The sequence below is a fragment of the Canis lupus genome, chromosome 11, assembly GCF_011100685.1.
Source record: "Canis lupus familiaris isolate Mischka breed German Shepherd chromosome 11, alternate assembly UU_Cfam_GSD_1.0, whole genome shotgun sequence".
Taxonomy (NCBI): domain Eukaryota; kingdom Metazoa; phylum Chordata; class Mammalia; order Carnivora; family Canidae; genus Canis; species Canis lupus.
In genome coordinates this window covers 1277056-1387461 of record NC_049232.1, presented here as the reverse complement: position 1 = coordinate 1387461, position 110406 = coordinate 1277056, and the positions used below count along the sequence as shown (strand labels likewise).

The 110406-nt window shown below is 40.5% G+C and overlaps 2 protein-coding genes and 1 pseudogene across 2 annotated transcripts; 1 reads left to right on the top strand and 2 right to left on the bottom strand.

Moving 5' to 3' along the window:
* The first annotated feature begins 32362 nt into the window (after window positions 1-32362).
* LOC100685083 (nuclear envelope pore membrane protein POM 121-like) lies at window positions 32363-75732 on the top strand. The gene is made up of 2 exons (XM_038551646.1): window positions 32363-33987; window positions 75561-75732. Exons 1-2 carry the CDS (start codon window positions 32363-32365, stop codon window positions 75562-75564), a joined length of 1629 nt encoding a protein of 542 aa, XP_038407574.1. The 3' UTR covers window positions 75565-75732.
* Window positions 75733-98142: 22410 nt separating this feature from the next.
* LOC100687713 (BUB3-interacting and GLEBS motif-containing protein ZNF207) lies at window positions 98143-99785 on the bottom strand. Its single transcript, XM_038551702.1, is given in 4 exon segments — window positions 98143-98786; window positions 98789-99467; window positions 99469-99702; window positions 99705-99785. Coding segments are annotated over 4 exon segments (1386 nt in total). The 3' UTR covers window positions 98143-98394.
* Window positions 99786-99851: 66 nt separating this feature from the next.
* Window positions 99852-104722, bottom strand: LOC100684918 (annotated as a pseudogene).
* Between the last annotated feature and the right edge of the window lie 5684 nt (window positions 104723-110406).

Below are 110406 nucleotides of genomic sequence, written 5' to 3'. Positions count from 1 at the left end.
GAAAAAGAAAAAGAAAAAGAAAGGAAGGTCAGAAAGGCTGAGGGAACCTGCCGGCGGAAAGAAGGGAGCTGCACGTGTGGACAGGGCAGAGAAATCCAGGAGTTCACAGAGGGAATACTAATCTCCATAATGTTTGGCTTTAAAAATTGGAGAGGCTGAGGGCTGCCTGGGTAGCTCAGTCATTTGAGTATCTGACTCTTGATTTTATCTCAGGTCATGATCTCAGATTTGTGAATGAGCCATGCACTGGGCTCTGCACTGAACATGGAACCTGCTTAACATTCTCTGTCTCCTCTCTCTGTTGTCCTCTCCCCCAGCTTGTGCACTCTCTCTTTTTCTTTTTCTCTAAAAAAGATAAAAATAAAAAAAATAAATAAACTGAGAGTCTGAATTTCATGAGTTTGTAAAATCAGTGGGACCTAGGGCCTGAAGCTTTAAAAGTCAGCTGACTGAGCACTTAGTGAACAGGGAGGGTAAATGATAGCTGGGCCACCACCTTGAGAAGACAGCAGCCTGCACAGAAAGGCAATATAAAAATGGCAGTTTAATCAGGGAAATACAAATCAAAACCACAATGAGATACCACCTCACACCAGTGAGAATGGGGAAAATTAACAAGGCAGGAAACAACAAATGTTGGAGAGGATGTGGAGAATGGGGAACCCTCTTGCACTGTTGGTGGGAATGTGAACTGGTGCAGCCACTCTGGAAAACTGTGTGGAGGTTCCTCAAAGAGTTAAAAATAGACCTGCCCTATGACCCAGCAATTGCACTGTTGGGGATTTACCCCAAAGATACAGATGCAGGGAAATGCTGGGACACCTGCACCCCAATGTTTCTAGCAGCAATGTCCACAACAGCCAAACTGTGGAAGGAGCCTCGGTGTCCATCAAAAGATGAATGGATAAAGAAGATGTGGAATATTACTCAGCCATTAGAAACGACAAATACCCACCATTTGCTTCGACGTGGATGGAACTGGAGGGTATTATGCTGAGTGAAATAAGTCAATCGGAGAAGGACAAACATTATATGGTCTCATTCATTTGGGGAATATAAAAAATAGTGAAAGGGAATAAAGGGGAAAGGAGAAAAAAATGAGTGGGAAATATCAGAGAGGGAGACAGAACATGAGAGACTCCTAACTCTGGGAAAGGAACAAGGGGTGGTGGAAAGGGAGGTGGGCGGGGGGTGAGGATGACTGGGTGGCGGGCACTAAGGTGGGCACTTGAGGGGATGAGCACTGGGTGCTATTCTATATGTTGACAAATTGAACACCAATAAAAAATAAATTTATTTAAAAAAAGAAAGATGAATGGATAAAGAAGATGTGGTATATGTATACAGTGGAATATTACTCGGCCATTAGAAACGACAAATACCCACCATCTGCTTTGATGTGGATAGAACTCGAGGGTATTATGCTGAGTGAAATAATAAGTCAGTCGGAGAAGGACAATCATTATATGGTCTCATTCATTTGGGGAATATAAAAAATAGTGAAAGGGAATAAAGGGGAAAGGAGAAAAAAATGAGTGGGAAATATCAGAGAGGGAGACAGAACATGTGAGACTCCTAAATCTGGGAAACAAACAAGGGGTGGTGGAAAGGGAGGTGGGGGGGTGGGGGTGAGTGGGTGGCAGACACTGAGGGGGCACTTGATGGGATGAGCACTGGGTGTTATGCTATATATTGGCAAATTGAACACCAATAAAAAAATAAAAATAAAAATAAAAATGGCAGTTTACACAATGCCAGGGCAAATGGGAGACAGATTTTTTTTCCATTCAGATTTGTGGGCATGTTGGGGGATGTCCTCCAAAATGAGAGAGTTGATAGGTACTATTTTCCTCCCCTACTCCCTGACACAAACACAGAGCTGCCTGAAGGATATAGGGCTGCACAGACACTTGGCCCAAGGTTCAGGGAAAGTCTTATTAAACCTGTGTGTGCACCTTGCCCAGCCGCAGCACAGCACTCAGCCACCATGGCCTCAGCCACTGTTGTAAGTTGCACCCACTCACCCCACCATGCCCAGTCTTATGCCCCCCGGACATGAGATCATGACCTCAGCTGAAGGCAGACACCTAACCAAATGAGACACTCAGATGCCCCAAAAGTTACTACTTTCAAGAGCAGAGGACATATATGACTTTCCTAATACACAGAAACACAGGGAAGCAGATAAAATGAGGAGACCAAGAAATTTATTCCAAATGGAAGAACAAGACAAAACCAGAGCCAGAGATCTAAGCAAAACAGATGTAAGCAACATGAGTGGCACATAATTTAAAGCAATGATCATAAGGACACTCACTGGACTTGAGAAAAGAATGGAAGAACATCAGGGACGTCCTTAATACAGAGGTAAGGAATAGCATAGTAGAGGTAAAGCTTTCCATAAATGAAATGAGAAACATGCTTGATGGAATGAACAGCAGGATGGACCAAGCAGAGGAACAAATTAGTGACCTAGAAGACAGAGCAATGAAAAGCAATCCAAGCTGAAAAAGAGAGAGAGAAAAAAAACAGAATTACACAAAATGATAATAGACTTAGGGAACTCAGTGACTCCATCAAACAGAATAACATTTGTATTGTAGGAGTCTCAGAAGAAGAAGAGAAAAAAGAGGGCAGAACATTTATTTGAAGAAATAATAGCTGCAAACTTCCCTAATTTGGGGAAGGAAACAGATATCCAGATCCAGGAGGCACAGAGAACTCCTATCAAAATCAACAGAAGCAGACACACAGCAAGACATATTGTAATTAAATTTCCAAAATATAGTGATAAGGAAAAAATCTCTAAAAGCAGCAAGACAAAAGAAGAGTAACTTACAAGGGAAAACCCATAAGGCCTGAGATTTTTCAACAAAAAATTTGTAAGCCAAAATAGAGTGGAACAATATATATTTAATATGCTGAGCAGGAAAAATCTGCAGCCAAGACTACTCTATCCAGTAAGACTATCATTCAGGATAGAAGAGAGATGAGAGTTTCCCATACAAACACAAACTAATGGAATTTGTGACCATTAAGCCAGCTCTGGAAGAAATATTAAAGGAGACTCTTTGAGTGGAAAGGAGAAACCAAAAGTGACAGTATAAAATTGGAAACATTAAAGCAGTAAAAATGAATATTTCTGTAAAAAATATGTCAAGGGACTCACAAAAAATAATATAAAATGTGGTAACATATACCTAAAATATGAGGAGGAGAGGAGCAAAGAATGTGTTCAAACTTAAATGACCATCAACTTAATATAGACTGCTATCTGCAGAAGAGGTTATATACAAATATAACGGTAACCATATATCAAAAACCCATATATAAACGGTAATCATATAAAAAATTTGCAAAGAATAAAGAGAAAAATAAATAAAGATTCAAATATTTCATTAAATAAAAATCAGCAAACCATGAAAGAGAGCCAAGAAAGGATCAGAGAGAATTGTCAGAAACAACCACAAAACAAGTAATGGCAATAAATACATATCTATCATAAGTACTTTAAATGTAAATGGACTAAATGCTCCAATCAAAAGACACAGGGTGACAGAATGGACAAAAAAGAAGACCCATGTATATACTGCCTACCAGAGAGACTTAAAGACACCTACAGATTAAAAGTGAGGGGTTACAGAAACTTCTATGGTGCAAATGCATGTCAAAAGAAGGCCAGAGTAACAATGTATCAGACAAAATAGACTTTAAAACAAAGACTGTAACAAGAGACAAAGAAAGACACTATATACTCATAAAGGGGACAATCCAAGAAGAAGAAATAATAATTGTAAATTTTTATGCACCCAACACAGGAACACCCAAATACATAAAACAGTTAATAATGAACATAAAGGAACTAATCAATAATAATACAATAATGGTAGGGGACTTTAATACCCCACTTACATCAATGGACAGGTCAGCTAAACTGAACATCAACAAGGAAACAATGACTTTGAATGACACATTAGACCAGTTGGACTTAACAGATAAATTCAGAACATTTCATCCCAAAGCAGCAGAATACCATTCTTTTCCAGTGCATATGGGACATTCTCCAGAATAGATCACATACTGGGTCATAAATCAGACCTTAATAAGTACAAAAAGATTGAGATCATACCATGCATATTTTCCAACCACATTGCTATAAAACTTGAAGTCAACCACAAGAGAATATTTGTTAAGACCACAAATACATGGAGGTTAAATAACATGCTACTAAAGAATGAATGGGTTAACCAGAAAATTAAAGAAAAAAATTTAAAAATACATGGAAATAAATGAAAATGAAAACACAATGGTCCAAAACCTTTAGGATGCAGCCAAAGTAGTCATAAGAGGGAAGCATATAGCAATATAGGCCTATCTCAAGAAGCAAGAAAGATCTCAAATTAACAACCTAACATTACATCTAAATGAGCTAGAAAAGAGAACAAATGAAGCCTAAAGCCAGCAGAAGTTAGGAAATATTAAAGATTAGGGCAGAAATAAATGACACAGAAACTTAAAAAACCCAACAGTACGGATCAATGAAATCAGAAACTGATTCTTTGAAAAAAAAAATCAATATAGTTGATTGACCTCTAGCCAGACTTACTATGAAAAAAGAGAAAGGACCCAAATAAATGAAATCACCAATGAGAGAAAAATAACAACCAACACCACAGAAATGCAAACAATTCTAAGAGAAACTTATGAAAAACTATATGCCAATAAACTGGACAACATAGAAGAAATGAATAAATTCCTACAAACATACCAACTACCAAAACTGAAACATGAAGAAATAGAAAATTTGAACAGACTGCAAACCATCAATGAAATTAAATCAGTAATCAAAAAAATGGACCAACAAACAATAGTCTGATAAAGGGGTAGTATCCACAATATATAGAGAATTTATAAAACTCAACACCCAAAAAGCAAATAATCCAATTTAAAAATGGGCAGAAGACATGAACAGACATTTCCCCAAAGAAGACATCCAGATAGCCAACAGACATATGAAAAAAGATGTTCATCATCACTCACCATCAGGGAATACAAATCAAAACTACAATGAGATATTACCTCACAGTACAGAAATAAAAGGTGTTAGTGAGGATGTGAGAACAAGGAACCTCTTACATTGTTGATGGGATGCAAACTGGTGCAGCCACTCTGGAAAACAATATAGAGTTTCTTCAAAAAGTTAAAAATAGAGCTACCCTATGATCCAACATTCATACTACTGGGTATTTACCCAAGGAATACAAAAATAATTCAAAGGGATACATGCACCCTGATATAGCAGCAGTATCTATAATAGCCAAGTTATGGAAGCATCCCCAGTGTCCATTGATAGATGAATAGATAAAGAAGATATACGCACAACAGAATATTACTAGGTCATTAAAAAGGATGAAACGTGCCATTTGCAACAACATGGGTGGAGCTAGAGGATAGAATGCTAAGTGAAATAAGTCAGTCAGAGAAAGACAAATACCATATGATTTTACTGATATGTGGAATTTAAGAAATAAAACAGATGAGCAAGGGGAAACCAAGAGAGACAGAAATTAAGGAACAGACTCCTTATTATAGAGAACAAACTGATGGTCACCAGAGGGGAGAGCTGTGGGATGGATGGGGGAAACAAGTGATGGCGATTAAGAAGGCACTGATGATGAGCACAGGGTGATGTTTGGAAGTACTGAATCTACTATATTGTATACCTGAAACTAATAGAACACTGTATGCTAACTAACTAGAATTAAAATAAAAACTTTAAAAAATAATCAAGCTAAGAGTAGAGAAACCAGCCTGAAAATAGATAGCTTTTGATTTGCAAGTGTTAGGAAGAAATTTTGGGTTGAACTCCTGAAATGGCAAAGAATGGAAGACTCAGATCATAGAGTTAAAAAAATGACACCACAAAAGAGGGATGTCGCTATGAATTTTTTTTTTCCCCTGGGAAAGACGTGTGTCATAGGTAGACAGGAAGAAGTGTAGGGGCCTGAGTCTGATGAGACCTAATCCTACTTGGTGTCCTCAGTAATTAGGCATAGTCCCAGGAAGGTGGTCTTGAGATGAAGATTAAGGGATAATTCAGGGCATGGAGGCAGTGCTTTGTTTCCTTGGGGGTTGCCGGGGAATAACATGAGTACCACAGAGAAGTTCACATCCAGCTCAGTGCTGGAGGTCCCTAGCCTGTGGAAGATAGACAAGCAAGGGCTGAAGGAGCTGCCACCAAGCCTCCCAGAGTGGGCCTCATGCACTACATGCCAGGGAGGCTGAAGGGAGGTCCTGGAACTGGTTTCTACAATGCACTCCAGCAGGTGTGCTCTGGAGGAGCCAGAGTTACAACAAGGCCATGGCACCGGGCCAGCTGACCACATGCCAGTGATCACAGACAGCAGAGACCCTAACTCTGCCCAGAGCTGCTGAGGGTGGAGAGTGAACTCCGAGGAGTCTACAACTCCCAAACTTAGATTACCTTCAGGGAAGAGGGGAGGTGATGGAGAGTTGTAGGAGCCTTGACAGACCGAGCATTGACCCCAAAGAGCCTGAGTTATCTTGGGAGGATCTGAAATTCAGTCTAGAAATGACTAATCAAATGTGTGGGCAGTTTGTTTGTGCCATCTGTGGGAATGGAGGATGTTGCCTGATAGTAATTTCATTCAATTGTGGATGAAGAACCATGGATTTCTGTGTCTCTGAGGTACAATGTATCTATGTGAAAACCTCCACATTTGTGAGACAGAGAAAAGCCCAAGAAGGGATTTAAGTAAATTAATAGAGCTCCAGATTGTGGAATACCAGACAGCCTTTAAAAGGAGGTGATTGCTTTATTTTTTTAAGGTTTTATTTATTTATTCATGAGAGACACAGAAAAAGAGGCAGAGACATAGGCAGAGGGAGAAGCAGGCTCCTTGTGGGGAACTTGATGCGGAACTCGATCCCAGGACCTCGGGATCGTGCCCTGAGCCACAGGCAGACGCTCAACCACTGAGCTACCTGGGCATTCCAGAGGAGCACAAGTATCCCAGTACAGGTGGAAAGGGGAAAGGTGGACCCTCTTGAGTGCTTTATATGCACTCATGTGGAAGTTGTCCATGAGATATGATTAAGTGAAAAAAAAGGAGCAAATGACAGAGCAAACATGGTGTGATCTCTTTGAGTGAGAAAAAGAAAGGAAGGCAGGGAGACAGGTGGGAAGGATGAAGAGATCTGAGGATCTGCCTGTTGTGCCACCACCTGCCTGTGGCCAGGGCGCTGCTGATCTGGGCCTCAAGGTCCACCTGAATGCAGGAAGGAAGATGCCCAGGTGGAGCCCCTCCCCACCAGCAGCCCTGACCCCATCCTACAGGCCACCATGTTTGTTCATCCTCATGCCCTCCCACTGCACAGGGCATGGCCTTGACTTGATTTTCCCCTGAGACTGGTCCACATGGGGGCAGCACTGGTGCTCAACTAACTAATGGGCTATTGTGGGGAATAGGATTTGATTCCTTCTATCCATCTCTGGGGGGCCAAATTAGGAACACAATCTTTTCAAGTGGTTCCATTTTGTTTGAAATAATGTGCTTCTGAAGACACTGCATAATTGAAAATATACTTTTATCAAGGGTAATTTTTCCCTTAAACATGCATATGTGCATGTGCGTGTGTGTGTGTGTGTGTGTGTGTATCTTTTCTTGGTGCTTGTCTATTAATGGCTCTTATGTGATTCTACTTTAACAGTCTTTTCTTCATACACTCTCTGGGATTATAGCATGGCATACTGTGGTAGAAGTTTCCTTGGCTCATAACATTGTAGCACATGTGATTTCAAGCACTGATTCATGTTTGTGTTTCTCAGCTCTGGCACTAATGCTGCCACCCAATGAATGTGGTACATTACTGTGGCACTTCTTTGGAGCACAGCTGGCAGTGTGATAAAAATTTTAAAACAGCATAGTCATGGACAAAAAGCAAGAAAGAGAGAAAGAGAAAGAAAGAAGAAAGAAAGAAAGAAAGAAAGAAAGAGAAGAAGGAAGGAAGGAAGGAAAGAAAGAAAAAGAAAGAAAGAAAGAAAGAAAGAAAGAAAGAAAGAAAAAAGAAAGAAAAGAAAAGAAAAGAAAGAAAGAAAGAAAGAAAGAAAGAAAGAAAGAAAGAAAGAAAGAAAGAAAGAAAGAAAGAAAGAAAGAAAGAAAAGTCACACAGACCACTTGCAGGTGAAATATGGGGCATAGCAGCCTGGGTTGCAAGGTCCTAAGCAACAGCAGTGACAATTTGGTTACCGCCTAAATGGCTCCATCGTGTGGCTGTATTGTGTCGTGCAGCCATGCACCTAAGACTGGGTATCTTTAAAATCTCTGCTATTTGGAACGACTTGGATGGAGCTAGAGAGTGTAATGCTAAGTGAAATAGGTCAGTCAGAGAAAGACAAATATCATGATTTCACGCATATGTGGAATCTAAGAAACAAAACAAACAAGCAAAATGGGGGAAAAAAGAGAGAGGCAAACCAAGAAACAGACTCTTAATTATAGAGAACAAACATGGTTATCAGAGGGGGGTGGGGAATGGGAGATACAGGTGATGGGGATTAAGGAGAGCAATTGTGATGAACACTAGGTGATGTATGGAAACAGAATCTCTATATTGTACACTTGAAACTAATATAACACTGTGTGTTAACTAACTGGAATTTAAATAAAAACATTTAAAAAAGAAAGTCCAGAAACATAAAAAAAAAATCACTGCCCCAATAATTTTTTTAATTTAGAAGGGTTCACATTATTTTCAAAAACTGTGCACAAAGTGAGGCCTTATGAATGATTTTTAGCATGCTCTTTCAAATTCACATATTTTATACCTATAGAGAAAAGCACACTGGAGACATGAGCTGAAGTATTTTGAGGAAGATCTGCATAGACAATGTGAGTCAGGAGGGTCCATCTTTCCCCTTTCTGTCTGTACTGGGGTACTTGTGCTCAGAGAAGAAGACCCCTCTTTAGAGAAGGTGACCGATCCAGTTGTATTTACTGGGTATTGACAGGCCAGCCTCCATGCAAAGTACGCAATGCATTTATTTTCTTATTCATTCAATAGTTACATCTTGCACTCTTACCTGTGACAGGAACTCAGATACAGAGGTGAATGAGTGAGAGCTCCTTGCTCCTTTTTAATCAATTGGTCTCACCAGAACTTTATCAGGTAGGTGCTATATTCATCTTGACTTTTCTTCTTGGGAACTGACTTGCCCCATAGCATTACCCTGTTGCTGGTTTGGAGATGTCTCTGCCATCTATGGTCTCGAGCAAAGGCCATATCTTGGGGGATGCATTATGCAAACAGGAAGGGCCCCAGATGTGAGGAATGCTGCCTGGCACGCCAAGAGATCTCCGCACACCCCTACTGTCTGTGCCTTTTCTCCGTACTTGCTCACTCAACAGGAACTTATCAGTTGAGCTCTTGGAGACACATGTATGAACAGCCTACCAGAACTACTGAGTGGGAAACAAGTTGGAAGGGCTCTGAGAGGTGATCCAGCTTGTCCTCCAGCCCTGCACAGTACCCTCTGCAGGTGGCTTCTGGTTCAGCTTGCATGCTGCCAGTGACAGGAGCTGAGCCCTTGTGAAGCAGCTGGTGCAACAAGCCAAGCTTCCCTTTATATTTGAAGAACAACATAGAAGACCTACAAAGAAATGAATGTTCCATTCATGAAACTAAGTAAGACAGTTATCTTTACGAAAAATCCAAAATAACTTAAAATATATACATTGAGAAGCCTCCCAGATCTTCAGAACTATTAAGCTCTGTCACCTAGGACCTATTTTAAAGTTGTATATGACCTAGGTCTGTTTCTGGGCTTTTTGCTCTATTCTATTATCTATCTTTCTGCCAAACCATCCTAATTATTATGGCATAATCAGAAATAAATCCTGATGTCTGGTATAGCAAATCACACCTCTTTATTTTTTGGGAAAGTGTCTTGGTGATTCTGAATAAATCTTGTTGTTTGTTTTAAAATATAGGTTTTTTTTTTTTTTTTTTAAATTATATAGCTTTGGCTTGGTGGACAGAGGATGAGACGACACCATTGGAAAGATCCCAGGAGGAGGGAACATAATGCCACAGTAAGGGGGCGGGGTGCAGGGGGTCAGGCAGGAGGCTGAGGGAGAGGCAGCAATTGTGGGCGACAGCCTTTACAGTAGTTTCCACCAGTTTCCCTGGTGAGGCAGGGTCAGCAGATTTAGGATTGGCTAGTTTTGAGTAATTTCAGTGGGCTCTGGGGTATAGGGGCTGCCCCTTGGACATCTGATACCTGGTGCTGAGTTATTAGGGCAGGTGGTAGAGTGTGAAAGCCTATAAAGGAGGTGGTTGGGGGTGGCGGCTCTGGGTTATGTGGTTTGCATATGAAGGGTACATTTGCTTTCCTAGAAGTTGTTTACTATCTCTAGGAGTTAGCTAACCTGAGAGGGACAGTCCTTCCAGGATCAACAAAACTCTAGATGTCAAAGCATCAGCATTTAGAAAATAAAAGACATGATTCATACTATACCCCTTTAAAAATGTATTTTAAAATGTAGTTACAATGAAATTCTGATACACAGTTTTATAAATTTCCTCAAATGCACAGATGGGTGTATCAACTACCTAACCAAGATACACAATTCCATCACTCACCCAAATTCCTTCATGCTGTCCTGCAGCATTCACCCCTGGCAACCACTAATCTACTTTGCCTTTTTCAGAATATCAAACAAATGCAATCATGAAGTAACTAGGTAGCTTTTTGAAGTGGCTTCTTTTAATTAGCATAATGCTTTTAAGATTCATCTAAGTCATTGCATCAGTAATCTATTCCTTTTTGTTGAGATAGAATTCACATAATGAAATTCACAATTTTAGCCACTTTAAAGTATGCTATTCAGTGGGACTTAGTACTTTATAATGTGCAACCATCACCACCATCTAGTTGCATAACATTTTCATCTCCTCAAAAGGAGATGCTTTATTTATAAAGCAGCCATCCCGACTTCACCGCTTCTCATCCCCTGGCAGCTGTTAGTGTCTGTAATTTGCTTATTCTAGATATAGATAAGACCTTGCAATATATGGCCTTTTGTGTCTGGCTTCTCTCACTTTGCATAGTTTTAAGGTTCATCTATGTTGTAGTCTATATCAGCACTTAATTTTTTTTTGTGACTGAATAATATTTCATTGTATGGATAGACTGCATATTGCTTATACATTTATCCACTGATGGACATTTAGGGTGTGTCCACTTTTTGGGTACTATGGATAGCGCTACTATGAACTTGTGTGTACAGGTATGTGTTTTGAGTACCTGTTTTCAATTCTTTTGGGCATGTGCTTAGGAGCAGAATTGCTAGGTCCTGTGGTAATTCTAAGTTAATTTGTTAAGGAACCATCAAATGGTTTCCTATTGTAGCTGCACCATTTTGCATTCCTATCTGCAATGTATGAGGGTGACAGTTTTCCATGTGTTGGCCAACACTTGATATTTATTTTGTTGATTATGGTCATCCTAGTGGGTGTTAAGTGGTATCTCAATGTGGTTTTGATTTGCATTTCCCAAATAACTAATCACATTGAACATCTTTTCATGTCCTTATTGGTCATTTATATATCTTCTTTGGAAAAATGTCTATTTCAAGCACCTAGTCCATTTCTTAAATTGAGTAGTTTGTCTTTTTGACTCATAGGAGTTCTTTATATATCTTGGATACTAGAACCTTATCAGATGTATGATTTGCAAATATTTTCTCCCATTCTCTGTTAAGTTCTTCTTTTTTTTTTTTTTTTTTTTTCGGTCTCTTGATAGTGTACTTTAAAACACAAAAATTTTAAATTTTGATGAAGTCAAGTTCATTTTTAATTTGTCACATATGCTTAAGATGTTGTATCTAAGAAACCCTAGTTAAATCCAAAGTCCTCGGGGCACCTGGATGGCTCAGTGGCTGAGCATCTGTCTTTGGCTCAGGTCGTGATCCTGGGATTCTAGGATTGAGTCCTGCATCGAGCTCCCCTCAGGAGTCTGCTTCTCCCTCTGCCTGTGTCTCTGCCTCTTTCTCTGTGTCTCTCATGAATAAATAAAAAAATCTTTGAAAAAACAAAACAAAACAACAACAAAAAACAATGTCATAAAGATTTACTCCTATCTTTTATTCTATGAGCTTTATAGTTTTAACTCCTACATTTAGATCTTTGATCCATTTTGAGTTAATTTTTATTTATGGTGTCAGATAGGGATCTAATTTAATTCTTTTACATATTTGCTATCCAGTTGTCTCAGTACCATTGTTGAAGAGACTATTTTTTCCCCACTGAATTGTGTTGGCCACCCAGGTTGAAAATCAACTGCCTATAGATATATGAATTTATTTCTGACCTCTCAATTCTATTTCATTTATCTCTACATCTATCCTTACGCCAGCATCACAGTGTCTTGATCATTGTTGTTTTGTAGTAAGATTTGATATCAGGAAGTGTGTCTCCCAACTTTGTTTTTCAGACTATTTGGCTATTTAAGTTCTCTGGCAATTACATATGGACTTAGAATTGGTTTTTCCATTTCTTAAAACAACAACAAAAACAAACTGCCTCGGGATTTTGATAGTGATTCTATAGACTGTAGATTTCTTTGGGGAGTATTGAAATATTAGCAGTATTGTCTTCCAATTCATTAATAAAGGTCTTCCAATTCATGAACATGAGGTGGCTTTTTATTTACTTAGGTCTTTAAATTCTTCAGCATGTTTTTTAGTTTTCAGTGTATATTCTTACACTACTTGAATATTTTCCTACGTACTTTTTTTTGGATGCTGTTATAAATTGAATTGTTTTCTAAATTTCCTTTTTTGGATTTTTTTTGTTTCCTTTTTTGGATTGTTTATTGCAAGTATATGGAAACACAACTGATTTTTATGTATTACCTTGTACTTGCAATTTTGCTGAATTCATTTATTGGCTCCAATAGCATTTTTTTGTGTATTTTTATGGATTCTCTAGTAGTTTTAGTTTTTTTAAAAAGATTTTATTTATGTATTCATGAGAGACACAGAGAGAGGGCAGTAGAGACACAGGCAGAGGTTAGAAGTAGGCTCCATGCAGGAAGCCGGACGTGGGACTTGATCCCAGGACTCCAGAATCATGCCCTGGGCCAAAGGCAGGCACTAAACTGCTGAGCCACCCAGGGATCCCCTAGTTTTTGTAAGAGGGTCATATCACCTTCAAATAGAGATAATTTTAATTCTTTTTTTTCTAGCTTAAATGCTTTTACTTGTTTTTCTGGTCTAATAATTTCCAGTACTATGTTGAATAAGCAGTGGCAAAATGGGTCTGCTTATCATATTTTTGATCCTAGGGGGCAAAGCTTTTAGCTTTTCATCATTGAGTACTATGTTAGCTGTGGGCCTTTTGTGGATGCCTTTTATCATCATGGGGAAGTCCCTCTTCTATTCCTAGTTTATTGCATGTTTTTATCATGAAAATTTCTTAGATTTTGTCTAACGCTTTTCCTTCATCAATTGAGATGATTATAGTTTTTCTTCCATTCTATCAGTGTGGTACACATTGATTTTTGGTACCCTTGCTTTCCTTCCTAGGATAAAACCCACCTGGTCACGGTGCACAATCCTTGTAATATGCTTCTGGATATAGTTCAAAGATATTTTGTGGAGGATTTGTATCTATGTTTACAAGGGATACTGCTCTGTAGTTTTCCTGTAGTGTTTTTATCTGGTTTTGTTATCAGAATAATACTGACTTCATAGAATGAATTAGGAATGTTCCCTCTTCTTCTATTTTTGGGAAGAGTTTGAGAAGAATTTTGTTTTAAGTCCTCTATAAATGTTTGGTAGCATTCACTATTGAAAACATCTGATCTTGGACTTTTTTGTTAGGAAGTTTTGATCACTGATCCAAACTGTTTACTTGTTATAGGTCTGTTTAACTTTTTAATTTCTTCTTGAGTCAATATAAGTAGTATTTCATCTACATATTGAATTGTTGGCATACATTTTTTCATAGTATTATGTTATAATCCTTTTTATTTGTGTGAAGTTGTTTGTAATATCTCTACTTTTATTTCTTTTTTTTTTCTTTTTTTTTTCTCTACTTTTATTTCTGATTGTAGTCATTGGAGTCTTTTTTCTTGATTATGTAGCTAAAGGTTTGTCAATAGTGTTGATCTTTTTGATCTTTTAAAAACCAACTTTCTTTTTTTTCTTTTCTTTTTTTTAATAAATTTATTTATTTTTTTAAATTTTTATTTATTTATGATAGTCACACACACAGAGAGAGAGAGAGAGAGGCAGAGACATAGGTAGAAGGAGAAGCAGGCTCCATGCACCGGGAGCCCGACGTGGGATTCGATCCCGGGTCTCCAGGATCGCGCCCTGGGCCAAAGGCAGGCGCCAAACCGCTGCGCCACCCAGGGATCCCAATAAATTTATTTTTTATTGGTGTTCAACTTACCAACATACAGAATAACACCCAGTGCTCATCTCGTCAAGTGCCCCCCTCATGCCCGTCACCCATTCACCGCCACCCCCCACCCTCCTCCCCTTCCACCACCCCTAGTTCGATTCCCAGAGTTAGGAGTCTTTATGTTCTGTCTCCCTTTCTGATATTTTCCACACATTTCTTCTCCCTTCCCTTATATTCCCTTTCACTATTATTTATATTCCCTAAATGAATGAGAACATATAATGTTTGTCCTTCTCCGATTGACTTACTTCTCTCAACATAATACCTTCCAGTTCCATCCACGTTGAAGCAAATGGTGGGTATTTGTCGTTTCTAATGGCTGAGGAATATTCCACTGTATACATAAACCACATCTTCTTTATCCATTCATCTTTCGATGGACACCGAGGCTCCTTCCACAGCTTGGCTATTGTGGACATTGCTGCTATAAACATTGGGGTGTGGGTGTCCCAGCGTTTCATTGCATCTGTATCTTTGGGGTAAATCCCCATAAGTGCAATTGCTGGGTCGTAGGGCAGGTCTATTTTTAACTCTTTGAGGAACCTCCACACAGTTTTCCAGAGTGGCTGCACCAGTTCACATTCCCACCAACAGTGCATGAGGGTTCCCTTTTCTCTGCATCCTCTCCAACATTTGTGGTTTCCTGCCTTGTTAATTTTCCCCATTCTCACTGGTGTGAGGTGGTATCTCATTGTGGTTTTGATTTGTATTTCCCTGATGGCAAGTGATGCAGAGCATTTTCTCAAGTGCTTGTTGGCCATGTCTATGTCTTCCTCTGTGAGATTTCTCTTCATGTCTTTTGCCCATTTCATGATTGGATTGTTTGTTTCTTTGCTGTTGAGTTTAAGAAGTTCTTTATAGATCTTGGAAACTAGCCCTTTATCTGATACATCATTTGCAAATATCTTCTCCCATTCTGTAGGTTGTCTTTGAGTTTTGTTGACTGTGTCCTTTACTGTGCAGAAGCTTGTTATCTTGATGAAGTCCCAATAGTTCATTTTTGCTTTTGTTTCTTTTGCCTTCGTGGATGTATCTTGCAAGAAGTTACTGTGGCTGAGTTCAAAAAGGGTGTTGCCTGTGTTCTCCTCTAGGATTTTGATGGAATCTTGTCTCACATTTAGATCTTTCATCCATTTTGAGTTTATCTTTGTGTCTGGTACAAGAGAGTGGTCTTGCTTCATTCTTCTGCATGTGGATGTCCAATTTTCCCAGCACCATTTATTGAAGAGACTGTCTTTCTTCCAATGGATAGTCTTTCCTCCTTTATCGAATATTAGTTGACCATAAAGTTCAGGGTCCACTTCTGGGTTCTCTATTCTGTTCCATTGATCTATGTGTCTGTTTTTGTGCCAGTACCACACTGTCTTGATGACCACAGCTTTGTAGTACAACCTGAAATCTGGCATTGTGATGCCCCCAGCTATGGTTTTCTTTTTTAAAATTGCCCTGGTTATTCGGGGTCTTTTCTGATTCCACACAAATCTTAAGATAATTTGTTCTAACTCTCTGAAGAAAGTCCATGGTATTTTGATAGGGATTGCATTAAACGTGTAAATTGCCCTGGGTAACATTGACATTTTCACAATATTAATTCTGCCAATCCATGAGCATGGAATATTTTTCCATCTCTTTGTGTCTTCCTCAATTTCTTTCAGAAGTGTTCTATAGTTTTTAGGGTATAGATCCTTTACCTCCTTGGTTAGGTTTATTCCTAGGTATCTTATGCTTTTGGGTGCAATTGTAAATGGGATTGACTCCTTAGTTACTCTTTCTTCAGTCTCATTGTTAGTGTATAGAAATGCCATTGATTTCTGGGCATTGATTTTGTATCCTGCCACGCCGCCAAATTGCTGGATGAGTTCTAGCAATCTTGGGGTGGAGGCTTTTGGGTTTTCTATGTAGAGTATCATGTCATCGGCGAAGAGGGAGAGTTTGACTTCTTCTTTGCCAAATTGAATGCCTTTAATGTCTTTTTGTTGTCTGATTGCTGAGGCTAGGACTTCCAGTACTATGTTGAATAGCAGTGGTGAGAGTGGACATCCCTGTCTTGTTCCTGATCTTACGGGAAAGGCTCCCAGTGCTTCCTCATTGAGAATGATATTTGCTGTGGGCTTTTCGGAGATGGCTTTTAAGATGTCGAGGAAAGTTCCCTCTATCCCTACACTCTGAAGAGTTTTGATCAGGAATGGATCCTATATTTTGTCAAATGCTTTCTCTGCATCCAATGAGAGGATCATATGGTTCTTGGTGTTTCTCTTGCTGATATGATGAATCACATTGATTGTTTTACGAGTGTTGAACCAGCCTTGTGTCCCGGAGAGAAATCCTACTTGGTCATGGTGAATAATTTTCTTAATGTATTGTTGGATCCTATTGGCTAGTATCTTGTTGAGAATTTTTGCATCCATGTTCATCAGGGATATTGGTCTGTAATTCTCCTTTTTCGTGGGGTCTTTGTCTGCTTTTGTTTTTTTTTTTTTTTTTTTGCTTTTGGAATTAAGGTGATGCTGGCCTCATAGATCGAGTTTGGAAGTACTCCATCTCTTTCTATCTTTCCAAACAGCTTTAGGAGAATAGGTATGGTTTCTTCTTTAAACGTTTGATAGAATTCCCCTGGGAAGCCATCTGGCCCTGGACTTTTGTGTCTTGGGAGGATTTTGATGACCGCTTCAATTTCCTCCCTGGTCATTGGCCTGTTCAGGTTTTCTATTTCTTCCTGTTTCGGTTTTGGTAGTTTCTGGCTTTCCAGGAATACGTCCATTTCTCTAGATTGCCTAATTTACTGGCGTATAGCTGTTCATAATATGTTTTAAAATTGGGATCCCTGAGTGGCGCAGTGGTTTAGCGCCTGCCTTTGGCCCAGGGCGCGATCCTGGATATCCGGGATCGAATCCCACGTCGGGCTCCCGGTGCATGGAGCCTGCTTCTCCCTCTGCCTGTGTCTCTGCCTCTCTCTCATTCTCTCTCTCTCTCTCGCTCTCTGTGTGACTATCATAAATAAATAAAAATTAAAAAAAGATTTTAAAATCGTTTGTATTTCCTTGGTGTTGGTAGTGATCTCTCCTTTCTCATTCATGATTTTATTAATTTGAGTCTCCTCGCTCTTCTTTTTCATAAGGCTGGCTAATGGTTTATCTATTTTATTAATTCTTTCAAAGAACCAACTCCTGGTTCTGTTGATCTGTTCCACAGTTCTTCTGGTCTCGATTTCGTTGAGTTCTGCTCGAATCTTAATTAACTCTCTTCTTCTGCTGGGTGTAGGATCTATCTGCTGTTTTTTCTCTAGCCTCTTTATGTGTAAGGTTAGCTTTTGTATTTGAGTTCTTTCCAGTTTTTGAATGGATGCTTGTATTGCGATGTATTTCCCCCTTAGGACTGCTTTTGCTGCCTCCCAAAGATTTTGAACGGTTGTATCTTCATTCTCATTATTTTCCATGAATCTTTTTAATTCTTCCCTAATTTCCTGGTTGACCCTTTCATCTTTTAGCAGGATGGTCCTTAACCTCCACGTGTTTGAGGTCCTTCCAAACTTCTTGTTGTGATTTAGTTCTAATTTCAAGGCATTATGGTCTGAGAATATGCAGGGGACGATCCCAATCTTTTGGTATCGGTTCAGACCTGATTTGTGACCCAGTATGTGGTCTATTCTGGAGAAAGTTCCATGTGCACTTGAGAAGAATGTGTATTCAGTTGAGTTTGGATGTAAAGTTCTGTAGACATCTGTGAAATCCATCTGGTCCAGTGTATCATTTGAAGCTCTCGTTTCTTTGGAGATGTTGTGCTTAGAAGACCTATCGATTGTAGAAAGAGCTAGATTGAAGACACCAAGTATAAGTGTCTAAGTATTATCTAAGTATTTCTTCACTTTGGTCATTAATTGATTTAAATATTTGGGAGCTCCCACATTCGGGGCATATATATTGAGGATTGTTAAGTCCTCTTGTTGGATAGATCCTTGAAGTATGAGATAGTGTCCCTCTTCATCTCTCACTACAGTCTTCGGGGTAAATTTTAGTTTATCTGATATGAGGATGGCTACCCCTGCTTTCTTTTGAGGACCATTTTAATGGTAAATAGTTCTCCAACCTTTCTTTTTCAGGCTGTAGGTGTCCTTCTGTCTAAAATGAGTCTCTTGTAGATAGCAAATAGATGGGTCCTGCTTTTTTATCCAGTCTGAAACCCTGCGCCTTTTGATGGGGTCATTAAGCCCGTTCACGTTCAGAGTTACTATTGACAGATATGAGTTTAGTGTCATCATGATATCTATTCAGTCCTTGTTTTTGTGGATTGTTGCACTGAACTTCTTCTTAAAGGGGAATTTTAAGAGTCTCCCTTAAAATTTCTTGCAGAGCTGGTTTGGAGGTCACATATTCTTTCAGTTGCTGCCTGTCTTGGAAGCTCTTTATCTCTCCTTCCATTGTGAATGAGAGCCTTGCTGGATAAAGTATTCTTGGTTGCATGTTCTTCTCATTTAGGACCCTGAATATATCCTGCCTGCCCTTTCTGGCCTGCCAGGTCTCTGTGGAGAGGTCTGCTGTTACCCTAATACTCCTCCCCATAAAAGTTAGGGATTTCTTGTCTCTTGCTGCTTTAAGGATCTTCTCTTTATCTTTGGAATTTGCAAGCTTCACTATTAAATGTCGAGGTGTTGAACGGTTTTTATTGATTTTAGGGGGGGGATCTATTTCCTGGATCTGAATGCTTGTTTCCCTTCCCAGATTAGGAAAGTTTTCAGCTATGATTTGTTCAAATACATATTCTGGCCCTCTGTCCCTTTCGGCGCCCTCGGGAACCCCAATTAAACATAGGTTTTTCTTCCTTAGGCTGTCGTTTATTTCCCTTAATCTATCCTCATGGTCTTTTACTTGTTTGTCTCTTTTTCCCTCAGTTTCCCTCTTTGCCATCAACTTGTCTTCTATGTCACTCACTCGTTCTTCCAGCTTGTTAATACTCGTGGTTAGGACTTCTAGTTTGGATTGCATCTCATTCAATTGATTTCTAATTTCTGCCTGATTGGATCTAAATTCTGCAGTCATGAAGTCTCTTGAGACCTTTATGCCTTTTTTTTAGAGCCACCAGTAGCTGTATAATAGTGCTTCTGAATTGGCTTTCTGACATTGAATTGTAATCCAGATTTTGTAACTCTGTGGGAGAGAGGACTGTTTCTGATTCTTTCTTTTGAGGTGAGGTTTTCCTTCTAGTCATTTTGCTCAGTGCAGAGTGGCCAAAAACAAGTTGTATTGGGAAAAGGAGTAAAAGAGAGGAGAGAAAGAAGGAAAGAAAAGAGAAAAAGAAAAAAGAAGAAAGGAAGAAAAAAAGGAAAAAAGAAGAAAAAGAGAAAGAAAAAGAAAGAAAGGGAAAAAAGGGGGGTGGGAGAAGCAAACAAATCAAAAAGCAAAAAAAAAAAAAACAAAACGGGGGAGTATCTTCTGTTTCTGTATACTTTTTTTTTTTTTTAATTTATGATAGTCACACAGAGAGAGAGAGAGAGGCAGAGACACAGGCAGGGGGAGAAGCAGGCTCTATGCACGGGGAGCCCGATGTGGGATTTGATCCCAGGTCTCCAGGATCGCGCCCTGGGCCAAAGGCAGGCGTTAAATCGCTGCGCCACCCAGGAATCCCCTGTTTCTGTACACTTTAAGTCCCTTGACTTCCCCTGGAACTTGTCCTTCTAGTTGGTCTTCTGGTGGAGGGGCCTGCTGTGCTGATTTTCAGGTGTTAGCACTTGGGGGAGCCGCTCTGCCCCTGCCTGGTGCAGGGCTCAGTGGGGGTTGTTTACCCCATGAGGCCCCAGGAGGAACAACTCCAGTTGCGGGGCCAGCTCTGCAGCCCTGGAGTCAGCCCCGCAGTAGCTCCGGAGCTCTCGGTCTGCAGGGCCTGGAGGCTCCGGGGCGGGGCCACTGATCTGCTCAGCTCGCGGCAGGAGCGTCCTCGCTGTCCTGGGCCCTCCCGGCCTCTGCCTGTCCCGGGGGAGGCCGGATCCTGGGCTGTGTCCCGGCGCCCTGAGCTCCGGGGCCTGCGCCGTTGGATTCGCGCTCCCGTCCCGCAGCCCCCTCCGCGGAGCCGCCGCCCGAGCCCCCCGAGCTGCTCCCTCCCCGCAGCCCCCTCCGCGGAGCCTCTTCCTCTGCCCGAGCCCCCCGAGCTGCTCCCGCCCCGCAGCCCCCTCCGCGGAGCCGCCCCCGAGCCCCCCGAGCTGCTCCGGGTCCCGCCGTGCACGCTGCAGCCCTTAGGGAGCTCGGCGCACTCTCCCGGGGCGCAGGTGTCTGTTAGTGTCCCCGGGAGCCCGAGGGCATCCCCGCCCTCCTGGGTCCTGCTCCACCTCCCCGCGAGCCCCTTTCCTCCCGGGAAGGTTAGTGCAGCTCCTGCTTCTCCGGGACGGGGCTCTCCTGTCCTGGGGACACTCGCCCCGGCCTCAGCCCGGCTCCTCGCGGGCCCCTCCCCCTTGGAGGCCTTTTGTTTCTTTATTTCTTTTTCCCCGTCTTCCTACCTGATAGGAGCGCGAACTCTTCTCACTGTAGCATTCCAGCTGTTCTCTCTTTAAATCTCAGGCCGAATTCGTAGATTTTCAGGATGATTTGAAGGTTATCTAGGTAATTTGGTGGGGACAGGTGACTCGGGGACCCTACTCTTCCGCCGTCTTGCCCCTCCTCAAGAACCAACTTTCAGTTCTGTTGAGTTTCTCTATTGGTTTCCATTCTCTCTCTCTTTTTATGTCTTGCTCTGATCTTTCTTGTTTTCTCCCTTCTGTTAACTTTGGATTTAATTTGATTTTCTTTTTCTAGTTTTCTTAAGGTGCTAAGTTAGGTAATTGATTTGGGATTTTTCTTTTTATTAATGTAGGTGTTTATAGCTATACATTTCTCTCTGAACACTGGTCTCAATGCATTCCATAAGTTTTGGTATGTTGTATTATTTTCATTTGTTCAATTTCCACATATTTGTGAATTTTCTAGTTTTCCTTTTGTTATTGATTTCTAAATTCATGCCATTGTGGTTGGAGAAGTTATTTTTTATGATTTCAGTCTTCTTAAATATTTGAGATTTATTTTATGGCTACATATGCTGTAATCTGGAGGATGTTTTATGTGCACTTGAGAAGAATGTGTATTCTGCTGTTTTGTTTGAAGTGTCTGGTGTTTGTCTGCTAGGTTTCATTGGTCAAGTCCTGTATTTCTTTATTTATCTTCTGTCTGAATTTTCCATCCATTCTTGATGTTGGGGTAGTGAAATCTCTAACTATTTTTGTAGAATTACCTATTTCTCCCTTCAATTTCATCAATTTTGGTCTCATATATTTTGGGGCTCTTTTCGGTACATATGTTTGTAATTGTTATAGTCTTGGCAGATTTTCCTTTTCATCAATATTTAATGTCCTTTTTTATCACAACAATTTTGACAAAAGGTTTTTGTTTTGTTTGCTTATAGAATGCAGGTAATACAGTGTTTAGAGAGAAAATTATAGCTTGAAACACTTATTAGGAAGAGATCTCAATTCAATAATCTAAACTTCCAACTTGGGAAACTAGAAAAAGAAGAGGGAACTAAACTCATAGTAAGCAGAAATAATGAGAGAAAAGATTATAGTGGGAATAAGTTGGATAAGAAACAGAAAAAAGTAGAAAAAATTAATGAAACCAAAAGTCAGTTCTTGAAAGCATAAAAATTTAAGTTCTCAGAAAAATGCTAAAATCAGGAATGACAGAGACATATCACTACCAACCTTACAGGAATCAAAAGAATTTTATGGGAATATTATAGACTTTATGCTAACAAGTTAGATTCATAAGATGAAATGGAAAATTCCTAGAAAGGCACAAATTACCAAAACTGAATTCAGCAACAACATGGAGGGATGCAGAGGGTATTATACTGATTGAAATAAGCCAAAGAAAGACAAATGCCGGGATCCCTGGGTGGCACAGCGGTTTGGCGCCTGCCTTTGGCCCAGGGCGCGATCCTGGAGACCCGGGATCGAATCCCACGTCGGGCTCCCGGTGCATGGAGCCTGCTTCTCCCTCTGCCTGTGTCTCTGCCTCTCTCTCTCTCTCTCTCTCTCTCTCTCTGTGTTACTATCATAAATAAATAAAAATTAAAAAAAAAAAAAAAAAGAAAGACAAATGCCATATGAATTCACATATATGTGGAATCTAAAAAAAAAAAAAGAACAATCAAACAAAAATACTCTTAAATACAGAAGACAAATGGATTGTTGCCAGAAAAGAGGTGGGGGCGGGGCGGGGAATGGGTGAACTAAATAAAGGGAATTAAGAGTACACTTAAATAATGAGCACTGAGTAACTTATAGAAATGTTGGGTCATTATATTATATACCTGAAGCTATATAACACAGTATGTTAATTATACTTCAATAAAAGAAATTGGTAAGGAAAAACAAAGTGCAAAACCAAAAAGTTCAAAGCTTAATCCAGAAGAAATAGAAAATCTAAATCTACCTATAAGAAGTAAAGGTTTTTAGTAATTAAAAATCTTCCCAAAGTAGTGAATATGGTTACTAAAGAATAGAAATCAGAGGGCCTTGTGATGATGGTAGAGTACTGAATCTTGATTGTATTGACAGTTATGTGACTCTACACATGTGATGAAATTGCATAGTGGTACGCATACATGTGCAAGTGCACACACACATAAATAAGTGCATGTAAAATGGTGAAAACTGAATAGGTTCTGTGCATTGTACCAATGTCAATCTCTTGTCTTTAATATTATACTATACTTATTCAAGTATTACCATTTGGGGAAACTGGTACACAGGATCCCTCTGTATACTTTTTTGCAACTTCCTTTGAATGTATAATTATTTGAAAACAAAGAGTTTTTAAAAAGTTCCCATAATAAAAAGTCCCAGGCCAGATGAATATACTTGTGAATTATTTCAATAATTTAAATAAGAAATAATACCAATCTTTCACAAATGTGCCCAGAAAATAGAGAAGGGGACACTTCCCAAATAGTTCTATGAAGCCATGATTATTTTTATTCCAAATTTACATAGACATTACAAGAAAAGATAACTATAGACCAATATCCTTCATGAATGTAGATACAAGAAAACTTCAACAAAATATAAGCAAACAAAGTCTGACTAAATAAAGTTGATAATATGCCATGACTACGTAGGATTTATCACAGGAAGGCAAGATTGACTTAATATCTGAAACTCAGTGAATATAATCCATAATATTAATATAGGACAGATTTCGTAAGGTCTTCTCAATAGATGCATAAAAATGTTTCACAAAATCTACCATCCACTCATAATAAAACTCCTTATTAACTAGAAATAGAGGGGGATTTCCTCAACTATAAAGAGTATTTGCAAAATCCCTACAGCTGACATCATACTTAGTGGTCTTAGTGGTGGAAGGCTAAATACTTCCCCCTAAAGTCAGAAACAAAAGAAGAAAGTTTACCCTCACCACTTCTATTCAGCGGCACACAGGACATTCTATCCAGTGCAACTAGGGAGGGAAAAAGAGTATTCATATTGGAAAATAAGGAAAACTGTCTTTATTCAGAACAAGTTCTTATATATAGTAAATCCTAGAGGACACACACATATACTTTTCTACCCAAAAATAGGTGTTAAAGAAGACTGCAGGATAGATGAATATGGAGTAGTTAGTTACATTTCTGAAAACCAGCGATGAATAGTCTGCAAATGAAATTAAGAAAAACAATTCTGTTCACATTAGCAGCAGAAATAATAAATGACTTAGGAATAAATTTAACAAAAGACATGTAAGATTTTTACACTGAAGACTATAAAACTTTTGTGCCGAAAGTTAAAGACCCAAGTAAGTAGAAAGATATCCCATGGTCATGGTCATGGTTTGGAGACATAATAGTTTTAAGATGGCAATATTCCTAGGTTGATTACTGATTCATTCAATGTCTTACAAATCTCAGCTGGCCCTTTATTTCCTCCAGAAATTGGCAAGATCATCCTTAAATCCTTATGGTCGTACAAAGGACCAAGAATAGCCAAAATAATCTTAAAAAAACAAAGTTGGAGGACATATAATTTCCTATTTTATATTTTATTTATTTTATTTTATTTCATCATGATAAATGCACTCTTTATTCCCCATCCCTTATTTCCCCCATCCGCTCACCCACCTCCACTCTGGTAACCATCAGTTTGTTCTCTTTAGTTAAGACTGTTTCTTGGTTTGTCTTTCTCTTGTATTTCCTTTGCCCATTTACTTTGTTTCTTAAATTTCACATATGGGTGAGATCATATGGTATTTGTCTTTTTCTGATTGACTTCTTTGTTTTCCTAGCTCTATCCACGCTGAATGAAAAAGGATTTCATTCCTTTATATGGCTGAATAATATTCCATTGTGTATATATACCACACCTTTTTATCTAGTCATCTATGGACACTTGGGCTGCTTCCAAAGTTTGGCTCTTGTAAACAATGCTGCTATAACCATAGGGGTGCATGTATCCCTTTGAGTTAGTGTTTTTGTACTTTTTGAATAAATACCCAATAGATTGATTGCTGGATTATAAAAAAATAAATAATTTATTTATGTATTTATTATTATTTATTTTTCTTAGGTAGCTTTATTTTTAACTTTTTAAAGAATCTCCATACTAAAAAAAAAAAAAAAAAAAAAAAAAAAAGAATCTCCATACTATTTTCCACAATGGCTGTGCCAGTTCATATTCCCACTAACAGTGCAAGAAGATCCCTTTTTCTCCACATCCTTGACAACACTTGTTATTTCTTGTATTTTTTTACTTTAGCCATTCTGACAGGTGTGAGGTGATATCTCATTGTAGTTTTGATTTGTATTTCCCTGATAATGAGTGATGCTGAGCATCTTTTCATGTATCTGTTGGCTATCTGGATGTCTTCTTTGGAGAAATGTCTGTTCATGTCAAATGCCCTTTTTATTTGGATTATTTATTTTTTGAGTGTTGAGTTATATCAATTCTTTATATGTTTTAGATACTAACCCCTTATTGCAAAGATCTTCTCCTATTCAGTAGGTTGCCTTTTGGTTTATTGGTTGTTTACTTTGCTGTGCAGAATTTTTTATTTTGGTGTAGTCCTAATAGTTTATTTTGCTTTTATTTCCCTTGCCTTAGTAGACATATCTAGAAAAATGTCACTATGGCTGATGTCAGAAAGATTACTGCCTATGCTCTCTTCAAGGATTTTTATGGTTTCAGGTTTCACATTTAGGCCTTTAATCCACTTTGAGTTTATTTTTGTGTATGGTATAAGAAAGTGGTCCAGTTTCATTCAGTTGCATGTTGGTGTTCAGTTTTCCCAAAACCATTTGTTGAAGAGGCTTTTTCCCATTGGATATTCTTTCCTTCTTTGTCAAAGATTAATTGACCATATAATTGTGGGTTTATTTCTGGGTTTTCTGTTCTATTCCATTGATCTATGTGTCTAATTTTGTGCCAGTACCATACTGTTTTAATTACTACAGCTTTGTAATATAACTTGAAATCTGAAATTGTAATACCTCTAGTTTTGTTTTTCTTTTTCAAGATTGTCTGGCTATGTGGGGTCTTTTATTCTTCCCAATTTTAAACTTACAAAGCTATAGTAATCAAGATAGTTTGATAGTGGTATAAGAAAAGATACACAGGCCTGTGGAACAGAATTGAGAAATAAACCGTTACATTTATGATTAATTGATTTTGAACAAAGGTGCCAACACAATTCAGTGGAGTAAAGGATAATCTTTTCAATAAATGATGATAGTACACCAGGATACATGTAATATACAAAAATTAATTAAAAATGGATCATATATGTAAATGTAAGAGTTAAAACTAAAAAATTCCTAGATTAAAAAACAGAAACAAAAACACAAGAGGAAAACTTTGAAACCTCACTCTCCCTCCTGTGTGTTTCTCCATTACTTTCATGACTAATAGTCACACTTCTGACAGCTGATGTGTGTGGGTTTTCCCAACACCAAGCAATTCTGTGATCCCAACTGGGTTCCTATAATTTAATTCATTCTGACACTTCCTACCTGGAGATTGAGTCAAATCCCACAGGTTAAGCCCCCTCCCCCCACTTTAGATGCTAATTGCATGTAGTAGTTCCCCAGGTTACTCACAACTTCTGTCCAAGTTGGCTATAAATAAGAGGTTCTCCCTCCTTCCTCTTTGATTTGATTATTTGCTAGAACAACTCCAGAATTCAGTGAAACACTTATGTTTACTGGTTTATTAGATAATAAAGAATATGCTAAAGGATATGGATGAACTGCCAGATAAAGTGATACACTGTCAAAGTCTGGAAAGGTCCTGAGAGCAGAGGCTTCTGTCCTTATAGAGTTGGATCACATCACCCTCCTGGTACAGGGATATGTTTACTGAATTCAAAACTCTCTAAACCCTTACTACTGGCATTTATGGAGTTTTCCTTACATATGCATGATAAATTATTAACTCCATTTCCAGCTCCTCTCTTCTCTCTGGAGAAATATGAACTTTAAAAGTTCTCCTACTAAATTTTGAGATAGGTATGAAGAACATGTTATTGGAAACTGGAAGAATGCTGATCCTTGCTATTAAGTGACCAGGAACTTGGCCAAATTGTATTCCCATGTGTTGTGAAAAGTAGAATGTGTAAGGGATGAACTTAGATATTTAGTTGAGGCTATTTCTAAGAAAAACATTGAAGGCATGACTTGCATTCTCCTGAATGCTTATAGCAAAATGTGACAGGAGAGAAACAATTGAAAATGGAATTATCAAGCAAAAAGGAACTAATGTGAAGATTTGAAAAATTATCAGTTAATCCATATTGCAAAAAATGAGGTCTGCTCAAGAGAGCACCAAAGGTGTGTGGCTGGATAAGCTCCACTAAAGAGATCATGGTATGTGATAATGTGGATCCAATCAATCATCCTAGCAGAAGCACTGTAGCTTGGACTGAGGAGAGACAGAGGTGGGATGAACTGAAGAAACCCTGTCAGACCTCTGGGATTCCACAGGCAGGACATGGGATGACATAGCTGTCTGGATGTGAACACAGGTCATGCTTTAGTAACAAGGAAAAAATGCCCCCAGACACAGGTCAGAAGTCAACAGGGCTGCCACTGCCACCATGTGTTTAAAGGGCACATGTTCAGCCAGCAAGACTGTCTCCTTGTTCCAGAGGGCTTGGGGTGCAGCTCAGGGCTGAGGGAGCAAGGCCAGTACCTTGGATGGTCTGGAGGACAGAACATTTGAGCCAAAGAGGATTATTCTCTAGCTTTAAAATCTAATGGAATTTTCCAAAAAACATCTTAATATTAGCTGCATATATTAATGCTTATAAATGTGTTCTGTAGAAGTATTGCAGGCTGAAGAATCAAAGATGCTAATGCTGATGTTGAGACAATAAACTAAATGTCTGAATAACATACAAATCTAATAAAATTTGCTGTTAGGTTTTGGGCTTGCTTTCTTCTTTACAATTTCTTCTTTTTGGAATGAAAATATCTATCCTATGTCTGTCTCACCATTGTATTTTGTAAGCAGATAACTTGTTTGGTTTCACAGTTTTATCACTGTAGTGGAATTTGCCTCAGGAGGAACCATCCTTCTATTCTCACCCATACCTGATTTAGATGTTATTTAGATGGTATTTTGGACTTAAAGTTCATAGGTTAAGACTTGTGACTGTTGGGATAAGGCAAATGTATTTTGCACGTGTGGATGTGAATTCTGAAAATTCTGGAAAAACAAGGGAATGGAGTGCTATGGTTAAATTGTGTCCTTGCACAATTCACGTGTTGAAATCCTAACCCTCAGAATATGGTATTTGGAGTTAAAAGAGGTCATTGGGGTGAGTTCTAATCCAGGATGACTTGTTCTTTTTTTTTTGAAGATTTTATTGACTTATTTTATTTTAGAGAGACCATCAGTCAGGGGACGAAAGGGGTGGAAAAGAAGGGGAAAGAATCTCAGGCATGAAGCCGGATGTGGGCCTCCACCTTACTACCCTGAGACCACCACCTGAGCCCAAACCAAGAGTCAATGACTGAGGTGCACCCAATATGACACATTCTTATAAGAAGGGGAGGCTAGGATACACACATGCAAAGGAAAGACTATGTGAGGACACAGTGGGGAGAGAGCCATCTACAAACCAAGGAGAGTGGGCTCAAAAGAAATCCACTCTGCTGACACTTGGATCTCAGAGTTGTGAACAAATAAGTTTCCATTTAAACCAAAAAACAGTAATGAAGTATTAATGCATGCTACTACTTAGATGAACCTCAAAACCAATATGCTAAGTGAAAGAAACTAGACATAAAAGAGTATATATTATAAGAGTTCATTTATATGAAATGTTCAGAAAAAGTAAATTTATAGAGACAAAAAGAATAGTTGCCTGTGGGTAAGCATGGGGAGTGACTGCAAACAGGCACACATTTTCTTTTTGGGTTAATGGAAATGTTATAAAATTAGATTTTGGTGAAAATTACATACTTTGTAAAGTTACTAAAAATTCTTGAAGTGTAATCTTAATATAGGTGAACTTTATGGTGAATAAATGTCTCAATAAAGCTGTCTAAAAATTAGTAATTGAAAAGAATTATTCAACATATTTGTTGGATCACAGAAATATGATTATGTTTTACTTTAATGTGTCTATAATTGAGACTTATTTCTTCAGTAGAGTAGTGGGTTACCTTTAAATGCCTAGGATAATATTATCCATGTTGTTGTAGTATAATGAATTTTTCTCTTATTTCATTTTAAAAAGGGCTTTGAAGCACAATAGGCTGATTAAACATTGGGAGGATAAGTCAGTATTGTCAAAATTTTTTGCTTAAAAATGATAGTCCAGGATGCCTGGGTGGCTCAGCAGAGTGTCTGCCTTCAGCTCAGGGCCTGATCCCAGGATCCAGGATCAGGTCCCACTTCCGGCTCCCTGCATGGAGCCTGCTTTTCCCTCTGCCTATGTCTCTGCCTCTCTCTCTGTGTGTATCTCATGAATAAATAAATATTTAAAAAAATGATAGTCCAACTTCTGGATTTTAGAACCATTTGTATATCTTATTAATGTACAGCCCTTTAAAGATTTTATTTATTTTATTTCATGAGAGACACACAGAGAGAGGCAGAGACATAGGCGGAGGGAGAAGCAGGCACCCTCTGAGGCTCCAGATGCCGGAGTCAATCCCAGGATCCTGGGATTAGGGCCTGAGCCGAAGGCAGATACTCAACCACTGAGCCACTTAGGCATCCCAATGTATAGCCCTTTAGGTACTGGTTCTACAAAATCGTAATTTCTACTACTTGTTGAGAGCAGTAATAATTACTTTGAAAAACAAACTACCTGGCCTAACAAAATGACTTGTGTCATTCACTAAGTGATAATATTCCAAATGAAGGCAAAAAGATTAAAAACAACAACAAGGAAGTGAGGGTAATTATGAGAACATAAAAAAGCTGTTCAGTAGCCTAAATATTCTAATGTATTCATTATTGAACTAATCCTATCAACATCACTCAGAATGTTTGTGGGGAGCTAAATTCTGAGTTCCATCTTGAATTCCCAGGTCATCTCTCTTATTCCACAGACACAGACTTATTGAAAAAGAATGACACAACGGCCCATAGGATCTGTTAAGGTGCAGAAAACAAAGATTGAAGTGATGGTAAAGCATGACCTTGAAAACAGGAATCAAATTTTAGGTGCCAGATAATACTGCTCCTGGCTGCCTCAAAAGACTTCAAGTTGTTACCTCTAATTCTGATTTTTTAAAAATCTAATGGATTATTTTTTTAATGAGATATAAATGACATACCACATTATATTAGTTTCAGATGTATGACATAATGATTTGATATTTGGACATACTGAAAAATGATCACCACAGAAAGTTTAATATCTAGCTCCGTAAATAGTAACAGAATTTCTTCTTGTGAAAAGAACTTTTAAGACTTAGTTGCTTAGCAACTTTTTTTTTTATACTTTTATTTATTTATTCGAGAGAGAGAGAGGCAGAGACACAGGTAGAGAGAGAAGCAGACTCCATGCAGGGAGCCCGATGTGGGACTCAAACCCAGGTCTCCAGGATCAGGCCCTGGGCTGAAGGCCACCTGAGCCACCCGAGCTGCCCAGCAACTTTCACAGATGCAGTGCAGCATTATTAACTATAGTCACTATGCTGTACATCACATCTCCATGACTTATTTATTTTATAACTGGAAGTTTGTACCTTTTGACTCCCCTCGACCATTTTGCCCACCTCACACCTTCCACCTCTGGGAACCACCAATCTGTTCTCTGTATTTATGAGCTAAGTGTTTGAAATTTTATTTTATTTTTTTTAATTTTATTTTTGTATCTTTAAATTTTACATTCTGCATGTAAGAATGAGATATACAGTACCTGTCTTCTCTCGCTGACTTATTTCACTTAGCATCATGCTCTCACGGTCTATCCACATTGTCACAAATGACAGGATTTTATTCTTTTTTTTATGGCTGAAAAATATTCCATTGGGTGTAGATACCGATTTTCCTTATTCAGTCATCCATTGATGAAAATTTAGGTTGTTTCCATATCTTGGCTCTTGTAAATAATGCTGTTGAGAACATAAGGGTGTATATACCTTTTCATATTAGTGAAATATCTTGTTTTCTTCAGATAAATACCCAGAATGAATTGCTGGGTCATATGGCAATTCTATTTTTAATTTTTTAAGGTAAATTTTAAAATTTAATTTTCCATAGTGAATGCAGCAATTTACATTCCTAGGAACAGTGCACAAGTTTCCCTTTTCTCCACATTCTTGCCAACCCTTGCTACTTCTTGTCTTTTTGATTCCAGCCATTCTAACAGGTGTGAGGTGATATCTCATTGTAGATTTGATTTGGATTTCTCTGATGATTAGTGACTTTAAACATGTTTTTATATACCTGCTGGCCATCTGTAGATTTTTTTTTGGAAAAATGTCTATCAGTTCTCTGCCTATTTTTTACTTGGAGGTTGTCTTTTTTTTTGTTGTTGTTGTTGTTGTTTTTTGTTTGTTTTTTTGCTATTGAGTTGTATGAGTTCTTTATATATTTTGGATATTGACCTCTTATCAGATATATAATTTGCAAATATTTTCTCCCATTCAGTTTGTTGCCTTTTCATTTTGTTGATATTTCTTTTGCTGTGCAAGAGTTATTTTTTTATATAGTCCCACTTGTTTACTTTTGCTGTCAAATCCAAAAAATCATTGCTAAGACTGATGTCTTGGAGGAGCTTACCACCTATGCTTACTTCCAGGAGTTTTGGTTTAAGGTTTTAATCCATTTTGAGATAATTTTTGTGTTTGATATAGAAAAGTGGTCTAGCTTCCTTCTTTTGCATCTGGCTACCCAGTTTTCCCAACACCATTTATTGAAGAGTCTGTCCTTTCCTCATTGTATATTCTTGAGTCCTTTGCCATAAATTAATTGACCATATATATATGGGTTTATTTCTGAGCTCTCTCTTCTGCTTTTTGATTTGAATGTTTTTATGCCAATTACATACCATTTTGATTACTACAGCTTTGTAATAATATAACTTGAAATCAAGAAGCATGATGCCTTCTGCTTTGTCCTTTCTCAGGATTGCTTTGCAACTCTTTGGGGTCTGTAAGTTCTGATTTTATAAAATGTTTCTAGAATCCTTACTTCCTAGGAAAGGGGAGGGAGAGACAAGAAGGAATACCTGGAAAATAAGATTCTAGGGAAAGGAAAGAGGGTAGGTCAGCGACTGCGCTTTGATATCTCATGTCTAGCCAGTTCCCTCCTAATGTCCTCCCACCTCCTGAACATTTCAGGTGGTTGTACCACCCCTCAGGAACTGGGCAGCACGGGTTCTGAGAGGTTTGACCCCTGAGTATGGGGGGTGGCAGGAAGCACAGGTGGACCGGGGCTGACTCTGAATGTTTTGCTTGCCGTGGGCACTCCTGGGTGGGCTCTGGGAACCACGGTCTGCACGGTCCCGCTAACCAGGCTGGGGCTGGCTGCGTGAAGGGCGGCTGCGCCCGCAGAGCTTGTCTACCTCGTGCCAACACCTTCGATGCGAAGCAAGGGTCGGGCAGACCTGTGGGTGCGCTCCCCTTTCCCTCGTGCAGTGCTCGCGCGCCCGCTTCTTTGCTCTTACGTTGCAAGGACGCGTCACGGGCGGCGCACCCAACAGTCTGCGCTCTGCCTGGGGCCGCTTTGGCAGCCAACGGAAACCTCTCGGAGCCACTGACTCCATTTGAAGGACCCGACCTTGCAGAACTGCTCCTCATGGGCAGTTACCTGAGCCGGCCTCGCCCTCGGCCACCGTCCTCTGCTCTGCTGGGTGGGGACCGACCCGAGACAACTGCGAGCCCCGGGCCTGGGCCCGCGCACCCCGCCTGCCCTGTTCCCCCCGCTTGCCGGGTGCGCTCAGCGGCGCCGACCCTCGAAGTGGCTCGCGGGCTGTCCTATGAGGATCTTGTGGCCTCGCCGCGTCGCCGTCGGCCTCGCAGGCGGTTTGCCATAATCCACCCGCGGCAGTATCCGATCCAGCAGGCCCGGTGTTTATTTCTGGGGGCCTTTTCCGCTCTGCCCCAGACCGACCATCCGAAGCCAGTGCTGCCTGCTTGCACCTCTACGATGTTCTGCACCTCAGTGATCCTGAAGATGGCATCGGCTAAGGGCAAACCGACGCTCCGTTTGGCTCTGAAGCAGACAGTCATCTGTATGTGGTCTTCACTTCCTGGTCACCTCCCAAATCCGTGTGTAAGGGAGACCTTGGCGAGGGCCCTCAAAGAGAATGGTCAAGTGAGAGCCAAGGCGGAGGAGGACCTGACCTCCCTGGTAGAGGGCAGGGCAGGGCTGGCAAGGCCAGAGGAAGGGTACCCAGTCCCCGAGAGGCAGGACGATCTGAGAAGGAGGCCTGAGGGCAGCCGAAGTGTACAGTCAGCATTTAGGCGTCTGATGGTCAATGGAGTCCTCTCTTCCTTCGTGCCTACACCTGGGCCTCTGAAGAGAGACTTCTGTTCCACCAGCTTAGAAGACAGCCTGATGAAGAAATCCCACATCTGCTTCTTGAGCTCATGCAGCAAACGCAATGCCATCACCAGTTCCTACAGCTCCACTCGAGGTTTCCTACCCTTACAGAGGAGCCGTCGAGGTGCATCTGGGGTGCCGGGGCCAGCCCCATCCTCAGTCCAGCCCCAGCTGCCGACAAAGAAAGCCAGTGAGGAAAGCTGTCATTCTAGCTCGTCGGCCTCAGTGGAACCACAAAGAAAGATCAGGAATGAAAAGGTTGCAGATGCACCTTCTGGGCGAAAGCACACTCTAAAGAATCGCTCACTGGCATCTGCCCACTCCAGGCCGCAGAAGCGCAAGATTCCACTACTGCTGTCATCGAGGGGAAATGACCCAATGATCCTGCCTCCACCGCCCCAGCTAGGTTATCGAGTCACTGCTGAAGACCTTGACCTAGAGAGGAAAGCTGTGATCCAGTGGATCAACAAGGTCTTGGAAGGGTAAGCCTGAGGCCATCTCCAACTGCAGCAGGCTCAGCCTGCGGGTTTGTCCTCACTTCTCCCTCCCGCCCCCAGCACTGATGCACCGCGGAAGAGCTTCTGGCCGATGCAGAACCCATCAGGCCCGCAGATGGAGGAGCACCTCCACCCGCTGTGTTGTTGTTTTTTTTTTGTTTTTTTTGGTGTTCCCTAAACTTCTGCCTTGCTTGGCTTGGCTCTAAAAAATTGGTCCTCCTTCCCTGGCTCACCCAGGCATTTTGTACGGGCCTCGCTGGTTCCTTGGAGAAGCATTGTAGGAAACCACCAAAGTCCAGCTAAGGCCAGGGCACTGTGCCTTGTGAGACCAATACCCCCATCAAGTAGGTTAGCTCTCTCCACAGAGACAACGTTCTGTTCCCATTGTCTTTCTGCCAGATGTGTCCTTAGAAACTGGGTGGCTGGGATCCCTGAGTGGCTCAACGGTTTAGCGTCTGCCTTCAGCCTGGGGCTTGATCCTGGAGTCCCAGGATCAAATCCCACGACAGGCTCCCTGCATGGAGCCTGCTTCTCCCTCTGCCTGTGTCTCTGCCTCTCTTGCTCTCTCTCTGTGTCTCTCATGAATAAATAAATCTTTAAAAAAAGAAAGAAAGAAACTGGGTGGCTGGAGCTTGTTAGGCTGGCCCACCCAGTGGGCAGGGTCCCAGCAAAAGGGGAGGAGCAGGTGAGACATCCAGGGCTGCCATAATTGCCCCTGCCCACCTTCCTCATTTGCTTAATTGAACCTTTGTCCATCTTTCTCCTTTCTACATATGAACACTTGGTACCACATGAACATTCAGTAAAGGAACAAAGTTATATGTGCCACACACATATATAGTCATATACATTTATGTTATATATAGTCATATATGTGCATGTGTATATTGTATATTACATAATCTAATGTATATGTAATATACATGATATATACTGTATATATGTAATGGATATGTATAATATAGATGTATATATAACAATACATATGTATAATATATGTATATAATACATAATTAGAATGCATAATAATAGAATATATAATTGATATAAAATATATGTATATATTATTTATGTGTGTGATACATAGGTGATATGTATATAATACATATACATATATAACATATATGATATAACATACATATATAACATCAAATATATAACATATATTACATATAACAATATATACTGAATATATATGTGACTTTTTGTTAATTTGCCAAATATTCCATGTCTTTGTTCTTTGAACATAGTGGAGGAAAAATGGACTTGTATAAAGAGCTAGCCTTAACTGTGTCAAGTTATCTATGGCTCAGCTGATAGGAAAGGAGTACCACTTCATGCCTCTAAGATGCTGACTCCTGATTTTTGTATTGAGTGCATGGGAAAGCAACCCACACACTAGCCTTTTTCCACTTCTACTTCTCACCTACTCTCTGACATCGCTATGGGCTTGAACATGTCTAGTATATGTTAGGAAGGAAATGACCTGTGACAATTTAGTCTTTATTTAGTTCTTAAATTTGCTGCAATTTTAGACTTACAGAACAGTTTACAAAGAGTACAGAGAATCCCATCTAGCCTTCACTAAGCTTCTCCTAATGTTATCATCTTACCGAACCATTATCGAAACCAGGAAACTTGGGATGCCTGGGTGGCTCAGCAGCTGAGCATCTGCCTTTGGCTCAAGGTGTGATCCGGGGTCTGGAGATCTAGTCCTATATTGGGCTCCCTATGGGGAGCCCGCTTCTCCCTCTGCCTATGTCTCTGCCTTTCTGTGTCTCTCATGAGTAAATGGATAAAATCTAAAAAACAAAACAAACAAACAAAACAAAAACAAACAAACAAACAAAAACGAAACCAGGAAACTAACATTGATATGATGCCATTAGCTAAACTTCAGACTTTAATTGGATTTTCCCAGTTTGTCTAGTAAAGGTTGCTTTCTGTCTCAGTATCAATCCAGAATTCCAAATTGCATTTAGTTGTCATGTTTCCTTTGACTCTTCCAAACTGACCGTTTCTCGGTCTTAATGCCTTGTGTAACCTTGATATGTCTGAAGAGTACTGGTTAGATATTTTGTAGAATTTCCTGGATTTGTATCTCTTTGTTTTCATAGAAGAACATAGAGGTTATGGATTTTTAAGAAAAATCTCACAGAGGTGATGTACCCTTCTCATCTCAGAGGTATATATCTGTATGTCTTATTATGGGAAATGTTAACCTTGATCATCTGATTAAGGTGTTGTCTGCCAGGGTTCTCCACTTTGTATAGTTATTTTCCCCTGTGTAATAAATATGGGGCGGGGGAGGGAGTCATACTTTGATGCTACAAAAGAACCCTGTTTATCCTTGAACTTTGCATTATCTGTGAATCTTGCCCACAGCAATCATTATTGTGCTGTTGTAATGGTGATTTTCTTTCTACTTCCTTTGTTTCTTCTACATTTAATTAAAATGTTTCTCTAAGGGGGCACCTGGGTGGCTCAGTCAGTTAAGCGGCTGCCTTCAGCTCAGGTCATGATCTTGGGGTCTTGGGATCAAGCCTTGCTTTGGGCTCTCTGCTCAGCAGGGAGTCTGCTTTTCCCTCTGTCTCTGTGCTTGTGCTCTCTCTCAAAAAAATAAAATCTTAAAAAAAAATCTTCCCTAGGGAAGGGTTCTCTTGATTTATTTGTTTATTCAATCATGTAAATCTGTAGGGGCTCATCAGGATTTATTTTATTCTTTGTCCTATTATCTAATCACTATTAATTTTGTTGCTCAAATTGTTCCAAATGTCACCATTGTGAAATTATTTCAGGTAGTTTTTGAGTCCTTTTAACAAGGCTGCTCATGCCTGCATTCCCTTCTTCCCCCTTTCTGCAGGATTTCTTTACCTTCTAGCACCACAAGATGCTCCAGGATCATCTTGTATTTTATCTATCTCAGTTCTGGAGTCCATTACTGCTCCAAGGAGCTTTGCTTCCTTTAATTGGAGAATAAAATTAAAAAAAACCAGGTATGGGCACTCAGTTGTATTCAGGAAGTCTCGGCTTCTAAGTCCTCTCAGGAGACAGAGTTAGGAAATATATGTTTCTGACTATGCATACTTACCTATGTTTCTGTATTTCTCTCTGTGTGTGTGTATATGTGTGTGCATAAATGAATCCATACTGGCATTTCAGACTATAATTCAGAACCACAGGGTTCCCTCCAGAACTGTTCCCCTTTGCTTATGTGTAACTTCTTTCTCCAACTGTTTCTCCAGAGAAACCTGGTCTAATCTACCTATATTATATTTACTTATTTTTCCAATTTAATATTTTTCCAAATCCAAAATTTTTCCAATTTAATATATTTACATTTATTTATAATGTATTTACTTACTTGTCCAGTCCTAGAATACATGTACTTTAGTTTCAGAATTGCTAACCCTGTGAGGAACTTATCAAAGTGTTTGTGTACAATTATTTCTGTGTAGTCTTATAGTATCCACTGCTTTTAACTAAAACACTGCTTTTATTTATTTTTTTAAGGATTTTATTTATTTATTTATTTATTTATTTATTTATTTATTTATTTATGAGAGACGCAGAGAGAGAGGCAGAGACATAAACAGAGGGAGAAGCAGGCTCTCTGTAGTAAGCCCAATGTGGGACTGGATCCCAGACTGCAGGGATCACAACCAGAGCCAAAAGCAGACACTCAAGTACTGAGCCCTCCAGGCGTCCCTAAAACACGACTTTTAAAATCAGCTTCTTTCAGCTTTCTTTCAAGGAGTTTATAAGCTCCCATTTGTACCACACCTAGATTCATTTCTCACAATCTACATTCCATTTTGGGCTCCTCCCATAATTGAGTTGATTTTAATTTGCAAACTGTAAAACTCACTCTTTCTGGTGTACAGTTTGCTTATATTTGGTAAGTATTTTTTAATAGGTTTTTTTTTTTTTTTTTTAGAGAGAGAAGAGAGCATAAGTGAGAGGAAGATTGGAGGGGGAAGGAGAGGAAGAGGGAGAGAATCTCCAGCAGACTCCATACTAAGCACCAAGCCCAAATGACTCAGGGCTCAGTCTCTTAAGCCTAAGATCATGATCTTAGCTGAAATCAAGAGTCAGAGGCTCAACAGACTGAGCCACCTAGGGGCTGGCTTCTTATTGAGTATTTCTGTGTCTGTATTCATGAGAGATATTGGCCTGAAATTTTATTTTCTTGTGCTGTTTTTGTCAGAGCTAATACTGCCCACATAGAATGAGCTGGGAAGGGGTTCCCTCCTGTATACCTGAAGGAATTTGTAGGATTGGTATAATTTCTTTTTGAAATGCTTTGGAGGGTTTACCAGTGAAGCCATGTGGGCCTGCCTTCTTTTTATGAGAAGATTTAAAATGACTAATTCAGGAACCAAGATGGTGGCTCCCGTGGATCTGGAGTTGAAGAAGGCCTTCACAGAACTTCAAGCCAAAGTTATTGACACTCAACAGAAGGTGAAGCTTGCAGACATACAGATTGAACAGCTAAACGGAATGAAAAAGCACGCACATCTTACAGATACAGAGATTATGACTTTGGTAGATGAGACTAACATGTATGAAGGTGTACGAAGAATGTTTATTCTTCAGTCCAAGGAGGTAATTCAGTTAGCTGTTAGAGAAACAGAAAATAGCAGAAGAAAAAATTAAAGAACTAGAACAGAAAAAAATGAGAAACAGAACATAGCAGAAGAAAAAATTAAAGAACTAGAACAGAAAAAATCCTACCTGGAGTGGAGTGTGAAGGAAGCTGAGGACAACATCCAGGAGATGCTGATGGCATGAAGGGCACAGTAGGAAATCTCCAGCCAAAGCTTCCTGCCCCCTCCCATTCCTGGCAAGGGCAGGTGGGGGGCCCATGTGGAGAAACTTCTCTTCTGCCCTGGTGGACTTTTTATTTGGATGATCTCATAACCCTGTGTTTTCTACTTCACCATGATACCCTTTCAGACCCCAGTTCTGTATTTTTTATCCTGGCTCTGTCTGCCACCCCTGTCCAGAACACTCTTCTCCCTGGGGGTGAGTCAGAAACCCCCATGATGATGAGTCATCATCCCCCAGAGGGAGATGGGAGCCATACAGATAGGGGAGCTCTGCCCAAGCCTATGAACTAGTTATGCTCCTTAGACCAATAAAAGGCATGTGTTCCCTCCCGCCAAAAAAAATAAAATAAAAATGACTAATTCAATATCTTGTAGGTCTACTAAGGTTTTCTTTTTTCTTATTTTTTATTTATTTATGATAGTCACACAGAGAGAGAGAGAGAGAGAGAGGCAGAGACACAGGCAGAGGGAGAAGCAGGCTCCATGCACTGGGAGCCCGACGTGGGATTCGATCCTGGGTCTCCAGGATCGCCCCCTGGGCCAAAGGCAGGCACTAAACCGCTGTGCCACCCAGGGATCCCCTTTACTAAGGTTTTCTAATTCTTCTTGAATTAGTTTCAGAAACTGGTATCTTTCTGGGAATGTGCCCATTTCATCAGTTTTCTAATGTGCTGGAATAAAATTTGTTTGTATTTCCTTATCTTAATATCTGTAAGGCAGAAAATGATGCCCTCTCTTCCATTTCCAACTTTGTTAGTGCCTTTTCTACATTATATCCATCTGAACATCTCCCATTCTCATTCTTGCTTTCCTTTGTTCAATGTGGCTGAATGCTGGTCAATTGTGTTGATTTTTTAAGGAAATCAAATTTTGTGGTTTTTACTTCCTCTGTCACTTTTCCATTTTCTATATTTGTTAATTTAGGTTCTAATATTATTTAATTCTTTCTGTTTCCTTTGGGTTTAGTTTGCTCTTCTTTAAAAATTTTGCAAGATGGAAGATAGGGGGTTTGAGACCTTTTTTCTAATTTAGGTATTTTAAGCTACAAATTCCCCTTTTATTGGCATTAGAAAAATGTTGATGCTATGTTTGGATGACATTCAGTTCAATATATGTTCTAACTTCTGTTATAATTTTTTCTTTTACCCATAGTTTAGAAGTATGTTCTTTAATTTCCAAATATTTGGGGGGGGTTTGCACATTTCTTTCTAGTTTTGATTTATAATTTTATTCCACTGTGTCCTTAAACCTACATTTAATGATTTCAATTCTTTTAAGTTTATTGGGACATTTTCATAGCTAATCATATGCTCTATTTTGGAAAATGTTCCACAGGTCCTTAAAAAAAAGGTATATTCTGCTGTTTGGGGGCAGAGTGTTCAGTCAATGTCAAGTCAAGTTATTGAATAGTGTTGTTGAAGTCTCTTTATTCTTACTACTTTCCTGTCCAATTTTTCCATCAGCTATTGGGAATAGAGTCTTACAATACACAACTGTAGTTACGTTATTGTCTATTTTCATCATGAAATGTCCCTCTTACTCCCTTTTAAAAAAGATTTATTTATTTTAGAGAAAGCACATGTGTGTGAGTGTGAGGGGGAGAGAATCTTCAGACTCCCCACTGAGTGCAGAGCCTGTCACAGGGCTCCATCTCATGACCTAGGAGATCATAACCTGAGCCAAAATCAAGAGTTGGATGCTCAACTGACTGAGCCACCCAGGTGCCCCACCACTTCCTCCCTTGTAATATTCTTAGCCTTAAAGTCACCTTTACCAATTATTGCTACAGTTACTCCAGCTCTTTTATGGATACTGTTTGCAATTAATATCTTTTTCCATTCTTTTAATTTCAACTCATTTGTATATGTGAATCTAAGTTGTATCTCTTATAGTCAGCATATAATTGAGTCTACTTTTTAAAACCCAGGCTCTGCCCTTTTATTTGGACTTTTAAATCTATTCACAGTTATTTTAATTATTGCTATTGGTGGATTTACTTTTTCCATTTTGTTACTTATTTTCTATTTGTCTCGTGTGTGTTTTGTCTTCTGTTTTATTTTTGCTTTTTGCTTCTCTGTTCCTCCTTTACTACCTTTGTTTGTGTTAAATAGATTTTTTTAGTGTTTATTTTAATCTCTCTTCCCCCTTTATTTTTACTTTTTAAAAAAATTATTTTCATAGTGGTTGCTCTAAGAACTACAATTTACATCTTGAATTTTCAAATATCTCCTTCAGGACATGCAGATGACAAACACACAAAAAGATGTTTAACATCATTAGCTAGTAGGGAAATGCAAATTAAAACCACAACAACAACCTATCACTAAATAAGTAGTAATAATATCAAATGCCGGTGAGGATGTAGAAAACTAGGTTATTCATACATTGTGAGTCAAAATGCAAAATGATACAGCCACTCTGGTATTAGTGAGGGCACTTGTTGTGATGAGCACTGAGTGTATATGTAATCATTAAATTCTACACCTAGAATTTAAGTAAAAAATTGAAATATAAAAAATGATACAGCCACTCTGGAAAACAGTTTGGCAGTTCCTTTGAAAACCAAAAGTGGACTTGCCATTCAACTGTGCAATTGCACTTTGGGCATTTATCACATAGAAATGAAAACATTTCCATTAAGAAACTTATTCACCAGTTTATAGCAGCTTTATTCTTGATATCCTCAAACTGGAAACTACTCAAAGGTCCTTCAATGGCTGAATAATTAAACAACTATGTACATCCATACTATGAAATGCCGTTCAGCAAAAAAAAAAAAAAAAAAAAAACTATTGGTACATACAATTTAGATGGGCCTCAAGAGAACTATGATGAGTGAATAAAACCAATCCCCAAAGGTTACATAGCATATGATTCCATTGATGTAACATTCTTGAAATAACAAAAGTATAGAACTAGAGAACAGATTAGTGGTTGACAATGGTTAGGCATGGGATGGGTAGTGGATGTATGTGGCTATGAAGAGATGTCACAAGGGAGGCTTTTGGTAATTCTATATATTGATTGTGATGGTAACACAAATCTGCATGTAAAAGAATTGCATAGAAATACAGATACAAATAAATTCATGTAAAGTAGCGAAATCTAAATGAACTTTGTAGATTGTACCAATGTAATTTTCCTTGTTTTTATATTGTACTGTAGTTATACAAGATATTGTCATTGAGGGAAGCTGGCTGAAGAGTATAAGGGAATTCGCTGTACTTTCCCCCCAATTTTCTGCAAATATAAAATTATATCAAAATAAAATTTAAAAGAAATATACTTCAGATTAATTTGAATTAAGTGATTAATACTAATTTATTTCTAGTAAATAAGATAAAGTTTGCTCCAACATAAATATATTATTTCTCCTGTCTGAGATGCTATTGCATCTTTAGATGTTAAAAGTGCAGGTTATAATTATTATTTTGTAATCTTATGCCTTTTAAATTACAGGAAGAAAATAAAAAAATTGATCAATGTTTTATATTACCTATACATTTGTCTTTTCCAATGCTCTTTCTTTGTTCATAGGAATTCAAATTAGCATCCTCCTTAAAGACTTTTCTTAATGTTGCTTGTCAACAGCTTTTCCCCTTTTATCACTTTATCACTTTTATCACATTGACTATGTCAATCCACTGCATTCTGGCTCTAAAGTTTCTGATGGGAAATTAGCTGTTAATTTTGCTGTGATTCCTCTGTGGGTGATGTCATTTTCTCTTTCTGCTTTCAATATTTTCTTTTTCAACAGTTTGACTCTCATGTGTCTAGGTATGGATATCTTTGTATTTATTCTACTTGCAATTCATTGAGATCTGTGGATCTGTAAATAAATGTCCTATCAAATTTGAGAACTTTTTGGCCATCATTTTTTCTGCCCGTTTCTCTCTTATCCTTCCAGGACTTCCATTATATCTAAGTGTTGTTTTCCACAGGATTGCGGGGCTTTTTTCATTTTTATTCATTGTTTTTCTTTCTGTTCATGTGATGAGATAATTTCTATTAATAAATTTTCAAATTCACTGATTTATTCTTCTGCTACCTGAGATCTGAAATCTGCTGGGTTTTGTTTTGTTTTTTCATTTCAATTACATTTTTTAACTCCAGAATTTCCATTTCACTCTTTAAAATTTTTTTTCTCTTTGTTGAGATTATTGAATGAGTCCTTGTTCTACTTTCCGCTAATTCTTTAAATGTTTTTTCTCTTAGTGTTTTGAACATCTTTAAAATAGTTGCTTTGAAGTTTTGTCTGCTTTGTCTGATAAATGGGCCCCTTCAGAAACTTTCTATTGTTTGTTTCCCCCACTGAATATGCATCACAATTCCCTGTTGCTTTGCATTAGATGACAAAAGATAACATTTTTTGTTGTTGAAAAGTAAACGTTTTATTTATTTATTTATTTATTTATTTATTTATTTATTTATTTATTTATTTAGAAAGTAGATATTTTGGATAATATATGTAATGGTCTTGGATTCTGACTCTTCCCTACTCTGAGGCTTGTTTCTGTTGCTGCATTTGTTGAGGCTCTGATCATGGAGGGAGGTGAGAGAGGAGAGAAAAGAGTGCACAGGGGATCACACAAGGAAACACTGACTGGGAAAAGGATAGTGGCTGATTATTGTGAGTTTTTGCAATGAGCAGAGTTCAAAGACTGCTTTTAGAGGTCCATACCCTGGCTGGTGTTGAGTCTGGTGGGTGCTACAGTGCTCCTGTGGAAAAGGAGGATAGAGACCTGGGGAACCCCTGGGGCACACTGGGAGAGGCAGTTCCCCTTTTTGGTGTGCATCTGGGTGAGGTATCATTGCTTCTGAGGGGACAAAAGAACTGGCATTGCTCCCTCACCCTTTGGAATAGCGGTAGAGATACCTCCTCAGGGTTCCTAACACTGGCTTTTTGCTAATGCTTTACTTTAAACTCTAAGCTCCTTTGCATTGGTGCAATGGCCCTTCTGGACAAACCTGCATTGGCCCTAGGGTGGCAAGAGTCTCCCCCAGAGGAACATTGCAGGTGTGCACCACACTGAGTTCCTAAAATTTAGAGTTTTTAAACTTAGCTGGTCTGCCTGGGATAAATTGCAGACAACTTGGACACAGAGTGAGGGCAGGGTTCTGAGGGATGCCTGAGACATATGAGGGGAGATTGTTCACTCTCCTGTTAGGGCTTCCAGACATTAGCATGAGTAAATTCCCCTCTCCAGGGACAAAGGAGAGGGCTAGTGCTACTTCTTCTCCCCTGCCCATCAGCATGGACTGACTTCAGTGAGCAGCATAGCACCAACAGTGGAGGCCTGAGCTGCTTACACCAAGGCATATCCCCGTGCACTCAGCAGGTGCTTCTTTACTAGGGTAAGTATGCCTGAGAAGCAGAGCAGTGGGGCCCTTCCTCAGAAGACCAGCATAAACCCCCCTGTATGCACCAATATACTGAAGATATAGTGCTGTAAAGCTTTAGCTCTAGTGGAAATAGCATCAGATCTCTATTAACAAGCAGACCAGAGCACACCTGGTTAAGATACTACCCTCTGGACAAGGTCTCAAAACTCCCCACTGCAGGCAAAGAGAAACTCTGCAGAGGGCTGATCTGAGGGAAAGAGTAGCCAAAAACAGCAGCAGAGTGCACACAGCATACACCAGAAACACTTACTGAAGAACAAGACCCTGGATAGTATATGACCTCTTCTGAACAAAGCCATTATTTTCTGGAGCAGGAAACATAGCAGACTTTCCTAACACACAAAAGAGAACACAAACCTAGACAAAATGCCAAGATGAAGGAATTCATCCCAAAAGAAACAAGAAAAGGGCGAAGGTCAGGGTTCTAATCGAAACAGGTATAAGTAATATGCCTGATCCAGATTTTAAAACAGCAATCATAAGGATATTAGCTGAGCCTGAGAAAAGCATAGAAGACACAAAGGAGTCATTTACAACATAGATAAAAGACCTAAAAACTAGTCAGACCAAAATAAAAAACACTATATAGCTGAGATGCATTACACTGGATGTAATGACAAGGATGGAAGAAATAGAAAATGAATACATAATATAGAAAATGATGAAGCTTAAAAGAAGAGAAAAAGAAAAATATTGCATCATGGATATAGACTCAGAGAACTCAGCAACTCTATAAAGCATAATAACATTTGTATCATAGGAGTCCCAGAAAAGGAAGAGAGGGGGGGAAAGGGCAGAATATTTGTTTGAGCAAATTATATCTAAAAACTTCCCTAATCTTGGGAAGGAAACAGACATTAAGATCTGGGAGGCATAGAGAACTCCCATCAAAATTAATGAAAGCAGGCCCATATGAAGACATATCATAATAAAATTTGCAAAACATAGAGATAAGGAAAAAGTCCTAAAAGTAGCAAGACAAAAGAAATCTCTAACTTACCAGGGAAGAAACATAAGGTTAGCAACAGATCTTTTCACAGAAAATTGGCAGGCCAGATAAGAGTGGCATGGTATATTCAGCATGCTAAATGGGAAAAATAAGTAGCCAAGAATACTTTATCCAGCAAGTCTGTCATTCAAGATAGAAGGAAAGATAAAGAAGTTTCCAAACAAAAATTAAAGGAGTTCATGACCACTAAACTAGCCTTGCAAGAAATATGAAAGGGGAGCTTTTGACTGGGAGAGAAAGAGAGAAAGACCAAAAGTGATAAGGATCAGAAAGCAGCAGAGGCAATTTACAGGACCAGCAACTTTACAGGTAGCATAATGGCACTAAATTCATATCTATCTATAATCACTCTAAATGTAAGTGAACTAAACACTCTAATAAAATGTAAGGTATCATAATTGATAAAAAAATAAGACCCATCTATATGCTGCCCACAAGAGACCCATTTTAGACCTAAAGACACCTGCAGACTGAAAGTTAGGGGATGGAGAACCATCTATAATGCTAATAGATGTCAAAAGAAAGCCAGAGTAGCCACATTTAGATCAGACAAACTAGATTTTAAAGCAAAGACTGCAACAAGAGATGAAAAAGGGCACTATATCATAATAGAGGGCATAATCCAACAAGAATCCAACACAATCTAACAATTGTAAATATTCATGCCCCCAACTTAGTAGCACACAAATATATAAAACAATAATAAGCACAGAGGAACTCTTTGACAATAATACAATATTAGTAGGGGACTTTACCACCCCACTTACAATAATGGGCAGATCATCAAAGCAGAAAATCAACAAGGAAACAATGGCTTTAAATGACACAGTAGACCAGATGGACTTAACAGATATATTCAGAATATTTCATCCTAAAGCAGGAGAACACACATTTTTTTCCAGTGCACATGGCATATTCTCTAGAATAGATCACATACTGGGTCAGAAATCAGGTCTCAATAAGTACAAAAAGATTGAGATCATACCACACATCTTTTCCAACTACATTGCTCTGAAACAAAGTCAACCACAAGAGAGAATTTTGAAAGAGCACAAATACATGGATGGAGGTTAAAGGACACCATACTAAAACATGAATGCATTAACCAGGAAATGAAAGAAGAAATTTTACAAAATACGTGGATACAAATGAAAATGAAAACACGATGGTCCAAAATCTTTGAGATAGAGTCAAAGTGATCATAAGAAGGAAGTATATAACAATACAGATCTATCTCAAGAAGCAAGAAATATCTTAAATACACAACCTAAACTTACACTCAGAGGAATGAGAAAAAGAAAAATGAAGCCTAAATCCAGCAGAAGAAGGGAAATAATAAAGATTAGAATAGAAATGAATGATATAAAAACAAACATACACCCCCCCCTCCCCCTAGTACAACAGATCAGTGAAACTAGGAGCTGGTTCTTGGAAAGAATTAATGAAATTGAGAAACCCTTAGCCAGACTTATCAAAAAGAAAAGAGAAAAGATGTATATAAATAAAATGATGAGAGAGGAGATATCACAACCAACACCACAGAAAAACAAACATTTTTACAAGAGAATGTTATGAAAAAGTATATGCCAACAAACTGAGCAATTTGGAAGAAATGCATATGTTCATAGAAGCATATAAACTGCCAAAATCAAAGCAGGAGGAAACAGGAAATTTGAACAGACCAATAACAAGCAAAGAAATAAAAAATCTCCCACCAAACAGAAGTCCAGGGCCAGATGGTTTCCCAGGGGAATTTTCCTAGACATTTAAACAAGAGTTAATATCTTTTCTTCTCAAACTGTTCCAAACAATAGAAATTAAAGGGAAACTTCCAAATTTATTCTACAAGGCCAGCATTATCTTGATTCCAAAACCAGATAAAGACTCCACTAAAAAGGAGAACTATAGGCCAATATCCCTGATGAACATGGATGCCAAAATTCTCAACAAATAGAATTCTATTCTCAACAGATAGAATCCAACTATACATTAAAAGAATCATTCACCAAAATCAAGTGGGATTTATTCCTGGGCTGCAGGGGTAATTCAGTATTTGCAAATCAATAAATCAATGTGATACCCCATGTTAGTAAAAGAAAGGATAAGAACCCTATAATCTTCTCAATAGATGTAGAAAAAGCATTAGACAAAGTATAGCATCTATTCTTGATAAAAACCCTCAACAAAATAGGGATAGAGGGAACATAGCTCAACATCATAAAGGCCAATATATGAGAAACCCACAGCTAATATCATCCTCAATGGGGAAAAAATGAGAACTTTTCCTCTATGGTCAGGAACAAGACAGAGATGTCCACTCTCATCATTGGTATTTAACATAGCACTGGAAGTCCTAGTCTCAGAAATCAGACAAGAAAAAGAAATAAAAGTTATCCAAATTGTCAAGGAAGAAGTCAAACTTTCACTATTTGCAGATGACATGATACTCTCTGTAGAAAACCCAAAAGAATCCACCAAAAAATTGCTAGAACAAATTCAGTAGAATCACAGGATACAAAATAAACATACAGAAATCTGTTGCATTTCTATACGCCAATAATGGAGCAGCAGAAAGAGAAATCAGGGAATTGATCCCATTTTCAGCTGCACCAACACCATACGATAATCAGAATAAAACAAACCTAAGAGGTAAAAGATCTGTATTCTAAAAACTATAGAGCACTTATGAAAGACATTTGAGGAAGACACAAAAAAATGGAAAAACATTTCATGCTCATGGATTGGAAGAACAGATATCATTAAATTGTCTCTACTCTCCAAAGAAATCTACACATTTATTCCAATTCCCATCAAAATACCACCAGTATTTTTCACAGAGCTAGAACAAATAATTTTAAAATTGCACGGAACTACAAAAGATCCTGAATAGCCACAGCAATCTTGAAAAAGAAAAGCAAAGCTGGAAGTATCACAATTCCAGACTTCAAGGTATATTACAAAGCTGCAGTCTTCATGACAGTATGGTACTGGCACAAAAACAGACACATAGATTAATGGAACAGAATAGAAAACCCAGAAATGGACATACAACTATATGCTTCACTAATCTTCAATAAAGTAAGAAAGAATTTCCAATGGAAAAGAGACAGTCTCTCCCACAAATGGTGTTGGGAAAACTAGACAATAACACACAGAATAACTAAACTGGATGAACTTCTTACATCATACACAAAAATAAATTCAAAATGATCTAAAAACCTAAATGTGCGATAGGAAACCATCAATCTCCTAGATGAAAACACAGGCAGTAACCTCTTTGATTTAGTCATAGAAACTTCTTACTGGAGATATCTCCTGAGGCAAGGGAAACAAAAGCAAAAATGAACTATTGGATTTCATCAAGGTAAAAGGCTCCTACACAGCAAAGAAAACCATCAACAAAGCTACAGGGCATCTTTGAGAATGGGAGAAGATATTTGGAAATTATGTTATCTGATACAGGGTTGGTAACCAAAACCTATAAAGAACTCATCAAATTCAACACCCAAAAAACAAATAATCCAGTTAAGAAATGGGCAGAAGATATGAATAGACACTTTACGAAGAATACATGCAGGTGGCTGGCAGACACGTGAGAAGATGCTCAACATCACTCATCATCAAGGAAATACAAATCAAAACTACAATGAAATATCAACTCACTTCTGTCAGAATGGCTAAAATTTACAACACAGGAAACAACAAACATTGGCGAGGATGTGGAGAAAGGGGAACACTCCTGCACTGTTGTTGGGAATGCAAGCTGGTGCAGCCACTCAGGAAAACAGTATGGAGGTTCCTCAAAAAGTTAAAAATAGAACTACCCTACAACCCAGTATTTGCACTACTAGGTATTTACCCAAATGATACAAAAATATTATTCAAAGGGACGCATACACCCTGATGTTTATAGCAGCATTACCAACAACAGCCAAATTATAGAAGGAGCCCAAATGTTCTTGGATTGATGAATGGATAAAGAAGACATGGCATATATAATACAATGGAATATTATTCAGGTATAAAAAAGAATGAAATCTTGTCATTTGCAACAGTGTGGATGGAGGTAGATTGTATTACACTAAGTGAATTAAGTCAGTCAGAGAAAGACAAACACCATGTCATTTAACTCATGTGGAATTTAAGAAACAAAACAAATGAACATAGGAGAAAGAGAGAAAGGTAAACCATAAGACGGACTCTTAACCTATAGTGAACAGACTGAGGGTTTCCGGAGGGGAGGTGGATGGGGAGATTGGCTAAGTGTGTGATGGGTGTTAAAGAGGGCACTTGTTGTGATGAGCACTGGGTGTTATATGTAAGTGATGAATCGCTAACTTCTTCTCCCTACATTACCATACTGCTTTAATTGTTGTAGCTAAATGGTAAGACTTAGCATTGAGTGATTCCTGACATTTCATTATTCTTTTGAGAAATTGTTTTTTATATCCTAGGAGTTTTTCTTTTTCATAAAAATTTTAGAATTAGCTGTCTATATCTGTGAAAAATCTTGCTGAGTTTTGATAGGAATTGTATTAAACCTCTAAATGGACTTATGGCAGAGTAGGAGGACCCTAAAGTCAACTTACCCCACAGATAAAACTAGGTAAAACATTAGTTAAGATAATCCAGAACTGGACAACTTGACAACTGATAGAACAAACTCCACAACTAACTGTAAAGAAGAGGCCACACTGAAGAGAGTAGGAAGGGTGGAGACTCAGTGGAGACCTAAACACCGTCACTCTGGCTGCCAGAGGGAGGGAACCTTGGGGTGGTGAAAGATGAGAAATAGACTATAACACTGGGGAAGCTGTGTGGGGAAGACAAATCTCCATGGCATTTGGCTTTGAAAATCAGAGGGACCAAATTTTCAAGTTCTTAAAATCAAACAAGCGTGGAAATTTAAAAATCAGTAGGCTCGTCTGGAAGAGCCTAGAGGGTGATAAAAAAGCTGAGTCCCTGCCCTTAAAGAGAGAGCACAACAGCTTGAGGGGGGATACAGCATAGAAGCAGGGGTTTGAAAAATGCCTGGGGCATACAGAAGGGAGAGTAATTTATTAATCTCAGAGTTCACTGAGGGACTTCTCCAGGAAAAAAGAAGCTGGCAGGTACAATTTCTGTCCCTTGCACCCCAGCATAAACACATGGCCACTTTAGGGAATGGTTCTAGAAGGGGTGTGGCTCTAGAATGCACTTATCTAACTTGCTTACACCAAACCCCATTTCCCCTGCACAGCTGGGCCTGCCTAAGTCCTGGTGCTGCCAGCCTCCCACCCCCAGAAGACCATGTGAATCTTGCCAACACTGTCTCCCTACTGCTCCCTTTGTGGGGAGCAGCGGTGGTGGCTGGTCACCTCCTAGGGAGGACATGTGCACCTTGTTAAAACTGCACCCCTTGCCTTCTCATGCATTGTGGAGTGAATCTGGCCTGTCCCAGTCTCTGTAGTGGCTGCACATTCCCTGTAGAAGAGGACCAGCACCATCTTATTAAAAGTACATGCCCTACTCACTACTTTCAAGAACAAAATGGTACCTGACTTTCCTAACACATGGAAGCAGACAAAGAGAGTTAGGCAAAATGAGGAGACAGAGGAATAGGTCCTAAATGAAAATAATGGGACAAAATCACAGCAAGAGACCTAAGCAAAACAGAAAAGTAATAAGCTTGACAGGGAATTTAAAGTAATGATCTAAAGATACTGAACTTGAGAGTGGAGGACATCATGAGATCCTTAATAGAGATAAAAAACCAATCAGATACGAAGAACACAATAATTGAAGTTAAATACACACTCATTGTAATAAATAGCTGGCTAGAAGAAGTGGAAGAGTGAATCAGCAACCTGGAGGACAGAGTAATGTAAAATAATCAAGCTGAGCAAGTGAGAGGAAAATAATTATGCAAAGTGAGAATAGACTTAGGGAACTCAGTGACTCCATCAAGTGTAAAAAGATTCATATTATAGAGATCCTAGAAGAACAAGAGAGAGAAAAGAGGGCAGGAAATGTATTTGAAGAAATAGTAGCTGAAAACTTCCCAAATTTGGGAAAGGAAACAGAAATTCATATCTATGAGGCACAGATATATTCCAACAAAATCAACTCAAGGAAGTATGCACCAAGACACATGCAATTAAAATGGCAGAAAGCACTGATAAAGAAAGAGTTATAAAAGCAACAAGAGAAAAGAAGACAGTTACATATAAGGGAAACCCCATAAGGGGATTTGTCAGTGGAAACTTTACGGGCTTGAAGAGAACGGCATAATATATTCTAAGTGCTGACAGGAAAAATCTGAGGCTAAGAATACTGTATACAGCAAGGCTATCATTCAGAAGAGAAGGTGAGATACAGAATTTCATAGACAAACAAAAGTTAAGACTTCATGTCCACTAAACCAGCCCTACAAAAAATGTTAAAGTGGATTCGGTAAATGCAAAGGAAAGGCCATAGGAGTTAGAAAAATAAGAAACACAAAAGCAGTAAAAATAAGGATATCAGTCAAGGAACTCACAAAATAAAAGGAAGTAAAATATGACACCATATACCTAAAATATGGGGAAGAAAGGAGTAAAGAATGGAATCAAGCTTACAACTTAAGATAGACTGCTGTATGTAGAAGATGTTATATACATGCCTAGTGATAACCACAAATCAAAACCCAGGAGTAGATATGCAAAAACTGAAGAGAAGGAATTAGCATATATCACCAAAGATAGAAAACTTAGGGTGAGAGAAGACAGCAAGGGAAGAAAGGAAGAGAGAAAATCCACAAAAACAAGCACAAAACAAGTAACAAAATTTTAATAAATATATACCTGTCAATAATTGCTTTTAGTGTAAATGGACTAAATATTTCAATCAAAAGACATAGGGTGACAGAATGGATAAAAAACAAGACCTTTCTATATGCTGCCTACAAGAGACTCACTTAAGACTCTAATGACATATGCGGATTGAAATTGAAGGGATGGTGAAGCATTTATCATGCACATGGATATGAAAAGAAAGTCAGGGTAGCAATACTTATATCAGACAAAATTGACTTTATTTTTATTTTTTTTAATAATAAATTTATTTTTTATTGGTGTTCAATTTGCCAACATACAGAATAACACCCAGTGCTCATCCTGTCAAGTGCCCCCCTCAGTGCCCGTCACCAATTCACTCCCACCCCCCGCCCTACTCCCCTTCCACCACCCCTAGTTCGTTTCCCAGAGTTAGGAGTCTTCATGGAGAACAAAGAACCATAATGGAGAGTCAGAACTGTATCCTAGCGTACTTGGTAATCAGTCTACAGCAACAACAGTTACTGTCAGTGGGAAAAAATGGTTTATTTATTTATTTATTTTTTAATTTTTATTTATTTATGATAGTCACAGAGAGAGAGAGAGACAGAGACACAGGCAGAGGGAGAAGCAGGCTCCATGCACCGGGAGCCTGATGTGGGATTCGATCCCGGCTCTCCAGGATTGCGCCCTGGGCCAAAGGCAGGCGCCAAACCGCTGCACCACCCAGGGATCCCCCAAAAATGGTTTATTTAATAAACTGTGTGGGCCTAATCACTCACCATTCAGAGACACAATGTGAAACTGAACTCCCATATCACATATATGAACATCAGTTTCGGGTGGATGAGGAGAACTAACCTCATACCTCTGATTGCACATGCTGGGAATAACTTAGAGCCAGCAGGGATGGAGAGCTATACACCAGATGGTTTTTCCTGCAGGCTACTTGATAGAAGCATGAACTCTTCTCACTGTAGCGTTCCAGCTGTTCTCTCTTTAAATCTCAGGCCGAATTCGTAGATTTTCAGGAGGATTTGAAGGTTACCTAGGTAATTTGGTGGGGACAGGTGATTTGGGGACCCTACTCTTCAGCCATCTTGCCCCTCCTCCACAAAATTGACTTTAAAACAAAGACTATAACAAGAGACAGAGGGACACTATATAATCAATAAGGAGACAATCCAAAGAAAAGACATAACAATTGTTAATATTTGTGCACCCAACATGGCAGCACCCAAATATATAAAACAGATAATAACAAACATAAAGGACATAACTGATAGTAATACATTAATAGTAGTGGATTTTTTTTAACTTTTCCTCTTTTCAGACCTTTATTCCATATACAACACTGATATCTTTTTTTTCAATCCTTTTTTATTTTTATTTATTTATTTATTTATTTATTCATTTTAATAAATTAATTTTTTACTGGTGTTCAATTTACCAACATACAGAATAACACCCAGTGCTCATCCCGTCAAGTGCCCCCCTCAGGGCCCGTCACCCATTCACCTCCAACCCCCGCCCTCCTCCCCTTCCACCACCCCTAGTTCGTTTCCCAGAGTTAGCAGTCTTTATGTTCTGTCTCCCTTTCTGATATTTCCCACACATTTCTCCTCCCTTCCCTTATATTCCCTTTCACTATTATTTATATTCCCCAAGTGAATGAGAACATACACTGTTTGTCCTTCTCCGATTGACTTACTTCACTCAGCATAATACCTTCCAGTTCCATCCACGTCGAAGCAAATGGGGGGTATTTGTCGTTTCTAATGGCTGAGTAATATTCCATTGTATACAAAAACCACATCTTCTTTATCCATTCATCTTTCGATGGACACCGAGGCTCCTTCCACAGTTTGGCTATTGTGGACATTGCTGCTAGAAACATTGGGGTGTGGGTGTCCCGGCGATTCATTGCATCTGAATCTTTGGGGTAAATCCCCAACAGTGCAATTGCTGGGTCATAGGGCAGGTCTATTTTTAACTCTTTGAGGAACCTCCACACAGTTTTCCAGAGTGGCTGCACCAGTTCACATTCCCACCAACAGTGCAAGAGGGTTCCCTTTTCTCTGCATCCTCTCCAACATTTGTTGTTTCCTGCCTTGTTAATTTTCCGCATTCTCACTGGTGTGAGGTGGTATCTCATTGTGGTTTTGATTTGTATTTCCCTGATGGCAAGTGATGCAGAGCATTTCCTCATGTGCATGTTGGCCGTGTCTGTGTCTTCCTCTGTGAGATTTCTCTTCATGTCTTTTGCCCATTTCATGATTGGATTGTTTCTTTGGTGTTGAGTTTTAGAAGTTCTTTATAGATCTTGGAAACTAGCCCTTTATCTGATATGTCATTTGCAAATATCTTCTCCCATTCTGTAGGTTGTCTTTTAATTTTGTTGACTGTATCCTTTGCTGTGCAAAAGCTTCTTATCTTGATGAAGTCCCAATAGTTCATTTTTGCTTTTGTTTCTTTTGCCTTCGTGGATGTATCTTGCAAGAAGTTACAGTGGTTGAGTTCAAAAAGGGTGTTGCCTGTGTTCTCCTCTAGGATTTTGATGGACTCTTGTCTCACATTTAGATCTTTCATCCATTTTTAGTTTATCTTTGTGTATGGCGAAAGAGAGTGGTCTAGTTTCATTCTTCTGCATGTGGATGTCCAATTTTCCCAGCACCATTTATTGAAGAGACTGTCTTTCTTCCAATGGATAGTCTTTCCTCCTTTATTGAATATTAGTTGCCCATAAAGTTCAGGGTCCACTTCTGGGTTCTCTATTCTGTTCCACTGATCTATGTGTCTGCTTTTGTGCCAGTACCACACTGTCTTGATGACCACAGCTTTGTAGTACAACCTGAAATCTGGCATTGTGATGCCCCCAGCTATGGTTCTCTTTTTTAAAATTCTCCTGGCTATTCGGGGTCTTTTCTGATTCCACACAAATCTTAAAATAATTTGTTCTAACTCTCTGAAGAAAGTCCATGGTATTTTGATAGGGATTGCATTAAACGTGTAAATTGCCCTGGGTAACATTGACATTTTCACAATATTAATTCTGCCAGTCCATGAGCATGGAATATTTTTCCATCTCTTTGTGTCTTCCTCAATTTCTTTCAGAAGTGTTCTATAGTTTTTAGGATATAGATCCTTTACCTCTTTGGTGAGGTTTATTCCTAGGTATCTTCTGCTTTTGGGTGCAATTGTAAATGGGATTGACTCCCTAATTTCTCTTTCTTCAGTCTCATTGTTAGTGTATAGAAATGCCACTGATTTCCGGGCATTGATTTTGTATCCTGCCACACTACTGAATTGCTGTATGAGTTCTAGCAATCTTGGGGTGGAGACTTTTGGGTTTTCTATGTAGAGTATCATGTCATCGGCAAAGAGGGAGAGTTTGACTTCTTCTTTGCCAATTTGAATGCCTTTAATGTCTTTTTGTTGTCTGATTGCTGAGGCTAGGACTTCCAGTACTATGTTGAATAGCAGTGGTGAGAGTGGACATCCCTGTCTTGTTCCTGATCTTAGGGGAAAGGCTCCCAGGGCTTACCATTGAGAATGATATTTGCTGTGGGCTTTGCGAAGACGGCTTTTAAGATGTCGAGGAAAGTTCCCTCTATCCCTACACTCTGAAGAGTTTTGATCAGAAATGGATCCTATATTTTGTCAAATGCTTTCTCTGCATCTAATGAGAGGATCATATGGTTCTCGGTTTTTCTTGCTGATATGATGAATCACATTGATTGTTTTATGTGTGTTGAACCAGCCTTGTGTCCCGGAGAGAAATCCTACTTGGTCATGGTGAATAATTTTCTTAATGTATTGTTGGATCCTATTGGCTAGTATCTTGTTGAGAATTTTTGCATCCATGTTCATCAGGGATATTGGTCTGTAATTCTTTTTGGTGGGGTCTTTGTCTGCTTTTGGAATTAGGGTGATGCTGGCCTCATAGAACGAATTTGGAAGTACTCCATCTCTTTCTATCTTTCCAAACAGCTTTAGGAGAGTAGGTATGATTTCTTCTTCAAACGTTTGATAGAATTCCCCTGGGAAGCCATCTGGCCCTGGACTCTTGTGTCTTGGGAGGTTTTTGATGACTCCTTCAATTTCCTCCCTGGTTATTGGCCTGTTCAGGTTTTCTATTTCTTCCTGTTCCAGTTTTGGTAGTTTGTGGCTTTCCAGGAATGCGTCCATTTCTTCTAGATTGCCTAATTTATTGGCGTATAGCTGTTCATAATATGTTTTTAAAATCGTTTGTATTTCCTTGGTGTTGGTAGTGATCTCTCCTTTCTCATTCATGATTTTATTAATTTGAGTCTTCTCTCTCTTCTTTTTCATAAGGCTGGCTAATGGTTTATCTGTCTTATTAATTCTTTCAAAGAACCAACTCCTGGTTCTGTTGATCTGTTCCACAGTTCTTGTGGTCTCAATTTCGATTAGTTTTGCTCGAATCTTAATTAACTCTCTTCTTCTGCTGGGCCTGGGGTCCATCTGCTGTTTTTTCTCTAGCTCCTTTATGTTTAAGGTTAGCTTTTGTATTTGAGTTCTTTCCAGTTTTTGAATGGATGCTTGTATTGCGACGTATTTCCCCCTTAGGACTGCTTTTGCTGCATCCCAAAGATTTTGAACGGTTATATCTTCATTCTCATTAGTTTCCATGAATCTTTTTAATTCTTCCTTAATTTCCTGGTTGGCCTTTTCATCTTTTAGCAGGATGGTCCTTAACCTGCATGTGTTTGAGGTCCTTCCAAACTTCTTGTTGTGATTTAGTTCTAATTTCAAGGCATTATGGTCTGAGAATATGTAGGGGACGATCCCAATCTTTTGGTATCGGTTCAGACTCGATTTGTGACCCAGTATGTGGTCTATTCTGGAGAAAGTTCCATGTGCACTTGAGAAGAATGTGTATTCAGTTGAGTTTGGATGTAAAGTTCTGTAGATATCTATGAAATCCATCGGGTCCAGTGTATCATTTAATGGTCTCGTTTCTTTGGAGATGTTGTGCTTAGAAGACCTATCAAGGGTAGAAAGAGCTAGATTGAAGTCACCAAGTATAAGTGTATTATTATCTAAGTATTTCTTCACTTTGGTTATTAATTGGTTTAAATATTTGGGAGCTCCCACATTCGGGGCATATATATTGAGTATTGTTAAGTCCTCTTGTTGGAATGATCCTTTAAGTATGAGATAGTGTCCTTCTTCATCTCTCACTACAGTCTTCGGGGTAAATTTTAGTTTATCTGATATGAGGATGGCTAACCCTGCTTTCTTTTAAATTTTTTTTTTAATTTTTATTTATTTATGATAGGCACACAGTGAGAGAGAGAGAGAGGCAGAGACACAGGCAGAGGGAGAAGCAAGCTCCATGCACCGGGAGCCCGACGTGGGACTCGATCCCGGGTCTCCAGGATCGCGCCCTGGGCCAAAGGCAGGCGCCAAACCGCTGCGCCACCCAGGGATCCCCTAACCCTGCTTTCTTTTGAGGACCATTCGAATGGTAAATGGTTCTCCAACCTTTTAGTTTCAGGCTGTAGGTGTCCTTCTGTCTAAAATGAGTCTCTTGTAGACAGCAAATAGATGGGTCCTGGTTTTTTTTTTAATAGTTTTTTAAATTTTTATTTATTTATGATAGTCACACACACAGAGAGAGAGAGAGAGAGACATAGGCAGAGGGAGAAGCAGGCTCCATGCACCGGGAGCCCGACGTGGGATTCGATCCCGGGTCTCCAGGATCGTGCCCTGGGCCAAAGGCAGGCGCTAAACTGCTGCGCCACCCAGGGATCCCAGGGTCCTGGTTTTTTATCCAGTCTGAAACCCTGCGCCCTTTGATGGGGTCATTAAGCCCGTTCACGTTCAGAGTTACTATTGACAGATATGAGTTTAGTGTCATCATGATATCTATTCAGTCCTTGTTTTTGTGGACTGTTCCACTGAACTTCTTCTTAAAGGGGAATTTTAAGAGTCCCCCTTAAAATTTCTTGCAGAGCTGGTTTGGAGGTCACATATTCTTTCAGTTGCTGCCTGTCTTGGAAGCTCTTTATCTCTCCTTCCATTTTGAATGAGAGCCTTGCTGGATAAAGTATTCTTGGTTGCATGTTCTTTTCATTTAGGACTCTGAATATATCCTGCCAGCCCTTTCTGGCCTGCCAGGTCTCTGTGGAGAGGTCTGCTGTCACCCTAATACTCCTCCCCATAAAAGTCAGGGATTTCTTGTCTCTTGCTGCTTTAAGGATCTTCTCTTTATCTTTGGAAATTGCAAGCTTCACTATTAAATGTGTTGAACGGTTTTTATTGTTTTTAGGGGGGGATCTCTCTATTTCCTGGATCTGAATGCCTGTTTCCCTTCCCAGATTAGGAAAGTTTTCAGCTAGGATGTGTTCAAATACATATTCTGGCCCTCTGTCCCTTTCGGCGCCCTCGGGAACCCCAATTAAATGTAGGTTTTTCTTCCTCAGGCTGTCGTTTATTTCCCTTAATCTATCTTCATGGTCTTTTAATTGTTTGTCTCTTTTTTCCTCGGTTTCCCTCTTTGCTATCAACTTGTCTTCTATGTCACTCATTCGTTCTTCCACCTCGTTAACCCTCGTCGTTAGGGCTTCTAGTTGGGATTGCATCTCATTCAATTGATTTTTAATTTCTGCCTGATTGGATCTAAATTCTGCAGTCATGAAGTCTCTTGAGTGCTTTATGCTTTTTTCAGAGCCACCAGTAGCTGTATAATAGTGCTTCTGAATTGGCTTTCTGACATTGAATTGTAATCCAGATTTTGTAACTCTGTGGGAGAGAGGACTGTTTCTGATTCTTTCTTTTGAGGTGAGGTTTTCCTTCTAGTCATTTTGCTCAGTGCAGAGTGGCCAAAAACAAGTTCTATTTGGAAAAGGAGAAAAAGAGAGGAGAGAAATAAGGAAAGAAAAGAGAAAAAGAAAAAAGGAAGAAAAAAAAAGGAAAAAGAAGAAAAAAAAGAAAAAAGAAGAAAAAGAAAGAAAAAAGGGTGGGGAAAGCAAACAAATCAAAAAGAAAAAAAAAAAAAAAAACCACGGGGGAGTATCTTCTGATTCTGTATACTTTAAGTCCCTTGACTTCCCCTGGAACTTGTCCGTCTAGCTGGTCTTCTTGCGGAGGGTCCTGTTGTGCTGATTTTCAGGTGTTCGCACTTGGGGGAGCTGCTCTGCCCCTGCCTGGTGCAGGGCTCAGTGGGGGTTGTTTACCCTGTGAGGCCCCAGGAGGAACAACCCCAGTGGCGGGGCCAGCTCTGCAGCCCTGGAGTTAGCTCCTGCAGTAACTCCGGAGCTCTGGGTCTGCAGGGCCTGGAGGCTCCGGGGCGGGGCCACTGATCTGCTCATCTCCGGGCAGGAGCGTCCTCGCTGTCCTGGGCCCTCCCGGCCTCTGCCTTTCTCGGGGGGAGGCCAGATCCTGGGCTGTGTCCTGCCGCCCTGTGCCCCGGGGCCTGCGCTGCTGGATTCGCGCTCCCGCCCCGCAGCCCCCTCCGCGGAGCCGCCCCTGAGCCCCCCCGAGCTGCTCCCGCCCCGCAGCCCCCTCCGCGGAGCCGCCCCCGAGACCACCCCCGCAGCTGCTCCCGCTCTGCAGCCCCCTCCGCGGAGCCTCTTCCTCCGCCCGAGCCCCCCGAGCTGCTCCGGGTCCCGCCGTGCGCGCTGCAGCCCTTAGGGAGCTCGGCGCACTCTCCCGGGGCGCAGGTGTCTGTTAGTGTCCCCGGGAGCCCGAGGGCATCCCCGCCCTCCTGGGTCCTGCTCCAACCCCCTGTGAGGACTTTCCGCCCGGGAAGGTTGGTGCAGCTCCTGCTTCTCCGGGCCGGGGCTCTCCTGTCCTGGGGACACTCGCCCCGGCCTCAGCCCGGTTCCTCGCTGGGCCCCTCCCCCTTCGAGGCCTTTTGTTTCTTTATTTCTTTTTCCCCGTCTTCCTACCTGATAGAAGCGCGAACTCTTCTCACTGTAGCGTTCCAGCTGGTCTCTCTTTAAATCTCAGGCCGAATTCGTAGATTTTCAGGATGATTTGAAGGTTATCTAGGTAATTTGGTGGCGACAGGTGATTTGGGGACCCTGCTCTTCCGCCATCTTGCCCCTCCTCCTCCAATAGTAGTGGATTTTAACATCTCACTTACACTGGTGGACAGATCATCCATACAGAAAATCAACAACAACAGAATTGTAGCTTTGAATGACACACTAAAGCAGATGGATCTAATAGATATATTCAGAACAGTCCATCCTAAAACAGCAGAATACACATCTTTTCAAGTGCACATGGAGCATTCTCCAGAATAGATTACCTATGAGTAACAAAACAGGTCTTGACAATTTCAATAAGATCAAAGTTTTACCATGCATCTTTTCTGACCACAATGCAACAAAACTAGAAATCAACCACAAAAAAAATCTGGAAAGAGCAGAAACACAGGAGGTTAAATAATATCCTACTAAACAATAAATGGTTCAATTAAGAAATCAAAGAGGAAATAAAAATCAGATAGAGACATATGAAAATGGAAGCAATGATCCCAAACCATTGGGATGCAGTAAAAGCAGTTCTAAGAGGGAAGTTAATGGTAATACAGGTCTACCTCAAGACGCAAGAAAAATGTTAAATAAAAATCTAACCTTACACCTAAAAGAGCTAGAAAAAGAACAAATGGAGCCTAAAGCCAGTAGAAAGGGGAAATAATAAAGATTAGAGCAGAAATAAATGATATAGAAACTAAATAGAATAGATGGATGAAACCAAGAGCTTGTTCTCTGAAAAGATCAACAAAATTAATAAACTTCTACCCAGACTCACAAAAATAAAAATAAAAAAGGAAAATAAAGCACTCAAAAAATCAGAAATGAAAGAAGAGGAATAGCAACCAACACCATAAAAATACAAAGGAATATTTAAGAGAATATTATGAAAAATTATATGCCAACAAACTGGACAACCTAGAAGAAATGGATAAATTTCTAGAAACATAACTTGCCAGAGCTGAATCAGGAATAAATAGAAAATTTGTAATAGACTGATTATCAGCAAGGAGATTGAATTAGTAATCAAAAAACTTCCAACAAACAAAAGTCCAGGACCAGATGGTTTCACAGATGAATTCTACCAAACATTTAAAGAGTCCTATGCTTCTCAACTTTTTTCAGAAAATAGAAGAGGAAGGAAATTCGAAAATCAGATAAAGACACCATGCACAAAGATAACCACAGGCCAATATCCCTGATGAAAACAGATATAAAAATACTCAACAAAATATTAACAAACTGAATCCAAAAATACTTAAAAAAAATGACAACAACAAAAACAAAACCAACATTAACCATGATCAAGTGGGATTTATTCCTGGGATACAAGGGTGGTTCAATATTCACATATCAATCATTCTACCTCACATTAATAAGAGAAATGATAAAAACTATATGATCATTGCAATGGCTGCAGAAAAAGCATTTGAGGGGATCCCTGGGTGGCTCAGCGGTTTGGCGCCTGCCTATGGCCAGGGGCGATCCTGGAGTCCCGGGATCGAGTCCCGAGTCGGGCTCCTGGCATGGAGCCTGCTTCTCCCTCCTCCTGTGTCTCTGCCTCTCTCTCTCTCTCTATCATAATAAATAAATGTTTTTTAAAAAAAGCATTTGACAAAGTACATTGTTCATGATAAAAACCCTCAACAAAATGGGGTTAGAGGGAACACAACTCAACATAATAAAGGCTTTATATGAAAAATCCACAGGTAACATCATAGTCAAATGTGAAAAACTGAGAGCTTTTCCTCTGAGGTCAGGAACAAGACAAGGATGTCCACTCTCACCACTATTGTTCAACATAATACTGGAAATTCTAAGCACAGCAATCAGAGAAGAGAAAGGAATAAAAAGCATCCAAATTGGTCAGGAAGAAGCAAAATTTTCCTATTTGCAGATGACTTAATACTTTATATATAGAAAACCCTGAGGATTCCACCAAACAAACAAACAAACAAACCTACCAGAACTGATAAATCAATTCCGTAAGGATACAAAATTCAATGTACTTCTAGAAATCCACTGTATTTCTATACACCAGTAATGAAGCTGCAGAAAGAGATGTTAAGCAATCTGATTTAAAAAAAAATCAGATTTACTTGCACTAAAAGTAGTAAGATACTTGGGAATAAACTTAAACAAAGAGGTGAAAGACTTGTACCCTGAAAACTATAATACATTGATGAAAGAAATTGAAGATGAATAAAGAAATGGAAAGTGGTGATCGGGGGCAAGACGGCGGAAGAGCAGGGTCTCCAAATCACCTGTCTCCACCAAATTACCTAGAAAACCTTCAAATTATCCTGAAAATCTATTAATTCGGCCTGAGATTTAAAGAGAGACCAGCTAGAATGCTACAGTGAGAAGAGTTCGCGCTCCTATCAGGTAGGAAGACGGGGGAAAAGAAATAAAGAAACAAAAGGCTTCCAAGGGGGAGGGGCCCCGCGAGGAGCCGGGCTGAGGCCGGGGCGAGTGTCCCCAGGACAGGAGAGCCCCGTCCCGGAGGAGCAGGAGCTGCACCGACCTTCCCGGGGGAAAGGGGCTCGCGGGGAGGTGGAGCAGGACCCAGGAGGGCGGGGATGCCCTGGGCTCCCGGGGACAGTAACAGACACCTGCGCCCCGGGAGAGTGCGCCGAGCTCCCTAAGGGCTGCAGCGCGCACGGCGGGACCCGGAGCAGCTCGGAGGGGCTTGGGGGCGGCTCCGCGGAGGGGGCTGCGGGGCGGGAGCAGCTCGGGGGGGCTCGGGGGCGGCTCCGGAGGGGGCTGCGGGGCGGGAGAAGCTCGGGGGGCTCGGGGGCGGCTCCGCGGAGGGGCTGCGGGGCGGGAGCAGCTCGGAGGGGCTCGGGGGCGGCTCCGCGGAGGGGGCTGCGGGGCGCGAGCAGCTCGGGGGCGGCGGCCCGGGAACGCGAATCCACCAGCACAGGCCCCGAGCACAGGGCACCGGGACACAGCCCAGGATCCGGCCTCCCCCGGGACAGGCAGAGGCCGGGAGGGCCCAGGATCACTAGGACGCTCCTGCCCCGAGCTGAGCAGTTCAGCGGCCCCGCCCCGGAGCCTCCAGGCCCTGCAGACCCAGAGCTCCGGAGTTCCTGCCGGAGCTGAATCCAGGGGTCCAGAGCTGCCCCGCCACTGGGGTTGTTCCTCCTGGGGCCTCACGGGGCAAACAACCCCCACTGAGCCCTGCACCAGGCAGGGGCAGAGCAGCTCCCCCAACTGCTAACACCTGAAAATCAGCACAACAGGCCCCTCCCCCAGAAGACCCGCTAGACGGACAAGTTCCACGAGAAGCCAAGGGACTTAAAGTACACAGAATCAGAAGATACTCCCCCGTGGTTCTTTTTTGTTTTGTTTTGTTTTGTTTTGTTTTGCTTTTTGATTTGTTTCCTTCCCCCACCCCCTTTTTTTCTCCTTTCTTATTCTTTCTCTTTTTTCTTTTTTTTTTCGTTTTTTTTTTTCTTCCCTTTTTTTTCTCTTTCTCTTTTCTTTCCTTCTTTCTCTCCTCTCTTTTTCTCCTTTTCCCAATACAACTTGCTTTTGGCCACTCTGCACTGAGCAAAATGACTAGAAGGAAAACCTCACCTCAAAAGAAAGAATCAGAAACAGTCCTCTCTCCCACAGAGTTACAAAATCTGGATTACAATTCAATGTCAGAAAGCCAATTCAGAAGCACTATACTAAAAAAGTATAAAGGACTCAAGAGAATTCATGACTGCAGAATTTAGAGCTAATCAGGCAGAAATTAAAAATCAATTGAATGAGATGCAATCCAAACTAGAAGTCCTAACGACGAGGGTTAACGAGGTGGAAGAACGAGTGAGTGACATAGAAGACAAGATGATAGCAAAGAGGGAAACTAAGGAAAAAAGAGACAAACAATTAAAAGACCATGTAGATAGATTAAGGGATATAAACGACAGCCTGAGAAAGAAAAACCTACGTTTAATTGGGGTTCCCGAGGGCGCCGAAAGGGACAGAGGGCCAGAATATGTATTTGAACAAATTCTAGCTGAAAACTTTCCTAATTTGGGAAGGGAAACAGGCATTCAGATGCAGGAAATAGAGAGATCCCCCCCTAAAATCAATAAAAACCGTTCAACACCTCGACATTTAATAGTGAAGCTTGCAAATTCCAAAGATAAAGAGAAGATCCTTAAAGCAGCAAGAGACAAGAGACAAGAAATCCCTGACTTTTATGGGGAGGAGTATTAGGGTAACAGCAGACCTCTCCACAGAGACCTGGCAGGCCAGAAAGGGCTGGCAGGATATATTCAGGGTCCTAAATGAGAAGAACATGCAACCAAGAATACTTTATCCAGCAAGGCTCTCATTCAAAATGGAAGGAGAGATAAAGAGCTTCCAAGACAGGCAGCAACTGAAAGAATATGTGACCTCCAAATCAGCTCTGCAAGAAATTTTAAGGGGGACTCTTAAAATTCCCCTTTAAGAAGAAGTGCAGTGGAACAATCCACAAAAACAAGGACTGAATAGATATGATGACACTAAACTCATACCTTTCAATAGTAACTCTGAAATTGAACGGGCTTAATGACCCCATCAAAAGGCGCAGGGTTTCAGACTGGATAAAAAAGCAGGACCCATCCTTTTGCTGTCTACAAGAGACTCATTTTAGACAGAAGGACACCTGCAGCCTGAAAATAAAAAGTTGGAGAACCATTTATCATTCAAATTGTCCTCAAAAGAAAGCAGGGGTAGCCATCCTCATATCAGATAAACTAAAATTTACCCCGAAGACTGTAGTGAGAGATGAAGAGGGACACTATCTCATACTTAAAGGATCTATTCAACAAGAGGACTTAACAATCCTCAATATATATGCCCCGAATGTGGGAGCTGCCAAATATATAATCAATTATTAACCAAAGTGAAGAAATACTTAGATAATAAAACACTTATAATTGGTGACTTCAATCTAGCTCTTTCTATACTCGATAGGTCTTCTAAGCACAACATCTCCAAAGAAACGAGAGCTTTAAATGATACACTGGACCAGATGGATTTCACAGATATCTACAGAACTTTACATCCAAACTCAACTGAATACACATTCTTCTCAAGTGCACATGGAACTTTCTCCAGAATAGACCACATATTGGGTCACAAATCGGGTCTGAACCGATACCAAAAGATTGGGATCGTCCCCTGCATATTCTCAGACCATAATGCCTTGAAATTAGAACTAAATCACAACAAGAAGTTTGGAAGGACCTCAAACACGTGGAGGTGAAGGACCATCCTGATAAAAGATAAAAGGGTCAACCAGGAAATTAAGGAAGAATTAAAAAGATTCATGGAAACTAATGAGAATGAAGATATAACCGTTCAAAATCTTTGGGATGCAGCAAAAGCAGTCCTAGGGGGAAATACATCGCAATACAAGCATCCATTCAAAAACTGGAAAGAACTCAAATACAAAAGCTAACCTTACACATAAAGGAGCTAGAGAAAAAACAGCAAATAGATCCTACACCCAAGAGAAGAAGGGAGTTAATAAAGATTCGAGCAGAACTCAACAAAATCGAGACCAGAAGAACTGTGGAACAGATCAACAGAACCAGGAATTCGTTCTTTGAAAGAATTAATAAGATAGATAAACCATTAGCCAGCCTTATGAAAAAGAAGAGAGAGAAGACTCAAATTAATAAAATCATGAATGAGAAAGGAGAGATCACTACCAACACCAAGGAAATACAAACGATTTTAAAAACATATTATGAACAGCTATATGCCAATAAATTAGGCAATCTAGAAGAAATGGACGCATTCCTGGAAAGCCACAAACTACCAAAACTGGAACAGGAAGAAATAGAAAACCTGAACAGGCCAATAACCAGGGAGGAAATTGAAGGAGTCATCAAAAACCTCCCAAGACACAAGAATCCAGGGCCAGATGGCTTCCCAGGGGAATTTTATCAAACGTTTAAAGAAGAAACCATACCTATTCTCCTAAAGCTGTTTGGAAAGATAGAAAGAGATGGAGTACTTCCAAATTCGTTCTATGAGGCCAGCATCACCTTAATTCCAAAAGCAGACAAAGACCCCACCAAAAAGGAGAATTACAGACCAATATCCCTGATGAACATGGATGCAAAAATTCTCAACAAGATACTGGCCAATAGGATCCAACAATACATTAAGAAAATTATTCACCATGACCAAGTAGGATTTATCCCCGGGACACAAGGCTGGTTCAACACCCGTAAAACAATCAATATGATTCATCATATCAGCAAGAGAAAAACCAAGAACCATATGATCCTCTCATTGGATGCAGAGAAAGTATTTGACAAAATATAGGATCCATTTCTGATCAAAACTCTTCAGAGTGTAGGGATAGAGGGAACATTCCTCGACATCTTAAAAGCCATCTATGAAAAGCCCACAGCAAATATCATTCTCAATGGGGAAGCACTGGGAGCCTTTCCCCTAAGATCAGGAACAAGACAGGGATGTCCACTCTCACCACTGCTATTCAACATAGTACTGGAAGTCCTAGCCTCAGCAATCAGACAACAAAAAGACATTAAAGGCATTCAATTTGGCAAAGAAGAAGTCAAACTCTCCCTCTTCGCCGATGACATGATACTCTACATAGAAAACCCAAAAGCCTCCACCCCAAGATTGCTAGAACTCATCCAGCAATTCGGTAGCGTGGCAGGATACAAAATCAATGCCCAGAAATCAGTGGCATTTCTATACACTAACAATGAGACTGAAGAAAGAGAAATTAAGGAGTCAATCCCATTTACAATTGCACTCAAAAGCATAAGATACCTAGGAATAAACCTAACCAAAGATGTAAAGCATCTATACCCTCAAAACTATAGAACACTTCTGAAAGAAATTGAGGAAGACACAAAGAGATGGAAAAATATTCCATGCTCATGGATTGGCAGAATTAATATTGTGAAAATGTCAATGTTACCCAGGGCAATATACACGTTTAATGCAATCCCTATCAAAATACCATGGACTTTCTTCAGAGAGTTAGAACAAATTATTTTAAGATTTGTGTGGAATCAGAAAAGACCCCTAATAGCCAGGGGAATTTTAAAAAAGAAAACCATATCTGGGGGCATCACAATGCCAGATTTCAGGTTGTACTACAAAGCTGTGGTCATCAAGACAGTGTGGTACTGGCACAAAAACAGACACCTAGATCAGTGGAACAGAATAGAGAATCCAGAAGTGGACCCTGAACTTTATGGGCAACTAATATTCGATAAAGGAGGAAAGACTATCCATTGGAAGAAGGACAGTTTCTTCAATAAATGGTGCTGGGAAAATTGGACATCCACATGCAGAAGAATGAAACTAGACCACTCTCTTTCACCATACACAAAGATAAACTCAAAATGGATGAAAGATCTAAATGTGAGACAAGATTCCATCAAAATCCTAGAGAAGAACACAGGCAACACCCTTTTTGAACTCGGCCATAGTAACTTCTTGCAAGATACATCCACGAAGGCAAAAGAAACAAAAGCAAAAATGAACTATTGGGACTTCATCAAGGTAAGAAGCTTTTGCACAGCAAAGGATACAGTCAACAAAACTCAAAGACAACCTACAGAATGGGAGAAGATATTTGCAAATGACATATCAGATAAAGGGCTAGTTTCCAAGATCTATAAAGAACTTATTAAACTCAACACCAAAGAAACAAACAATCCAATCATGAAATGGGCAAAAGACATGAACAGAAATCTCACAGAGGAAGACATAGACATGGCCAACATGCACATGAGAAAATGCTCTGCATCACTTGCCATCAGGGAAATACAAATCCAAACCACAATGAGATACCACCTCACACCAGTGAGAATGGGGAAAATTAACAAGGCAGGAAACCACAAATGTTGGAGAGGATGCAGAGAAAAGGGAACCCTCTTACACTGTTGGTGGGAATGTGAACTGGTGCAGCCACTCTGGAAAACTGTGTGGAGGTTCCTCAAACAGTTAAAAATATACCTGCCGTACCACCCAGCAATTGCACTGTTGGGGATTTACCCCAAAGATAGAAATGCAATGAAACGCTGGGACACCTGCACCCCGATGTTTATAGCAGCAATGGCCACGATAGCCAAACTGTGGAAGGAGCCTCGGTATCCAACGATAGATGAATGGATAAAGAAGATGTGGTTTATGTATACATTTGAATATTACTCAGCTACTAGAAATGACAATTACCCACCATTTGCTTCGACGTGGATGGAACTGGAGGGTATTATGCTGAGTGAAGTAAGTCAGTCGGAGAAGGACAAACATTATATGTTCTCATTCATTTGGGGAATATGAATAATAGTGAAAGGGAATATAAGGGAATGGAGAAGAAATGTGTGGGAAATATCAGAAAGGGAGACAGAACGTAAAGACTGCTAACTCTGGGAAACGAACTAGGGGTGGTAGAAGGGGAGGAGGGCGGGGGGTGGGAGTGAATGGGTGACGGGCACTGGGGGTTATTCTATATGTTAGTAAATTGAACACCAATAAAAAATAAATTAAAAAAAATAAAAAAAAATAAAAATTAAAAAAAAAAAGACATGGAAAGTCACTCAATGTTCATGGATTGGCAGAACCAATATTGTTAAAATGTGTATATTCTCCAAAGCAACAGACACATTGAATGCAATCCCTATCAAAATACCAACAGCATTTTTTTTAAAGAGCTAGAACAAACAATCCTAAAATTTGTATGGAACTACAAAAGACCCTGAATACCAAAGCAATCTTGAAAAAGAAAAAAGAAACTGGAGGTATCACAATTCCAGACTTCAAGTTATATTACAAAGCTGTAGTCATCAAGACAGTATGGTACTGGAACAAAAATAGACACACAGGTCAATGGATCAAAACAGAAAGCCTAGAAATAAACTCATAATTATGTGGTCAATCTTCAGCAACTGAGGTAGGACTATTCATTGGGAAAAAGACATTCTCTTCAATAAAATGTTTTGGGAAAACTAGACAGCTACATGCAAAAGAATGAAACTGTATCACTTTCTGACACTATACACAAAAGTGAACTCAAAATGGATTAAAAATTTTAATGAGAGACCTGAACCATAAAAGTCCTTGATAGGAGGATCCCTGGGTGGCGCAGCGGTTTGGCGTCTGCCTTTGGCCCAGAGCGCGGTCCTGGAGACCGGGGATCGGGTCCCATGTCGGGCTCCCGGTGCATGGAGCCTGCTTCTCTCTCTGCCTGTTTCTCTGCCTCTCTCTCTCACTGTGTGCCTATCATAAATAAAAAAATTAAAAAAAAAAATTAAAAAAAAAGTCCTTGATAGGAACACAGGTAGTAGTTTCTCTGACATCAGTCATAATGACATCTTTCTAGATGACTCTCTTGAGGTAAGGGAAATAAAAGCAAAAATAAGCTATTAAGACTACATCAAAATAAAAAGATTCTGTATAGACAAGGCTATTGTGGACATTGCTGCTATAAACATTGGGGTGCCAAACTGCGGAAGGAGCCTCAGTGTTCATTGAAAGATGAGTGTATAAAGATGTGGTTTATATATACAATGGAATATTACTCAGCCATTAGAAATGACAAATACCCACCATTTGCTTCAACGTGGATGGAACTGGAGGGTATGATGCTGAGTGAAGTAAGTCAATTGGAGAAGAACAAACATTATATGGTCTCATTCATTTGGGGAACATAAATAATAGTGAAAGGGAATAAAGGGGAAAGGAGAAAAAATGAGTGGGAAATATCAGAAAGGGAGACAGAATATGAGAGACTCCTAACTCTGGGAAACGAACTAGGGGTGGTGGAAGGGGAGGTGGGCGGGGGGTAGGGGTGACTGGGTGGCGGGCACTGAGGTGGGCACTTGAGGGGATGAGCAATGGGTATTATTCTGTATGTTGGCAAATTGAACACCAATAAAAAATAAATTTATTATTAAAAATAAATAAACAAACAAACATCGGGGTGCAGGTGTCCCAGCGTTTCATTGCATCTGAATCTTTGGGGTAAATCCCAGCAGTGCAATTGCTGGGTCAGGGCAGGTCTATTTTTAACTCTTTGAGGAACCTCCACACAGTTTTCCAGAGTGGCTGCACCAGTTCACATTCCCACCAACAGTGTAAGAGGGTTCCCCTTTCTCCGCATCCTCTCCAACATTTGTGGTTTCCTGCCTTGTTAATTTTCCCCATTCTCACTGGTGTGAGGTGGTATCTCATTGGTGGTTTTGATTTGTATTTCCCTGATGGCCATTGATGCAGAGCATTTTCTCATGTGCTTGTTGGCCATGTCTATGTCTTCCTCTGTGAGATTTCTCTTCATGTCTTTTGCCCACTTCATGATTGGATTGTTTGTTTCTTTGCTGTTGAGTTTAAGAAGTTCTTTATAGATCTTGGAAACTAGCCCGTTATCTGATACATCATTTGCAAATATCTTCTCCCATTCTGTAGTTGTCTTTTAGTTTTGTTGACTGTTTCTTTTGCTGTGCAAAAACATAGATCAATGGAACAGAATAGAGAATCCAGAAGTGGACCCTCAACTTTATGGCCAACTAATATTCGACAAAGCAGAAAAAAAGACAGTCTCTTCAATAAATGATGGTGGGAAAATTGGACATCCACATGCAGAAGAATGAAACTAGACCACTCTCTTTCACCATACACAAAGATAAACTCAAAATGGATGAAAGATCAAAATGCAAGACATCAAAAATTTTGATTCCATCAAAATCCTAGAGGAGAACACAAGCAACACCCTTTTGAACTTGGCCACAGTAACTTCTTGCAAGATACATCAATGAAGGCAAGAGAAACAAAAGCAAAAATGAACTATTGGGACTTCATCAAGATATTTTATTTATTTTTTAAAGATTTTATCCATTTATTCATGAGGGACATGCACAGAGAGAGAGGCAGAGACACAGGCAGAGGGAGAAGCAGGCTCCATGCAGGGAGCCCAACGCGGGTCTCCATCCCAGGTCCCCAGAATCACACTCCCCTCCAAAAACAGGCGCTAAACCGCTGAGTCACTTGGGCTGCCCCTCTTTTTACATTTAATTATGATGTTAGTTGTAGATTTTTTTTTGTATGATATTCTTTACAGGATTGGGGATGATTGCTTATATTCCTATTGTAGTAAGATATTTTTTAAAATCAGGAATATGGCTGTTGAATTTTGTCCAATGCTTTTTTTGTGCCAACTGATATGATCATACAAGACTTTTCTTCTTTAGTCTGTGCTGATATGGTGGATTATATTGATTGGTGTTATAATACTGAATGAGTCTTGCATACTTGTAATATATTGTAACATATTAAATTTCACTTCTTCATGTATTGTTATTTGTATACACTATTGGATTTGATTTGCTAAAATTTTTTTGAAGACACCCATGTGAGATTTGATGTTTTATGTGCTGTATTTATCTGATTTTGGTATCACAACACTGGCTGCAAAAAAGTGAGTTGAGAAGTATTCCCTCCTATTAAATTTTTTGGACAATATTGTATAAAATTGGCATTAATTCTTCCTCAAATATTTGATAAAATACTCCAATGAAACTCTCTGGGGTCAGGGATTTCTTGGGGGATGTTTATACCTAGAGATTAATTTTCTTCAATGGTTTTAGGAATAGTCAGGTTATCTACTTCATTTTGGCTTAATTTTGGTAGTTTGTGGTTTTTGAGACTTGTTCCATTCCTTTAAGTTGTAAGTATCCTTTCATTATTCTTTTAATGACTGCAAGTTCCATTGTGATATTTTCTTTAATTGCTGATAATTGGTGATTAGTGTCATATCAATCTTGATAAAGGCTTGTTGATTTTATTTTTTTCAGAAAAGTAGGTTTTTGCTTATTTTTCTCTATTTTCCTGTTTCAATTTCATTGGCTGCTGCTTTTGTCTTTATTAATTCTTTCTCTCTGCATGCTTGGTATTTATTTTTGCTATTTTTCTAATTTCTGGAGGCAGGAACTTAGATTATTGAGTTTCTACTGAGTTCTGTTTCCTAATGTAAGCATTTATTGCTCTAAGTACCTCTCTGAACACTGCTTTAGCTGTATTTCACAAATTTTTTGTTACCTTGTGTTTTCATTTCAATTTTTATTTCCTGTGCGATTCCCTCTTTGACTCATGAGTTTAGAAGTATGTTGTCTAATTTCAAATATTTGGAGATTTTTTCATTGCCATTCTGTAATTGATTTCTCATTTTAGTCTAGTATGATCAAAGAACATACTCTATGATTTCTACCCTTAAAAGGGTAGGTTTGTTAAGGTTTATTTTATGACCCTGGATAAGGGTCATAATGTTCTATGGATGTCAGGAAAGAATGTCCATTTTACTGTCTGGGAGTGTTTTATAAATGCCAAATTCTTTTTGTTACTAGCATTACTGAATTTTTCTATTTTGCTGATTTTCTGTGTTAATTTTATCGATTAATAAATGAGGACAGAAGTCCCCAGCTATACTTGTGAATTTGTCTGTTTCTCCTTTCAGTTCTTTCAGATTTTTGCTTCATGTATTTTGAAGCTTTATTGTTTGGTAATACACATTTAGAATTGTTGTATCTTCTTGGCAGAAAGATCCTTTTGTTATTCTGTAATGTACCTTTTGTTCCTAATAAGTTTCTTTGCATTAAAATCTACTTTATCTGATATCTATATAGTCTTTTCTGATTATAAAAAAATAATGTTTGCATGCTTTGTCCTTTTACTTTCCAGCCTATGTATGTCATTATGTTTGAAGTGAGTTTTTGCAGGCAACATATGCTTAGGTCTGCCAAGCTCTTTCAGTTTGTATATTCAGACTACAGTCATTTAAAGTAATTATTGGTATACTAGGGCATGCTTCTGTCATTTTATTTGTTATCTGTTCCCTATATTTCTCATTCTTCTGTTTCCTTTTTCTTCAATCTTGTGAGTTACCTGAGCATTTAGAGTTAAATTTTATTTATTTATAATGTTTGCCAGCATATGTTACTTTTCCTGTAGTTGTCCTAGTAGTTGCTCTAGGTGTAATCTCACATGTACGTGACCACAGCCTACTGGTGTTGATGTCTTACCACTTCAAGTGAAATGTAGAAAATTTACTTACCTTTACCCTCCCTACTTTTAAAATATAAGTATTTCTACTATATACATTGAACACCACATCAGATGATGTTACAAATTTTGGTTCAGCTACAAGTGATTAAAGAAACCCATAGGGTGAAGGATTGTGTATTATATTCACTTCTATTTTTACCCATTCTACTGTTTTTTTTCTGAAGGTTTCAATCTCCCTCTGTTACTATTTTCTTTCAATTTGGAGATCTGCTTTTATTGAGTTTTTAAGGGTAGGTCTGTTAGCAACAAATTCTCTTTGTTTTCCTTTGTCTTAGAATATCACTATTATTTCCCATTCATTCCTGAAGGAAGGATATGGGATTCAAAACTGACAGTTCTATGCTTTCAGCACTTGAAAAATGTGCCATTTCTTTTTGGCCTCCATTGTTTTATTTATTTATTTATTTTAAAAATTTTTTTTCCTCCATTGTTTTAGATGAGAAATCTGTTGTCATTCAAATTGGTTCTTTCTTCCCATTTTGTTCTTTTCTTCTTACTTCTATTTCATTGCTTAAAATTTTGTTTTTTGTTTCAAGAGAGAATTTGTAATTGATTATTGAAGCATTTTTATATGGTGACTGCTTTAAAATCCTTGTCTGTCAAGCCATCATCTTACTTGTCTGGATATTGGTGTCAGCCAGTTGTCTTCTTTTCTTTTCTTTTTAAAAGATTTTATTTATTTATTCATGAGAGACCACAGAGAGAGAGGTAGAGACATAGGCAGAGGGAGAAGCAGGCTCACTGTGGGGGCCCTAATGCAGGATTCCATCCCAGGACGCTGGGATGACCTGAGCCAAAGGCAGATGCTCAACCACTGAGTCACCCAGGTGCCCCCAGTTGTCTTTTCTTATGCAAATTGTGGCTTCACTGGTTCTTTATATGAGGAATGATTTTCCTGTTATATCCTCAATGTTTCTGTTATGATGTTAAGACACTCTTTACCTCTTTACCCTATTTTAATCTTCTATTTAGCAGGTAGTTTTGCTGTTGAGGGTTAGTAAATTCTGATCTATTTTTGTGAGCTTGACTGTCTAGAGCCTTGCAATGCTATTCTGATCTTCTTTATTCTTCTGAAGTTGCTAGGACTCCTGCTTAATTCCTGCTAGTGCTGCCTATGGGGACAGAGTGTTTACTAATTCTAGTGTCCGTGGGCCACCTTCCGTTGAAGAGAGGGGTGGGTCAGAGGTCATTTCTCTTGGGTCTCCTTATGCCACTGGCAAAGGGCAGGGAGACCAAAGGCTTTGCTGCTGCTGCTGCTGCTGCCACTATGGGCATTTGGGGCTGCTTGCTGATGACTCCGTTGTGGAGCGAGGGTTGAATGTCCCAACTCAGTCTCTGTTGGCCTTCTCCTTTCTTGTCCTATGACCAGTGACAGCAGGTTTTTATTATTGTTGTTTTGTATACCCCCATTGGTGGTTCCAGGTTCCAGACCTCCTTGGCACCAAGTCCTGGATATATATGAGAGCATAAAAAACACACACACAGGGAACTCATCCCATGTAATTCCTCAAGTCATGAGGTTCCTGGTCAGTCCACTTTTATTTTTCTAGCCTTCAGAGTCTTCTTATTGCTGTCTGAATAATAATAATAATAATAATAATAATGATGATGATGATAATAATAAATATCATTTCTGCATTAGAAGGGAGAAGCAGGGAATAGTAAGTTTATACCATCTTGTTATGGTGATGGTGTCTCTAATTGCTTTTTTGAGGAAAGGCTTTGCTGACCAACTCACTCTGAAGTCCCATTCCCAAATCAGTTTAATTGTATATTTTCTGACAAAATCTCATTTATTCTATATTTGTATCCTCTTCTCAAGGGTACCTGAGAAGTCCTGATACCCATCAAATATTCCCATGAATTTTAATTGTTACATAGAATCTATTCTTTTAATGGGTTAAGAAACTAATTATATTGCATAATTATACAGTTTGGGACCATTTTTCCTGTATTCCTGGTCTGTTCTCTAGGTTCACCTTTGTTTTTGCTGAAATTATTCTTCAACAGTTCCTTTAGTGAGGGTGTAAGGGAGTAAGTTCTCTCAATTATTTTATATCTTCAGTGACATTTTTAGCACTTACTTTTGAAAGATCACATGGATAGTTATAAAGTTTTTAGGTTGATACATAAATCCCCTTGCCACCATGATATTAGGGCATGGCTGTCTGAAGACACTATAAGTTTTGAGTCTTTGGGCAGATACTTTCTCATGGATAAGATTTTGTGTTTTGGTGTCACAGTCTGTTATTCAAATGTGGGCTCCTGTATTGAATAAGTTACTAATCATGTTTGCTAATAGATAAAATGGGGATAATCATAAGTGAGAGTTACAGATGTTTATTTAAGTCCTCCATGATGTCAAGTCCTTTGCCATTATTACCCATTTTATTTCTCATGTAGTCACTATTATTTTTGTCTTTTACAGATGATGGAGCTAAGATCCAGAGCAAACTTGAGGACAGTGACATCATGACTCATGCATATGAGCTGACCCTCAAATCTGAGTGTCTAGGTTGTACTCTGTGCTTGTAGAGCAATATTACATTCCATGTAGGGTCATTTTGATACTTAAATACGATAATCCTTTGAAGTGCTAACTGTAGTATCTGACTTATCTTTGTGTTTGATACATTTTATCCTTTATGAGTTCTTCCCCCTCTGCTGGCCACATCTGTAGCCCCTACACCCCTTAGAAAATCCTCCCATTTCCCTTGGCTGTCATGGGAATGATCGTGTGTTGGCTGAGGTGCTGGCCAAGATGCTTCTCTACTTCTCATTCCTTGAGGTGCTAACAATGGTGCCAGCCTCCATGTAAGAGCCCAGAGGAAGCATCGCTTCTTCCTTCCAGATCTACTCTCTGTGTCATGTCATGGAAGCATCTGCATTTATGTCTAGAGCATCATAAAGCCTCTCTTCAGTAACACCATCAGCTCCTCTACAGGTGCTCAGATCAGTATGTGGGCCAGATTTAGGACAGATGTTGGTCTGCTGTCCTCCACACACCCTCCTCCTCTCTTGCCTCTGTCCCTCCCAAATTTCCCTTGTCTTCTGGTCCCACAGTTCCACTTCCAGCCACTCATCTTCTCTATTGCTAGCTTTATTGAATCTAATTTCCTGTTCTAGGATAGTAAGAACCACAGGGCAGACCTTCAACAGTTCAAGATAAAAGAGATCGAGGTGCCTGAGATTTGAATCAGAGATAAGTCCTGAAAGTGAAGAGGAAGGCTGAGGCAAGATATATCACCAACACCAGAATAGAGGGCTCTATGAAGCCAGTGTCAGAGGAGGGCTAGACTATTCTAGATTGGGATAGAGACAGATCTGCTGAGAGGAGAGCCTAGTGTTAGGTAGAGAAAAAAAATCCCCTAGTGAATTTCAAGGGTATTAAGGAGGAGGAGGTCCCATAGAATCATGTCTTGGACTAGAATCATTCACTGTGGAATGACAGATATGTAACAGGCACAATCAGACCCTTGCTGCTTAATGTTGGAACCTAGCATTTTTTTTTTTTTTTTTTACTTACTACAGCTGATGCTGAGCATCAGGGAATGGCAGCACCAGGGGTCTGGGAAAGTTGGCTGTGTCCAGAATTCTCCTGTTCCTTCTCCTAGCAGTGATCAAATAGATACACAATAGGCTGGCCCTCATTATAATGGATGATTCAGAGAACATGCCAAATTTCACATGGCTTTTGTGTAAGAGGACTGTCTAGAACAGCTTGAGAGATCCTGAGCTCCTGGAGTGGCAGCCTCCTGGATGATGCAAGTGCTGACCTGAGGCAGGGGTCCCTACTGCTGCCACTTCTGAATGATCTCCTGAAAACACACAACATTCTGGCTTCTGTAGGTGATATTCCCTCTGAGAGGCCTTAGATTTACTACCTGAGATGCTGCATTTTGTATGGTATTCTATTTTGTCTGTTGTAGCATGAGAGGCAGGGTCTTGTTCTTTCCTGAAGGATATCATTTATATCCCATATCTTATAAACCAAGGTGTCCACAGACAAGTGAGTGAATTTAGAAAGGTAGACAGGAACCAGGCAAAAGAGGGAAGTCTGGGGACTAGTGCGTATTTCCCTGTGAAGTCAATGGAGTCAAAAGAGGTAGGTGCACCTTCCTTTATAAAGCAGCTTTTTAAAAAATCCTGTATCCCCTTCTCCCCCTGCATTTATCCAATGTTAACAACATTCTGAAATGAATGTATACGTGTACACATAAATGGCACACAGAAAAAGTTGCTCACCATTTGTTTTACAAAAATGGGGCTATAATGTATCCATTCTGTGCCTCAACACATCTGAGAGATCTGCATGAACCAGTTAATGGAAATGTAGCACATTCCTTTTAAGACCCTACTCCTAAGAGTCAACTTAATCCTAAAGTACAAAACTAAGCTCTAACCTTATCTTAAATTTAAGGCCCTAACTCCAATCCTAGCATTAGGGTCCTCACCAGAACCCTAACCTCCATGCCTTAATCCTACCAATCCTAATCTAACTTGAAGTCCTAATCCATGGCAGAGATCAACTGCACTGTACCCCCTCACTATTGAGGAGCACCAGAAATTTTTTTGCAATTATGATATTTTTGTATGTGGTCTTAATTAGTGATTATTTTCCAAAATAGACTGAAAGGTGTTTCCTCCTGTGATGTGCAAGAGGGCCTGTTTTTCCTCATCACCAACCAGATTTATCACCTCCAATTTGTCTCCACTTGAAGTGTAGCCATTGATCAGGGGAGCTGGGTGGGAAAACAGGTCACCACTCATTCATTCCTAAACTGAAAAGGGCTGGTGGTGCCCAAGAACTCCCCCTGAAGTCCACATCTGCAGAGGAGAAGGAGACTCGGGAAGGGGTGGTTCCGACTCCCATACTAACGTTCTCAGAGGATCCCCATGGGCACCCCCCTGGAAATGAGTGAGGCCCTTAGAAGAACATCAGACTGGGGACAGGCACTGGGCTCATTCAAGGTTAAGGGAGAGTGATGGTCTCCTGGCCACCCAGGCCAGGGCTCCTCTCTCAGCTCTCACTGGCATATACCCCACGATCGCTGCAGTCTGACCTCTGGCATCCCAAATGAGTCAGACCTGACCAGGCCAGGGGGCACGGTGGACAGGGGCTGCTTCTCTGAGGGAGCTTCCCTGCACCTAAAACATTGGGACATATCTGTTTCATTGGGGGTGAGAAACCCAAGACGGGAGAATTTGGCAATTAAGGATGGGCCAGAAGAGGCAGAGGCTGGAATGAAACCAAAGGGACCATAGAAGGGGACTCAGAGGGGGTAAAGGGGATTACAAGAGAGGAATTAGAAAGATGCAAAAGGAAGCAAGGCAGCTAGCAGGGCACCCAGGTCCCCCACTCAACCTGGAGTCGCCTGGCTGCCAGAAGGAGCACCACCCTGGGCAGGAGTGGGCAAGGCACCATCAATTGGGCAAGCCGGTTCTGAGCTCATATATATATGTATGGTCCCCCTGGAGAGGGGGCGCTTCTTCTGGGTGCCACCTCTGCACTAACAGAACTGTAGTTGGGGAATTTCCCTGCTAGAGTGAAAGCCCAGTTCCCAGCCCCAGGTGCTCTCATAGAAGGTCCCAAGGTCCCAAAGATCCCAATAGGGTCATCCCAGGACAGCAATGCTCCTTTTATTAACACACAGAGCAAACTCGTTTATAAGCATAATGAGGGGTACCTGGGTGGCTCAGTCTGCCTTGGGCTCAGGTCATGATTCCGAGATCCTGGGATCAGCCCTGCATGGGGCTCACTGCTGAGCAGGCAGCCTGCTTCTCCCTCTCCTGGCCTCCATCTGCTTATGTGCACTCTCTTTCAAATAAATATAATCTTAAAAAAAAAAACCACACACACACACAGTGAAAATGGAGAAAAGTGGAGAATTTCTAGAGAAGAACATGGGAAGAGCAGGATAAAAGGAGAATGGGAGTGCAAACAGGGCAGGGGGAAAATGAAGGTAGGCTGCCTTGGGCATGCCCACTGGGAGCCATATGCAGTCACAGCTGGGGTGGGGTGAGGCTTGGTGGGCTCCTTGAAGTCATGCTCTGTGGGGAGAAAGGAAGTCAAGGACAGGAAGGAGTTGGGGTCTGGGGTAGAGGTGGCCATTTAGTGCTCACCGCATCCAGGAGTCAGCGTTAAGGGTTCTAGGAGGTTGGGCTCAGCTCTAAGGGCAGAAGAGAGCATGGGAAGCAGAGCAGTGGAAGTTCCAGGAGGTGGACCTGAGGGTATTCTTATCAGCACTCCTTGCTCAGAATGAAATCAGTCAACCCTGGAGGGTGATCCTGGAGAGGAGGGCACAAACTCCCAGGAACACTGCCGCACTCTGTCCCTGGTCTTCCATTGCAGCCTTACTCTCCTCTGGAACATCAAATACTTCTAATACTTCATTATTGGCCTGTCCTTGCCAAGGGACAGAGATTCCTTCTTGCTATCCACAGGGAAATTCCAAGGTGTTTCTAAGGTTTTGAAGTTGAACATTGTCTTATCCATCTTTAAGTCAAATCCCTAATCAGGAGACCCTGGTTCATGGCAGATTGAATACATTCTTTGATCCCCTCTCAAGTCTAGCAGGGTGTCCGGCTGACAAGACAGCTGTGGACCAGCAGGCAGGGCCTGGCTAGCTTGCCAAGGCCGGGAGCTCTGATGAGTCTGAGTGGAGAGAGGAGGGCAGTAACTGGCTGACAGGGATGGGAGACGTAGGGCATATCAGAGGTAGTGGCATCCAGGCCACTACCTGCTCCTCCAGGGGGAATGTGTGAGTTTCCTATTGCCACTGCAACAAAGTGCCACAAGCTTAGTGGCTTAACACACATTTATTATCTCACAGTTCCGGAAGTTACAAGTTTTACTGGGCTGAAGTCCGTGTGTTGGCAGGGCTGGTTCCTCCTGGAGGGTCTGAGGCCCTTTCCATCCTTTAGTGGCTGGCTGTATTCCTTGACTGTGGTCCTCTTCTCCATTTTCCACATCACTCCAGTCTGTGCTTCCACCATCACACTGCCTTAGTTGGGATGGATTCCTCCTGCCTCCCCTCTCACCAGGACGTGCAGCTGGCCCAGATAATCCAGGACAGTCTCCTCATCTCCAAAATCTTTACCTTGATCACTTCTCCAAAGCCCTTTTGCCATATAAGGTAATATATTCTCAGGTTCTGGGATTCAGGATGTGGACATATTTGTGGACCCATCATTTAGCCTACCACAGAAGGCTTGCTGAGCTTCCCCATCCCAGAAAACTGGAGATCCTGAGCACCTGCTGGCTGGAAGCTCTAAGGGGTGGGGTTCTCTATAACCAGAGGCCTGTGGGAGGCAGGCTTTGTAACCAAGGAGACCAGGAGGCAGAGAGTACAGGTAACAACTGCTGTTGACAGCCCCTGCCCAGCACTAAGCTCATGGACTCTCTTTATTCCCTGAGCAGAGGGCACTTAGCTGGGGCTCCAGTATCTGACCCTACCCATAGGCTGCATGTTCCTACCTCCAGCCAGAGGACAGGAATATAGCTCCTGCCCCTCCCCCCACTCCTTTCTCATCCCCATCTCTTCCACTTCCTTTCTTCTCCCTCCACTTGCCCTCCTAGACATTTCCATCTGGACCCTCATCTTCTCCCTTCCCTGAGGCCCTGATCCTGCTCTTGGTCCTGCATCTAAGGCTCCTACCTAGTTACCCCACCAGGAGTGAAACAAGGGAGATGCAAGTCCTAGGGGGAGGACTGAAGGTGCTCAGGCTCAAGGTGTCAGAATCTCAGGAGGAGCTATAGCCACCCTCCCCTCCAAGCCTGACATTGTGCTTTGCTTCCTTCTCTCCAAGCCCTGCATAGCCGCACCTGGGCCTTGGGACCCCGAATCTCCATCTGGGATCTGGTGTGGGCCCAACCAATAGCCCCTGCATGACTTACCAGCCAGAACTGTGGCATCGCTTTCTAAACCTTTACCCTTTTCTCCTGCAGTATCACCACTGTGTTTGCATTCAAGTCATTCTCCCACTGCCTTGAGGGAATGGGCTCTCCCACTGTGGACATATCCACAGTTCCTAGAGATCCCATTATATGCATGGGGAAACTGAGGCAGGGGTGGGGATCTCATGACCATTGGCAATGTTCTGTGGGGCTTGAATTTCTCTATAACCTGCAACCTATTGACAAGGACTTATGATAGAGTAATAGCATTCCTCAGGAATCTCCCAATGGTCTTAATGCCTTACTAGAAGGAAAAACCTTAACTTGGCAATAGCCAGGCCTCCAGTATCCTGACGGTCTTCTTTAGCATATGGAAGTCCTTTCGGATGGTCCTGTCCCTGGGCTTTAATAAATGCACCAAAGACATTTCCAGAATTATTTCTTAGCCATCAGCTCCAGACCTCACCAACACATTCCAAAACTACATCACCATGGCCAAATTGACACATAACACTAACGATCACAGGCAGGCCACTTCACTTTTTGGCAGTTGTCCTACTGGAGTCCCTGTTTTATCTTCCTTCGGATTTTTTTCTATGGGCATAGACAGGTGTAATTTGTTTTCTGAAAGAATATATCATATATACATAAACAGATGTTGTGGCGTATACAGAGATGCATTACCTATAAGGAAGGACTGCTGCTCACCTGTGAGGAGTTTGTTCAGTGCACAGCCTTGGCTATGGGCTTCAGCTGCAGAGAACTGCCTTCTGGCGTCAGGCCCTTCCCTGGCAGCCCCTTCCTGTGCCTGGGAGAGGTGTGGCTACAAAGATCCGGCCAGCTTGGGTTGAGCTAGTCAACTCTGATGGGTCATGCTCCTTCTGAAGTCCCTGTCCGCTGGTGGAGGTTTTGTTGAGCCTGCATTATGGTTTAACTCTTCGCTCTGCCCAAGCTCACATCTGGTGGCTTCTTTCATAGATGTTTATGCCTAATTGCTTCTCTCACCCATGCTGTCTCCATTGTCTGCTCTGAAGAACCCTGCCTGTGACACATTTAAACCCTATTTTCAGTGAATTTAGCAACGTTTGTAGTCATTTCAATGACAAAATAGTCACACTATCATTTTTATAATTGCATCACTGTAGTCCATTATGTGGATCTTATTAATGTGTTTAAACAATTGCATATTTTTCTTAATTTTGCTATGATAACCAATGTTTCTGTGTAATCCTTTAACTTAGTACCCCTTTTCCTATTTAAGGATTAATCCATAAAAGGAATAGCTAGAAAAAAGACAATTTTGATTCCTTGTTCCAAAAGGCTCCCAAGGAGAGCATCTCTTTTATTTTTTAAAAATTTTTATTTGAGTTTGATTTGCCAACATATAGCATTACACCCAGTGCTCATCCCATCAAGTGCCCTGTTCAGTGCTGGTCACCCAGTCACCCCATCCCCCAGCCCACCTCTCTTTCCACTACCCCTTGTTTGTTTCCCAGAGTTAGGAGTCTCTCAAGTTCTGTCAGCTTCTGATTTTTCCCACTCATTTTCTCTCCTTTCCTCTATAATCCCTTTCACTATTTTTTATATTCCCCAAATGAATGAGACCATATAATGTTTGTCCTTCTCCAATTGACTCATTTCACTCAGCATAATACCCTCCAGTTCCATCCACATTGAAGCAAATGGTGAGTATTCGTCGTTTCTGATGGCTGAGTAATATTCCATTGTATATATATACCACATCTTCCTTATCCAAGGAGAACATCTCATTTTTAATTTCCCATCTAGCTGTTTATGACGGCTTTAATCTATTTTGATAACTTTTCCCAGTCTGATAAGAGAAACAATGTTCCCTTGCCCTCGTTTGTTCATAAGGTATTCATTCATATGCCCAGCTGTCTGTGATTCGCCCATTAGGGAGTTTAAACCAGCTTGGGAAGTTTTCCCATCGTCGAAGCCACCAAGCCTTGACCACAACCTGGCGTTGTTTCCCCATCAATGTCCTGTGGTTGCATGCTCTCCAGGTGCCTTTCAGAGCCAGGAATGCAAAGTTTCAAGTCGGGTTTACTGAGAGTTCAGTAAACAGCTTCAAAAGCAGGAGGCGGGGACTACATTTCTCTCACCCACCAAGTCCTGTTTTCAAGCCTGGCCAGTTACAGCTCAGGCGGGGACCTTCAGCCGGCAGAGGGGGTGTGTGGGCGCCTCCTGCTCAGGGTCCCTGAGGCATCCAGGACAAGTCTCCTGGGAGAAACCCAGCACCCCACCTGCCAGATCTGGAGGCGCCCCCAGGGACCGTGTGTAGGAGGCAGATCCGGGGGGCAGAGGCAGTGGTGACCAGTAGCAGCAAAACAGAGATAAGTTCCTATCGGCAGCAAAAGGAAACATTTTATGCAAACCTCATGGTAACCCCAAAACAAAACTCTGGGCGTTAAAAACAAAACAACAAAACAAAACAACAACAACAACAACAACAACAACAAACAGCCTAGGAAGGAAATCGCTGTTGTGAAACAAGTTCTCAGAGAGGTTGGCCAAACAGAGCTCTAAGCAGAAACCCCCAGCGATTACATACTGAAAATCCAAATAGCAAACACGGGCCAAAACAAGCAGAAAGGGTCAGCATTCTCAGTTCTAGACAGAGAAACGATGTTTGGGTCGTCACAAACCTCCACTTTGTGGCAGGGTGCAGCCTCCGATTGGGGCACGGGTTCTCAACTCCTGGAAGCCGCGTGAGCTTCTCGTCCCGCACACCTACCTCCCCTCCCCAAGCCACAGCCGCCTCTGCAGTCTCTGCCCTTCACTTTTATCACAGGACATTTAGGCATCTAGGATACCCCAGTACTTTCAGCTGAACTGCTCTTGTGTGGGCTGGCTGCGGCTCACCCTGGGAGCGTCCTGCGCGGATTGGCGAGGCGGCAGGAGGGGACGAAATGGGAGGGAAATTAGCCCCACGGCCAGTACCCTTCTCGTCCTCGCCCCGGAGAAGGCGGACTTGGGATGCCCGGGAGGGTCGCCCTCCCCGTGCCCTGGAGAGGGGCCCGATTTCCACTCTCGGAACTGAGGGCAGGGAGGGGAGGCAGAAGGCTCCAGGTAGCCCAATCCTCAGGAGGAGAGCCGGCTCCCAGAAGCTGAGTTCAGGGTCTGGCACTAACTGTGGGTCAGAGAGCAGGCTCTGCGTCCTTGGTCTGCCTTGTCATGGCTGACCTTGGCGAGGCCTGTGTGCCTTTCCCAATCTCAGTTTCCGAGAGGAGAGTGAAAGCCCATGGGACCAAGCAGGAGGCCCAAGCTCCGCCCCGGCGGAATCCCGAGCGCAAGTCACCAAACCCACTCGAGCAGAGTAGAAGATGCTGCGCTGGACGCGTGCGCCAGGAGAGCCACGCAGGGGGCGGCGGCCGCCAGGCGCTCTGGAGTGTAGGCTTTGCGGCGACGGAGTCCGGAGAGAGCGGGCTTCGCTTGCGAGACTGCCCCTGGCCTTATTTTGAGAAAACAGCTGAAGAGCCACCAGCGGCTGTGGTCTAGGAGGCGTGGCCTCCTCCTCGTGGCTCAAAGGATTCTGGAAACTGTAGTCCTGATGCCCCGCAAAGCCAAGCACGGAAGGACGCGGGCGCGCCCACGGTCGTTCAGTGATGGGGCGTGAGTGAGGTGAGGGCGCAGAGGAGTCGGGAGAGGCCGCTGTTGGCGGTCTCCCGCGAGGCTTCGGGGTGGCGACCCGATGGTTTTTCATTGGAGGGGGATTTAACAGCTCGCAGTTCAAGGAATGAATTAGAGGGATGAGTTCAGGGTGGCCCGAGGCTCCGTGGTGAATCCTGGGGTTGCGGGGCGTGCCTGGGGCTTGGGCGGGGGGGCTTGGGCGGGGGCCCCAGGCCACAATTCCACGTTTTTCTTTTTTGGGGGCGGTGCAGGACTGTTCTGGCCACCGTATTGGTGGTACTGGTGACCTGGCCCTAGTTTTCTCTTCACATGGTGTGTGGGGCTCTGACCTGAATGATGTCAGGGTGTTTGCTAGCCTGGGGCTAGCAACCATTGTCCAATGGTGGGGGAAAGGGTGTTGCTTGGGCCATGGGTCCCCCGGGAGTTTGGAGAGTGGAACAAAGTTTGGCTTAGAAGAAACTGCTAAACATTCCCTGTGTGAATGGGTTGGGGTGGGAGTAGGTGGGGAATACATAGGATGTTTTGGGTGGTCAGGGCAACCTATCCTATAGGTTTGTTGTCTTATGCTTTGTTTCTGGTGGGGGATATTGGCTTGGCTCAAAGGACTTTGGGCTTGGCTGGAAACCTGGGTTACCAGTTGGTTTGCCTGGTTCCCCTTTAGACAGTCAGTGGGCGTTAACTGGCTACTCAGGGTTAGGACAGGTGAGGGCTGTGAATTCGGTGGTGGGTCGGTGGGGGAGGTAGGGTGGTGGCCACTGGTGACACCTGATTCACAAATATAGGCATCTCTGGTGGACCTCAGGCATTGGGACTTTTATTTTGAAGTTCATATTGTGACTTTTTTTTTTTTTTTTTTTTTTTTTTTTTTTAAGTAAGCTCCACACCCTTCTTGGGCTTGAACCACAACTCTGAGACAAAGAGTGGCATCCTCTACCCACAGTCAACCAGGTGCCTAAGAACTTTATATTATGGAAAAAATTCAAAGATTCACTTTAGTAGAGAAAATAATGCAAGGTACCCTCATGAATCTATCTCCCAGATCCCACACTTATCAACTCATGGCCAATCTTGCTGTGTCTAAACTCCCAACCTCACTTGAGGACTGGCTTACAGCCAGGCTGACTGGTTAAGTGCATGATCTTCTACAGCCAGAATTATTTTTTTAAGATTTTATTTATTTATTTATTCATGAGAGACACACAGAGAAAGCCAGAGACACAGGCAGAGGGAGAAGCAGGCTCCCTTTGGGGAGCCCCATGCGGGACTTGATCCCAGGACCCCAGGGTCATGCCCTGAGCTAAAGGCAGAAGCTCAATCACTGAGCCACCGGGCCTCCCTACAGCCAGAATTTAAAGCCAGGCTAATCCACTTTCTAGTCAAGCTATTTTGAGCAAAATACTTGGCCTTACTGTTCTTGGTTTCTTCATCTGTAAAGAGAGGATGATAAATAAAGCTGTTGAGAGGCCTAAATGGGGTAAGACTCATATAGTGACGGAACAGTCATTGGTATTTAGTCAGTACTCAAAGAGTATTAACTTTTATTTATTTTATTATTTTTTTTCTCTTCTGATCTTTATTAAAGAAATCTTTTTTTAAAATGTTACTTTCAAACTTACTATATCTCAACAAAAACGCCAAGTATTAACATGAAGACACTGGGGAAAAGTTGAGAGATGTATCAAGTATTAGGGAGCTCAAACTGAAGTCCTGTATCCCCCCATTTCCTAAGCATTCGTTTGATTTACATCCCATGATAGGGGATGCCTAACAGCAAGATATTTTATTAAAAGTATTGTTCTGAAAATTCAACATTAATCACAAAATTACGGATAACCACTATGTACATCATTAAAGTAACTGCTTCTCAATTTTGCCAAGAAATATCACACAGAAGTTAAAGGATTTCTATGCTAGAAAAACAAAAAGTCATTTATTAAAATGATTCAGATGACAGAAAACAAAATACTGAGAAAGGGTAAAAACAAAAGGGAGGGGGGAGAACCTTTACTAATATTTAAGTCATGAGACAGCAAAGCAGAAGTGTAACTAGGGGAAGCGTTTACTTACAAAACTGCCTTAGAGTGAATAGTCTTATAACTGAATCCCTCCTTCTACAAGAGTTTTTCATAAAAGTTACAGTAAGAGAAAACCAACTTTGTTTTAGAATAAAATACAAAGATTACTTAATATGAGATAAAATATTGCCTCTTTAAGAAGACATACCTGATTTATACAAATTTTTATATATATTTTTTTAATTTTTTTTTTAATTTTTATTTATTTATGATAGTCACAGAGAGAGAGAGAGAGAGGCAGAGACACAGGCAGAGGGAGAAGCAGGCTCCATGCACCGGGAGCCTGACGTGGGATTCGATCCCGGGTCTCCAGGATCGCGCCCTGGGCCAAAGGCAGGCGCTAAACCACTGCGCCACCCAGGGATCCCAATTTTTATATTTTAAATATTTTTTTTATCCCCTAACAAATACAAGTATCCATTTACTCAAAATCTTATCTCTGTAAGGTAGCTAGTTCAACATTTCCTTTCATTTACAAAGTTTTCCAGTGGAAGTGACAGACACCTGAAAGTTATGTAATTCTCAAAGTCATACTACTTCAGAGGTCAAGAAAATTAACAAATTATGCCACCCTTAGAAAATCCCTCCAACTCCCAGTATTCAAGTATGCATGTAAGCCTATTTCAATTATTTCAACCTATTTCAATTATTTCACCCTATTTCAATATTTTCAATTCTAATTATTAGAATTAAGACAAGCAGCCTCACTCTTGAATATTTCACTATATTGGGGGATGGTAGATGCAATAGAAAACATCTCCAATTAAGGAGACTTAGAAGCTGTAATTGCCACACAGGTTATAAATGTATTCTTTTGCTGTGACAAAATTTTTTTCAAATACTAAGATCTTTTTTCCATGATTCAGTTACAGAGAAAATCATATGTTCTGATTGTACAGGTGAAAATTTGGAATTCATTTAATGTACATTTCTTCATTATGCTTCCAAGAATTAAAACCACATAGAGGGATCCCTGGGTGGTGCAGCGGTTTAGCGCCTGCCTTTGGCCCCGGGGCGTGATCCTGGAGACCCGGGATCGAATCCCACCTTGGGCTCCCGGTGCATGGAGCCTGCTTCTCCCTCTGCCTATGTCTCTGCTTCTCTCTCTCTCTGTATGACTATCATAAATAAATAAAAAAATTAAAAAAAAACACATAGAAAACAATCCTGGGTTAGGTAAACACTGTACCTATATGTTGTTACTGTTCAAAAGCAAATGCAATCTGGATAGAACAGATGTGTCGCTTAAACACAGGGGGGAACAAAAGTAAACCAGGTTTATGTTTTGGCCTATCTTCCATTTCCTTCTTTACTTCCCACTACATACACACATAAACAAATTTCTCACCAGATAAAAGCAAATTTTAGTTGGAATCATATGTGGATACTTTTCATGTGTGCATATTGCCTAAAACATCATTCAGTAAGGCTGAAAATAAACCTCAAAATGATTGTTCCAAAACCACAGTTCAATGTATTAACTTTACATTTACGATTCAATTTCAGTTTGATTACCTGAAAATTAGTAGTCTATCCATATAGACAGGTCTATAATTCCCAAACCCTTTAAGTATCCTTTTATCTTATCAAATGTGTAGTGTATATGCATACATACCACACACCACCTTCCCACTCTTCACAAGGGCTCTACATTAACATTAGCTGTAATGTGGTGAAGTTTGAACATATTAAAAAATCACAAGCATTTCCACATGACCCTTCAACTTTAATGTTCAATGCATAATTTTGGGATTAAAAATGCAGATTTCAGTATCCCGTGGTATTTCCAATGATCAAACTTATCCATGAAGTTAAATTTAATAGTTTGAGGAGAAAACGTCTAGTAACTTTTTCCTAAAAGTGAAAGTGGAAAATTTGAACAAAACATTTCATGCCTCCAAATCAAGAATGTTAAATTTTGTCAAATTACTAAAGATCGATATAGCAGTACCAGCTTTACCGAGGCTGTTAACACAAAATAAATTACATAAAATTACATATATCAAATACTTTTTATTTATGTTTATTAACACCACAGTCAAACGTGAATATTAATATAGAGACTTCTCTGCCAAAAGAGTATAAAAATCCTAAGTTTAATTAAATTTAGGGCCCTTCACCAAACTTGCTGCAAGTTTGGGGACATAAATATCCAACAGCCATAAAGCTGTGAAAGCCCCTATAAGGAATAAAATAAATCCCGCTTGCCTCAGACTGAACAGGGCAACACTGAGACTCAGCCTCAGCCTGTCCTATGGCAGGGCTATAGGAAGAAGAAAATTTTAATTTTATAACACATTAACCAATTAATTTAAAAGACATGCATTTAAAAAAAAGTCCCAATGATCAAGCAAGCAAAGGGAAAAAAGAGCACCTCTTTTTTTTTAACAAAACAATTTTTTATTGGTGTTCAATTTACCGACATACAGAATAACACCCAGTGCTCATCCCGTCAAGTGTCCCCCTCAGTGCCCGTCTCCCACTCACCCCCACCCCCCGCCCTCCTCCCCTTCCACCAACCCCGAGTTCGTTTCCCAGAGTTAGGAGTCTTTATGTTCTGTCTCCCTTTCTGATATTTCCCACACATTTCTTCTCCCTTCCCTTATATTCCCTTTCACTATTATTTATATTCCCCAAATGAATGAGAACATATAATGTTTGTCCTTCTCCGACTGACTTACTTCACTCAGCATAATACCCTCCAGTTCCATCCACATTGAAGCAAATGGTGGGTATTTGTCGTTTCTAATGGCTGAGGAATATTCCATTGTATACATAAACCACATCTTCTTTATCCATTCATCTTTCGTTGGACACCGAGGCTCCTTCCACAGTTTGGCTATCGTGGCCATTGCTGCTATAAACATCGGGGTGCAGGTGTCCCGGCGTTTCATTGCATTTGTATCTTTGGGGTAAATCCCCAACAGTGCAATTGCTGGGTCGTAGGGCAGGTCTATTTTTAACTGTTTGAGGAACCTCCACACAGTTTTCCAGAGTGGCTGCACCAGTTCACATTCCCACCAACAGTGTAAGAGGGTTCCCTTTTCTCCGCATCCTCTCCAACATTTGTGGTTTCCTGCCTTGTTAATTTTCCCCATTCTCACTGGTGTGAGGTGGTATCTCATTGTGGTTTTGATTTGTATTTCCCTGATGGCAAGTGATGCAGAGCATTTTCTCATGTGCATGTTGGCCATGTCTATGTCTTCTTCTGTGAGATTTCTCTTCATGTCTTTTGCCCATTTCATGATTGGATTGTTTGTTTCTTTGCTGTTGAGTTTTAGAAGTTCTTTATAGATCTTGGAAACTAGCCCTTTATCTGATACATCATTTGCAAATATCTTCTCCCATTCTGTAGGTTGTCTTTTAGTTTTGTTGACTGTATCCTTTGCTGTGCAAAAGCTTCTTATCTTGATGAAGTCCCAATAGTTCATTTTTGCTTTTGTTTCTTTTGCCTTCGTGGATGTATCTTGCAAGAAGTTGCTGTGGCCAAGTGCAAAAAGGATGTTGCCTGTGTTCTCCTCTAGGATTTTGATGGAATCTTGTCTCACATTTAGATCTTTCATCCATTTTGAGTTTATCTTTGTGTCTGGTGCAAGAGAGTGGTCTAGTTTCATTCTTCAACATGTGGATGTCCAATTTTCCCAACACCATTTATTGAAGAGACTGTCTTCCAGTGGATAGTCTTTCCTCCTTTATCGAATATTAGTTGACCATAAAGTTCAGGGTCCACTTCTGGGTTCTCTATTCTGTTCCATTGATCTATGAGTCTGCTTTTGTGCCAGTACCACACTGTCTTGATGACCACAGCTTTGTAGTACAACCTGAAATCTGGCATTGTGATGCCCCCAGCTATGGTTTTCTTTTTTAAAATTCCCCTGGCTATTCGGGGTCTTTTCTGATTCCACACAAATCTTAAAATAATTTGTTCTAACTCTCTGAAGAAAGTCCATGGTATTTTGATAGGGATTGCATTAAACGTGTAAATTGCCCTGGGTAACATTGACATTTTCACAATACTAATTCTGCCAACCCATGAGCATGGACTATTTTTCCATCTCTTTGTGTCTTCCTCAGTTTCTTTCAGAAGTGTTCTATAGTTTTTAGGGTATAGATCCTTTACCTCTTTGGTGAGGTTTATTCCTAGGTATCTTCTGATTTTGGGTGCAATTGTAAATGGGATTGACTCCTTAATTTCTCTTTCTTCAGTCTCATTGTTAGTGTATAGAAATGCCATTGATTTCTGGGCATTGATTTTGTATCCTGCCACGCTACCAAATTGCTGTATGAGTTCTAGCAATCTTGGGGTGGAGGCTTTTGGCCTTTCTATGTAGAGTATCATATAATCGGCGAAGAGGGAGAGTTTGACTTCTTTGCCAATTTGAATGCCTTTAATGTCTTTTTGTTGTCTGATTGCTGAGGCTAGGACTTCCAGTACTGTGTTGAATAGCAGTGGTGAGAGTGGACATCCCTGTCATGTTCCTGATCTTAGGGGAAAGGCTCCCAGTGCTTCCCCATTGAGAATGATATTTGCTGTGGGCTTTTCATAGATGACTTTTAAGATGTCGAGGAAAGTTCCCTCTATCCCTACAGTCTGAAGAGTTTTGATCAGGAATGGATGCTGTATTTTGTCAAATGCTTTCTCTGCATCTAATGAGAGGATCGTATGGTTCTCGGTTTTTCTCTTGCTGATATGATGAATCACATTGATTGTTTTACGAGTGTTGAACCAGCCTTGTGTCCCGGGGATAAATCCTACTTATTCATGGTGAATAATTTTCTTAATGTATTGTTGGATCCTATTGGCTAGTATCTTGTTGAGAATTTTTGCATCCATGTTCATCAGGGATATTGGTCTGTAATTCTCCTTTTTGGTGGGGTCTTTGTCTGGTTTTGGAATTAAGGTGATGCTGGCCTCATAGAACGAATTTGGAAGTACTCCATCTCTTTCTATCTTTCCAAACAGCTTTTGTAGAAGAGGTATGGTTTCTTCTTTAAACCTTTGATAGAATTCCCCTGGGAAGCATCTGGCCTTGAACTTTTGTGTCTTGGGAGGATTTTGATGACTGCTTCAATTTCCGGTTATTGGCCTGTTCAGGTTTTCTATTTCTTCCTGTTCCAGTTTTGGTAGTTTGTGGCTTTCCAGGAATGCGTCCATTTCTTCTAGATTGCCTAATTTATTGGCGTATAGCTGTTCATAATATGTTTTTAAAATCGTTTGTATTTTCTTGGTGTTGGTAGTGATCTCTCCTTTCTCATTCATGATTTTATTAATTTGAGTCTCCTCTCTCTTCTTTTTAGTAAGGCTGGCTAATGGTTTATCTATCTTATTAATTTTTTCAAGGAACAAACTCCTGGTTCTGTTGATCTGTTCCACAGTTCTTCTGGTCTCGATTTCATTGAGTTCTGCTCGAATTTTAATTAACTCTTCTTCTGCTGGGCGTGGGGTCCATCTGCTGTTTTTTCTCTAGCTCCTTTATGTGTAAGGTTAGCTTTTGTATTTGAGTTCTTTCCAGTTTTTGAATGGATGCTTGTATTGCAATGTATTTCCCCCTTAGGACTACCTTTGCTGTATCCCATAGATTTTGAATGGTTGTATGTTTGTTCTCGTTAGTTTCCATGAATCTTTTTAATTCTTCCTTAATTTCCTGGTTGACCCTTTCATCTTTTAGTAGGATGGTCCTTAACCTCCACGTGTTTGAGGTCCTTCCAAACTTCTTGTGATTTAGTTCTAATTTCAAGGCATTATGGTCTGAGGATATGCAGGGGACGATCCCAATATTTTGGTATCGGTTCAGACCTGATTTGTGACCCAGTATGTGGTCTATTCTGGAGAAAGTTCCATGTGCACTTGAGAAGAATGTGTATTCAGTTGAGTTTGGATGTAAAGTTCTGTAGATATCTGTGAAATCCATCTGGTCCAGTGTATCATTTAAAGCTCTTGTTTCTTTGGAGATGTTGTGCTTAGAAGAACTATCGAGGGTAGAAAGAGCTAGATTGAAGTCACCAAGTATAAGTGTATTATTATCTAAGTATTTCTTCACTTTGGTTATTAATTGGTTTAAATATTTGGCAGCTCCCACATTCGGGGCATATAGATTGAGGATTGTTAAGTCCTCTTGTTGTATAGATCGTTTAAGTATGAGATAGTGTCCCTCTTCATCTCTCACTACAGTCTTCGGGGTAAATTTTAGTTTATCTGATATAAGGATGGCTACCCCTGCTTTCTTTTGAGGACCATTTGAATGGTAAATTGTTCTCTAACCTTTTATTTTCAGGTTGTCGGTGTCCTTCTGTCTAAAATGAGTCTCTTGTAGACAGCAAATAGATGGGTCCTGCTTTTTTATCCAGTCTGAAACCCTGTGCCTTTTGATGGGGTCATTAAGCCCATTCACGTTCAGAGTTACTATTGACAGATATGAGTTTAGTGTCATCATGATATCTATTCAGTCCTTGTTTTTGTGGATTGTTCCACTGCACTTCTTCTTAAAGGGGAATTTTAAGAGTCCCCCTTAAAATTTCTTGCAGAGCTGGTTTGGAGGTCACATATTCTTTCAGTTCCTGCCTGTCTTGGAAGCTCTTTATCTCTCCTTCCATTTTGAATGAGAGCCTTGCTGGATAAAGTATTCTTGGTTGCATGTTCTTCTCATTTAGGACCCTGAATATATCCTGCCAGCCCTTTCAGGTCTCTGTGAAGAGTTCTGCTGTTACTCTAATACTCCTCCCCATAAAAGTCAGGGATTTCTTGTCTCTTGCTGCTTTAAGGATCTTCTCTTTATCTTTGGAATTTGCAAGCTTAACTATTAGATGTCGAGGTGTTGAACGGTTTTTATTGATTTTAGGGGGGGGGGATCTCTCTATTTCCTGGATCTGAATGCCTGTTTCCCTTCCCAGATTAGGAAAGTTTTCAGCTAGGATTTGTTCAAATACATATTCTGGCCCTCTGGCCCTTTCGGCGCCCTCGGGAACCCCAATTAAACGTAGGTTTTTCTTCCTCAGGCTGTCGTTTATTTCCCTTAATCTGTCTTCATGGTCTTTTGTCTGTCTCTTTTTCCCTCAGTTTCCCTCTTTGCCATCAACTTGTCTTCTATGTCACTCACTCATTCTTCTACTTCGTTAACCCTCCTCGTTAGGGCTTCTAGTTTGGATAGCATCTCATTTAATTGATTTTTAAATTCTGCTTGATTGGATCTAAATTCTGCAGTCATGAAGTCTATTGAGTCATTTATGCTTTTTTCTAGAGCCACTAGTAGCTGTATAATAGTGCTTCTGAATTGGCTTTCTGACATTGAATTGTAATCCAGATTTTGTAACTCTGTGGGAGAGAGGACTGTTTCTGATTCTTTCTTTTGAGGTGAGGTTTTCCTTCTAGTCATTTTGCTCAGTGCAGAGTGGCCAAAAACAAGTTGTATTGGGGAAAAGGAGAAAAAGAGAGAGAAGGAAAGAAAAGAGAAAACGAAAAAAGAAAAAAGGAAGAAAAATAGAAAAAAGAGAAGAAAAAGAGAAAGCAAAAGAAAGAAAGGTGAAAAAAAAAGGGTGGGGGGAAGCAATCAGAAATCAAAAAGAAAAAGAAAACCACGGGGGAGTATCCTCTGATTCTGTATACTTTAAGTCCCTTGACTTCCCCTGGAACTTGTCAGTCTAGCTGGTCTTCTGGGGGAGGGGCCTGTTGTGCTGATTTTCAGGTGTTAGCATTTGGGGGAGCCGCTCTGCCCCCCGCCTGGTGCAGGGCTCAGTGGGGGTTGTTTACTCCGTGAGGCCGCAGGAGGAACAACCCCAGTGGCGGGGCCAGCTCTGGAGCCCTGGAGTCAGCCCCCGCAGTAGCTCCGGAGCTCTCGGTCTGCAGGGCCTGGAGGCTCCGGGGCGGGGCCGCTGATCTGCTCAGCTCGGGGCAGGAGCGTCCTTGCTGTCCTGGGCCCTCCCGGCCTCTGCCTGTCCCGGGGGAGGCCGGATCCTGGGCTGTGTCCCGGTGCCCTGTGCCCGGGTCTGCGCTGTTGGATTCGCGCTCCCGCCCCGCAGCCCCCTCCGCGGAGCCGCCCCCGAGCCCCCCGAGCTGCTCCCGCCCCGCAGCCCCCTCCGCGGAGCCGCCCCCGAGCCCCCCGAGCTGCTCCCGCCCCGCAGCCCCCTCCGCAGAGCAGTCCCCGAGCCCCCCGTGCTGCTCCGGGTCCTGCCGTGCGCGCTGCAGCCCTTAGGGAGCTCGGCGCACTCTCCCGGGGCGCAGTTGCTGTTACTGTCCCGGGGAGCCCGAGGGCATCCCCGCCTTCCTGGGTCCTGCTCCACCTCCCCGCGAGCCCCTTTCCCCCGGGAAGGTCGGTGCAGCTCCTGCTCCTCCGGGACGGGGCTCTCCTGTCCTGGGGACACTCGCCCTGGCCTCAGCCCGGCTCCTCGCGGGCCCCTCCCCCTTGGAGGCCTTTTGTTTCTTTATTTCTTTTTCCCCGTCTTCCTACCTGATAGAAGCGCGAACTCTTCTCACTGTAGCATTCCAGCTGGTCTCTCATTAAATCTCAGGCCGAATTCGTAGATTTTCATGATGATTTGAAGGTTATCTAGGTAATTTGGTGGGGACAGGTGACTCGGGGACCCTACTCTTCCTCCAAAAGAGCAGCTCTCAAAAACAAAAGCAAAAACAAACTATTGTCTGCTGTAATTTCACTCTGAACCCATACTTATTTTTTTTGGGGATCTTCCCCTAAATAACTAAGCTTAATTAAGCTGAGTTTAAGCTCAATATGTAATTTGATCAGTGGAATAGGAGTACACTAGGAGTCTTTTCCCAATTCCTAATGGTAAATGTGTGCAATTTTTACTAAAAATATAAGTATTAAAATTAAATGATTAATTCCAGCAGCCACTCCAAAGTTGATCCTCACTTGCTGGTGTTGTTCTGTCATACATACAGTAGGTAAAATCTACACACAATAGAAACTAGTGCCAGACAAAACGTTGTCACTTTTTTTGTTTTTGTTTTTTTATTTTTTTTTATTTTTTTATTTTTATTTATTTATTTATTTTTTTAAAGGTGATATAGAAATGGACTAAGGGAGAGCCAAAGTTGGCAATCCCATTAATCTTACAACTTCCTATTTATGGCAATCACAATGCCTGCCTGAATATAGCAAGTCCTAAAGGATGTCCTCTGTGAGGGCAGATGGAAATTTACTTCAACTCAACTCCATGTACTATTTAAGGGAAGAATAAGTCAAAATAAGAGTTAATTATTTCAACATGATTTGTTCCACTCATGATTTAACCATACTATGGACCCTAAAAGCAGTTAGGTAAAAGGGATTTTCTAGAAGCTTAATTATGCTGATGCATGCACAAATTACACTTTAAATATACCAAATGGGCACCATCTGCGCCATATACCTAACACAACACAGGAGACGGTGTGCTTTAAGTGCCATGCATAACACTTTGGATTAACTTTTGGTTAAAAGTAAAGTTCTACAATTTATTTAAAAGCAGTAAGATTTTCTCCCTTCAGACTTCAGAAAGCAACCTTGATATAAAATGTTATCACTGCATTAAATGTAAATAATGCTCTGCATTAATTTTTGAAACATTACTAACCCGTTTGAATTTTTTGTTAATTAAGCCTGTGCATTAAATGCCTGAGAGACATTTGGTTTTGGAAAATATTTCCTATTTAATTATTCTAAACTTAATCATGCCATTTTAACTTACAGATTTTCAACACAAGCTCTTCTTTGGCAGTCTGATAAATGTGCTGCCAAATCTGAGTGTTATGTTAATTCCAAAACTACTTAGTAAGCAGGTGTTTGGTGAGGGAGAGGGTATGGGCCTTAGCTGCTGGCAGAAGGAAACATGTTTTTGGTGATACACAGATGCTGCCTTTTCAAGCTATGGAATTTTTCTGAACCTCAATGGTACCATAAGAAGAGAGCTATAAAACATTTCACTGGAGCAAAATATCCGATTTAAAACAGCATGCAGCTTTGTAAATATTTGTTTTGTTTAAATGAATGACTTGTTGCTTAAATACAGACTCTTTATGATGATTAAAACAGTTTTCAGTATTTTCCTACAAGGTTAAAATTTTTTTTCAAAGACAAAAACTCCGATTTCATGTCGTATCTACACCTTCACATATAGGTTATAAAGAACTATCACCATTTTCTTAGAAGTCTTAACTTTACGTTGAGAAAAACTCAACTTGAGTTCATTGTATTAATAATTATACTTCATGCAGGTCATTTGATCATAGAGCTACCCTGCAAAAATAGATTGAAAAAAAATGAATGCCAAAAAATGTCAATAAGCGCTATTATTGTAGGAGACTTGCAACACAAGATATATTGACTAATAGCAGTGTCACCTCTACCAAAAAGTTGTTCACAGGACATAGTAATATTCAAATTCCCAAGAATGAAAAGGTTAAGAGGAAAACCATTGAGGCTTTATAATAAAAGAAGGTAGCCATCTTAAAGAAATAATGTAATTTCCAGGAACATAATAAAATAAAAAATTTTGAATCCATCTGTTAACCATCCTAACAGAGGCACATTTAGATCATTTAGCATTATACTTGAAAAGATTCCAACCCATTAACAGCAAAGAAACTATTACTGCATGCACCTAAGCTTCTAGAAGTTTGCACCTGAAAAGCTTCTGAGGTCCACGCAGTACTGCAGTCTCAAAAATAATCAGAAGGAAATGAATGGGTCTGACACTAGGCTCTAAGCTTTATCAGCAGAGAAGAGGACATTCTAAGGTTTACATTTTAAGTATCTAGGACATCTAATGTAGTGACACCAAGGGTGTGGAATGCTGACACAATATAAAGATTTCATACCCACTATATAATGACTCATATATACCTAAGTTTTTCTGTCAACTTAAGCACTAACATACAATTCTATATATAGTATCCAGTTTAAAACATGCAGCTAAGGAACACCTACAATTCAGACAGAATGCAATGATTTATCAAAACTGTATCAGTAACTATGAATTTTATTATGTGGACATCTACTGTGGCATGCATCTGTACAAACCTTTCAGGCAGTGGTCCACAGCTGGGTTATGAATAAAAAGGCATAAGTTTTTCTCTCATTTTATTACAATGAAGTTTAACAGTACAGAAAAGTCACATGAGGTGGGTCAGATTTTTTAAACCCTGCAACATGAGGAACTCTAAATACATTAAATATTGTTATACATTCAGACTTCCAATGTACAGGTCTTGGAAACAGTTACAGCCCTCACCAAGCTAGGTTGGGGACATGAAGTCCAACAGCATCTGAAATGCTGTGAAAGCATAATTTTACAAATAGCAATGTAAGCTTACAGAACTTGCCTTTATTAAGGTGGTATGTTCATGTAATTCCAGCACCTTCACAATATAACGAACCAAATTTACTATACTTCACTTCTAAAAACTAGATGAAACATGAAAAAGAAGTCATACAGTATAAATTGCAACTTCAGGGAAAGTTCCTGCTTTATTATTCCAAATAATTTTTCCCATGTAAAATAAATGTCCAATAGTTCCTGGTATGTGGGAAGATAATGTTTGTTAAAGTCACAATGAAGCCTTATTGACGGAAGCTTGGCTATATAAACAGCGCAAGTTGAGAAAAGGTTTAATCTCCAAACCTATTAGATTGGATGAAGTAAGATCAGTAACGGCCACCTTGCAACATTACAGGAGGCCTCATTCCCATCAGAAGTCGAGGAGGCCCACCCTGGTAAGGAGGTACCATTGGCGGTCCCTGCCCATACGGTGGCATAGCACCAGGAAGGTAACCTGACATGCCTTGATGATGACCACCATACTGACCATGAGGCGGCATTGGGGGTCTCATTCCTTGTTGTTGTGGGATGCCTGGCTGTGGTGGCATCATACCTCCAACAGGTCCAACTGGTGGATTACCAATAGGAGCCTGTCCTGGTCGAGGAAGGTTACGTTGATATTTAGGTAACTGTGCCCATCTCTCTTCCAGTGATATATCTTCATCTCGATGGGTCAACTGACTGGTTACACTGGTTGTCGTAAGTGTAGCAGGCTTGTTATTGAAGCCGCTGGTTTAGCTGCAGTGCTATTTGTTGTACTAGTAGTTGAAGCTGTAGACTGTGTATAAGCAGGGAATGTAGGCTTTGGGAGTTCTGTAGTTGTTGCAGGGGTACTATTTAAGGGCTTGAAATCTGTACCAACAGGTCCTTGGACAGCTGTCTGAGCCTGTCCAGCACTGGGGAAAAGAGGCTTCATAACTGGAGGCTGTGGAGCAGGAACTGGTGCTGTCGGTGCAGGTGGTCTATTAAGAATGCCTGGCACTGAAACAGCCTGTGCTTGAGTCATTGGAGGAATCCCAGGACGGGGAACAGGAGGGGGCATACCTGGTGGCATACCAGGCATCAGAGGTGGTATTCCTGGTCCAGGTGGCATCATTCCACCCATTGGTATCATTATGTTTTCACTGCAAAATGACTGGGTGTATTTTCTCTGATGATGCAATCCAGGTGGCATGCCTGGCATAACTGGTGGCATTCCTGGCATCAGAGGAGGAACACCTGGCATTAATGGAGGTATGCCTGGAGGCATTCCTGGTGCTCCTGGAACTGGTGGCAGTCCTGGTTGCACCATCGGGGGGATATAACCTTGTTGAGGCTGAACAGGCTGTGGCTGAAATGAAGTTGAAGCTGCAGAGTCATCATCGTATTCATCAGAATCATTTTGTTGCTTCTTTTTTTTTTTGACTCTCTTGTATTTTCTGTTCAAGAAGTCATCTTCTTTCATCCATGTCTTTTTCTGGAATACCTTCCATACCATATATTTCCAATTCTACGTCAGTTCTCCCAGGAATTGCATTTGGTACAGCATCTATTGTCTCTTTATGCACCTGCAAGCAATGAATAGCTAAACCAGGTCCTGTGTACAACTTCTTACGACATATATGGCATTTAAAATGTTTTGCTTTTTTGGTGCTGTTATAAGAATCTTCTCGTCATCAAAATCTCTATTACAATACCAGCACCACGGCTTCAGCTGCTTCTTCTTCTTGCGACCCATAACTGTGCTCTACTGACAAAGTAAAACGGGGGTGGGGGGGAACAAGCAGGAAAAACAAGGCAAAAATCACTGACTCTCTCGAGCTACCACCGCGGCTACCATAGGAAACAGACACAAAATGCATTAACTTTTATTATTACTATTATTACTATTACTATTATTACTAATAAACTTAGGGTCCTGGAGCCAAAAAGAGAATGGATTTTACTGTCTGTAGCACATCAGGGGAGGCTGTGTTGCATGGTGTCTAGTCCTAACTATTTCTTCTGGAAGCTTTGAAGAGCTTTTACCTTTTATTGTAGATCTTCTGACACCATTCACCTCTGTGTCCCCCTCCCCCTCCCACCAAATTCCCCTTGCCCCTAAGCATCAGCTTGGAGATTTCCAACCTGGAGTCTGGAAACTCAGTGACAGTCTTGGAGCTAGCACCAGCTTTCTCTTCTCCATGCCAGCTTCTCAGCTTTCTGTCTTCCTGGAGAGAATGACTTCTTGGGAGGGAGGATCCCAATAGTCCACTCTAAAGTATGCATCACTCTTGTGGTCCTGCAGTGTCTTTTCTGTCCCAAATAGCTGTTGGACTGCCTTTGTTTGTTCTTGACTTCTTGGGCCGTGCAATGCCCCATCTGGAATTTGGAGTCCTATCTGATCCACAGAAAATGGTGCCCCAGACCTGCAGCCCTTGCATAGGGTACCTCCAACGATGTGGAAACAAAACAGTGCCTAAGCCAAGTTTTGAGCTTGCAGTCACTGCTGCCTCATTGAGTTCTCAAGTTATGAACCAAAGGCTCCATTTTGCAAAGGAAAGAAATGGTTTCTTTATTAGGAAGATAAAGAAATTTTCCCTTAGTGAATATCATTTTCAATGGGGCAAAACTGAGAGCTTTCTCCCTAAGGTCAGGAACACAACAGAGATGCCCACTCTCACCACTTTCGTTCAACATATTACCAGAAGTCCTAGCTTCGGCAATCAGACAACACAAAAGAAATAAAAGGAATTCAAACTGGCAAAGAAGTCAAACTCTCACTCTTCACACATGTCATGATACTTTACGTGGAAAACACAAAAGGCCCCACTCCAAAATTGCTAGAATTTATACAGCAATTCAGCAACGTGACAGGATATAAAATCGGTGCACAGAAATCAGTGGCATTTCTCTACACTGACAATGAGACTGAAGAAAGAGAAATTAAAGAGTCAATCCCATTTATAGTTGTACCAAAAATCATAAGATTCCTAGGAATAAACCCTTATAAGCAAAGAGGTAAAGGCCCAGTACTCTAAAAACTGAAATGAATAAAATACAAAGAAATGGAAGAACATTTCATGCTCATGGATTGGAAGAATAAATATTGTTAAAATGTCTATGCCACCTTGAGCAATCTACACATTCAATACAATTCTTATCAAAATACCATCAACATTTTTCACAGAACTGGAACAAATAATCCTAAAATTTTTATGGAACCAGAAAAGAACCTGAATAGCAAATGTTCAGGCATCACAGTTCTGGAATCACATTTCTGGAGACATCACAATTCTGGAATTCAAGCTGTATTACAAAGCATTAGACGCCAAGACAGTATGATACTGGCACAAAAAGCAGACACATTGATCAATGGAACAGAATAGAGAACCCAGAAATGGACCTTCAACTCTATGGTCAACTCATCTTGGACAAAACAGGAAAGAACATCCAGTGAAAAAAGGACAGTCTCTTCAACAAATTGTGCTGGGAAAATTGGACATCCACATGTATAAGAATGAAACTGGACCCTTTTTTACATCATACTCAAAGATAAACTCAAAATGGATGAAAGACCTAAATGTGAGACAGGAATCCATCAAAATCCTAGAGGAGAACATAGACAGTAACCTCTTCAGCCAAGGCCACAGCAACTTCTTGAGGGACACGTCTCCAAAGACAAGGGAAACAAAAAGCAAAAATGAACTATTGAGGCTTCATCAAGATAAAAATGTTGGGATGTCTGGGTGGCTCAGCAGTTGAGTGTCTGCCTTCAGCTCAGGGCACGATCCTGGGATCCCAGGATCCAATAATCAGGATTATTGAGTTCCGCATCAGGCTCCCTGTGAGGAGCCTGCTTCTCTCACTGCCTATGTCTCTGCCTCTCTCTCTGTGTCTCTCATGAATAATAAAAAAAATTAAAGATAAAAAATCTAATGCACAGTAAATGAAACAGTCAACAAAACTAAAAGATAACCTACAGAATGGGAGAAGACATTTAAAATGACATATCAGATAAAGGGCTAGAATCTAAGATTTATAAAGAACTTATTAAACTCAACACCCCCAAAACAAAGAATCCAGTCAAGAAATGGGCAGAAGACATGAATAGACATTTCTCCAAAGAAGACCTACAAATGGCTGACAGACACATGAAAGTATGCTCCACATCACTTGGCATCAGAGAAATACAAATCAAAATACAATGAGATACCACCCTACACCAGTCAGAATCGCTAAAATTAGTGATAGGAAACAACAAATGTTAGTGAGGATGTGGAGAAGGGGGAATCCTCTTGTACTGTTGGTGGGAATGTGAACTGGTGCAGCCACTCTGGAAAACTGTGTGTAGGTTCCTGAAGAAGTTAAAAATAGAGCTACCCTATGACCCAGCAATTGCACTACTGGGTATTTACCCCAAAGACACAAATGTAGTGATCCGAAGGGGCACCTGCACCCCAATGTTCACAGCAGCAATGTCCACAATAATCAAATTATGGGAAGAGCCCAGATGTCCGTGGACAGATGAATGGATAAAGAGGAAGAATTATTCAGAAAGGATGAATACTTACCATTTGCAATGATGTAAATTGAACTGGAAGGTATTATGTTGAGCTAAATAAGTCAATTAAAGAAAGTCAATTATATGGTTTCACCCATATGTGGAATATAAGAAACAGCATAGAGGATCATAGGGTTAGGGAGTGAAAACTGAATGGGAAATCATCAGAGAGGGAGAAAAACCATGAGAGACTCTTAACTATAGGAAACAAACTGAGAGTTGCTGGAGGGGAGGTGGGGGTATAGGGTAATTGGGTGATGGACATTAAGAAGGGTACATGATATGATGAGCACTGGGTGTTACATGCAGCAGATAAATTATTGAACACTACATCTGAAACTAATGATGTACTATATGTTGGCTAATTGAGTTAAAAAAAACACTTTCCCTTTATAATATTGCTAAAAGTGGAACTAAGATGTGGAAATAGCTGCCCATTTTTTCCCCACGTTGTTAATTAATTTAAAAAAGTTTTTATTCCAATTTCAGTTAACATACAGTGTAATATTAGTTTCAGGTGTACAATTTAGTGATTCAACATTTACAGCACCTGGTACTCATTACAAGTGCCTTCCTTAATCCCCATATGTATTTCCCCATCTCCCCATCCATCTCCCCTCTGGTAACCATCAGATTGTTCTCTGTAGTTAAAATTGTTCTATGTAGTTAAGAGTTTGTCTCCTTTCTCTTTTTCCCCCCATGCTCATTTTTTTTAATTCTACATATGAATGAAATCATACAATATTTGTCTTTGGCTGACTTGTTTCACTTAGCATAATAGTTTTTTGCCTTATCTACATTGTTGCAAATGGCAAGATTTCATTCCATTTTCTGGCTGAATAATATTCCATTGTGTGTGTGTGTGTGTGTGTGTGTGTGTGTGTGTATCTCACATCTTTTTTAATGGTTTTTATATTTTTAAAAAAGATTTATTTATTTTAGAGAAATAGTGAGTGAGCATGTGAGTGGGGGAGGAGGGCACAGAGAATCTATTTTTTTTTTTTTTTTTTTTATTGAGGGAAAGTCCTGATTTCCCTTTTAGAAAGTAACCCAACTTCTACAGACTTACACATTATCTTTATTTTCTCAATTATAAAAATATATAAAAGGAAACACTTTTATAAAAGGAAACTTATAAAAGGAAACATTTATAAAAGGAAACAAATGAAGGAGGAAAGGAGAGGGTCAGATGTGTCTGCAGAGCTCACAACCTGCTTCCCAGAGGCAGCAGTTTATGAAGCGTTGAGATGCTTCAGGGACGGGGTTGAGGGGCCTGAGGATCATTAAAGTCTCAAATTTCCGAAGTCAGGGATCCCTGGGTGGCGCAGTGGTTTGGCGCCTGCCTTTGGCCCAGGGTGCGATCCTGGAGACCCGGGATCGAATCCCACGTCGGGCTCCCGGTGCATGGAGCCTGCTTCTCCCTCTGCCTGTGTCTCTGCCTCATTCTCTCTCTCTCTGTGTGACTATCACAAATAAATAAAAATTAAAAAAAAAATTAAAAAAAAAAAAAAACAATTTCCGAAGTCATTCTCTAAACTGTTCAGGGGCTGAAGGATCCTCTGGAGCCAAAGGCCTATGCTTTCACTGTACTGCTTCAGCTTGTATCAGGGCTGGAAAGGCCTGCCCTCGTGGCCCACAAACTTCTCCCAGCAGTCCTCAAACTTCAGGTGGCTCATGATGGCCATGGGGATCCTGGATGTCTGCAGATGCCTCAGCACCCCCTTATGCTTCAGGCGCCAGTGGAAGTACAGGCAGGAGGCAAAGAGCCTCAGGCTGATGTGGGGGTGATCTTTGACAAACCAACCAGTTTCTTGGCACAGGTGGAACAGGGGCTTCACGTGACATAGCAGGTGATTTCGAACTTCTGGGATGGGTCTAGTTGTCGTGACTTTATATCGTCAATAAAGCAAATTTCTGCATGGCACTTTTCATAAGCCTCAGGATTTCTCCTACCGGCCTTGTGTCCAGATGGCCCGAGTGGCACCTGGTTTGAAGGCAGACTTTGACAGTTATGGGGCCTTCATGTGGCTTCAGCTGGTACACAGGTAGGCCCTCCTCCGGTAGTATGGCTTTGTGACCTGGAGCTTGTTGCTGAACTGCTGGTAGAATGTTTCTTCTTGGAGTGGATTCATTGTGGTTCAGTCTTGCTTTCAGAAAGTCCCAATCTGGAGACAGAGAAAGAAGCATAAGCAGGCTCCCCACTCAGCAAGGCTCCTCCATGTCACAACTCTGATCCTATGACCTGAGCCAAAATCAAAAGTCAGCTGTTTAACTGACTGAGCCACCCAGGCACCTCTATAACCACATCTTCTCTATCAATTCATCTTTCGATAAACACTTGGGCCATTTCCATAATATGGCTATTATTGATGCTTCTGCTATAAATATCAGGGTGCATATATCCTTTTGAGTTAGTAATTTTGTGGGTTTTTTTTAAAAACCTACTAGTGCAAATGCTGGATCATAGGGTAGTTCTATTTTTAAGTTTTTGAGGAACCTCCATACTGTTTTCCAGAGTGCCTAAACCATTTTGCATTCCCACCAAGAGTGCAAGAAGGTTCCTCTTTCTTCAAACATACTTGCCAACACCAGTTGTTTCTTGTGTTGTTAATTTTAACCTTTCTGATAGGTGTGAGGTGCTATGTTATTGTAGTTTTGATTTGTATTTCCCTGATGATGAGTGCTGTTGAGCATCTTCTCATGTGTCTGTTAGCCAACTGTGTCTTCTTTGGAAAAATGTCTATGCATGTCTTATGCCCATTTTTAAACTAGATTATTTGTTTTTTGGGTGTTGAATTCGATAAATTCTTTATAGATACAGTTAGTAGCCCTTTATCAAATATGTCATTTGTAAATATCTCCTTCCATTACAAAGGTTGCCTTTTAGATTTGTTGTTTCCTTTGCTGTGCAGAAGCTTCTTGTTTTGATGAAGTCTCAATAGTTTATTCTTGCTTTTGTTTTCCTTGTCTCAGGAGACCTATCTAGTAAGAAGTTCTATGGCCAGTGTTGAAGAGGTTACCGCCTGTGTTCTCCTCTAGGATTTTAATGGTTTCCTGTCTCAAATTTAGGTCTTTCATCCATTTTGAGTTTATCTTTGTGTATGGTATAAGTAAGCTGTACAAGTTCTTAATTTTTCATGTTGCTGTCCAGTTATCCCAACACCATTGGTTGCATAGACTGTCTTTCTTTCATTGGATATTCTTACTTTGTTGAAGATATACTTATGGGTCCATTTCTGGGTTTTCTACTCTGTTCCACTGGTCTGTGTGTCTGTTTTTGTGGCAATACCATGCTGTTTTGATTACTACAGCTTTGTAATGTAACTTGAAGTATGGAATTATGATGCCTCCAGTTTTGTTTTTCTTTTTTTCTTTTTTGGAAGACTTTAAGAAGAATAGGTATTCTCTTCTTTAAATGTTTGGTAGAATTCACCTGTGCCATCTGGTCCTGGAGATTTTTTATTTCTGATTCAGTTTCTTTGCTAGTTATCAGTCTATTTGAGTTTTCCGTTTCTACCTGTTTAGTTTTGGTGGTTTATATGTTTTTAGGAATTTATCCATTTCTTCCACGTTGTCCAATTTCTTGGCATCTACATTTCACAATATTCTTTAATAGTTGTTTGTATTTCTGTGGTGTTGGTTGTGAGTTCTCCTTTTTCTTTCATGATTTTATTTATGTGGGTCCTTTCTCTTTTTGATTAGTCTGGCTAGGGATTTATTAATTTTATTACTTTTTTCAAAGAACCAGCTCTTGGTTTTATTACTCTTATCTTGTTTTTTTTTTTTTAATTTCTATATCATTTATTTCTGCTAATCTTTACTAGTTTCCTTCATCTGCTGGCTTTAGGCTTCATATATTGTTCTTTCTTTTAGCTTCTTAAGGTGTAAGTTTAGGTTGTTATTTGATATTTTTCTTTCTTCTTAAAGTAGGTTTGTATTGCTATATAATTCTCTCTTAGGACTGCTTTTCCTGCATCCCAAAAATATTGGACCATTACATTTTTATTTTCATTGTTTCCATGTACTTTTTAATTTCCTCTTGGATTTCCTGGTGGACCCATTTACTGTTTAGTAACTTGTTATTTTACCCTCCATGTATTGTAGTCTTCCCAAATTTTTTCTTGTGGTTGACTTCAAGTTTCATAGTAATGTGGTTGGAAAAGATGCATGGTATGATCTCAGTCTTTTTGTACTTGTTAAGGGCTGTTTTGTGACCTAGTATGTGATCTATTCTGGAGAATGTCCCATGTGCACTGGAAAAGAATGTGTGTTCTTCTGCTTTAAGATGAAATGCTCTGTATATATCAGTTAAGTCCATGTGGTCCAGTGTGTTATTCAAAACCATTGTTTTCTTGTTGGTTTTCTGCTTAGATGAGCTGTCCATTGACTTAAGTGGTGTGTTAAAGTTCCCTAATATTCTTGTATTATTTTCAATGAGTTTGTGTTTGTTATTAATTATGTTCGTTATTAATTCTTTATATATTTGGGTGCTCCCATGTTTGGCACATAGGTATTTACAATTGTTAGATCTTGTTGGATAGTCCCCTATATTATGATATAGTGCCCTGCTTCATCTCCTGTTACATTCTCTGGTTTAAAGTATGGTTTGTCTGATATAAGTACTCTTACTCCAGCTTTCTTTGGGCTTCCATTTGATGATAAGTGTTTCTCCATCCCCTCAATTTCAATATGCAAGTGTCTTTAGGTCTAAAATGAATCTCTTGTGGTCAGCATATTGATGGATCTTGTTTTTTTAATCCATTCTCATACTTTATATCTTTTGATTGGAGCATTTAGTCCATATGTATTCAGAGTAATTATTGATAGAAATGTAGTTAGTGTCACTTTATTATTTATTTTTCTGTAGATTTTCTCTGTTCCTTTCTTTGTCACTTTTGATCTTTCCTTTCCACTCAAAGAATCTCCTTTAATATATTTTTGCAAGGTGTTTTAGTGGTCATGAAATCCTTTCCTTCTTGCCAGGGAAATGCTTTATCTTTCTTTCTATTCTGAATGATAGCCTTACTGAATAGTGTATTGGCTGCAGATTTTTCCCATTCAGCATGTTGAATACATCATGACACTCCCTTCTGGCTTGACAAGTTTCTCTTGAGAAATCTTCAGCTAGGCTTATGGGGTCTCCCTTGTATGTTAAGGGCTTCTTTTGTATTATGTCTTGTAAATTTTTTTCCTTATTGCTGTATTTTGCAAATTTAGTTACAATATGTCTTAATGTTGACCTGGTTTTGTTGGTTTTGATGGGTGTTTCTGGGCTCCTGGATTTGGATGTCTGTTTTCTTCCCTACGTTATGATTTCCTTAAATAAATTTTCTGCCCCCATTTCTCTCTTCTTCTTCTGGGATTCCTGTAATATGAATATTATTACGTCTGATGGAGTTGCTGAGTTTCCTAAGTCTATTGATGTGTTCCATAATTATTCTTTCTCTCTTTTGTTCAGCTTCCTTAGTTTCCATTATTTTGTCCTCGTTATCACTTATGCATTCCTCTGTTTTTTCCAGTCTTGTGTTCATTGCATCAAAACTGTTTTCAAACTCAGTTACTGTATTTTTCATTTTTAATGGATTCTCTTTTAACTCTTTTATTTCTGTGATAAGGGTCTCCCTGATGTTTTCCACTCTTCTCTCAAGCCCAATGAATATCCTTATGATTGTTGCTTTAAGTTCTCTGTCTGGCATTTTACTTATGTCTGCTTTGCTTAGCTCTCTGGCCATGACCTTATCTTGTTCTTTCATTTGGGATGAATTTATCTGTTTTGGCATTTTGTCAAACCTTCTTCTGTGTATTAGAAAAGCCTATTATGTTTTCTGCTCCTGAAGTAATGGCTTTATGAAGAAGAGGTCATATAGTGTCCAAGGTCTGGCACTTCAGGGAGTGTCTCTGGTGTGTGCTGTGTGTACTCTGCTGTGTGTTTTGGCTACTGTATCCTTCAGGCCAGTCATCTGCAGAGGCTCTCCTTGTCTGCAGAGGGTGGTGTTTGGTTAAGGCCAAAGTGTGGTGAGTTTTAATTAGATGTGCTCTGATGTGTTTGTTAAATGTGACTACTACTCCACTTGAACTAAAGCTCTGCAGAACTCTGTGGTTGGGAGATGTGGTATGGGTGGCATTTCTGCCAGTGTTCTAGGGAAGGGGTCCACCACTGCACTGGGACTGAGGCAAATTTCACTGAGGAAAGTGGTACTGCCAGAGTGGAGGGGTATGGGATTCAGTGTAAGCTGGTTAGGCAGCCAGTGTTGGTGCTGTGCAGCTTACTGCAGGTGGCTTTGTGTATATGCTGGTGGGAGAGTGCAGATTGCATCAGCCAGTTCCTTTGTCTCCAGAGTGGCACCTCTGTGGATGCTGCCTGTCAGGGAAACACTCTGAGAAGAGAGAATATTGCCCCCCCCCCCCCCCCCCCGCCATGTTCCAGGAGTTTTTCAAATTGCTCTTTCTATGCTGTTTGTCTCCTGGTTGTTTGTCTGCTTTCTCTCTAGGAGCAGCACAGTGCCCTCTGGGCTCTATTCCAGTCAAACCTGCTGATCTTCAAAACTGCAGGCTTTAGGGACATTGTGTGGGCAGGGGCCTGTGCTCCTCTTCTGGGAGAAGGTTTCATCTTGCTGGGACTGAGGGAAGCTTAACAGAGAAGGGCTGTCATGCTGAGGGTGCAGAGCTGTGGGACTTGGTGTCAGCAGGTTAGGCACCCTGTGTTGGGGTTGAGCTGCTTTCCATAGGTGGCACTCTGTTTATGCTGAGGGGTGCAGGAGGGAAATGACACCAACTGGCTCTTTTATCTCTGGAGAGGTATTTCCCTGAACTATACCTCTCAGGGACTGGTCCAAAAAGAGCAAATAATCTTCCCCCTGTGTGCCCTAGGTGTTCCTCAGAGCATGCTGTCATATTCCTGGGTTGTTTGCCTGCCTTTTCTCCAGGAGTAAGGTGGCACCCTCAGGTCTGTATCCTAGCCAAGCCCTTGACCTTTAAAATTCCAGTCTTCAAGCCCTGCTAGTTGCAAGGATTCAGGAAATTTAGCCTCTCTTGTTTTCCGCAAACTATGTCTCCTTACTTCCTACCTTCCTCCATGTGTCTTCTTCTCTCCCTGTAGTTATGAAGCTTGTTATGACAGTTTTCTGGTGGAATTATGGGGTATTCCAAATGATTTGATAGTTATCTAGTTGTGTTCATGGGACTGGAAGAGCTGAGTGTCCTCCTATTCTGCTGTCATCTTAGCTCCCTCCATATATATTTATTTTGATTTAACTATTAATTTTCACTGCATTTTACCCACTCTTGGTTCATATGTATTACATTATTATCATCTTAAGATATTTCTTTTGGCTAGGGTACATATTTTTTTTTGGAATCCAAAGTCTACTATTTTATTTTTGAGTCTATGGGTCCTCCCGCAGCTTTATTCAGATATAATGTATATAGCGTTGTGCAAGTTTAAGGTGTACAACATGATGATTTGATGCACACATATAATGAAAATGATTACATTAAAGTTAGTTAACACATCTATTACCTTGTAATTTCATTTTTTTGTGTGTGTGCTGAGAGCATTTAAGATATACTGTCTTAGCATCTTTCAAATTTGTAAGTCAGTATTTTTATCTGCACTCACCATAATGTACCTCAGAACTTACTCATCTTATAACCATGAAGATGTACCCTCTTTTTTTTTTAAAGCTTTTATTTATTTATTCATGAGACACAGAGAGAGAGAGAGAGAGAGAGAGAGGCAGAAACACAGGCAGAGGGAGAAGCAGGCTCCATGCAGGGAGCCCGACGTGGCTCTCGATCCCGGGTCTCCAGGATCATG

Bases quoted from the DNA above. Each gene is read 5' to 3' on its own strand.
- LOC100685083 (XM_038551646.1), top strand. From the start codon at position 32,363: ATGGGGGGTGGCAGGAAGCACAGGTGGACCGGGGCTGACTCTGAATGT.